The sequence below is a fragment of the Symphalangus syndactylus genome, chromosome X, assembly GCF_028878055.3.
Source record: "Symphalangus syndactylus isolate Jambi chromosome X, NHGRI_mSymSyn1-v2.1_pri, whole genome shotgun sequence".
NCBI lineage: Eukaryota > Metazoa > Chordata > Mammalia > Primates > Hylobatidae > Symphalangus > Symphalangus syndactylus.
In genome coordinates, this window is record NC_072447.2 from 26,851,319 (window position 1) to 26,982,459 (window position 131,141).

At 42.0% G+C, this 131,141-nt stretch overlaps 2 protein-coding genes, 1 long non-coding RNA gene and 2 pseudogenes across 6 annotated transcripts; 4 read left to right on the plus strand and 1 right to left on the minus strand.

Moving 5' to 3' along the window:
* Nucleotides 1–29,780: 29,780 nt before the first annotated feature.
* PRPS2 (phosphoribosyl pyrophosphate synthetase 2) lies at nucleotides 29,781–63,082 on the plus strand. Of its 4 annotated transcripts, XM_055267159.2 has the most exons (8): nucleotides 29,821–30,064; nucleotides 37,597–37,791; nucleotides 44,221–44,230; nucleotides 48,045–48,143; nucleotides 48,834–48,958; nucleotides 58,396–58,569; nucleotides 59,533–59,692; nucleotides 61,576–63,082. In XM_055267159.2, the coding sequence occupies exons 1-8, from the start codon at nucleotides 29,943–29,945 to the stop codon at nucleotides 61,666–61,668; spliced, it is 978 nt and encodes a 325-aa protein (XP_055123134.1). In that variant the 5' UTR covers nucleotides 29,821–29,942; the 3' UTR covers nucleotides 61,669–63,082. The 4 variants fall into 4 exon arrangements, with proteins under 4 accessions (XP_055123136.1, XP_055123135.1, XP_063491028.1 ...); XM_055267161.2 differs by lacking the exon at nucleotides 44,221–44,230 and having other exon boundaries at nucleotides 29,781–30,064; nucleotides 37,597–37,780; XM_055267160.2 differs by lacking the exon at nucleotides 44,221–44,230 and having other exon boundaries at nucleotides 29,811–30,064; nucleotides 37,597–37,789.
* A 1,612-nt stretch (nucleotides 63,083–64,694) lies between these two features.
* LOC129475257 (proteasome subunit alpha type-6-like) lies at nucleotides 64,695–65,807 on the plus strand (annotated as a pseudogene).
* Nucleotides 65,808–77,935: 12,128 nt separating this feature from the next.
* Nucleotides 77,936–79,896, plus strand: LOC134735956 (uncharacterized). The gene is made up of 2 exons (XR_010119561.1): nucleotides 77,936–78,771; nucleotides 79,674–79,896. It is a non-coding gene; the product is annotated as an uncharacterized lncRNA (long non-coding RNA).
* A 1,521-nt stretch (nucleotides 79,897–81,417) lies between these two features.
* Nucleotides 81,418–81,997, minus strand: LOC129475154 (large ribosomal subunit protein bL35m-like; annotated as a pseudogene).
* Nucleotides 81,998–93,939: 11,942 nt separating this feature from the next.
* TLR7 (toll like receptor 7) lies at nucleotides 93,940–117,316 on the plus strand. The gene is made up of 3 exons (XM_055267156.2): nucleotides 93,940–94,189; nucleotides 94,547–94,647; nucleotides 112,442–117,316. Exons 2-3 carry the CDS (start codon nucleotides 94,645–94,647, stop codon nucleotides 115,586–115,588), a joined length of 3,150 nt encoding a protein of 1,049 aa, XP_055123131.1. The 5' UTR covers nucleotides 93,940–94,189; nucleotides 94,547–94,644; the 3' UTR covers nucleotides 115,589–117,316.
* The last annotated feature ends 13,825 nt before the right edge of the window (nucleotides 117,317–131,141 follow it).

Here is a 131,141-nt window from a genome sequence, read left to right on the forward strand (position 1 = left end):
GTAGATTTTAACCAAAGTCAGTCAAATACAGAGATTTGGTGATAATTCAAAAACCTTCTAGTATATTTATTAAAACATTTTTAAAAAACGGAATACTATAGCTAATTTGACTCACATTCGATGGACTCCATGTAAATTATGAAAAATCAGATTTTCAAGTGTCCAATTTATTTTGATCTCTGTCAAACCATACAACTTACTTTACCTGGACTTCCAATTAAAATTGCCCATTAAAATTAAGCACTTATTTCTGCTCCATGTAAAACCACCCTCAAGCAAATATTGGGATGCATTTTTAAGGCATAAATTTAGCAAAAGGAAATGAGAGAAGAGGATATACAGTAATAACACAATTTTGGAAGCGAGAAAACAGAAAGACATGTGGTAACTGACTTGGTAGCTGGAGACAGCCAAAGCCTAACCCTGTAGGGGAGAAACCAAGCAATGGGAATTATCCCGTAGGTCCCCCAGAAGGCTCAGGAATGGGTGACCCCATTTACCACTGGAAGTGGAGATAAAATGTGTTGCAGCTGAATTGCAACCCCTCCCCACAAAAAAATTCATATGTGCAAGACCTCATTCCCAGTATCTCAAAATGTGACCATATTTAGAGACAGGGTCTTTCAAGAGATAATTGACTTAAGATGAGGACATTAGGGTGGGCCCCAATTCTGTATAACTGGTGTCCTTAAAGAGAAAATTTGGACACATGTGGACAGAGGGAAGATGATGTAAAGATACAGAGAGAAAATAGCCATCTACAAGCTGAGCAGAGAGAAGCCTGGAACAGAGACTTCCCTCACGGCCTTCAGAAGGATTCAACCCTGCCCACCCCTTGAACTCAAACTTCTAGCCTCCAGAACTGTGACACAACAAATTTCTGTTATGTATGCCACCAAGTCTGTAGTACTTTATTACAGCAGCCCTAGCAAACTAATATAAGATGGAATTGAAAAATAGGAGAATTGGTTGAAGCAGTTGAGCCCTCAGGGGGCGAATCTGATGAGGGCCTTCTCATTGCATCACGACATGGTAGAAGGAGTCATATGGTGAAACAGAGGTAAAGTGAGTGAGAGAGAGCACCAAACTCACTTTTATAACAAACCCATTTGTTCTGCAATGAACCCAGAGATGGAGTCTCACTCTGTCACCCAGGCTGGAGTGCAATGGTGCGATCTCAGTTCACTGCAACCTCCGCCTCCCGGGTTCAAGCGATTCTAGTGCTTCAGCCTCCCAAGTAGCAGGGACTACAGGCGCTCAGCTAATTTTTGTATTTTTAGTAGAGGCGGGGTTTCACCATGTTGCCCAGGCTGGTCTTGAACTCCTGACCTCAGGTGATCCACCCATCTCAGCCTCCCAAAGTGTTAGGATTACAGGCGTGAGCCAACCTGCCCAGCCGCACAATAAAGACATTAATCCATGCACGAGCGCAGAGCCCTCATGACCTAATCACCTCTTAAAGGTCCCACTTCTCAACAGTGTTGCATTGAGGATTGATTTTTCAACACATAAACTTTGGGGGACACATTCAAACCATAGCAGGTACTATAACGACAACAGGAGAACTAGGTTAAATCTACATGTACATGCCCACATACCCTCCAGGCAGGAGATAAGAAAATTCCTAGCAAATTCCACCTGCCTGAGTGAAATGACATTGGGTTTTTTGCAACAGAATGGGTGGTGTGCTCATTTCCGATTGTTTCTGTAACAAATTACCACAAGTGACTCAAAATGACAAAAATGTATTGTCTTAAAGTTTAGGAGGTCAAAGGTTCAAAATGGGTCTCACTGGAATAAAATCAAGATGTCGGCCAGGCGCAGTGGTTCATGCCTGTAATCCCAACACTTTGGAGGCCAAGACGGGAAGATTACTTGAGGTCAGGAGTTTGAGACCAGTCTGGGCAACATAGTGAGAGTCCATCTCTACAAAACAAAAAAGAAAAAAATTAGCCAGGCATGGCGATGCATGCCTGTAGACCAGCTACTCAAGAGACTTGAGGTGGGAGGATGACTTGAGCCCAGGAGTTCAAGGCTGTAGTGAGCTATGATAGCAGCACCGCACTCCAGCCTAGGTGACCAAGTGAGACCCTGTCTCTAAAAAAAACAAAACAAAAATTTCAGGCCAATATCCCTGATGAACATCAATGCGAAAATCCTCAATAAAATACTGGCAAACCGAATCCAGCAGCACATCAAAAAGTTTATCCACCACGATCAAATTTGTTTCATTTCTGGGATGCAAGGCTGGTTCAACATATGCAAATCAATAAACGTAATCCATCACATAAACAGAACCAGTGACAAAAACCACATGATTATCTCAATAGATGCAGAAAAGCCCTTTGACAAAATTCAACAGCCATTCGTGCTAAAAACTCTCAATAAACCAGGCACTGATGGAACGTATCTCAAAATAATAAGAGCCATTTATGACAAACCCACAGCCAATATCATACTGAATGGGCAAAAGCTGGAAGCATTCCCTTTGAAAACTGGCACAAGACAAGGATGCCATCTCTCACCACTCCTATTCAACATAATATTGGAAGTTCTGGCCAGGGCAATCAGGCAAGAAAAAGAAATAGAGCGTATTCAAATAGGAAAAGAAGAAGTCAAATTGTCTCTGTTTGCAGATGACATAATTTATATTTAGAAAACCCCATTGTTTCAGCCCACAATCTCCTTAAGCTGATAAGCAACTTCAGCAAAGTCTCAGATACAAAATCAATGTGCAAAAATCACAAGCATTCTTATACACCAATAACAGATAGAGAGCCAAATCATGAATGAACTCCCATTCACAATTGCTACAAAGAGAATAAAATACCTAGGAGTACAACTTACAAGGAATGTGAAGGACCTCTTCAAGGAGAACTACAAACCACTGCTCAAGGAAATAAGAGAAGACACAAACAAATGGAAAAACATTCCATGCTCACGGGTGGGAAGGATCAATATCTTGAAAATGGCCATACTGCCCAAAGTAATTTATATATTCAATGCTATCCCCATCAAGCTACCATTGACTTTCTTCTCAGAATTGGAGAAAACTACTTTAAATTTCATATGGAACCAAAAAAGAGCCTGCATAGCCAAGACAATCCTAAGCCAAAAGAACAAAGCTGGAGGCATCACACTACCTGACTTCAAACTATACTACAAGGCTACAGTAACCAAGACAGCATGGTACTGTTACCAAAACAGATACATAGACCAATGGAACAGAAGAGAGGCCTCAGAAATAACGCCACACATCTAAAAACATCTGATCTTTGACAAACCTGATGAAAACAAGCAATAGGGAAAGGATTCCCTATTTAATAAATGGCGTTGGGAAAACTGGCTAGCCATATGCAGAAAGCTCAAACTGGATCCCTTCCACCTTATACAAAAATGAACTCAAGATGGATTAAAGACTTAAACGTAAGACCTAAAACCATAAAAACCCTAGAACAAAACCTAGGCAATACCATTCAAGACACAGGCATGGGCAAAGACTTCATGACTCAAACACCAAAAGCAATGGCAACAAAAGCCAAATTTGACAAGTGGGATCTGATTAAATTAAAGAGCTTCTGCACAGCAAAAGAAACTATCATCAGAGTGAACAGGCAACCTACAGAATGGGAGAAAATTTTTGCAATCTATCCATCTGACAAAGGGCTAATATCCAGAATCTACAAAGAACTTAAACAAATTTACAAGACAAAAACAAACACCCCATCAAAAAGTGGGCACAGGATATGAACAGACACTTCTCAAAAGAAGACATTTATGTGGCCAACAAACATATGAAAAAAAGCTCATCATCACTGGTCATTAGAGAAATGCAAATCAAATCCACAATGAGATACCGTCTCACACCAGTTAGAATGGTGATCATTAAAAAGTCAGGAAACAACAGGTGCTGGAGAGGATGTGGAGAAATAGGAACACTTTTACACTGTTGGTGGGACTGTAAATTAGTTCAGCCATTATGGAAGTCAGTGTGGCGATTCCTCAAGGATCTAGAACTAGAAATACCATTTGATCCAGCCATCCCATTACCGGGTATATACCCAAAGGATTATAAATCATTCTACTATAAAGACACATGCACACATGTTTCTTGTGGCACATTTTCTCGCCTTTTCTGGTTTCCAGAAGTGGCCTGCATTCCTTGGCCCATTCTAACCTCTGCTTCCATCCTCACATCTCCTTCTCTGATTCGGACTCTTCTGCCCATCTCTTTCATTTATAAGGACCCTTGTGATTACTTAAGGCCCACCTGGATAATCCAGGCTATGCTCCCTATCTCAAAGTCCTTAACTTCATCACATGTGCAAAGTCCCCTTTTGCCATGTAAGGTAAGATATTCACCAGTTCCAGAGAGTAGGGTGTGGACACTTTTGGAGCCATTATTCTGTCCACCACAAGGGGCTCCATCACTCTCAGTGAAACCCACAGTTGACAAGCCCCATTCACTGGCACAGAGCTTTTGGTCCTCTTTGGTGCCACATCTTAAAATATTGGCAGACAGCTTCAACATCTGAGTCTCAGTTTTCTCATCTCTGAAAGCCCACTTGGGATTGTTGCTAAGATGAAATGAGTTCACATGCATGAAGCATTTAAAAGCGTTTCTGCCAGATAGTAAGTGCTATTGAAACGTTTGCTTTTACGATTTTATATTATCATCATCTGAGAAAAATTTATAACGTGAAAGGCACAGAACAAAACAATTAGACAGAAAAAAGCAACTGGGAAAAAAGGCTACATAGGAAGATGAAACCATTAAAAAAATCTACCATTAATATATTCTCAGAGAAATAAGAGAAGATATTACATCCATGAAATGAGAACTGGATGCTATCAAAATATTGTAAAAGAAAAACCAGGAAATAAGAGCATGCTTTTGGAAATTAACAGATTGCCATTTTGTAAGATTAAAAATCATCAAATATTGGCAATTTCATACGGTTTCGCATTAATGAACACAGAAATGAAAAACTCAGTAGAACAAAAAAGGAAGTCTCTCAGAGACTAGAGCAAAAACATAAAGAAATGAAAAATAGAAAAAAAAAGTATCACTCCCGGCGGGCGGGCCAATGACTAAGTGGGAAAAGTCCCAGAAAAAGAAGACAGGAAAAAATGCAGGGAAGGAAATTGTCGCAGAAGTAAATCAAGAAACTACCCCAGAACTGAAGGCATAATTGGAAGGGTCCCCTGAGTGACTAATACGATGGATGAAAATAGAACCACACTGAGACACGTGCTAGGGTCAAAGAGAAGCTTCCGGAGAGGAAAACTGAGGAAGAAACAATCTCATTACAGGATTTGAAATGCTTTGAATCTCTCAACAGAAACAATGGAAACTACAAGTATATAGAATAAAGCCTTTAACATTGTGAAGGAAAACTGTCCGCAATCAAGAACTCTACCATCAGCCAAGTTTTGAGTTGCGTGTGAAAGTATGCTTAAGACATTTTCAGACTTGCAGAACCTCAAAAATGTGTTTCCCAACTACCATTCCTCAGGAAGCTACTGGATGACAGGCTTCCCCCCAACCCCCGCCTCCAAATGAAGGAGTCTAAAAGAAAGAGGAAGATATGGTGCCAGAGAAACTTTGGAACGGTGATAAAGGTAGGGCTAGTAACAGAAGTACTGGGCTTAAGAAAAAGCAAACTTAAATACATATATATATATATATATATATATATATATATATATACACACAATAATGTGAAAAAATTATCTGGAGCATGTCTTTCAAACTTTAATGTGAGTCATTTGGAGGGCTTGTTAAACCTGAGCAAGCTTTCTGGGCAGAAATTGTTCTGTATACATGTTATTGAGGGATATGGAGGTTAATTAGAAAAAAAATGGTTATATCCAGGGAAGAAAAACTGGAGCCACAGGGGGTGGGGGTGGGGAGGTGCAGTGCAGGAAATTATTGCTAATGGCTGCAGTAGGTCCTAACAGGAAGACATCTGGCCCTGTATAACAGGGGTCAGCAAATTATGGCCAGGGAGCCAGCTGCCTATCTTTGCAAATAAGCTTTCATTGGAACACAGCCACATCCATTTATTTAGGTGTTGTCTGTGACTGCTTTCCCAAGAGAATGGCAGAGTTAAGTAGGTGCCACATAGTCTGTGTGACCCACAAAGCCTACAATATTTACTATCTGGTCTTTTACAGAAAAGGTTTGCAAATCCCTGTTTTAAACCATCAGTGTTTAACTGATAGAAATAAAAACTAAATCCTAAAAGAGCAAAAGAGAAAAAAATAATGACTATAGAATGGTAAAATGTTAGAGCTGGAAGAAATCACCTCCAACTGCATTGTTTAAGGAGAGAAGACTCAGGTTCAGGGAGGTGAAGTATGAATTGAAAGTAATGGCAAAAACCACAGTGACTTTTACACCAATCGAATAGCTTGTCCGTGGCCCGAAGGTAGTGGGAAATCTAGGAGTATGACCCAGGTCACTGATTTCCCCCATTGCCACACGGTTATCTCTTACTAATCTATCATTGTATTTAAATGGCTTTCCATCTAGGCAAGTTACAAAACATTACTTAGTTTAGTAAAGTAAGGTATTCATGACTTAAAACTGGCATGTGACTAGGGTTCACCGAGAGTTCTAACTCAGCATCCTACAATGAAATCTGTGAACCATAAAGCCTGCATGCAGCTGAAATTCCTAAACTTTTCAAGAACACTGGAGTACACAATCAACGTGGCCTTAAATGTGATTTTCAATAGCTTTCAATCGTAAAGCGTTACGCTAGCTTGTTGTCAGTTATTTCATCAAACCAAGTATGTATTTGCCGCTTGGGGGGCCTATCATCTTCCTAAAGCAGGGTTTAAGGTGCCTAAGATGGAGAGTTCCAGTGTGAACCATGCACGTCCTTTGTTACAACCTAAAGCGCGGTGACAAGTAGAACCAAAAATGTAATGGCTCGCACACAGAGAAGTTTCTCATTCACATAACGCTTTGAAGGGATAGGAGTTGGGGAAGGGAGTTGGTTTATAAAGTAGGGGGTAGGGAAGAGAAGGGCTCTGTTTCACATGGTCATTCAAAGGCCCAGGCTGATGGTAGCTCTGCCATCTTCAAAATTTGGCTTCCCAGAACACTCTAGTCATTATCATTCCAGCCAGCAGGAAGAGGGGAAAGTCATGGAGGAGTATGTGAGGTTTAATGCCACATCTGTTCACATTGTACTGGCTAGAACTCAGCCACATGCTGGCACCTAACTGTGAAGGCAACTGGGAAATTTACAGGGATTTGAAAAATCAGGAAATATATAATGAACTTTGTATTTGTTTATCTTTATTTTTTTAGAAATGGAAGTCTCACTATATTGGCCAGGCTAGATTTGAACTCCTGGGCTCAAGTGATCCTCCTGCCTCAGCCTCCCATGTAGCTGGGATTACAGGCACGTGCCACCAGGCCTGGCTTGATGAACTATTTTAAAACAACATTTTCTGTACGTCTTCAATTAACAAGCTCAATATGTTTTCTTCAGCTTCCAAACACATTTTCACGTGTGTGGCCATGGGCCTGGGGAAGGGGTAAATGAATGTTCGTGGTCTTCACCATCTTTATTGCTAAAGACTGAGGTTTATAGCCAAAAATGCTTGCAAAGCAACATTCCATTGTTATCGCTGAGATCTTTTCTCCATTGGAAAGCGGGAATGAGACAGACAGGTGTCCTACAGAGGTCTTTTGTCCACCTAACTATATCAAAAACACTTTCAGTCATTACTATGGAAGAGCAGTTTTGATCTATAACTTAGTGGGCTGAAAATTAGGGTGCGGGCATTTTAGTTGTGGCATAAACTGGGCGTAGTGTCCCCAAGGACTCAGGCTTAGGAAGAGGGCTTACCTGACCTGAAGCTAAACATTTTTTAACAAATAGTTGCAGAAAAATACATAGTCACCTGCAAGCACTGACAGGTAATAGCCTGGGATGAATCTAAATACCTTTATCTTACACACCTGTACTAGTTTAAATCTGAAGACAACCTGAATCCCAGCTGATGCAGCTTGTACACCCAAGCCAGTGCACCTGATCGTCTAGGGTCCCACAGGCCTGTGGCTTCCTCCTCTCATGGGGTCAGCATGAGTTATAAATCCTGCAGCAGCATACCCACCTTTCCTTCCTGATTCTTCTATTTGCACTGTTGCCTGCAAGAAACTATGGATGGGGAAAAGTAAAAATTCACTTTCCCCAGTCTTGCATCAGTTGGCCTGGAATTAGCATAATCCATGTGGTCTGCCATTTGGTTTGCTCTCCAGCCCTTCCTGATCACCAGGAGAGACCGAGAGCTCAGGAGTGAAGCAGAGAGCACATGCACCAATGTGGGGGCAGGTGGTCCTGATAGCCGTGGAGCTACCCAGACAGACGGGAGAAAGGGGACTCTCGAGGACATCAAAGATAAACTGCATTTCCCTTAGAATACTACCTAAGCCTGCTCCATCTTCACCTAGGAGCCATTTATTTGTTTTTATATTAAGAATTTTATTACGGGCTTTGGTTTATATTCAGTATGATTTACAAAGTCCTGCCATCTAGTGGCCAAATTAATAACACATCTTCTCTGAACACGCCAATATTTGCCCAGGACTCAAATATCGGATCCTTGAAATGTTTTTTAACAATGCCTAATGTAGAGCAGATATTCAGAAATATTTAATGCAAAAGTGAAATGTAGTTCAACCAACAGTTTCAAGATATGGTATATGACATACAAGGAAATGAAAGAAAGCAGACATCCTGCGATATTTATGGCTAAGCTCTATTGTCAGTGTGTTATAATCCAGTAGGGATCTCTCCAAAGAGAAATCTCAGAAGGGCCAAATATGGTGAATTATTCTATGTACACTCATGGTTTTCATCATCGTGATCATCATCATTATCATTACACAGACAGAAGGGGCTAACAACAGGCTTACCTTGAGAGAAGGGGAGAAACGGACTACAGCAGAGTTTCCCAAATTTGTCTGCATATTTATAATCACCTGGAGATCATTTAGATTCCAAAGCCCAGATCACATTGCATGCCAGTTAAATCACAATCTCTGGGAGTGGCCCAGGCATCAGTATTTTTGAAGCTCCCAGATTCAAATACACAGTCATGTATGGGGATCACGGGATTATGAGTATCTAGCATTTACATCCGTGCAATGGTATCTTACATGAGCAGTTTATAAGAGCATTTTGGACTAGATTAACTCATCTAATCCTTGTGCATTAGGATTATAAGTAAGAATAATCCCTGTGCGATAAATAAAATCATTTCCCTGTTGGTTCCTAAATTTCCAGAAAGCTTGGGAAGTCATCTGGGAGCTACATTGGCACAGCAAGCCTGCCCTCTTCCCTATATTATATGGTTGCTTGAGGTGGCTGGGGTGGGGAAGCTGACCAAGAGTATGGGGGACTAAAGCCCCATTCCCCACACAGGTGCCCCCACTGATTAATTACCTCTGCTTTCTAAAGGCAGAGACAGAGGCTTCTCATTTCCTTAAAGCGGCACAGCGGTGCACAGCAGAGGCGGCACTGCGCCCTCTGCTGGAGGGTCCGAGTGGGCTCTTGGGTATGCAGTGGCAACAGCAGCGCCCTCCGGCGTGTGCTTTCCATTCACGGAGCTGGGATCCATGCACTGCAATGCCCTTCACGCAAATTGAATGTAGACAAATCCGAATTTTTCTAATGTATTTCTATATAAAACGATTATTTACTTCGTGGAAGCCTTTTTTTTTTCTTTTTGAGGCAAGGTCTCACTCTGTCACCCAGGTGAAAGTGGCAGTGGCGCAATTACGGCTCATTGTGGCCCCTATCCCTGAGCTCAAGAGATCCTCCCGCTTCATTTATTGATTTTTTGTAGAGACCCCACCTCTACCATTTTTGTAGGTCCCATGTTACCCAGGCTGGTCTCGAGCTCCTCGGCTCAAGCGATCCACTTGCCTTGGCCTCCCAAAGTGTGGGGATTACAGGCGTGAGCCACTGCGTCCAGCAAGGCTTCCTTTCTCTAAGAAAAGAATCACCACAGAATTTCTGAAGATAACCAACCCATTTTCTATATTTTACATTATTCCACTTAAAAATTCAATTCTATATTCATCTTCTTTAGCAATCGTTTTTGGGTCGAAGCTAAGCACACTGAAATACTTATCCAAGCCATTGGTTTTACATTTTTATACTTCCCCATCCAGCAGACAAAAAAACAGAAAGAGAAACTTTTCAAAACCCAAAGAGATCCCCCTCTCTCAGGGCTGCTGTGTATTGGTACACAGGTTGTGCACTGTACAACTTCAGGAGGCACACACCATATGGACAGTAATATGAATCATAGCCCTTATTTATGCAACAAGGTGGGACTGCTCTGGTGCTAGGTGTTGCAGAAGAAATAGAGACGCCTGCCTTCACTTGTGTTTTTAACATGAGTGCTGGTGACCCACCAGCTCTGTCGTGAAACACCCCACAGCCAAACCTAATGGTTATCACTTCAAAGCCAGTGCTGTTTCTCCTGGGATGGCTTCGTGCCGGTTCTAGGTCATTTTTCCAGTCATATAAAATGCATATCTTTCTTTTGTTTTTAAAAATATTGTCTCTGAGTACATTTTTAAAAAAGATTCGTTTCAGCTCATCCATACTCAAGAGAACTTCATGTCTTGTACCCAAACTTGAAAAACTCAGCTAACAGAAAGAACGTAATGTTTGTGTTTACTCCATGACCCTTTATGAACCTTCAATATCATACTTCCTTTATTCTTCTGAGCAAATGCTGATTCTGCTTATATTCAAATTCATGTTTGACCTCTTCTGAAATATATGATCAGTATTGTGTTTCAAATCGTCTTCGAAGTGTACTTACCTGTGGGTGCAAGCCTCTCCTCAGCTGGGGATCACACGCAGCTCCTTGGGAGGGAAGGAGGTCTTGGTCCAATTGGATTGCTTGCCCTCATATAGAAGAGGGAACTCATAAAAATGGATATGTAAGGAAGAGAGATGCTAAACTCATCATGGCCGGTGGTCCTTACATTTCTTACTGCAACTAGCTCTTCAGCAAATGCTAAAAGCCATCTTTCAAAATCCCAAGTCTGGCCAGGTACAGTGGCTCATACCTGTAACCCCATCAATTTGGGAGGCTGAGACCGGCGGTTCAAAACCAACCTGACCAACATGGTGAAACCCTGTCTCTGCTAACAAATACCAAATAATAATAATAATAATAATTAAATTTAAAAAAATCCCTAGTCTTCCTGTGTCCTCCCACACCACCACCACCAGGGATCACATCGACTACTTTTTCCTTCTCTGCTTCTCTTGACTGCCTAGAATACCGGCACTCTTTGGGGTTTCACTTCTAACTTGCCTTTGTTTCTTTTTTGAGATGGAGTTTCGCTCTTGTTACCCAGGCTGGAGTGCAATGGCGTGATCTCTACTCACTGCAACCTCCGCCTCCTGGGTTCAAGCGATTCTCCTGCCTCAGCCTCCCTAGTAGCTGGGATTACAGGTGTGCGCTGCCACGCCCGGCTAATTTTGTATTTTTAGTAGAGATGGAGTTTCACCATGTTAGTCAGGCTGATGGCAAACTCCTGACCTCAAGTGATCCACCCGCCTCAGCCTCCTAAAGTGCTGAGATTACAGGCGTGAGCCACCATGCCTGGCCCTAACTTGGCTTTCTAATGTAATTCTTTTAAATCCACTTGGTCTTTTTAATCTTGTGTTAGTATGTCCACTTTGATTGTTTCTGTGTTTTTTATCTTCAAACTGGCCCAAATCCCTTTAGGAAGGGAAATAAAAAACACACAAATTGGAAAATATGTAGTTGCAACTCCAAGCCTTTGAGATCTGGTCAGGACATGGGTGCTACAGAAACTAGAGGCCGGGAAACCCCTGAACCCTGCTTCCTGCTCACGGCAACAGCAGGGGTGGCTGAAGCCAGAGAGATAGTTTTGCTCTCCTATTTCTTATCACATAGGAATCACAGGACATAATGCCATAGCAACTAGCAGGGGCAGTGTGTGGAGTAGCTCAGTTGACAGGCTTGAAAGATCACACACACCTAAGTTCAAATCCCAGCTCTGCCACTTAGCAGCTATCAATCAACTTGCTTATTCTCTCTGCCCTTCAGTTTATTCATCTGTAACATGGGGACAGTAATTCATACCTTTTCAGCTTTTGTAAGGATTAATTGAATTAATGAATGTGAATACTTAGCACAGTGCTTGGGAAATGAACAATATGGGTGCAAAACATATTAGAGCCAAATATGATAAGTATAGTTTTATAATTTTTTGTCCCAGAAGAAAGCTGGATAATAATATATGACTGGCCAGTGGGAGGGAGAGCATCAGGATCAACAGATAATGCATGCAGGGCTTAATACCTAGGTAACGGGTTGATAGGTGCAGCAAACCACCATGGCACACGTTTACCTATGTAACAAACCTGCACATTCTGCACATGTATCTCGGAACCTAAAATAAAATAAAATAATATATATATACATATATATGACTGGCTATTTTATCATTCATCTTTCTAAATAATAGGCACAATTCTAATTGTTCTCTCTTATTAAACGGTTTGGGGTTACGGAAAGAAAATCTTGTAGAAAACACCTTATTTCTCTCTTCAAACGTTTTCCCAATTTTTTTCTTTTGATTTTTATATCTTTGAAATGTAATTGCCTCAAACACTAATTTATTAACAGTTGAACATTTGATTTGCATACAGTCATCTCTCATTCAAAACTACAAAATTGTTTTGGAAGTTTTTTTTCCAAAAATAAAAATTACCAATACAGAGTCTTAGCACACACTCAATAAACTGATCAAGAAGAAATATACTCTTAAATTTCCTTCACTTTTAGAAAGACAAGTTCTCTGGAATTTGCTCTATTTCAAAAGGTTAAAATAGTAAGTTCTAGTTCTTTCCATTCTAGATGCTTTGCCATGAGACCGATATACTTCCCATACTTTAATTTTTCCAAAATATAGGAAAAATGCACAATAGTTTGGACGCAGTGGCTCACACCTGTAATCCCAGCACTTCGGAAGGCCAAGGTGGGTGAATGGCTTTGAGCTCATGAGTTTGAGAGCAGCCTGGACAACATGGTAAAATCCCATCTCTACAAAACAATACTAAAATTAGCCAGGTGTGGTGACGTGTGCATGTGGTTCCAGCTACTCGGGAGGCTAAGGCTGGAGAATCACTTGAACCTGGGAGACAGAGGCTGCAGTGAGCTGAGATCGTGCCACCACACTCCAGCCTGGGTGACAGAGTGAGACCCTGTCTCAAAAACTAAAAATAAAATAAGATGTTTTTTTTTAAATGCACGATAAAAATTAGAATAATACCAAAACAATGATGATACAATAAAAGCCTTTCTCCAGAAGAAAATGAAAATATAAACTTATCTCTAAAATAAGCATTATTTGGGAGGTTAAGCTAAACCAGCAAATCTCAAGCTACATATGGTTACAATTTATATGAAAAAGAAAATTTCCAACCAACGGCATCTGAAACATAAATCTAGATTTAGACAATTCCACTGTTACTTGTTTTCTTAGGGCTGCATTATTCATCTTAAAATTGGAATTTTCTTTAATTCTCTAAAATACAAGGCAGGAAGCAGATTCTTTGCCATGTGGAAGAGTGCAAGTCCTTTGACTACGTGGGTCTCTATCCCCGACCTCAACGCTGCCGGCCATGCTCTGTTGAGCCTAGTTCAGGATCAAGAGCTTCAGAACACCCTCCATCTTAAGGCAACATTTATACAGACCTACTCGATATGCTCTTTGGTTTTTTTCTCTTCAACAGTAAAAGCACACTCCCTCTCCAGGAGGATAATTAAATTTCTCCAGTCCCATGCACGTCCTGAGCTGCATTGCAGGCCCAGGTTAATTGGAGACAGGCAGCTATTTGCCCTCTAATTTAAATGAGTCCTAAGGCTGAGAGGCATACAAGCAAAATCAGACACCTACAAGAGCCAACAGAACAAATGGAAAGGTGTGCTTAGGGCATGGCCTAACAGCAAACACAAGCACAGTCGAGAGGATAGGACAATCGACATTTGGCTTCCATGGCAGAAAATAGAGACCACTGGAGCAGATGGCAGAGAGGAGAATGTTGCCCCAGAAAAAGGGGGCAGCCTCTACCCAGGGGCAGACAACTATGGCTAGATGTGCAGGCAGGACCTATGTTGCCAGATCTTCTGGTTTTTCAAGAGATGTCAAAGATTTGGTGTTTATATGGAGTTTTCTATATTTTAAAAGTTAAGAACCCGGCCAGGCACAGGGGCTCATGCCTGTAATCCCTGCACTTTGGGAGGCCAAGATGGGCGGATCACTTGAGGTCAAGAGTTTGAAACCAGCCTGGCCAACGTGGTGAAATCCTGTCTCTACCAAAAATACCAAAAAAAAAAAAAAAAAAAAAAAAAAATAGCCGGGCGTGGTGGTGCATGACTATAATCCTAGCTACTCGGGAGGCTGAGGCAGGAGAATTGCTTGAACCTGGGAAGTGGAGGTTGCAGTGAGCCGAGATTACGTCATTGCACTCCAGCCTGGGCAACACAATGAGACTCCATCTAAAATAAATAAATAAGTAAATGTAAGTTAAGGACTGGTTCAGACTAAAGACAACAGCACAACATTGCTAGTCAGACCAAAGAGAACAGAACTGCAAGACATTGGTTTCCTAATTGTGGCATAGAGTGATGTTTTCTTCGGGGTTGCATTTCTCCCCAAAATATAAATTGAGACCAACGTCATTCTTTCAAACACTCTTCTTTAAAGGAAATATCGAAGAAATAAACCTCTATACTACATGCAATGTAGGATCCTGGATTGGATCCTGGAACAGAAAAAAAGACCATAGTGGTAAACTAGTGAAATCTAAATAAAGTCAAGAGTTCCGCTAATAGTACTGAACCAATGTTCGTTTCATACTTTCAACAAATGTGCTGTGGTTGTGTAAGAGGTTAACATTGGGAGAGACTGAGTGAAAGATATATAGAAACTACACCATCTATGCAACCTTTCTGTAGATCTAAAAGGATTCCAAAATAAAAGGTTTAGCTAAAATAAACTATATGGAATAATATGTGTGAAATATGGCCCATCAATTAAATTATAAAACACACATTAAGCAAGTTCTCTGTGAACATCACCATAGTAAGTATAGTAAGTTTATAGTAACTAAGGAAGAATGCACAAATAGGTTCTGGCATGGAACTGGGGACAGGACAGCAGGGAGTTAAAATGCCAGAAAGAGTAAGATACATTAAGGCAATTGGTAAACCAATGTGAGCAGGTCAGAGAGTCTGGGAGGGGAGGATTTAGGTGAAAACCTGAAAGAAAATGAGAGCAAACTATTACAGACCTGAATTTCAGGTAGAGAGAGTAGACAATGGCATTGCTCATTTATTTTCTCTTTACTTAAATATTGTTGTAAAATCAGTCACAATAAGGCTTCTTTACTCATCTATGGTTTACTATTTTCCCAGCTGCTAATTTTTTTTTTTTTTTTTGAGACGGAGTCTTGCTCTGTCGCCCAGGCTGGAGTGCAGTGGCGCAATCTCGGCTCACTGCAAGCTCCACCTCTCGGGTTCACGCCATTCTCCTGCCTCAGCCTCTCCGAGTAGCTGGGACTACAGGCACCCGCCACCACGCCCGGCTAATTTTTTTGTATTTTTAGTAGAGACGGGGTTTCACCGTGGTCTCGATCTCCTGACCTCGTGATCCGCCCGCCTCGGCCTCCCAAAGTGCTGGGATTACAAGCGTGAGCCACCGCGCCCGGCCCAGCTGCTAATTTTAATTAGCCACCCCTCTGCTAAGGATCACAGTTAACAAAATACAAGGTATTTACAAGCAAAAGTTAAGCACAAATAAAGGCCTAGATGAAAATGAAAAGTAGAGAACTCTAAACCACAATGACACATATACACATGTGGCCATTTAGTCTGTACAATTTGCCTATAGCAGGGCTTCTGGGGCTGAATCATCCTATGTTGTGAGAGCTTTTCTATCCATTGTAGGATGTCTTAGCAGCACCCTGGCCTCTTCCCACTAGATGCCAGTAGCATTCCCAAGCTGTGACAAACAGAAATGTCTCCAGACATTGTCACATGTCCCTTGGCAGGCAAAATTGCCCTTTGGCTGGGAATCACTGGCCGAGAGAAAAGTATAATTATCTAAATCAGAGAGTATATTCCACAGGTATAACCCAGTATTGCCACCCAAGTTGTTAGAACTATCTGGTGGAACCATATGAAACTACTGTTTTTGTAGGTTAAAAATGGTTGAACATCAGTGATTTCATAAGTTTCAACCTGAAATGTATATACTTCTATATGAATCAGTAAATAGTAAAATAGCAATTGTTATTAGTGGTAAAAATAACTTACAATTTGCATTATAATATGAACTTGTTAGTTTAAGGTAATTGCCATGTCATTGAATGTCATGATGACCAATGATGATGTATGGTCTTCTGGTAGCTGTGTGACTCAGAAAATTATAAGAATATTAAATACATTAACATACCAGCCAGGAAAAGTGGCAGGAAAATGTTTTTTATTAATTTGCTATTGGTTCATCAGAAGCTGAAAGTAAATTCAGCACTGAAAATACTATTGTTACTCTTAACATATATTCTCTGCTGATTAGATAAGAAGTCACCTCTGACTGCTTCAAAGGTGGGCCATGGGACATGGCCCTCTGACAGCTTCAAAGGTGGGTCATGGGACATAGGGGTGGTGCCAATGTAGGGAGCCTAGCACTGGTGTTGGGAAGCGGGGAACAGAGCAGACTGGATCAGGGGACATTGGGGGCCCTGTGGTTTGCAGAGCCATAGTTCTGGAGTCCATGCCATGTAGAAAGCTCTCATATCCAAAGGCTCAGCCAGCTGAGACCTGGGTACTCATCCTGGTGGCCCCTGAGCAGCAACAAATCCAAGAGCTGGCATTGGGGCCCTAATGATACTCCATTTAAGAGGGACATCATTGGATGAGTTGGATTTGGCAACTTGCATCAAATCATGGCTCAGACAGAGGCATCATTCATCTGGTCATAGCTGTGTCAAACAAAACAGAGCAGCAACAATTTCTAAAAATCAAGAAATGATTTAGAAATTGTTAGAATATTCGATGAGCAATATGTTGCAACTTAGACTACTTGGTAAGCAGTTTTGAATTGGCATAGCTCAGTTTAGAGAATAAGAGGGAGGACGTTTATAATTTTATATGTGTACTGATTTTTCTGTTAAGTTTACTCCCATTCCAGTTGTAAATATATTTATTGTCACCTGTGATCTATCATCAGATGTCTAGAAACCCACTGGTTCCATAGGGACAGTTCGCCCTATCCAATAGAGAATAGTGAGCAATTATCTTCTGCGTTTCAATATGAAAAATCAAACTTATAAACACAAAACAGAGTTTGGATCCTTGCCCACCACTTACTTGCTAGGTAACCTTGGATGCATTACTGTCCAGGAGCCTCAGTTGCCTTATCTGTACTAGTGGAACACAATCCGACAGGGTTATTGTGAGAATGAAAGGTGAATCTATGAGAAGGAGCTTGGCACACAGTAGGGACTCATGTTCCCTTCTTGGGATCCCATCAATTATTGATTAAACAAGCAACCTTTTTCTATCTCAAACTGATACAATTTATATTTATTTGTATTTCACACAATATGGATATTTATTAAATGTATCTTATTGGCTTCCTTTAAGGTATCTGGAATTGAGGGTCTAAATAGTAGAGAGAAGTGTGCTTGAACTTAAATTCCTGATGGTGGCTGGCGCAGTCCTCTTATCTATGACGGAGTGACCTTGAAGGAACGCCAAGGAAGTTAATCATTTACTAAGTGTGGCTTTTTCCCCAAAGACACTTGAGCTGAGGCCTTTTCAAGCCTGAATAAGGTCACATAATTCTTCTTTTAAAAGATCGAGAAAATTACGTCATCCTTTTGAGAATTGATATGTAGATAGTTGTTATGATAAGTTGGCATTCATGGAAAAGAACATTTTTTTGGTTAAAAATCTATGGTCATCAATCAGATTCTTATATATGATAAGCTGTCAGAAAGTACGTGCCAAACTCTTTCACCTCCTTTAGAGGTCTGTTTTCAAAGAAAAATATGTTTTCAAAAATTATTCATGTTCTCTTTTTTTTTTTTTTTTTTTGAGACAGAGTCTCACTCTGTCACCCAGGCTGGAGTGCAGTGGCGTGATCTCGGCTCACTGCAAGCTCCGCCTCCCGGGTTCACGCCATTCTTCTGCCTCAGCCTCTCCGAGTAGCTGGGACTACAGGCGCCCGCCACCACGCCCGGCTAATTTTTTTTTGTATTTTTAGTAGAGACGGAGTTTCACCGTGGTCTCGATCTCCTGACCTCGTGATCCGCCCTCCTCGGCCTCCCAAAGTGCTGGGATTACAAGCGTGAGCCACCGCGCCCGGCGTCATTTTCTCTTTCAAAAAAAAAAATAAATAAACACTAGCTTTTGAAATAAACAGTTTTTTAAAATAAACACTAAGAAAATATTGATTTCAGCATCTCTACTACTTTGGCTAAATTAATTAGGTAGAATCAGCAATTTGTATTTTTTTAGCTGACACCTCTGATCCCTGGGGAGCAAAAGATACTGAACGTGGGAGAATAAAGAGAAATAGTGTTACCATCACGGCCCTAAAGACCTGATGTTGGTGGGAACAGAAAATGGTGGTAAAGATCTAAGTCAAGAATAAGAAAACTAAGAACACATACATGCAAACGCTGTTCTCTGGTTTACTACCAGTTTCTCCAAGGAAAAGTGCCTCAGTATTCTCAGGGAAGAGAAGGAAAAGATTAAGATAATTCAGAATCCAGAGAACAAAAAAAACCAATGGTAGAATTGCAAAAGTTAGCTGTGTGTGTGTGTGTACCTTATTATACAATGAACAGAAAGGCATGCTTTGTTAGAGTTATTCCTTATCACTCTAAAAAGTTTCTGAGGGTCACCGAATACTAATTCCTTTTCATATCTGGGTTACTTATGAGAGTGGCTTTGTCTGCACAACATAAAGTGGGTGTTTAGGAAGATGCCAGATATTAATGAACTCCTGGTTGCTGTCTGCATGGATCATGTTGATTGCAAATATAAGGAGAATCAGTTGGAGAATATTTCTAATTTTGAAGTTCTTGCTTGCATGCCTTCTTTATTTAAAAAAATTATGAGACTCTGCCAAGCAATATGCTAGATGAGGGATTAACAAACTACTTAAGGCCTACTGGCCAAATCCCAGCTGCTTTGTTTCTATACAGCTTTCAAGCTAATAATGGTTTTTACATTTTTTAATGGCTGGGAAAAAAACCAAAAGAATATTTCATGGCACATTAAGATTAAATGAAATTTAAATTTCATGTCTATAAACAAAGTTTTATTGGAACACACCACACCCAGTCATTTACTTGTGCTACCACTGAAGACTTGTGTAGTTGTAACAAAGACCCTATAGCTGACCCACAAAGCTGCATGTATTTGTTCTCTGGCTAGCCCTGTGCTAGACTCTGAGGATAAAGCGGTGTCCAGGACTGATCCGATCCCTGACCTAATGTTATTTATGTTCTAATCACCAATGGCAAAGATATTCAACATGCAATTAAAGGCAGCAAATTGATCATTATAGATGAGGATAAATACTATGAGGGCAATCAACAGACAGAGGAATGAGATCAAGAAAACTGAGCTGGGGGTTGGGGGAGGACAGAGAATTGTTGTCTAGAGGGAGGTTAAAGAAGTGACCTTTATAAACTGAGACTAAAAGATTAAATGAACCGGCCGGGCGCAGTGGCTCACGCCTGTAATCCCAGCACTTTGGGAGGCAGAGGCGGGTGGATCACGAGGTCAGGAGATCGAGACCATCCTGGCTAACATGGTGAAACCCTGTCTCTACTAAAAAATACAAAAAATTAGCCGGGCGTGGTGGCGGGCGCCTGTAGTCCCAGCTACTCCGGAGGCTGAGGCAGGAGAATGGCGTGAACCCGGGAGGCAGAGCTTGCAGTGAGCCGAGATGGCGCCACTGCACTCCAGCCTGGTTGACAGAGTGAGACTCCGTCTCAAAAAAAAAAAAAACAAAAGAGTAAATGAACCAAGCCTGTGATAGAGGAGCCATTTTGAGCTTTCTGAGAGAGCAAGGTGCATGTGCAAAGTTCCCATGGCCAGAAAGGTTCTGTGCATCTTAGAAAGGAGAGGAGAGAAGCTGAAGGTCAGTGGGGGAAGGTGATATGAACTCGTAGGGTTAAGCAGGGCCAGTTTCCGAGTATTATGGGAAGCCATTGACAGGTTTTAAGGAGAAGAGTAATTCATTAGCTTTGATTTAAAAAACAAAAAAAGTCAGACTGGGCACAGTGGCTCATGCCTGTAATCCCAGACTTTTGGGAGGCTGAAGCGGGTGGATCACCTGAGGTCAGGAGTTTGAGACCAGCCTGGACAACATGGTGAAACCCCGTCTCTACTAAAAATACAAAAATTAGCTGGGCATGGTGGCAGGCGCCTGTAATCCCAGCTACTTGGGAGGCTGAGGCAGGAGAATGGCTTAATTCCAGGAGGCAGAGGTTGCAGTGAGCCGAGATCGCACCACTGCACTCCAGCCTGGGTGACAGAGTGAGACTCCATCTCCAAGAAAATAAATAAATAAAATAAAATAATAAAAAATTTTAAAAATCATTCTGATTGTGGTGTAGAAAGGGATTGGAGGGAGGCAAAGATCTTAAGAAGAGAGCCCTCCTTGGGGGTTCAAGGAAGCTGACGCAGGGGCTGCCTGGTGGCCATGGTGATGGAGAGAAGGGCAGATTTGGCAAACAGAATCAACAGTCTTGGGATGGAAGTGTGACGGGAAAGACAGAATCGAGGGTGATTCACACATTTTGCCTCTGATTAACTGGGTGGTTGGAGGTGCCACGTACTCAGGGAAGAGCAGGCTGGACCAAGAGCATGAAGACTTCCCATTGGAGAAGACCAGTGTTTTCTCTAAAGGTCCAAATAGTCAATATTTAGGCTTTGAAGGCCATGGAGTCTCTATCACAACCCGTCAAGTCTGTCCTAGTCGCACAAGAGCAGCCACAGATAATATGTAAATGAATGGATGTGTAAATATGTAAAACTTGATTTACAAGAATGGGTTATAGACAGGATTTGGCCCGTGGACCACAACTTGCCAACCCCTGTTGTAGAGTTGTATGTTCAAGTTGGACCTCAAGTGTGAAGTCTGAGCTGAAGATACAAACATGAAATTCATCAAGATTAAGTCATGGGCCTGGATGACGTCAAGGAGAGTTTGTAGAAAGAATAAAAACAAGAAAGCCCAGGGTCATGCTTGGAGGCATCCCAACAATTCTTGGCGAGGTGGGATAATCCTTATCAATATTGTGTTACCGGGATTATTTAGAAGCAGAAAACATTACCATAAGGAAGGAGAAGGACTCTTTATACATTACGTTGATCTCTAATTGAAAGCCTTCTTCAACTGCTCACACTTACATGAGAGAGTGAAGTGGGGAGCAGGAGAGAGTAGTGGTAAACAGCTGCTTGGCTCCACTATGTAGCGGTGTGACCTTATCTAACTTCTCTGTTTCTCAGTTTCTCCACCTGTGAAATGGAGATGAGAGTAATAAGACCAAACTCATAGGGTTGCTGCAAAGGCCTGCCATAGTAAATACTATATACATGTACAATATTGTTATTCCTTCTCTTAATTGCTACCTTATTCCAGAAAGGATTTGAGACAACTCACTTTTATTGGCCCTTGCTTAATTTAGACACTCACACTAAAGTTAAGCTCAGCCTAATTTCAATTACTTCATGTTATTTCTTTCATCAGAATATTATCCGCCTCCTCCCCCACAATGCAAATCCTTTACCCCCTTTAAGAATCTTCCATCTCCACTATTACAAAACTTCCTTCCTCTTCACCTGCATCCTGGGTGTGGATTCCTGTGCTCCTTATCTGGCCTTAACTCCTCCTCTGCTTGAATTATGTATGCAGTATCCAGCTATCTTAAGCTGACTGAGAGCACCAGATCTTTGTTCTTATTTCCAGAAGTGACCGATACAACCTGCATGAAAAGGACGTTCTCCTTGGCAGCATCAGATTACATGGAATTACCAAGAGAAATCAGTGTAATTCCATCTTCACCTTGCCTCCGAAGAAAGCTTTAATGACCAATTTTCACAGAAAGAAGCTAGTTTAATATTCACCTTCACTGAATTCAAGTGAGTTTTGTTTTTGTTCAGGTTTTCATTTTGTTGAGTATCAATATGGACTCACTGATTTTTACATATTTGGTACATTTCAGGCAACTAAAGTTGCATTAATTTTTGATGTTCACACTGTCCTACCTTTAATCAATAGTAGCCACTTTTTAATTAATTAATTAATTTTGCTTTTGAGAGACAGGGGTCTCACTATGTTGTCCAGGCTGACCTCAAACTCCTGGGCTCAAATGATCCTCCTGTGTTAGCCTCCGAGTCGCCAGGTTTATAGATATGCTATGGCATCTGGCAATAGTAATCATTTTAAACTGGGACCTTTATCCTTCTGACGTATTCCCCATCATCTTTGCTATATCTGAGACAAGATGTTCTAGTTCACTTCGTCCATTCCTGACCCAGACCTTGAATTGGTCAAATCGCAAGAATACTTGGTTCCTTTCCATGGAAAACAATATTCAAAAACCAAACTTCTGATTCTGGAAACTGGTAATGAAAGGGAAGAAAATTTAACTTTTCTCTTGCTTCTCTAGTACAAACCTTATTTTAGGGTAATCAAGTAGCCCAGAAGACGAAGGGAATTCTGGCTAATATTGTACACAGCAAAGATTAATAGAATTAGAAAGTTTGCATTTTGCAAGGCTAAAATGCAGGCTTATAAGGCTGTCAGCACCTTAAACCAGTGATCTATCTCAATATTGCATCAAGATAACCTGACATGTTAATATATTAGATGTCATCATGGTCTTGGAATCATAAAGAAAAATGTCTTTCTCTCTCTTTTTAAGAGCTTTATTGAGATACAATTTATATACCATTACAATTCACCCACTTAAAGTGTAAAATTCAATGGCTTTTATTATGTTCACAGAGTTGTGCATTCATCATAACAATTTTAAAACATTTTTATTACCACCCCCAAAAAATCCCACACCCTTTTGCTTTTAGCCCTGCCATCCCTCCATCTTCCCATCTCCCTAACTAACCCTAGGCAACCCCTGATTTACTTTCTGTATATAGATTTTCCTATTCTGAACATTTAATGTAAATGGAATCATGCACTACATGGTCTTTTGTGTCTGTATTCTTCACTTAGCATAATGTTTTCAAAGTTTCTGTAGCACATATCAGAATTTCATTCTTTTTAAAAGCTAAATAATATTCCATTGTACAGGAGACCACATTTTGTTTATCCACTCATCAGTTGATGGACATCTGGGTTGATTTCATCTTTCGGCTATTGCAAATAGTGCTGCTGATAACATTCACGTAAACTATTCATTTGAATGCCTGTTTTCAACTCTCTTGACTATATACCTAAGAGTGGAATTCCCGGCTCACATGGTCACTCTGACCATTTGAGGAACTGCCAGACTTTTCCAAAGCAGCTGCACCATTTTGCATTCCCACCAACAGCGTCTGAGGATTCCAATTTCTCCACATTTTCACCAACATTTGTCATCTTTATCTGCCTTTTTTATTATAGCCAACATAGTGGGTATGAAGTGGCATCTCCTCGTGGTTTTCACTGGCATTTCTCTGATGGCTAATTACAATGACTATCTTCTTTTTTCTTTTTTTGGAGGCAGACTCTCGCTCTATCTTCCAGGCTGGAGTGCAGTGGCACGATCTTGGCTCACTGCCACCTCCGCCTCCCGGGTTCAAGCAATTCTCCTGCCTCAGCCTCTGAAGTAGCTGAGATTACAGATGCCTGCCACCACGCCCGGCTAATTTTTGTATTTTTAGTAGAGACGGGGTTTCTCCATGTTGGCCGGGCTTGTCTCAAACTCCTGACCTCCAGTGATCCACCTGCCTCGGCCTCCCAAAGTGTTGGGATTTACAGGCGTGAGCCATAGCGCCTGGATATCTTTTTTGGAGAAATGTCTACCAGATCTTTTGCCGACATATTTTTCATTTTTAAAGAGATTAAATTCTTTAGAGCAGTTTTAGGTTCACAGTAAATTAAGTGAAAAGTACAGAGAATTCCCATATACTCTCGGCCCCCACCCATGCACAGCCTCTCCTACTAACTAAAATCAATGTACGTACATTGACACGTCATTATCACCCAAAGTCCATAGTTTACATCAAGGTCCACTCTTGGTGTTTTACATTCTATGGGTTTTGACAGATATATAATGACATGTATCCACCATAGTAGTATCGTAGAGTAGTTTCACTGCCCTAAAAATTCTCTGTGCGCCACCAATTCATCCGTCCTTCCCCTCTTGCCTCTGACAACCACTGATCTTTTCACCATCTCTGCAGTTTTGCTTTTACCAGAATGTCATACAGGTGGAATACTAGTCTGTAGCCTTTTCAGATTGGTTTATTTCACTTAGTAATATGCATTTAGGTTTCCTCCATGTCTTTTTATGGCAAAATAGCTCATTTATTTATAGTGCTGAATAGCTTTCCATTCTCTGGATATATCACAGTTTATCCGTTCACCTACTGAAGGACATCTTGGTTGCTTTGAAGTTTTAACAATTATGAACAAAGCTGCTATAAACATTCATGTGCAGTCTCCTTTGCCCATTTTAAAATTCGGTTGTCTTTTTGAGTTGTGGTCATTTTTTACATATCCTAGATACAAGACCCTCATCAGATACATGATTTGCAAACATTTCCTCCCATTCTTTGGGTTGTCTTTCACTTTCTTTCTTTTTTTTTTTTTTTTTTTTTTTTTGAGAAGGAGTCTCGCTCTGTCGCCCAGGCTGGAATGTAGTGGTGCAATCTCGGCTCATTGCAACCTCTGCCTCCTGGGTTCAAGCGATTCCCCTGCTTCAGCCACCTGAGTAGCTGGGATTACAGGTGCGCGCTACCACGCCCGGCTGATTTCTTCTGTATTTTTAGTAGAGACGGGGTTTCACCATGTTGGTCAGGCTGGTCTCGAACTCCTGATCTCGTGATCCGCCCACCTCAGCCTCCCAAAGTGCTGGGATTGCAGGCATGAACCACCATGCCCGGCCTTCTTTCACTTTCTTGATGGTATCCTTTGAAGCGTAAGTTTTTCATTTTGATGTCCAGTTTATATATTTTTGTTGGTGGCGCTTGTGCTTTTGATGTCATATTAAAGAAATATTTGCCTAATCCAAAGTCATGAAAATTTATACCTATGTTTTCTTTTAAGAATTCCATAGTTTTAGGCTGGGTGCGGTGGCTCACACCTATAATCCCAGCACTTTGGGAGGCCAAGGAGGGTGGATTGCTTGAGCATAGGAGTTCGAGACCAGCCTGGGCAACATTTTTGTATTTTTTGTAAAGATGCCATCTCTACAAAAAATACAAAAATTAGCTTGGTATGGTGGCGTGTACCTGTAGTCCGAGCTACTCAGGAGGCTGAGGCAGGAGGATCACTTGAGCCCAGGAGGTCGAGACTGCAGTGAGCCGTGATTGCACCACTGCACTCCAGCCTGGGCAAGAGAGTGAGACTCTGCAAAAAAAAAAAAAAAAAAAGGAAAGGAAAGAAAAGAAAAGAAAAAAAAAAGAAAAGAAAAGAAAAAAGAAAAAAGAAAAGAAAAAGAGTTTTATAGTTTTAGTTCTTGCATTTAGGTCTTTGATCAATTTTAAAGTAATGTTTGCATACGGTGTGATGTCTTTATCTTTTTACAGATATATGCAGGCTAAATAATGTAGAGGTGAATATATAACATCTGTGATTTACTTTAAAATACTTTAGATAAAAATAGATAAAGCAAACATGGGAAAATTTTGACAGCTACAAAATCTAGGTGGTGGGTATATCGTTGTTCACTCTATTTTCATCTCGGTTTTTGGATTTTTCTTTAAATAACACAAGTAAAAGGTAAAGTTTTAGAAATAAAAATCAGAAAAATTACTTGATTATGAGTGAAAATGTTATTAATAGAGAATTAAAGTTGAATCTATTTTAACTTATTTTTAAAGTACATTGTTTATAAATGTTAGCATTTCATAATAAGTTATAAATTATTTGCCATACCCCTAATAAAAGCATACAAGAAAAAGGTTATGTCAGAGTGTCTTGGCATTGCTCTTAGGAACTAGTGTTCTGGAACTTCTTGTTCTAATACAGCAACTATCAGCCACATGTGGCTGATGAGCACTTCAGATATGGCAAGTCCAAATTAAGATGTGCTGTAAGTGTAAAATGTATATTGGATTTTGAAGACTTGACACAAAAAAATGCAAAATAGCTCATTAATATGTTTTATGTTGATTACATGTTGGAATGATAATATTTTGGATATTGGATTAAAGTGTATTATTAAAATTACCTTCACTTGTTTTTTATATTCTTTTAAAATACAGCTACTAAAGTGTAAATTACATATGTGGCTTGCATTATATTTCTTTTTAAAAAGTTTAAAATTTTTTCATAGAAACATATAGGAAACAATCATTACATTTCTTTTGGACAGTACCATTCTAGAGAGAAAAGGACTGGGCTAGAAGATCCACATTCTAATTCCTTTGCTGCTTTCAACTAGCCATGTGGCTTTGGGCCATTTCTTCCGTTTCTCAGCCCTAAAATAGTCCGGGATAAATTCACTCAGCAAATACTTAGACTTCTTAATATATACAAAGAACTTGGCTAGATGATGTGGGAAGTAGAAGACGTGAAAGAAACTGTTCATAAATTCAAATCATTGTTTTACCATTAATCTCTATCCATGAGTCAATGAAGATAGAAATCAACAATAGAAAATATCTCATCATTTTTATTTTTTCCACTAACATTTTATCTTAAGATAATGTATATTTTATAAACGGTCTGAGATCCGGATCACATATGCACAGAGTATATGTTCTTTTTCTCTTCTAAGTCTTGAGTCTTTGAACAAGTGTTCCATTTTTCCAGAGGCTCCCCAACTTCAAATTTTGTTCAAGAAGTTCACTGTGGTAGACAGTTGGTGGACAGTACTCATGCCCTTCTGTTGTCCCATATCATGTTGATGGCTGGTCTTGGCCATGTAACTTGCTTTGGTCAATGAGACATTAGCAAGCAAGTTAAAAGCAGAGGCTTGATAAGCACTTGCTCGTTGAGACTTATCTTCTTGGAACACTCCTTGGAACCTTGCAGCCATGCCATAAGGAAGCCCAAACAACCATGAGGAAAAGCCCACATGGAGGAGAGAAGGGCCAGGGGTTCATTCAGACTAGTGATTCTCAACCTGTGGTGATTTTGCTCCTTGTAGGACATTTGACAATGTCTGGGGACACTTTTGGTTGTTGCAGTGGTGGATAGGTGCTACTGGCATCTAGTGGGTAGAGGCGAGGGAGGCTGCTAAACATCCTGCAATGCATGGGACAGTCCCACAACAAAGAATTACCCAGCCTAAATATCAGCTGTGCTGAGGTTCAGAAACCTGTTCTAGACCAATGTTTCCCACAACCTGGCTCCTATGGATCAAGGATAAAGGCACTTGGGAGAGAAAGTGTTCACACTTAAATAAAATTATCTATAGCTGCTCATTTACAAGTGATAGCTTTCTGAGCAGTCTGTGACTCACGATGATTTTTCAATGATTCCCATTAGTATTCTCATCAACCCCAATGGCACATTTCACCTTGTTTACATCCAGCATTTAAGCAGAGTAACTCATCAAACTATTGAACCAACAATCATTGTATTAGTTGCCCCAACTGAGATATTGTTTCTCCTTGGTGCTACCAAGGCCATGGTTTGTCACAATTCAATCCGAGCTTCCAAATCTGCAGCCATTTACCCACCCAAAGACCAGGGGCTTTAACTTTTACTGTTTTATAGTCCATCAGCTTTGGTTCTGTGTTACCAAAGAACCACAGCCCCATCATGCTAAGAGGATGCCACTTTCCCTTTGAGAAGAGCATCTATATATTTAGAAGAATCCATTATTAGTCAATTTTATCTATGAGAGAAATATTAAGAATATAAAAATTATAGTAATTTGCTGATAGTAAATTTTATTAGAAGAGTGTAAATATAACTACATTAGCAGACTCACTCAATAAAAATTTTAAACATAGTGGGTCAAGTATAAATCTCATTGCTATGGTCATTAACTGTGAAATACATAGATAATAAACCATTGCAGATAGGGGTTTTTGTTTGTTTTCTCATATAATAGGGCACATATGCATCTCTAGGCGGAATGAAAAAGGGCCAGAAATGTTGCTAAAATTGTCAGTTTGAATAACTTTTTGATAGGCTGGCAGATACAAAAGTTTACAAGAAACACTCGATGTGCAAAGTAATCTCCTTGCAAAGTACAAGGACCCAGATGAAAAATCCCAACGATACGAATCATCCCGGTAATCTCCCAAATCCCATTATGAAGTCTGATTAGAGTAGGCTACAACCCAATTGCAAGTGGGCTTTGCTGTTGATGGAGAGCCAATTCTTGGCAAACATTAGTAAAACCAAGCCATTTATCTACCCGGTTGAATCAGACGTTGTTGAGGAGTGTGAAACTGTGACCAGCATCACCAACCAGCCCTCTATAGACAGGGACTGCTTTTCTTTCTCCTACGCTTGGTTTGTGCCCTGAAGTTGGCTCTGGTACTGCATTGGCATCTTGAGAAAACCTTTTAGCTGGTTTCTAGCAGGAAAGAGGGGAAGGAGGCCCTGACCCCAGGGATGTGGAGGGACTGAGCTGGACTGTCTAGGGAGATCTGTGTTCCTGGGATCAGGCTCTTCAGCATCCAACAGGCGGAATGTTGTGAAGTGCCCCAAGGACCATCACATCCACCGAAAAATGGTGAAGCTGGGGGACTTGGTTTGATCCAGTGAGCCACCAAGAGCAATACTTCCCCTCAGCCTGTGATGAGGACTCACATAGTGGCTGGATTTTTTAAGGACACATGGTGCGGGGGCAACTCTGTAGTTCAGGGGTCATCAGGTTTGAACTATGAAGGACCACATGGCCAATATTTACATTTTGCAGACCAAGCAACAAAAGGGAAGATATTACATAGGAACTTACATAACAAGAGAGAAAAAATTGTCACAATGTTTTTATTGATATAATCCAAAATACAGTAATATTTGAGTACAATTATTTGCAACCCACATCTATTAATGAGAGAAAAGGAATTCTTTGGCGGGGGGTATATTTCTCTTAACTGGAGTTCAAAGGCGGTGTCTGCCATCATGACATAAAGTGCAAATGTTCATGTATGAAAACCATGCTTAGCTCTCTGGTACAAACACAGGGAGCTCTCGCGATCTGGCCCATAGGCTGTAGTTTGCAGACCCTTGCTATAGTTGAACACCAGTCGCCCACACTGGGTTTGCGGTGTTCCGGGTGGGAAGTCGCTCCGGGCTGCGAAGCGCCTCGAGGGATCCCCCCGGCCCGAACTCTCCCTCTGTGCCCAGCTAACCGCCGTTCATTGGCTCTCCCCGCGAGGCAGGTCTGAAAGATCAAGAATGCAGCTCAGAGCTCTCTCGCGGAGCAAGGACACCTTCGGGCTTCAGGACCACCCAGGGCGTCCAAAACTGCTGCCAGGGCTGTGCCCCCGCCCCCCGGCACTTTCCAGCTCCCCCTCCACGCCCGCTCTTCCTCCCTCTCGGCCCCCTCCAGCTCCTCCTCCGGCTCCTCCCCCTCCGCTCCTCCCCTTCCCTACATCTAGCCGCCGCGCTTTCCCGCTCCCGCAGCAGCAGCCTCCCGCGTCGCTGTCGCTGTTGCCTCCGCCACCTCCTCCGCCGCCGCGCGCCCCTCGGAGTTCCGCGCCCCACCATGCCCAACATCGTGCTGTTCAGCGGCAGCTCGCATCAGGACCTGTCCCAGCGCGTGGCCGACCGCCTGGGCCTGGAGCTGGGCAAGGTGGTCACGAAGAAGTTCAGCAACCAGGAGACCAGGTGGGGGCCGCGCCGGCGGCCGGGCTAGGGAGAGCGCTGGGCACGCGGCTGCGAGGCCGGGTTGGGGGCCGGCGCCTGCCCGGGCCACCTCCGCGGCCGCCGCGCTCCCCCTTCCGGGGCGGGACGGTGGCAACGCGGCCTCCGCGCCCCCGCGCCCGCGCCTGCGAAGAAACCGAGGCGGGGCGCCGCGCGTCCCGGTGCGCGCCCTGGCTGTGCCCCCGGCGGCAGGGCCTCCGGTCCTGGGACCGCGGCGACCCGGCGGTCCTGAGCCGCTCCCGGCCTCCCGGCGGTGCCGCCCGGCCTGGCGTCCCCAGCCCGGAAGGGAGACGTCTGGGCGGTCACAGACCGTCGGGGAGAGAGTGGGCGCAGCGGGCGGGAACCGCATCGGGTCAGCGCGCGGTGGAGAGACGTCCTGGGTTGGCTGGTCCCAGTTTCCGCGTCCCTATAAAGCTGAACCTCAGACCAGTGCGTGCGACTAAAGGTTTCCCCCCGTCCCCAACTCTGGTTGCACACCGGGTTTACCTGGGGACGGTCCGAACGCTGCTTCCCCCGACCTGCCCCCAAGGGTTTGATCCGGCGGGCGGAGGATCAGCGATTTTACAAGCTTCCCAGTTGACTCTCCTGAGCAGCCAGGGCGCAGACCACTGCGTTATCCAGAGGGTGCAGTTGTGCCAAGGTTTGAAAGACTGTGAGAACCCCAGGACGCACGTGCTGGGCTCCCCTCTGCTCCCACTACTCTTGCTGCTTTAAAGATGATGGCCTTTCAGCTTCCCTCTTGTTCTAGGACTCTGCTGTGTCCAGCAACAACGCCGTGATTCGACTGTAACTTCCACCGATTTCTCAAGTCCAGGAGAGCCTCTGCCTGTGAGTTAGGTGGTGGCCATCCTCGGAAGCTGACCTGGGGGGCTCCTTTGTCTATCTGCCTGAGTCCACACAGCTCCTTGACTCATTTCAAATTGGTCTCATTTTTTGCCCCTTCTTCCTCCAATGTCTAGTACCGTTAACTGTCCACAGTTACTGATAATTTTTGTATCTTTGGCAAAGATTCAATTTAACCAACATTTTCTAGAAATGGTGTTGGAACAGTTGGACACCCATATGCCAAAAAATATGAACTTCCATCCATACTTTTCACCATTTGTAAAAATTAACTTTGAAGTGGATCATAGACCTAATTGTAAAATCTAGAACTATAAAATTTCTAGCAGAAACTCTTGACGACTTGGGGTTAGGCAAAAATTTCTTAATGAGGAGTTATGTTAATACTGATGGGGAAGATGCTATTTTTTGGCAAGTCAGCTTTTTGGGATATGTGAATCTTATGTGACTTCTTCCAGGTGGCAAATTCCGGTTATGGCTCCGATGATAATATAAGTGAAGAAACATTGTGAATGTTGTGGCAGGTGGACTTTGGCTAAAGAATTCCACTCTGCAGTGTTTAATGCAGAAGTCTGGGAGGATGGTCCAGGGCTCTGGAGAAGGATAGAGCTAGGTTTGAGTGTTGCAGTATTTTGCCAGTCTTGTTCAAGTTGCAGTTGCTGTAAGAACACGAGAAGAAGAATAGTTTTTGTTCAGAAGGTGTCGTCATATAAGTAAAGGAGAAATTTCTTGATGAAGTAAATTTTGAAAGCAAATATGTTGCCCTTCCAGGTACTCAGTGCAGCATGATCTTTTGCTAAGGAGCATGGTTAATCTAGATCAGTTCACTGCTAAGTCAGTGTTGAGTTTCTCCTAAAAATACCACATGTGCCGTTGGGCAAAACTCACTCAGACATTGAAGTATGATTGTTTATACATTTGGTTCAAATATAAAGCAGACTCACTTTTATTTCGTTTTTGGTATTTTATAACCATCACTTGATAATTAGAAATCGTGGGACCTCAAAAACCACTCAGCATGAAGTTTGGGAGTTGCCTATATAGCTACATTTTATGTTTTTAATGTATAGAATATAAAAGGTTCACTGCCTGACTTTTCTCTTTTCCATGAACTGTACAAGTACAGAGCTTAATTTTTATAAATAGCCCTCTCTGGACCAGTTACTATGCTAGGAATCCAGCTTTTAATTGTGTGATTGTAGAGAGGAGAAACTGAAGGGCAAAATGAAGACAAAATTGATTCAGTTCATGTAAGGGCCCCTTCTTGAATCTGTCACTGAACTAGGATCAGAAATCTGGTTTGCTGTCTCCTGGCCATCAATCCTCCCATTTTGCATTTTTTATACGCTGCTTAACTGAACATAGAGCCTTCCAATTTTACCTTCTTATCCCTAAATCATTTCAGATATGCAGGGAGAGGTCCGCTCCAGCTTCACTATAGACCATGGAAATTCCATGACGACATCTTAGAACAGCAGGTGTCTAGACGTCTCTGTTGTAACATTTTACTCTGGTCAGTTAACCTGCTGGCAGAATCTTTAGCTATACTGTGAGACAAGGTTATGCAAAGTTATACAAGGTTATCGGTTACCATGTAATAAATAAAGAGCTTAATGGCTTAAAACAGTAATTGTTGATTTGGCTTACAAATCTGCAATTTGGGAAGGGCTCAGTGAAGAAAGCTTATTTTTGCCGCATATGGTCACAGCTGAGGTGGCTAACTGGGGCTGGAGGGTTCTTGAAGATGGCTCACATGACTGAAATTGTTACTAGCTTTTGCCTGGGAGCTTGGTTGGGAACCTCAGCTCCTCTTCTTGTAGGCCTCTCCATGGGGCTGCTTGAGCTTCCTTACGGCATGGAAGCTGGGTTCTAAGAGCACACGTTCCAAAAGACAGGACATTGAAGCCACCAGTCCATTAAGGACTGGGCTTGCAAGTTGGTGTATCATAATTTCTGTCATATGCTGTTGGGCAAGTACAGAGCCCTCTCAGATTCAAGGGCAGGAGACTAGACCCTGCTCCTTGATGGGAAATGTGTTAAGAGTCTGTGGCTATCTTTTAGTTACCATGCCCGTTTATTGTTGAGTCAGTGATGCTCTTCAGCCTTTTTATTTGGGGGTCAATAAAGATCCTCTGGCAGAATAGCAAATGGATGCTGCCTTCTAACCACAATTTTCTAAAGACCTAGAATAAAGGTAGTCATGAACATCTTTTTGAGTAGAAGCAGGACTAGCTTTAGTGGAAAAGTTGCCATGGTGATGATATTCTCTGTCCTCCCCTGGACTGCTAGTCATATGAGAACTGAGGTTCCTGAGGAAAAACAGGCCAAAGAATCTAATCTTGTGGGATAAACGTCATAAGACCAGGAGTTGGCAAAGTTTTTCTGTAAAGGGCCAAATCGTAAATATTTTAGGCAGTGCTAGCACGTGTAGTCTCTGTTGCTGCTGTATCTTACAGTTCTGTAAGTTACAGTCATGTCTGTCACAGGTTAGCAGGGCTGCATTCTCTTCAGGCTCTAGGGGAGAATCTGTTCCCGTGCCTTTTCCGGTTTCCAGAGGCAGCCCACATTCCTTCACTATTGGCCTCTTCCACCTTCAATGTCAGCAACAAAATGTTGCTCTGACCCTGCTTCTGCTGTCTTCTTCTTGCATTTTTAAGGGCCCCGTGATTACAATTGGCCAATTTAAATAATCCAGGATAATTTCCCCATGTTAAGGTCAGCTGATGAGCAACCTGAATGTCATCTGCAAATTTACTTCCCCTTTGCCATATAAACTCACATATTCAAAGGATTAGGATGTAGACATCTTTAGGGGGCCATTTTTCTGCCTACCACGCCATTCTTAACTCACAGGCCATAGAAAAACAGCCTGTGTGCTGTGTTTTGTCGACGTCTCAGCTGTATAATACTGTACTTGATTTCTGCTGTAGTTCATTTTGTGCTGCTATAACAGAATACCGGAGACTGGCTAATCTATAAACAACAGAAATTTATTTCTCACAGGTCTGGAGGCTGGGAAGTCCAATATTGAGGGGCTGGCATCTGGCAAGGGCTTTCTTGCTGCATCATCCCATGGCAGAAGGGTGGAAGGGCAAGAGAGCATATTTGAGAGAGAGCAATAGAGGGCCAAATTTGCTAATATAATAAACCCATTCTCAAGATAATGAGCACACTCTAGCAATGATGACGTTAATCCATTTGTGAGGACAGAGCCCTTATGACCTAATCACCTCTTAAAGGTCTCACCTGTCAATACTCCTATACTGGGGATTGAGCTTTCAACACATGAACTTTAGGGAACACATTTAAACCATAGCAATTTCCAAATTAAGTTTATCTCATAGTTGATGTAATGTTCACAAAGCAGTTAGATTTAGCTCCTTAGATCTTGAAATAGGAGGGAGCACATAGAACTCTATCTCCCTCATCCTGTGAGGTTGGCAGAAGGCGTGCAAGAAGATGTGTGAATGTTATCAAAACTAATTTTCACAACATGTCAACTTGAAAAACTTTATTTTTATTTTCCTTTTCTTTAAAATTTTTTTTACAGACGGGGTCTTGCTATGTTGCCCAGGCTGGACTAGAACTCCTGGGCTCAAACAATCCCCTTGCCTCAGTCTCCCAAGTAGCTGGGACTATGGGCATGAGCCACCATGCCCAGCCTGTTTTTAAATTTTCATTAGGTATAATTGACTCTTTTTTTTTTTTAGACAGAGTTTCGCTTTTGTTGCCCAGGCTGGTGTGCAATGGTGTGATCCCAGCTCACTGCAACCTCCACCTCCCGGGTTCAAGTGATTCTCCTGCCTCAGCCTCCCGAGTAGCTGGGATCACAGGCATGCACCACCACACCTGGCTACTTTTGTATTTTTTAGTAGAGATGGGGTTTCTCCATGTTAGGCTGGTCTAGAACTCCAGACCTCAGGTGATCCACCCACCTTGGCCTCTCAAAGTGTTGGGATTACAGGCGTGAGCCACCGCACCCGGCCTTAATTGGCTCTTTTAAGAAAACAATTTTATTGAGTATCTGATAGCAGGAGAAGGGAGAAGGATAATTATTCATGTTCCTTATTTGTAATTTTAAAATATTTCATTTTGGGATGAATAAATTTACAGACAATTCTGCTATAATGTGACATATGTATTCCTAAAAATTACCACGCTATGCAAAATCAGGCAATCCAAAACCACAGGACTTATGAGAAAAATGGGGTTAGGGACATAACATTCAAAAACTTCCTCAGTGACCCATTAAAAAATCATAGGAATGTTATATAGGTTGAGTATCCCTTATCAGAAATGCCTGGGACAATAAGTATTTCAGATTTTTTTTTTTCATTTTGGAATATTTCTATTGTACTTACTGGTTGGACATTCCAAATCTCCAAAAATTCAAAATACAAAATGCTCCAATGACCATTTCCTTTGAGCATGATGTCGACACTCAGAAAGTTTCAGATTTCAGAATTTCAGATTAGGGATCCTATCAAAATGGTAAAACACTGACATGTATTACATGCTCAAAAAATATTGGCTGGGTGCAATGGCTCACGTCTGTAATCCCAGCACTTTGGGAGGCTGAGGTGGGCGGATCACTTGAAGTCAGGAGTTCAAAACCAGCCTGGCCAACATGGCAAAACCTCCCTCCACTAAAAATACAACAGATTAGCCAGGTGTGGTGGTGCATGCCTGTAATCCCAGCTACTCGGAAGGCTGAGGCAGGAGAATCACTTGAACCCAGGTGGCAGAGGTCGGAGTGAGCTGAGATGTCACCACTGCCCTCCAGCCTGGGCAACAGAATGAGACTCCGTCTTTAAAAAAAAAAATTACATAAATATTACGACAGAGATGGAACTTTCCATTGAAAAATGCCTGAGGTTTAGGGTTCTCTGAAATGACGTGAAAAGTTGTGACACCAAATGTGAATGAGTGTGGCTTGTTGTCCTCGAGGTGTGTACATGTGTATGTTTGTGTATTTCTAAGTGGCTCCATTCAGCTGGGTGCACTGCAGTTTTCTGCAGTCTCGGGATAAGAGGTTGTGCATAAGAAAACACGAAATTCATGCTATGCTCAAATTGTTCCAAATAATATCAATCATTGGAACAAATTTGCCTTTTCAAAACATAGCAGAGCTGACCATCTTCTCGGTTTGGACGCAGAGCTCTGTGAAGGACCTGCCTGAGCACACAGCACTACTTTCTGTTTCTTCCCACCAAAGGAATATGCCAGGGATGAGCTGCCTCTCCCTCTCATGTTGGACATCCAGAATTCTGTACCTGGAAATACAGAAACTTCCAGACATGCAATTTTCAAAAACTTAGCTGCTGTTTACTCTTTCTCCAGAAGCTACACGAGGATGCCAACCAGCAAAACAAGGAAGTATACCAAGAAAGAGGATACAGAAAATGGCAAATGGAGTGCAGGAGAGGGGGCAGGGAATCCCCGGATGGCAGCTGTGCACAGGCAGAGAGATAACCCAGGCCTGCCACCCCTGGGAGGGATGCCTGCAAGACGATGAAATGCAGATGGGACTTGAGGCCTCTGACCTTGGGAGATTTTGATTGTTAGTGAAGGGTTTAGGGTGGAATCTGGATTCAGGATTCAGAAAACTTAGCAGATAAAAGGGTAAGAGAATGACCTCCAGGGAAAATAAAAAGAAAAGATGTGCATGAAAAGAAAATACAAGCATTCATGTAAGTTTATGGCATGGCAGAGCTCTGAGCAGCATTTGCGCAGTTAAAAACGTACAGTCAATCTTTAATGTGAATATTGATCTATATTGGGACGATGGCGAGATGGGAAGTTTGCATTGCAAGTGATGGAACTGAATGGAAATAGAGTTCAATCCTCATCTTCCATAGTGAGAAGTCAATACACTTTGCCTAAAATGAAAAATCAAGACACAGCAATACACACATATTAGCTAGACTTGAAGGAAAGTATCTAAAAACCCTATCAAGAGTTGAAATTGGTGGCCTCTGGGCACTTTCTCTGTTATACGTCTTACAGAGTGGTTTGAATTTTTTAAGCAATATGACTGTATAACTTTAATAAAAAACTAAAACTAAATATAGTATTTTGCAGAAAAGAGTTACCATAGCAGGCCTGAGACTTAGGCCTCTTTGCAAGGTTGGCCCTTGGCTGGCCTCTGGGAGCTTAGATTTTGCAAGGGTACCCACCGTTTCCCAGTAAGAATGGCTCACTGCATAAACTCTTAAACAATTGATAAACAATGTGGTTCATGCTGAATGCCTGTGAGTCTGACATTTTGGTATGTGCTAGGCAGAGGGTGCTTATATGACCAGCTCACAATACAAACCCTGAGACTTGAGTCTCTAAGCAGCTTCCCTGGTAGAGAGCCCTTCACACATGTTGTCACAGCTCACTACTGGGGCATTAAGCTCTACCTCTGACTCCCCTCAGGGAGGAGTCTTGGAAGCTCGCATCCTGTTTCCCCCAACTTCACCCCATGTACCTTTTCCCTTTGCTGAGTTTGCTCTGTGTCCTTTCCCTGCAATAAATCACAGCCATGAGTGCAACTATTAGGCTGAGTCCTATGAGTCATCCTGGTGATCATCAAACCTGGAGGTGGTCTCAGGGATGCCCAAGATGCAAATATGCTTCAATATTAACCGACGGCAGTTTCCTTTTCCTAGCGTGGAGATTGGTGAAAGTGTGAGAGGGGAAGATGTCTACATCATCCAGAGCGGCTGCGGGGAAATTAACGACAACCTGATGGAGCTCCTCATCATGATCAATGCCTGCAAGATTGCGTCATCATCCAGAGTGACTGCTGTGATCCCGTGTTTCCCATACGCCCGACAAGATAAAAAGGACAAGGTAGGAGAGGTGTGTCCTGCCCTAGAAACCTGCTCTGGGCCACTGTCAATGTTCTTTTTCCTCATTTATCCCCTTGATTAGAATTATCTAGAAAATGTTGGCTTTTTCCTTTGATGATCAAGTAAATCTGCTTTCTTATTTTGTCTGTTGAAGATTTGGCTTTGAACCTACACTGACGTTAATATTCAAAGAAACAGGTAATGCATATTTTTGCAGGTGTTAAAATACCATTATTGTCCTTGTTATAATGAAATTGTATGTCTTTGTGGTGGTGGATAGAACTAAATACACACACACACACACACACATGCACAAGAGTACAAGTCAAATTGGAGCACATCTGAATCAGATCACTGGATTGTATCAATTTCAGGGTCCTGGCCGTGATACTGTGTTATAGTTTTACAAGACCTTACCACAGGGAACTAGGTAAAAGGTTCACAGGGTCTCTGCGTTGTTTCATACAACTGCATGTCAATCTACAATTCCCCCGAAATAAAAAGTTTAATTAAAAAAAAAACCCATGATCTCTTTTTAACCTTTTAAAAAGAACAGAAATCGTATCATTGAATTATGTTTTTCACAACATTAGCATCAGAGGAGGCTCTGTGAGTCTTTAGAAAAAAGTTGAAGAAAATGTGATTGGTCTTTGCCTTTGAGAGCAACAGAGAAATCGGAGATTGAGAAGAACTTTGAAGGAGATTGTATTAGTTTTCTAAGCTGTCATAAGAAATTACATAAACCGCGTGGCTTAAAAGAGCAGAAATTTTTCCCTCACAGTTTCGGAGGCCCAGAAGTGTGAAATCAAGGAATGGGCAGGGGCACGCTCCCTCTGAAGGCTGTAAGGGAGGATGCTTCCTCGCTTCTTCTAACTTCTGGTGTCTCCTTGCATTCCTTGGCTGTGGCTACATCACTGTGGTCCCTGCCTCTCTTCACCTGGCCTCTTCCCTGTGTCTCTTCTCTGTTTCTTATAAGGACACTGTCATTGGATTTCAGGCCTAACCTAATCCAGAATGAACTCAACTTAATCTTTACCTTGGTTATATTTGCAAAGACCCTATTTCCAAAATGAGGTTACATGCTGAAGTTGTGGGTGGACATGAGTTTTGGGGGGATATTGTTTGACCTACTACAGTGGTCAACTCCCAGCTGTTGTGTGTTCTGTATCTTATAGATAGATAGATGTTCAGCCAGGCTCAGCGAGAATCCTGCCAGTTTTCAAGACACACTGCTGTTCTGTGATTTGGTAACTCAGTGCAAGAAAGGTTTTCCCCAATATGCTGCTTTTTATCTCCATAATTCATTTCTGAAACTACAGATTTCTGAAGCAGCACGCAAGATCCCCTCATATTTGAAAAAACCCCTTTAAAAATTTGAATTCATATACCAAAGTCCCCCTGAATTTTAATCCCAGCCTCCTCAAGACATGGTTTCCATTCCCTGTCTTGAAGATGGCCAGTCAGTTAATTTCTCACCTAAAATCTAATTAGAAGGGTCCACATACTTTATCTGTAAATGGCTATATGGTCTATGTTGCAACTATTCAACTCTGGTTGTACTTCAAAAAGAGCAATAGACAATATGTAAATGAATGGGTATGGCTGTGTTCCAATAAAACTTTATTTATGGGCACTGAAATGTGAATTTCATATTATTTTCACATGCCTTGAAACATTATTTTGAATTTTTCAACCATTTAAACATGTGAAAGCCATTATTAGCTCACAAGCAGTACCAAAACAAGTGGCTGGTGGCTGGTGGCTAGCTGGATGTAGCCTGTAGGCCACAGTTTGCCAACCCCTGTATTAGACCATTGATAGATCGTGTGTGTGTGTGTGTGTGTGTGTGTGTGTGTGTGTGTGTGTGTATGATCTAAACTTGACCTTGGGCAGCCAAAACCTTAGGTCACATACACTGCTGTGAAGCTGTATCCTCCCACTAGCTATTTATATAGCTCCTTTTATTTTAAACTTGATTCTAGAGTTTTATGTGTATTTTTAGCTGTTAAATTTCAATTTTCTAATTTTGTCCCATTGGTATAATCTGTTTTCTTAACTATTCTTCCCATCTGTGTGTTTCCACAGGATTGTTTAGCATCTTTCTCCTTGTCATATCATATCCATGTCATAGAAGAGCTAATTTTCTGCCATTATTTCTTCCTTCCTTGTGGTTTAGTAAATTCTCACATTGTAGCTGGTTTTTTGTTGTTTGTTTGTTTTTGAGACGGAGTCTCACTCTGTCACCCAGGCTGAAGTGCAGTGGCACGATCTCAGCTCACTGCAACCTCCGCCTCCCAGGCTCAAGCAATCCTCCTACCTCAGCCTCCCGAGTAGCTGGGACTACAGGTGTGCACCACCACACCTAGCTAATTTTTGTATTTTTGGTAGAGATGGGGTTTCGCCATGCTGGCCAGGCTGGTCTCAAACTCCTGACCTCAAGTGATCTGCCCGCCTTGGCCTTCCAAAGTGCTGGGATTACAGGCATGAGCTACCGCACCCGGCCTGTAGCTGTATTTTTAATCAAGCTCTTTCACTCACAATATATTTTATATTTTGTATTTGGCCCTAAGATATTGAATATATTGTAACTTCTTTAGAAAATTACTCCTTTTATCATTACACATGCCCTCCTCCACTATTTAATGTGATTTGTAACCCCATTTTGTTCTTTAAGTGATAAAATGTTGAAAGCTCTACATTTTTGTTAGCACATATCTGATTTGCAGTGACCTCTTTTTACAAAGTTGTATTTTCAAAATGTTTTCTTATTTGAGTTGGAGAAACTAGCACTGTTTATTGCCAATCCTTCTATTGTGGGAGTTGTGATGGAGTCCAGCCTCCATCCCCTAGTTGCCAGTAGTGCTCCCAGCCACCACTAACAAGAGCCCTATGGATTTCTAGAACTCCAGTGGCTATGACTGTTGTTTTTTGTTTTGTTTTGTTTGAGACGGAGTTTCGCTCTTGTTGCCCAAGCTGGAGTGCAGTGGTGCCGTCTCGGCTCACTGCAACCTCTGCCTCCCAGGTTTAAGGATTCTCCTGCCTCAGCCTCTCAAGTAGCTGGGAAGCATGCGCCATGACGCCTGGCTAATTTTTTGTATTTTTAGTAGAGACAGGGTTTCACCGTGTGGGCCAGGCTGGTCTCGAACTCCTGGCCTCAAGTGATCTGCCCGCCTCAGCCTCCCAAAGTGCTGGGATTACAGGCATGAGCCATCGCGCCCAGCCGGGCTTTAACTGTTTTGTGGAACTGTGTTGTCTAACTAGCTAGTAGCAGCTTTCCTGATGTTAGACAGTTAGATGCGTTTTCCATTTTGGCCCATTGTGAAAACATATTTCTTTTCTTTCTTCTACCCTTTCTTTAATCACTTTGCTGTAAGTGTGTTTCTTGGTAATAACATTGTAGCTGCTTTTAATTTTTTATCCCAGTCAGACAATTCCATGACTTTCTGAGCTTAACTGCTGATAGAAGAGAGGTCTTTCATCACCAACCACACAGAGGCAGGGCGGTTGGTAACATTTGAGAGACAGTGTGTGTAGTGGCTTAGGAAGTCATGTGGTTTCTCGTTAGAGAACACAGCTAGGAAAGAAGGAATCACAGTGGGGTGTATTAGTTTCCTAGCACTGGGGTGTATTAGTTTCCTAGCACTGTTATAACAAATTACCACAAACTGGGTGACTTAAAACAACAGAAATATGTTCTCTTAAGTGCTAGAGGCCAGAAGTCCAACATCAAGGTGTTGGCAGAGGAATATTCCTTTTGGAGCCTCCAGGGGAGGTTCCTCCTTCCTTGCCTCTTCTAGCTCCTGGTGACTGCCAGCCTTGAGGCCACATCACTCTAATCTCTGCTGGAATCTTCGCATGGCCTCCTCTTTTGTCTCCATCAGATCTCTCGCTCACTCTCTCATTTTCGATTTTCTTTTTGGAGAAAGGGTCTCACTTCGTCACCCAGGCTGAAGTGCAGCGGCACAATCTTAGCTCACTGCAGCCTCAAACTTCTGGGCTCAAGTGATCCTCCCACCTCAGCCTCCCAAGTAGCTGAGACTACAGGTGCACACCACCACGCCTGGCTAATATTTTTTGCTTTTTGGAGAGGCAGTGTCTCACTACGTTGCCCAGGCTGGTCTGGAATTCCTGGGCTGAAGAGATCCTCCTGCCTTGGCCTTCCAAAGTGTTAGGATTAAAAGCATGACCACCACACCTGGCATCTCTCTTTAAAGGATACATGAGGTAGCATCTAGTGCTCACCTGAATAATCCAGGATAATCTCCCCATCTCAGGATCCTCAATGTCATCACATCTGCAAAAACCTTCTTTCCAAATAAGGTAACATTTACAGGTTCCAGGGATTGGGCTCTGATATTTTTGGGGCCACCATTCAGCTCACTTCAGGAGGCCTTAAAGGAAGTCACTGATGTGTTAAGAGATGAATATTTTAAGGACACTTTGAGCTTTGAGATAGTACATATCATTTATCATCTAGGCCAGGATGCTTTCAAGATTGAGAGGGAACTCTATGGATAACTGTGTTGGGAAACAGGTGTCTGCCTAGACTGTCCTGGGCAAGTGACATAGGGCCACCCTCTCTATAGCCTCTGGAGGTGGCCAAGACACATAAGCTGTTCTGACGCCATTATTTCTGATGTGTCTGTGTAGTCAGTGTGACTCATTATAGTGAGGAGACAATTTTGTTCTTTCCTCAAACTTCTGAAAGGGGAATTCTTAATTCTTATCTAGTATTTGAGGTGTGCCTTTGCTTTATTTTTTTGAGACGGAGTCTCGCTCTGTCACCCAGGCTGGAGTACAATGGCACAATCTCAGCTCATTGCAACCTCTACCTCCGGGGTTCAAGCAATTCTCCTGCCTCAGCCTCCCAAGTAGCTAGGATTATAGGTGTGCGCCACCACACCTGGCTAATTTTAGTATTTTTAGTAGAGACGGGGTTTTGCTATGTTGGCCAGGCTGGTCTCGAACTCCTGACTTCACATGATCTGCTCACCTCGGCCTCCCAAAGTCCTGGGATTACAGGTGTGAACCACCGTGCCTGGCCCACCTTTGCATTTTTTAAATGGATGATAATACTTTTCCTAACTATTCCTTCCTTACCTTGGATCACGTGGCTTGGCTTTGTACTGAGAAACTGTACTTTGGTGAGGGGAACAGGGATTTAGTAAGCACCTAAGAGAGATGGCCGGAGCCTGTCAGCATACTTCATCTCTTAGAATCTCTTAGACAAGTGCTACTGTTTACCATTATGGGTGAATGATGAGGAGACCAAGCATGATTGGCGTGGGGGTGAGGGTTAGGGGCAATGCACTTCTACCTTTTTGCTTCATTTAGGAAGGTATAAAGGCATGTGGCGTTAGATTGTGATGAGAAGCTGTGACCTACACTTGATCTCTCATCCCAGAAAGAAAATTCTCCTGCACAGCCACAGGAGGAGCTCTGGGCAGCCCTCCGAGACTTTCTGTTGTGCTGTTTCCTTCCCTTAGGACTGTATTACCTGTGACATCTACTGACAATGAAATTCTGTGTAATTGCTCTTCTTGGAATTCCTTGCACAGAAGCCCAGAAAAAAAAAAAATCTAGAAGCTTTTAACCAGATTCAAAGCTGGTTTTGTTTTTTTCTGTAAACCTTGCTGCTGCTTTTTAAGCAAGCCCTGCACGTATGTAACATTTTATTTGGGGTTTTCTTTGTATGTACAAGACACCAGGGACAGATTCTGACGGTGAAGGAATGGTTTCATAAATTAGGACACATCTATACAATGTAATATTAGCATAGAAAAATGGTGATGATGTTAATATTAATTGTAAAAGACATGGTGCCAAGTGGTCTGAGCTCTGGCACTGAGAATCAAGTAGGCTCGGATTTGAATTCCAGCACCATTATTTACTCAGTTTGTCCTTTGTAAAAGTTACTTAAACTGTCTGCATCTTTAGTTTCCTTATCTGTAAACTAAGTACAACACTAGCTACTATTTATGAAGTACCTATCATATTATGATACATGAGTGGGCAAACTTTTTCTGAAAAGAGCTGGATGTCAAACATTTTGGGCTTTGTGGGCCATTAGGTATCTATTGCAGCAGCTCCACTCTGCCATTTTAGTGTGAAAGCAGCCATTAGTCGGTATGTACATGAATGGGTGTGGCTGTCTTCCAATAAAACTTTATGTGCACTGAAATATGAACCTCATATAATCTTCAGATGTCACAAAATATTGTTCTTCTTTTGATTGTTTTTCAACCATTTAAAGACATAAAAACCATTCTTAACTCACAGGTTATGCAAAAACAGGCCGTGGGCTAAGTTTGGCCCATGGATTCTACTTTAGTGGTCCATGCTATAGAAGACACTCAATAACTGCTGGTTCCCTTCCCTGGTAAAAACAGGAGGTTGGGCCGGGCATGGTGGCTCACACATGTAATCCCAGCACTTTGGGAGGCCAAGGTGGGCGGATCACCTGAGGTCAGGAGTTCGAGAAGAGCCTGGCCAACATGGTGAAACCCCATATCTAGTAAAAATACAAAAATTAGCCAGGCCTGGTGGCGTGTGCCTGTAATCCCAGCTACTCAGGAGGCTGGGGCAGGAGAATTGCTTGAACCCGGGAGGCAGAGGTTGTAGTGCAGTGAGCTGAGATCTCACCACTGCACTCCAGCCTGCGTGACAGAGCGAGACTCCGTCTCAAAAGGAAAAAAAAAAAAAAAGTAGATTGTGGGCAAGACTGGGAATAATTACTTCTGAGGTGGGTAAAGGACTTGTAGTTTGGGGATTTCTTTTTTCTTTTTTCAAAATCATTTTCAAGATCACGTTCTGTTTTCAATAAGATTTTCTTTTTTTCCTTTTTTGTAACAGAGAAATTGAGAACAGTTTTTCCTGATGTGAATTTCTACAGTCTTGTAATTTTTTTTAAAGCCTGTCAATTTTACACTTTTCAAAAGGTGATATTTGATGCCTTGAATAACATCTGGAATAGCCTGGGACTCTGTCATGATTGGGCTGACTTGCAAAACATTTGACTTTCATGCATTTTTCACGAAGGGAGCTGAATGTTTTATTTTTGGCTACTGTACCTTGACTCTACCTTTGTTTCAATGCTGTACTTACTTTTCTTTGTATAGGCTAGCAAGTCAGTTAACTAGTAAATCATTTTTCCTGCAAGATTCAATTGGGTATGAGCCAAACTCTGAGACACAGAACAGAAACCAAACTTGTAAACAAGGTGTGAAGAAGAAAATCAGAAAGTGTGAATTTAGAAATTACCCTGTGGTTTGGATCCTAGAAGTTAAGAAACACTGGATGCCACTGAGGAGAGGTGAGAAGGGAGGATTCTTTTTGCTGGCGTCTTAGTCTGTGCTACTGTAACAAAATACCACACACTGGATAATTTATAAAGAACAGAAATATTCTTTGGTGCTGGGCACGGTGGCTCACGCCTGTAATTCCAACACTTTGGGAGGCCAAGGCGGGCGGATCACCTGAGGTCGGGAGTTCGAGACCAGTCTGACCAACATGGAGAAACCCCATCTCTACTAAAAATACAAAATTAGCCGGGTGTGGTGGCGCATGCCTGTAATCCCAGCCACTCGGGAGGTGGAGGTTGTGGTGAGCCGAGATCACACCATTGCACTCCAGCCAGGGCAACAAGAGCAAAACTCCATCTCAAAAAAAAAAAATATTCTTTGAACGTGTGTCCTGGGAAGGGGGGGAAAAAAGGACAAAAATATATTTTCTCATAGTCCTGGAGACTGGAAGACCACGACCAAGCAGCAGCATTTGGTGTCTGGTACGGGCTGCGTCCTCCAGAGGGAAGAATGCTGTGTCCTTACATGCTAGAAGACGGAAGGGCAAGTTTGCAAAATGCTGCCTGAAGCCTCCTTTAGAAGGACCTTAATCCAGGTCTCAAGGGAGCAGCCCTCAGGGCCTAATCACCTTTTAAAGGCCCCACTTCTTAATCCTATCACATTGGCAACACCTGAATTTTGGAGGGGACCTTTCAACCCGTAGTAACTGATTCGACAATTGTAGGAAAAGCACAAAATTGATTAGTGTTGCAAATCAGGTTCTATTACAAAGGAGTTGTAGCAACTGATTTGCTCTTTTTATTATCCTGGAACCTTGTTACACTAAATAATTCTCACAATTAGTGAGGCTAATGAGTAAGCCTTGGACATTTAGTGTTAATAGAGATTCTGTTAGTAAATATTTATTAAAGAACTATTGAATGCAGAGTGTGGAGCTGTGTTCTGCGGATGATGTGAAAATCTCCAAAACCAGTTGTTTGCCCTTGAGGGATGTATTCTAACTGTGAACTATGACATTTCTACATATAATATCTCCGAACATCTATCTTTCAGCAGGTATCACAAGGCAGTCCCAAATGGTAGGGCCAAATGCTTACCAATTCTGTGCCCCCTTAGAAAGGAGAGATGATGCCTGGAGTTCTGCCTTAAAATTGGGAGATTTGAACCAGACTTGGAGGATCAGACACATTGGCTCGGCAGAGGCGGTGGAATAGGGACAAGGCAGGCATGTGGGTATAATGGCCAGGCTTCAAGTGTTTATTCTAGAGGAGGAAGAGCAGCCCCAAGGCTGACTTTAAGGAAGCTTCCTGAAGCAGAGGTGTGGGAAAGGAGCTGTTCCTAGTAGGCTGCAGCCAGACTGGCCGGAGAACTTTGGAGAATAAAGCTGCGAAAATTCGATTTTATCCCAAAGGCAACATGGAATATAGTACAGGGGAGTTAAATGATGAAAACATGAGTTATGATCTATAATTAGTGGAGAAGATTGAAAAAATAAAAAAACAAGAAAAATATATTTTCCTATAATCTCACATTCTAGAAACATCTGTTAACTTTTTAGAGTGTTTTCCTCTCATTCTTTTCTGTTTTGAACATACATGCATACCTTTTTTTTTTTTTTTTTGAGACGGAGTCTCGCTCTGTCACCCAGGCTGGAGTGCAGTAGTGCCATCTCGGCTCACTGCAACCTCTGCCTCCTGGGTTCAAGCGATTCTCCTGCCTCAGCCTCCCGAGTAGCTGGGACTACAGGCATGCGTCACCACGCCTGGCTAATTTTTTGTGTTTTTAGTAGAGACGGGGTTTCACCGTGTTAGCCAGGATGGTCTGGATCTTCTGACCTCATGATCCGCCTGCCTCGGCCTCCCAAAGTGCTGGGATTACAGGCGTAAGCCACCGTGCCCCATATATACCTATTTTTAATGATAAAATACATATTTCTTTTTAAAAAGTGGTATATTAGGGAAAACACAAATAATCTGTTAACATTTTCGATGTAATTCCTTCCTGCATGTGTTTTTACATGAATATACTGTGTGTGTGTGTGTGTGTAACAAGGATCATTTGTTACTATTTTGAATGAAATCTTTTTTTAAGCTTTTATTTTCTTTTTTGTGGCTGATATATAGAAATAGTGTTGTTTACAACAAAATGCTGAACGCCACCTAGGTCTAATCATGTGTCTATATAATTTCTTGGATTTCTTTGATGTGGGCAGTTGTATTGTCCATCATTTATGATGTGGAAACCAAAGCTATAGAGAAGTTAGGTAATTTTACAAAGAACATAATGTCAGTAAATGACACTAAGTATGAAATTAAATAGTAACTATTATCAATCCCCTTACAGTATTCATTCTTTGACCTTGCTTTTTTCCATTTGTAATAGTGTTAGCGTCCAACTGTCGGCTCCCGTCCAAATGTCAGCTCATGAATTCCTCTTTAATAGCTGGACTTCTTTTAGCCTCTGGCTGTGTGAGGGTCTCTTGGCCTCAGTGATTTCACATGTGCCACTCTGTCCTTCTAGAACACTATTCTCCTCGCCTTTGCTAAACTTGCCTTAAAAGTGATTTCCTCAGAGGGACCGCTAATAATGATCTTGTTTAAACTTTATGTCCTTCCTACTACTATCATCTCTCTCTCTCCGTACCTTTTATTTCTACACACTTACCATGATTTCAATTATACAAATTGTGACATTACATGTACATATGTTTAACTGTTTGCTTCTTTCATGTTTGTTCTCTATACCCAGCGTCAAGCACTTAGTTTTGCAGTAGTATATGTAAATAGTAAATATTTGCTGAATAAGATGGAATGAATATATCTTTTGCTGTTACAACATGTATAATTTTCTTTTCGATGCTTCGTTGATTGCATCTATGATTTATCCTTCTCATGTACGTCCTAGTGGGAGGAATGTAACAGTATCCATCTTTTCCTGTTATAAAATTAACGTTCTTCCTTTTAGAGTCGTGCCCCAATTTCTGCAAAACTTGTGGCCAATATGCTGTCGGTGGCTGGGGCGGATCACATCATCACCATGGACCTGCATGCTTCTCAGATACAGGTATCCATGTTTTCCTTCTCAAATGGTTAAATCAAGTCTGTTAAATAATCTTAGAAGAGGTAACATTACTTGTGTTTGAGTTTATATATGGCTACTTTCTTGGATTTTTGTCTTTACTAAACTTGAAAATATAATTTGATATTAGTACTTCCAGTCTCTATCACCACCTTGCCCCACAGTCAATTATGGAGGAGTGGGGATGGCTTTTTCGTAGTAAGCTCTGTATAGTTCCATCTCAGCTTATGGAAAATAATTAGAATGGCAGAGTCATAATGTATACTTTTTAACTTCTTCATAACTTATTTTCTTTGTCTCTAAAACAGGCCAAATTGTACTGTGCCACTTTGTGTTATATAATGAACGTGAAGTATTTGATTTATAATAACTACTAAAGAGACAACAAACCCTTTCCCTCACCGTCCTGCATAGCCATTCTCTTCCTCAGAATATAGGCCATCATAAGACAATAGAATATGTCCCAAAAGACAGATTGGACTGAAATATGCCCCTATAACATATCTGTCTTTTGATTTAATTCTGTTTAAAATTAACAAAAGGGAGTCTGTTATAAAAGCTTCTTTTGAACAAAAAATGCAAATGTTATTTAATGAAAGCAATTATCATTTAAAAAAAAAAGAAAAAACAAAACAAAACAAAACCCTGCAACATGACACTCACTTCTCCCTTTAGGGATTCTTTGATATTCCTGTGGATAATTTGTATGCGGAGCCCGCAGTCCTGCAGTGGATTCGGGAAAACATTGCCGAGTGGAAGAACTGTATCATTGTTTCACCTGACGCAGGGGGAGCCAAAAGGTATCATGCAGGCTACACCTTGCAGGTTTCTCCATCTGCTGACTGGTTTTTCGTTTTCCGATGTATTAGATAAGGAAGCATGCTGTAAATTACTTAAAGCTTTATTTTGCTAATGAGCAAGTAAGTAGAAAGACCCGCAGGCTTCACTTCCAGAGCAGAAACCCATCATCTTTGTTAATATTTCATCATTCAGGAAAGAAGAAAATACAAACAGAGACACATGTACACAATAGGTATATATTGGTTTGTTTTCAGCAAAGGGTAGATGTGTTTGAGGTTTTTTTAAGTTATTGTTTTCTGATTATAAAAGTAATGAGCCTAATTGGAAAATAAGTCTTTTAATTAACGGCACTTGGAAATGGTAGCCAAAACAGAACAAATTTTTTTAAAAGAAATCTCTGTACATAGAATACCAAGAAGGAAATATCTGAGACCAAGAAATAAAGCAGAGGCGGAAAGCCATGTCCAGGTGGCTTGGGGGATGGGCATCAGATCCAGGAAGAGCCTGGTGGCTTGGGTTTTAATACTCACGTGGAAACCCCCATAAAGAAGGGAGCTGAAGCCAGGCACGGTGATGTATGCCTGTAATCCTAGCACCTTGGGAGGCCGAGGCGGGAGAATCACTTGAGCCCAGGCGCTCCAGGCTGCAGTGAGCTATGATCACACCACTGCACTCCAGCCTGGGTAACAGAGTGAGACCCTGACTCTAAAAAAAAAAAAAAAGAAGAAGAAGAGAAGAGAGCTGAAAGCCAGACTTCTAGCCAAAAGCCAGGGGGAAAGCCCATCTTTACCTCGGCCTTTGGATTAGGGGAGGAAATAGTCACCTATGAGAAGTCAAACCACGAGCCTGTGCCACATTCAGATGTGGAGTGGAATACACACGAAAATGTGCTCCAGGCTGCAGAGCCCCTGCAGAGGGAGAATTTCACAATCCTAGCTGCTCGGTGAGTGCTCCCTGCTCAACCTGACCCGGTGCCTCATCCAAAGTTAGAAAACCAAGAGAACACAGTCCACGCAGACCCGGCACGTGCAGACAACAGGGCAGCAGGCAGCCAATACTTGGGGATAAGATAACAATTACTGGACTATCAAATAAGTAAGTTTAAAAGGAAACCGAGGTGAAGGAGAGTTAACAACAACCTGGTAGTAACAGTACGGCAGTGATGACACACCCAGTGGTGTGAGAACGTGGTACTAAGTAGCACATCTCAAGGGCTTGGCAGAGATACTCGAGGCGTTAACAAGCAATCAGGGTACAGGGTGTTCAGAATCAAGGATGAGCACAATAAGAGAATGCTGCAAGCTGAGGCTTGGTGACCTAATGACCTTGTAGAGCTTTGCAGATGCTATCTGGGAAGAAAAAAGGCTGGGAAGGGAGTTTTATTGTGTAGGTAGAGACCTCCATAAGGGAGAAGAAGCAGGAGAGACTTCTACCCCCCAGTCCAGTGAGGAAGCAAGGAAGTTCTAAATGTGCACTAATAGAGATGTGATGAGAGTGACAAGTGATCAGCCTTTGGAATGTCTGACATCAAAAGCCTGTCCCTCATTTGGCACCCTCATCTGCCTGCAGCCCAGCTGAGGACCTAGGATCAAACACAAAAGCTTAGAAGTAGCCCAGAAAGTTGTCTTAACACTCTTGCAGGGAAACACAGGCCCTGATTCTTAGAAGAGCCTTGTTGTTTCTGCTCAAAGCTGCCTTCCAACGGCTGCTTGGGTTCCCAGCACAGAAGAGAAGGAACGGACCCTGCAGCTGGAGATCGGCCTCTGCCAGCAGCAGGAAGTGGCTGTGGCCAGGGAGGAGACACAAATATATAAAAGACGGGAGCAGAAAGTTAACTTGCAAAGACCCTAGATGGGCAGTCATGGGGTGGAGAGCAGTGCTGTGTCACATAGCCTATTACTGTACGGTGTGTAATGTTCACAAAAATGCCCTTGGCCAAGAATCAAGGTTGAATTACGTTGAGAGTCCTCTGCAAAAGATTGTGAGCAACATTTTGGAGTCATATCTACTAGAAATGCTTGCAGTTGACTTGGAAACTTCTGCAAGTCACATGGAATCTGCATTCAAATGAGGCAAATGCACTGGCCCAATGGAAGGTCAGAGGCAAAGAATCCAGCCAAAGGGGTACAAGAGCAAGTTTCAGATGTAACTGGGTTATAATAACAGCTTTGTTACAGTGTAATTCAAATACGTACAATTGGCCGGGTGCAGTGACTCACACCTGTAACCCCAGCACTTTGGGAGGCCAAGGCAGGTGGATCACTTGAGGTCAGGAGTTCGAGAACAGCCTGGCCAACAGGGTGAAACCCCGTTTCTGCTGAAAATACAAAAATTAGCTGGGCTTGGTGGTGCACACCTGTAATTCCAGCTATTCAGGAGGCTGAGGCAGGAGAATCACTTGAACCTGGGAGGTGGAGGTTGCAGTGAGCTGAGATCACACCACTGCACTCCAGCATGGGTGACAGGGCGAGAGTCCATCTCAAAAAAGAAAAAGAAAAAACGAAAAACTCCAAATACGTACAATTTACCCATTTAAAGTGTACAGGTCAGCAGTGTTTTGCATATTCAGAGATTTGTGCAACCATCACTATCTAATTCCAGAGCATTTTTATCACCCCAAAAAGAAACCCTGTACCCATTAGCAGTCACTCCCCGTTTACTTCGCCCTACCTTATCCCTGGCAGCCAGGAATCTACTTTCTATCTTTATGGGGTTATCTTTTGGAGACTTTGTATATCAATTGGTAGTATAGAACAGTGGCCTTCGTGTCTGGCAGATACCTTTGTAAACGAGAAAATGTTATTTTGGCAGCTACTCAGCCCAAAGAATAGTAGATTCCACAAATTTGTATGACCATCTTTCTTTCCTCCCCCAACCCTGTTTTTATATACATAGTCTAAGAATATCATACATGCTCTTAGCAGAAATTCAGACAGTACAAAAGTGTCCCGTCCCCATTCTTTAAATGCCACTGTTATTTCCAGTGTCAGAATTGTGTCATTTAAACGTATATCTGCCTATTTATTTCATGCAAATGGCAATGTGATGTACACAGTTCTTCATTGTGCTTTTCTGAAAAACTCACTTGCTGTATCTTAACAATGATTCCATAGCTGTGTTGTGCAGCTGTGCAATATTCCCTCGTGTGCATGTACCACAGCTCCTATGACCAGTCAGGCCCCCTCTTCATTTGTAGGTGCCATTGTTTGCACTCTTAAATGCAGTTCTGAAGCAATATCGTTGCTTTGACATTTTGTACATGTGTGCTAGTAGGATACATTCCTAGAAGTGGAATTGCCAAGTCAAAAGGCATGAGCCATTTTAGGTTTGATGGGCAGTGCCAAAATATGGTCTTTTCCAAAAAATATACCAGTTGACATTCTATCGGGTATGGATGCTAGTGACTTTCTACACAGCCTTGTTCACACAGTGGGTTATCAGGCAGTTTACTTCCAGATCAGGTAGGCGATCTATGGCATCCTCTTCCTGTGAGCTCAGGTTGCTGTGGGTGAGGGTAGTGCCCTTACCAGGGTATGTTGATTTGCCATGAGAGGGGTCTCTATTCAGATCTTTTGCCTATTGTTCTCTTGGCTGGGACCTTTCTTGTGGATTGTCTACAGTTTTGCATAGACAAGAGATCACAGCTGTTTCTCATGTGTGTTGCAAATATTTCTCCAAGTTTTTTCATTTCTTCTCCTTTTTTGTATTTTTATTCTCTGCAGGACTTTAAAAACCTTCTTACGTAGTCATGTTTATTTTTTCTTCACATTATGGCTTCTGAGTTTATGTAGGAGTCATCCTTCTCTTAAAATTAGTCTTCTCCCATGATTTTGTATATTTTTTTTCTTTTTTAATGTCCCGTTTACTTCCATCTGAAATTTATTTTGGAATAAAGAAATAAGAATCCAGCCCCCACCCCCCCCCCGACTCTACTGTCTAGTTTTTCCAAAACTATTTATTAAATAATCCACCTCTATTGATTTGAAATGGCATCTTTCATCATATACAGAGTTCCGCATTTCAAACAGATAGCTATTTGCCAACTCCTACTTTTAAAAAAAATGCAGAATAAAGTAAACAGAGTAAATGGCTGGGGTTGAGATGCTGTTTTGTTTTGTTCAGACCTCCTTTCAAGCAGTCTGCACTCAACCACCCCTGCTCCCTCTGCCAGGAAAATCAAGCTTTTTAGGGAAGTACATTTCAGAATTTTTGTCACCTCCTTTCTGTTTTCCAAGTGTTTCTGCTACACATCATTGTCATCCTCATATTCTAGCCCCCAACTGACAGTCTCCTCAGAACAGCCTTGCAGGTAATACATGACATATGCAGTTGACATTATCTGTGACTTCTTTGCTTGATGCAAAAGGTCATAGTTAGCAAAATAAAATACTGTAAATTTCTGTCTGACCAATTGGAGCTTGTTGCTTTAGAAAAAGCTTTGAAGTTGACTCGTTCCAGGTAAAACTGAATGTTGCCACAGGAGGTCACTCTTGGGTAGGCTTTGTAGCTTGGTTGGGTTGACCACGGAAAAAAAATTAAACCCAAGAAACCTACCTACCACTGCTGAGATGGCAAGTGTCAACCTAGAAGTGGTATGGGAAGAGGGTAAAACTAGGTAACTCAGGTTTAACTTTTTTTTCTGATTATATAATCTTTGGGGATGCTCTATAGGAAATTTGGAAAGTGGAAAGAAGAAAATCTTAACTACTTTATATCTCGACCAGTGATACCACTATGAATAATTTGGTGTACTATGTATCTGTCTCTCCTGGGGGAGCTGATATGGCACATGCACCCACAGAGAAAAGATTGTAAATATGTGCCCAGAAGAAATCCAAAACTGTATGTATATAATTTTCGTTCTGCCTTTTTCTGCCTAAGATTTCAGTGTGGTACATTGTGTCAGCGTCATTTGGTAGGAGTAGGTATTAGGTCTCCATGATATACAAGGAAAAGAAGAGTTACCTATAGCTTTTTCAGGAAATCCTAGTGTTCTAACAACCCAGGAAGCTGTTTGCGGGAGTATTTTATCTTCTTCTTCTGACATTACCATTGGATACCTTTAAGTGGCTAGGGCTCCCCGCTCAAGTGAGATGTCTGTTTCCCCCACTGCCAAGAACCACAGAGCTCGCCTTCTTTCCCAGTCCGACTTCCATGCCTACCATGCTGTCTGCTTGTGAGCAGGCTCGTGAGAACAGGCGCCACCCGGCAGAGAGATGAAAACAGGTTCTGCTTCAACTTCTCCGGTATAGAACTTCCACCACAAAGGGCAGTGCTTCCCAGTGCTGGGCTGTGGACTGCTATCCTGTCATTCCCAAATCTGCCTAGTCTTTACCAAATAAGCAGACGGTAATGTATGTGGACATGTTGTGCAAGGTGTTCATGTGTCTTGGGAAAACCTGTCTCATGTTCCCAGAAAGTAGCTTTCCTTACCTGGAGTTCAAGTGGCTTTTATGACATTGGCACGTAGATAGTAGAACTGTACGTATTTTGTTTGTTTGTTTTTTGAGACAGAGTCTTGCTCAGTCGCCCAGGCTGGAGTGCAATGGCGCAATCTTGGCTCACTGCAACCTCCACCTCCCGGGATCAAGCAATTCTCCCGCCTCAGCCTCCCGAGTAGCTGGGGTTACAGGTACCCACCATCATGCCCGGCTACTTTTTGTATTTTTGTAGAGATGGAGTTTCACCACGTTGGCCAGGCTCATCTTGAACTCCTAACCTCAGGTGATCCACCCACCTCAGCCTCCCAAAGTGCTGGGATTACAGCTGTGAGCCACCGTGCCTGGCTGAACTGTATGTGTTTTAAGGTGATTATGGAGCAAGATTTTTGTTGGCCTTTAATTTTTTTTTATTAAATCTTTAAGTAAGGAAACTGTTGACAGCTAGACAAGTTTACAAAGGGTATCTGCTAGGCTACTGTGGTTTTGGTTGCATCCTGAAGAATGAGTGTTTTAAAGGTAGGATGAGTGTTCTAAGGGTAGGATGAGTGTTTTAAGGGTAGGATGAGTATTTTAAGGGTAGGATGAGTGTTTTAAGGGTAGGATGAGTATTTTAAGGGTAGGATGAGTGTTTTAAGGGTAGGAGAAGCATGGACCTCAACATAGTAATGATTCTCTTTGCTTCAAGGACGTTGATGTCTTATTCTGTTATCTCACAGTCTCTGTGTTTAACTGGAAAGTTTGGTCCCTTTTCTTTTATGAAAATTGACATATTTGGATTTATGACCACCGCCTATGTGTTGTTTTTGTTTTTGAGACAGAGTCTTGCTCTGTCACCCAGGCTGGAGTGCAGTGGCGCGATCACAGCTCACTGCAGCCCCCGATCTCCCAGGCTCAAGTAATCCTGCCACCTTAGCCTCCCAAGTAGCTGGAACTAAAGGCGCATGCCACCATGCCTGGCTAATTTTTGTATTTTTTGTAGAGACAGGGTTTTACTATGTTGCCCAGGCTGGTCTCCAACTCCTGGGCTCAAGCGATCTGCTTGCCTCGGCCTCCCAAAGTGCTGGGAGTATAGGTGTGAGCCACCATGCTTAGCTACTGTATGCTTTAGTTTTTCCTTCTCCACAAAGTAGACATTATTATTATTTTGGTTTTGTACAATCAACATTTGTTTAGATTTGTCCACATATTGATCAATATCTTTGCTTCCCTTTCTCTGCCCCTGCCCCCCACCACATCTCGATGTATCTGTGGTGATTTTCCTTTTTCTTAAGTTGCATTCTTTAAGTGGTTATATGTTAGAAATAAATTCTTAGGTTGTATAGTTTGGCTGAAACTATCTTTATTTTGCTCTCCTTCTGGAAAGGCAGTTTTGCTGAGTACAGAGTCCTAGCCTGATAGTTATTTTCTCATATCACATTGAAGATATGACTCCATAACTTCTGGCTTCCACTGGGGACGTTGAGGACTTGGCCATCCTTACTAGGTGACTTGTCTTTATTCTTTGTCTCTTTTAAGCTTTCTTGGTCTTCTGTAGTTTTGTTAAGATTGTTTGGGAATTCATTTGTTGGGTTTATTGGATCCGAGGATCCGAGGATCCAATAAACCCAACAAATCATTAGGAAACAGTTGTCAGAAGACATCATTGGTCCTGTGTTTCCTACAGAAATAAAAAACGATAAATATTGCACTGAATGTTTGTGGTTTGGAGTCCCTGAATAATAAAGAAAGAAGGAACATATTTGCAAAAAGTTGCATAGGGTTTTTTTATGCAGAATTTTGTCGGAAGACAATGGTGCTGCATGTTTTTCTTTGAGTGCAAATGGACATTGCTAAGATTTTTTTAAGATGGCATGTGCTTTAAAAAGAGGATATTCCATTTTTAAGAGTTTAAAAATCTTACGAGTGAGAAATATTAAAAAATCTTATTTTCACCTCTTTACAAGAAATAAAAGATGTTTCTCATAAAAAAAAAAAAAAAGGAAATATTAGCCGAATAGGTTATACAGAGTTACCATATGACCCAGCAATTCCACTCTGAGGTATATTCCCCAAAGACTTGAAGACAGGGACTCAAATAGATACTTATACAGCAGTATTCATAGCGGCAGTATTCAGTATAGCCAAAAGGTGGAACCAACCTGAGTGGCCATGAACAGATGAATGGATGAACGCAATGCGCTGTTCCATTCCACCCAATGGAATGTTATTCAGACTTAAAGAGAGATGAAGTACTGATCTATGCAGCAGTGTGGATGAACTATGAACAGTTTATGCTAATTGAAAGAGGCCAGACACAAAAGTGCATGTATTCTATGATTCCATTTATACAAAAAGTTCAGAATAGGTAAATCCATAGAGACAGAAAATAGATTCATGCTTGGCAGGGCCTGGGGGGAGGGGGGAATAGGGAGTGCCTGCTTAAGGGGTGTGGGGTTTCCTTTTGATATCATGAAATGTTCTGGAACTAGATAGAGGTAATAGTTGTGCAATATTGTGAATGTACTTGATGCCATTGAATTAATACACTTTAAAATGGTTCCAAGGATAAATTCTGTGTTATGTACATTTTACCACAATTGAAAAGAAACACTGGCTGGGCACAGTGGCTCATGCCTGTAATCCCAGCACTTTGGGAAGCTGAGGCGGGCGGATCACCTGAGGTCAGGAGTTCGAGACCAGCCTGGCCAACATGGAGAAACCCTGTCTCTACTAAAAATACAAAATTAGCCGGACGTGGTGGTGCATGCCTGTCATCCCAGCTACTCAGGAGGCCGAGGCAAGAGAATTGCTTGAACCCAGGAGGCAGAGGTTGCAGTGAGCCGAGATTGTGCCATTGCACTCCAGCCTGGTCAACAAGAGTGAAACTCTGTCTCAAAAAAGAAAAAAGAAAAGAAACACTGGTTGTGTTGTGAAAATCCTCAGAAATAGGGAGGGGAGCCTGGAGCACCTAACTGCCCTTCCCACTGCCCTCTCAGCCCCAGAGAGTGCCCCCTCTGTCCTTCATCAGAGCACGCGAGGAACTCCATTCCTGGTCGTCATCTGAGGATGACACAGTGAGTAGGACTAGGACTTTAAAACTAGTGTGTGGAGGTTATATCCTCCATGTACTGCATCTTAAGTTGGCCTATGTGTGTATTGGTCCCCAAAGTATTTTTTCAGCTAAATTGCATAATGACTGTTATTTTAAAAACTGGAATAGGCAAATCTTAATGTTACTTTATGCCTGTGGCATTGTCTTAAGTTTCACCATTTAAATCCACTCTTCACAGGAAAATCTGAAATGCCTCAGGCTCACCAGCAAGCGAGGCCTGCCCACTTTCTCTTCCTGTTGGCAGCTCAGCTCCTCCTGAGCCAGTGATTTTTTTCTTAAAGAGATGGGGTCTTGCTATGTTGTCCAGGCTGGATTCGAACTCAGGCTCAAGCCATCCTTCTACCTGAGACTCCTGAGTAGCTGGCCGTACAGGCACGATGCCATGCCTGGCACCATTGATGTCTGAGCATTTGCCTTAGATGAGCAGAGGAGCTGGGCTCACAGTTTAGAGTCTCCTTAGACCTTGAATGCAATGAAGCCCATCCTGACTAGCCTACATATTAGATGGCTGTATTAACCAGGACTTTTGTCCCCACTGTCTGTGCCACAAACTGGGCAAATAGTAGTTCCTAAATAACTTGCTTTAAGCTGTACCTGTCATGGTTTTAAAATGCTACCCACAAATACTAACAAATTGAATATCAAATTCTTATCCAGTAGTTTTATCCAGTGGCCGGGGTGCCCTGACAGTCATTCCTAGCTGCCCCAATTGCAAGGTCTGCCATTAGCACATTTCTCCCTGTGGACTGCTAAGTGCCTGCCCCAGACCATGCGTGGGCTGATCAAGAGAGGCCTGATTCTTGCATCATCTCGAGTGTGGTTGCCTGCTACATTCCTAAAATACAGCTTTAAAGAAGAGATCTCTAGTTGACTGTATGAACATGTTCATTTGTGCCTTTGCCAGGGTCACATCAATTGCAGACAGGTTGAATGTGGAATTTGCTTTGATCCACAAAGAGAGGAAGAAGGCGAATGAAGTGGACCGGATGGTCCTGGTGGGCGACGTGAAGGACCGCGTGGCCATCCTCGTGGATGACATGGCTGACACATGCGGCACCATCTGCCATGCTGCGGACAAGTACGCAGGGCGGTGGGGAAAGCGTTAGGACTTCTCACCAGGAAAGGGAAACACATCAGCTTTTAGAAATTGGGCTCCTTTTTCCTGATTATTGCTGGTCTTGGCAGTGGAGTTTTAGACCAAAGGAGTTTCTAGGCCCTTTTATCTTTATACGTCTTTCTCTGGTAGAAAAGAAAGCATGGGCCTTTTCATTTTCCAGGGTGAGCTTGTAGTGTACTTGAAAAAGGGTCAGAGAAGGTGCTTCCCTTTGCACTGAGCACGAAAGGAAAGACGGTTTTTCGGGCTTCTTCAGGCCCTAGCTTCCTTCCATTTGGCTTTCGTGCCAGCCTTCTCGGCCACATGGGTGTCTGGAGGATTTGTAGAGCTGCTGTCCAGTATGGAAGCCCCCACCCAGCCACACGTGGCCGGGGAGCTCTTAGAATATGGCCAGTCTGACTTAAGATGTGCTGAGAGTGTAAAAAGGCCACTAGGTTTTGGAGACTTAATATGAAACAATGAATATATATCTTATTTGCATATATGTTTTTAGGTTGATTACACATCAAAACAATGATGTTTGGCTATATCGGTTTAAACTGGTGGTTCTCAACCAGGAGTGATTTTGCTCCCTGGGAGACATGTGGCAATGTCTAGAGACTTTTTTTGTTGTCACGGCTGAGGGGTGGGTTGTTGTTAGTGGGTAGAGGCCAGGGATGCTGTTGAATTTTCCCATAATGCATAGGACAGCCCCCATGACAAAGAATTATCCTGGCTCAAGTGCCAAGGTTGATAGTCCCCGATTTAATGGAATACAAAGTGTTTTGCTCATGCTTGAGTGATCCTATCTTAGGTTAATAAATGTGAGTGAAATTTGTTGCGTTTTTCTTTTACGGAGCACACTTTTTGCTTTTACCATTCATACTAGGGGAGAGTATTCCAAGAATATTTGCATACCCTTAATTTTTATCTTCTGCTGTTCTACAGGCTGCTGTCAGCTGGAGCCACCAAAGTGTATGCTATCCTTACCCATGGGATCTTCTCTGGACCAGCTATTTCCAGAATAAATAATGCCGCCTTTGAGGCTGTTGTCGTCACAAACACAATTCCGCAAGAGGACAAAATGAAACACTGCACCAAGATTCAGGTACTGTCTACACCACAGGCAGCCAAGCAGCCAGGCACCTACTTTAGATCCTTAAAAATAGCATCATGTCTTCTGTGTGTGTGGCTCCTTGCTAAGGCACATGCTTGACAGAGGTGGCAGGATATAAATCATATTAGATCCCTGAAAAAGGCCAGGACCAGCAGAGGTCAACGTTCGCTATTTAGAAATAGAGAGTGAATAAAATCACAGTAGAAAAACAGTCAGAAACGGGCTGTGCTAAAGCTAAACTTAGAATTATCATATGACCCAATAATTCCACCCCTAGGTATATGCCCCCCAAATTTGGAAACATATTCAAACAGAAACTTGTACAGACATGTTCATAGCAGCACTATTCACAATAACCAAAAGGTAGAACCACCCAGTGGCCATCAACAGACAAATAGATGGCCAAAGTATGGTCTATCGCTACAATGGAATATTATTCAGCCTTTAAAGGGGAAGAAATCCTGACACATGCTACAGCATGGATGAACCTTGAAAACATCGTGCTAAGTGAAAAAAGCCAGATGCAAAAGGAGGAATATTGTGTTTCCGCTTCTAGGAGGTACCTGAGATTGGAAAATTCATAGAGACAAAGTAGAATGGTGGCTATCAGGGCCTGAGGGTGCGGGGGCAGTGGGGAATTATCTGTCATTTAATGACTATATAGTTTTTGTTTGGGATGATGAAAACAGTTTGGAAATAAATAATGGTGATAATTTCACACATTAGGAATGTAATTAATGCTAATAAATTGTATACTTAAAAATGGTTAAAATGACAAGTTTGATGTTATATATATAAATTTTCAACTGATAAGAACAGACACTATACTTGATCTTAGGGAGATAGATAAATAGATAGATACACAGATAGATACATACACATTCACACAGTAAAAACAAATGGGGGTGGGAGCAGCAGGCTGAGCTGAGGATCTTCAGAGCTTTGCTCCTTCCCGTCCCTGCTGATTGGATGCCCACGGGCCAGCAGAGAGCTGGTAATCATATAGATGGCAATTGGCCTGAAATAAGTCAAAAGGGTTTGAGGCCCATTTTGCCTCTATGTCGCTGTGAACCTTGGCAAGTCATTTCATTGCCCCAAAGCCTCAGCTCCCATCAGCATAGCGTGAAGGTGCATCACAGTGATCTGCTTCATGATTTCTGATTCCTCAGAGAGAAAAGCAGTTTGCTTGACACAAAGCAGTAAGTCTGAAAATGGTCAGAATAACGATGTCTTATATTTTCATGCCTGATTAGCAGTAGTTTAGGATGAGAGTTGGCACACTATGGCTCACAAGTGAAATCCAGCCTGTCATCTGTTTCTGCACATTTTTATCAGAGCACAGCCATGCCCATTCGTATATGTATTGCCCGTGGCTGCTTTCACACTACAATGGGCAAGTTGAGTATTTGTGACAGAGACCCTCTGGCTTCCAAAGCCAAAAATGTTAACTATTTGGTCCTCTATAGTTTGCTGATCCCTGAGTTAGATGATCACAGTTGTGCTCTTAAATGACGCAGTCACCGCCTTTTCAGAAACAGAAAAACCTTCCGTTTAATGATTAAAGTTAATTTAAAACAACAAATGCCCCTCGAAAAGGATGTCTCTGGTTAACAGTATCCCTGAAAAGCCTTCTGTCTCTGCATTGAAAATCTCCCTTCCAGGATCCCATATGGGTCTGGTTCAAGGGGTTGTAATTTGAAGACATACCCCAAAGCTGTCTGTCTGTCCTCTCAAAAGTGTGGGAGGTTTTGATAGCAACACGTCATGTATGCTGCAGAAATTGTTTCTCAGCTTTCCAGCTTTTCAATTTTTAAAGAACTCTAACTAAGATGTCCTGCTTCCCTTCTCCCTTTGTTTTTCTCATTGGCATTTAGGTCATTGACATTTCCATGATCTTGGCCGAAGCAATCCGAAGGACACACAATGGGGAATCCGTGTCCTACCTGTTCAGCCATGTCCCGCTATAAATCCAGAATGGGAAGTGTCCAGCAAGCCTACTCTGACTTCTGACCTGTTTTTGTTTTCTGGATTTTTAGCTGTAGGTACTCAGCAATGATAGGTTAATCACTGGCAAAAGCATCAGATCTTTGTATATGCTAAGATTTATTGTTTCCCCTTCTAAAGCTCAAGATCATTTCTTTCCAGTTTTTGGGGAAATGGTGGTGGTTATTTGGTCTTTAAGTGAACTGTCTTAAATGAGAAACGTTTTTGTCATTTTGACTTTTAACAGGTACAGGTGATCTCTTCCTTTGTTCTTTCAGTACTTTGAGGCGACAACTTTCAAGTATATAATTTCATTGTGGAAGTCATAGTTTATATATTTCGAGGTTGCCAAAGGTGACTTAAGATTAAAGCCTTCTGTGTAAATATATACTGATAATGCCTATGGACATTTGGGTAAAACCCTGTATAGAATTAATTATCCTTTTACTTTGGAGTGAACCTTGGAAAATTTATAATTATAATACCATGGATTTTGAATTTTTCTTTTTTTTTGATAACTCAGTTTCAGATAAACCATCTTGGTTATTGTGCTTAATTTGGACCAAATTTTATTTAGCTTAATATGGACACTGACACATTTTGGGGGGTATACATTAGACATATCAGAGCAGTGTAGTTCTGGATCATTTTTTAAATTACCTCTTCCAAAACATAACTGTCACTTACCTAAAATGCTGCATCCTAAAATTCCAAAATTACATTGAGCAATCACCAAGGCCTAAAGCCAACTGACTTAAAGGTAATCATTTCAGCTAAGATTAAATTTAAAGTCTAAGACTATATAGAGCTAGTTTTAAAATAATGATCTCCGATTTTTAAAAAGGATATAGGAACCTGCACTGTCATTCTCTGAATTAAGAACTGATGGTTTCTATCATTATTTAGCCCCACCTTTGTATTTTAAAATCCTTCAGGATACATTTATGAACCAACGCGACTGGACTTAGCCACACACAGTGGAAATTCAGACCTTAACTATTTGGTGTTTCCAGTTCACAAAGGTGATGAAGACTGTCTTGGGAGCAGCTTAATCCCAGAATTTGTACATTTCTTGCTGCTCCTGGCATGGAAACTTAAGTGAGACCACCAAATACATTGGTCCTGTCCAATTCTACTGAATGGGAGTGGACTTGCCATTTATCTGGCCAAAAACAGGAGCCAGAGAAATATGAATATACCAAAGTTGTTTAGCCTCCAACTTAAATTACATTAGTCAACTTATAGATATTCATATGATCACTTCTCTTTTTAGATACTACATCAACTAGATTCAGGAGTATATCATTTGCAGTGCTTGTATTGGTTTAAAATATAAGATTTTAAGATCCTCTAACATTGTACTAAAACATTTCAATAAAATCATTCTGACTGCTTTCATAGTTTGCATAATCATTGTGGAGTAATATGTTTTGACGGAGTGATGTGTTGCAGTACCTGAAAATGTTTGCTACTTTACGATTATAGGCCAGCATACAAAATTACAGAAAAGCCAGAAGTTAATTGATGTCAGCTGTTTTCCATTTTGAAGGTGTTTCTTCCTGAAGAACTTACCAGCAATCTCCTTTCCTCAGAGCATAACAGCTGTGCCACATAAGGCGTCCAAGTTGTTAATTCCACGTTTCCTATAAAATTAAAGATGGTACAGTGTGTTCACGCATCAGAGTAGTGATGTTCAATATCCATCTAGTGGAGCAAACCAAACTTAAATGTAGGCTGCATAAAACTTGTTCATATTCATTGATTTCAGAAGCACCGAGAAGGATTCCTGTCCCCATAGAACAGCCTGTTCAGTGATACTTCAAACTACTCTCGTGAGCGCAAAGTCAAGTCATAATTACGTTCCCCTGGTGAAGCTCAGCTGTAAAGTATGTGTAACACTAAGAATGGCAACGTGTTGTCTTGAAGTCACAGTGAAATATGAAGAATTACAGCCAGGTCCATCTGAGAAAAAAGGTGATCACAGTGTGAGAGAACATGATAGAATGTACTAGAAAGGAGGGAAGTGAAGGAGAAGTGAAAGCCAAAGACACTTCATCAGCTTTACAATTGCACTTAATAATGCTGCCACACCTCTTCAGAGACGTTTCATTTCCTGTGGCAAGTCCTAATTCCCTGGCTGAACTATAGGGGACAGGGAAGTGGGGAAGGGAAAGATGGAGTACTAAGGCGTGCAGAGGTTGGAATCACGCTGGGGAGACCAGGAAGGGCTGGGTGATCACCATTAGATGGTTCATGTCAGAATTTTCCAGAACCCTATGGTTGTTCCAGTGTGGACTGACACAGGACAGCAGAGGGTGTTCGGTACATGATGTGTTTGAGCAAGGATGTCCCAGGGAAGATGGGAGTTAGGGCCTGAAACATACTCAGCTATCCTGTATCTAAATTGCGTGAAATCAACAGGGCTCCTCCTTCTCATTACCAATATTTATCTTCCTGATTTATCTCCCTGTGCCCCAGGAACACATCCCTCCACCTTTTTTCTGCCCCCGCTTTCCAAGATCGCTTAAACCTGGGTGGTTTCCTTTATTGCAGTCTTTGAGCTCTGTTTCCTATTCTGAAAGCAGAATGCCCAGGAACACAGACTTCACCACTTACCGGAGTTTAAAAACCAACAGCAACAACAACAACCTTGGGCTGGTTGCTTAACCCCTATGCCTCAGTTTCCTTACATGTGAGATGGGGATAGTAACTGAGACGTTATCTGTAAAGTGTTTAGAATTGCTCGGTTTGTACATTAACTTCAGTTTTTAGAGTGAGTCTCCTGAAACTCCCCTAGAAAGAATGTAAGGTATGAAGAGGTAAGATTTTCATGCATTTTCTAGGTGTTAATCGTAGAGGGGAACACACTGCCCTCCTGCCATTTTAGAAGGGCTACATTGTCTTGGCATGTGACTGCCTCAGTGAAGGGTAGCATTTAGGTAACAAATAGTTGCATGTTAAAAAAAAAAAAAAAAAACTTGATTATGCTTAAAGTAGTGGTTCTACCAGCATGTCCCGTGGTTCCAGCGCTGGTTTTGCCCACCACATTAACATTTTTTTTGCCCGAGGGCCAGCACTACCAAATAGAATATGCATATGCTTTTAAGGCTATTAACCTGGGTGGCCTTACATCAGTATTTGTCAGAGGAAAAGACTGCTGTAATTATCATACAGAAGAAATGCCTGACAAATTATCGGATTCCAGCACAGTGACTCACTTACTCAAAATAACTGAAAACATTGGCTGTCACTGTGATGACCGGAATGAGAGCTAACAGCAGATCCCAGGTACAGAGGGCACACTAGGGGGCAGCTAACTGGAAATACAAGTACGGCTATGAGATTCCTGTGGACATTCTGTGTAGAAGAATTGCTGATACTACTCAGAATGCTACAATGAGGTCTATTGGTTGTTGGATGATTTTCATTGGTATAGATGAAGAACAAGGCCCTCAGGTGTGAAAGTGTGATCCTGCAGGTTACTGCTGTGATTTAAAGCCACTGCAGCAGGAGTTAAACAGAGTTAACCAGCTTCCTTGAAAAACAAAGTGGGCCGGGCACGGTGGCTCACGCCTGTAATCCCAGCACTTTGGGAGGCCGAGGCGGGTGGATCACGAGGTCAGAAGATCGAGACCATCCTGGCTAACATGGTGAAACCCAGTCTCTACTAAAAGTACAAAAAATTAGCTGGACGAGGTGGCGGGCGCCTGTAGTCCCAGCTACTCTGGAGGCTGAGGCAGGAGAATGGCGTGAACCCGGGGGGCGGAGCCTGCAGTGAGCCGAGATCGCGCCACTGCACTCCAGCCTGGGCGACAGAGCGAGACTCCGTCTCAAAAAAAAAAAAAAAAGCGAAAAAGAAATTTGATTGGACATTTAAACAGACAGTGGAAACTGCAATTACATGCCTGTCTACTGTTCTATCAATTGATTTCAAACCTTCAGAAATAGAAATTGGAATAGTGACAGTTGAAAATCCTAAAGTCGGGATTCTTACAGAAGCAGAGATTGATGCACTCACATTGTTGTTAGTTTACCAAATCCATGATGCCACTTACCTGTGTGTTTGGTAACAAAAAACCAACATTATGGAGGTCCCTGGATTGCAAAAGGAGCCTCTCCCACTCCTACTGAAGTGGTTAGGACTCTATAAATAAAAACAATGCTTTTGGCATCTCAGCATTTTAGGAGGCCAAGGCAGGTGCATCACCTGAGATCAGGAGTTCGAGACCAGCCTGGCCAACATAGTGAAACCCCATCTCTACTAAAAAATACAAAAATTAGCCAGGCATGGTGGCGCATGCCTGTAATCCCGGCCACTTGGAGGCTGAGGCACAGGAATCACTTGAACCCGGGAGACAGAGGTTGCAGTGAGCCATGATCACGCCACTGCACTCCAGCCTGGGCAACAGCAAGACTGTCTCAAACAACAACAACAACAACAACTTTCAGCTGAGTGCCGTGGTGCATTCTTGTAATCCCAGCTACACAGAAGGCTGAGGCAGTAGGATTGCTTGAGCCCAGGAATTTGAGACTGGCCTGGGCAACACAGAGAAACCCCGTCTCTTAAAAACAACAATACTTCCAGTGGGCTGTAGAAACAACAGGTAGGAATGAATGTCATGTGATTATAGAGATGGTAATCAATTGAGGTCATTTACAACAACCTGATTTCATTGTAGCGCTCATTCACCATCCATCCCATCATAAATACAACCAAACTGGTGCCCAATATAAATGGGAAGAACAGTCTTCACTATCCTGACAGCTGAGTTCTGTGGCCAAAAGAAAACTCGGCTGAATGAATTTTACATTTTAAGAGAGTGATAAAAAAAGAGAATAGGAAAGTGAAAACAATGCAGTGGAAAATGCCCTAAATTGGGAGTGTGGCAATCTAGAATCTGGCTCCTGATATGCTGCTAGCAAGCTGGGTGACCTTGGGAAAAATGTGTACACCACTCTTGAGTATGAGCATCTTTCTGCAAAAATTAGAGGAAGATGATTGCAGAAGTCCCCAGCAGTTTTAATAGGCAATGTCATTTATTCTAGATGTAGTTGGAATAGTTCTAACTGAAGGCACAGATGGTTGCTCTTGATAGGGTGACCAACTTGTTTTGGTTTGCCTGGGACTTTTCTCGATTTAGCCCTGAAAGACGTATATCTTAGGAAACGCCTCGGTCCTAGGCAAACCAGGACGTTTGGTCTCCCGTTCCCCCTTCTAAGGTGGATAGTTCTGCATCCCCGGCACTGCCTTGGTAAGGAATCCCACGAGCATGGCTTTGATCTTGTGCTGGTTGCAAAAACAAAAAAGCAGGCTATATGATGAGCCCAACAATGTGCAGGGGACCTGTGGTATCACAGGTCTTTTAAAATCTGTTCAATTAACTATAGAAGCTCAAGAGCTGTAGTCACAAAATCAGAGAGAAAAAGCAGGGGCACCTTTAGAAAATACCTTCAAGCCTGGCTTGATTACCAGTCCTTTGGCACAGCTACCTTTAACACCATAAGTGGTCTTCAGAGACCCCAGGGAACAGTCCACGCAGAAGGCAGAGTACTCTGAAGGTTACCTGATGTGCGTTGTCCTTCCGCACATTGAGAGATTCTTAACATTTGTGAGGGCGTGGCCATCTGTGTCTGAGGACGTATGATGCTCTGATTTTCCCTACACAAGAAGCGCTAAATCTAGTATTTTCTTGCATGGAAGCTAAGACTGACCATGAATTATGGACACATTTTAAGAACTAAAACTGAACACGTCACTCTTTAAAATCATCCTAATGATTATTTCTGGGCACATTTTGATGTACATTTACCACAGGATGAGCTCAGTATGTGCCATTGACGTTTACTCACCCAAGGAACCAAGGAGCGACCCTAACTTTTTCTTTTTCTTCCTTTCCTTTCCTCCTTCCTTCCTTCCTCTCTCTCTCTCTTTCTTTGTCTCTCTCTTTCCTGTTTTTTTGAGACAGAGGGTCTCACTATATTGCTCAGGCTGGTCTCGAACTCATAGTATCAAGCAATCCTCCTGCCTCAGCCTCCAAGTAGCTGGAACTACAGGTGTGCACCACCATGCCTGGTGCAACCCTAAATTCCTTTAAGTCTCAGAAAACTCTGTATTTAGGACCAAGGCTATGGAACAGTCTTCTCAAGAATCAAAAGAAAGATAGGGAGAGATCCGTCTCCACAGCAATGGTGATCTGACCTTGCATTAATTTCTGCACCTGAATGCATTCATAGCATTCAAAGAGCAATTCTTTCTTGAACACTTACCAAGACTCATTCCTTGTCCTAACAATAGTCAGGCTCCTCTGAATCCTCTCCTTGACCAGAGCTGTCTTGGGCTTCCCTGTCTGTCATTGTGGAATTTAGTTTGAGCAAGAATCCTGTGAAATCAGTTTATCAAAAAAAACTCCTGCCCTTGGTATCTGACCACCCTCGATATCTTATCACCCAGGCTTGCCTTTAGCAAGAATTCTATCTGAGTTGATCTAGCAAGAATCCTTCCTACCCCTCATGTTTCCTTAGTGGTTTTCCATCCACTGCCCCCAACCCTGCTCGTTGCTTACAAATCCCCACTTGTCCTTGTTGGAGTCAGAGCTGAGATTAATCTCTGTCCCCCACTGTAAGACCCCATTGCAGTCTGTGGTCCCTAAACCTATCACAAAGACCCCCTTGAATGCAGGCTTCCTTAGTGTCTTCAATGAATGTGATGAATAACTTTTTTTTTTTAACAATACAAAATTCACAGAAAAAGTCCTATGAATTAAAAAGCACTCTGGGGAAAACCCGTTGGCACAAGAGTGGTTTTGGAAGAGTCAATAATCCTCCACTGATGTGCATTGGTGCAGCCATAAACACACTTTCAACCCTTGCATTTTGGAGAGGTTTTATTACATGTACATAAATTAGGAACTTTAATACATCGGAGAAATACCACTTGCTTCTCTGTATCTTGACTCATGTGAATATCTTGGCTTAGACATATGTCAAATGGAAAATTCATATTTTTAGTCCTTCCACAGGCAAAATGAAGGAGTTGGTCTTGTTTCTTTCATTCATTCATTCATTCATTCATTCATACACTCAACAATCCCTTATGAAGCACCTGTTAGTATACCATAGTGTTAGGATGCGGCTGTCATATAAGTACGAGATAAATAAAATACACGAATAAGGCTTACGTAAATCTAGCCTTCAGAGTTGACACAGGTCATTTTTTGTTTGGTTGGTTTTTTTTTTTTGAGATGGAGTTTCACTCTTGTTACCCAGGCTGGAGTGCAGTGGCATGATCTCAGCTCACTGCAACCTCTGCCTCCCGGGTTCAAGCAAGTCTCTTGCCTCAGCCTCCCGAGTAGCTGGGATTACAGGCATGTGCCACCACGCTAATTTTGTATTTTTAGTAGAGACGGGGTTTCTCCATGTTGGCCAGGCTGGTCTGGAACTCCCAGCCTCAGGTGATCCGCCCGCCTCAGCCTCCTAAAGTGCTGGGATTATAGGCATGAGCCACCACACCCAGTGACACAGGTAGTTTTATGCACAATCATTTGATGTCAGCAACACAGAAGTATGATGGCACTATGCTGTAGGCAGGATAATTTATTTGGGGTGTGTGAAACAGTGAGGTGACCAGGAAAAGGCTAGGAATGTGGCCTGCTGGGTTCAGTTCTCAGCAGTGATTCCAACACTTTTTCCCCCTCCCCAGATTTTCTGGTATATCAGGTTTTGTTCTTTTAGTATTTGTGTCGGTGTGTTCCTATTCTTTTGGTATTTAAAAAAATTGGAAATCGGAATCATTTATATTTCGAGCCTACAAAGACAGCTATATTCAGCATTAAAATGCAAAAAGAACAAAGGTGCACTTGTTTAAAAAGTATGTAACCCCATCTCTTCCAGATCCTCCTATGAGATACTCCATTGTTTGCAAAGCCAATTCTGGTATACTTCTACAGTTGAGCATTTTTTTTCTACATTTATTAGTTTCTTATGTTTCTCTTGTGTTTTCCTGAGAGCCAACTTTATCCGCGATAAACTTCCCGAAGTCCTTGATGGAGGCATTTCAGAATGGGGGCAGGGGAGGGGGAAGGTGAGACAGATGTGAAGAACTGGAGGAGGGTCTTGGGGGTGGAGAAACGGGAGGGAGGTTGGACAAACTAGCTCAAGCACCAGCCTTTCCTCGGGGCCAGACACTCCCCAGGGACAGATTCCCTGCTTTCACCTCCCAGCATGTTTCAAGGTTGTTCAGCCTTAGCACTCTTGCCATTTGGGGCTGGCTCATTCTTTCCTGGGGGAGCTGTCCTGTGCATTGTGAGATAGTGAGCAGCATCCCTAGCCTCCACCCACTAAATGCCGATAGCAACCCCCATCCCACATTTGTGACAACCGAAAGATGTCTCCAGACCTTGCCAATGTTCCTTGGGGGCAAAATCACCCCTGCTTGACAACCTGATTTATTTTAACCAAGACTTTCTTCCTCAATCTTCTTTCCTGAAGACTCAGGTCAGAGTTACAGAGGAGATTCATCCTGGCCTCTGGCCCAATCACAACTGAAAAAGCATTTTAGCACAAAGTAGATAAGACAATGGCAATCATACCTCACTTTAAAAAATTCAATGCTAGCATTTTGGTACAAAATGAGGTTTACACCAAAATAATCACATTATCCTTGTTTTTTTGTTTTGTTTTTGTTTGTTTTTTGTTGTTGTTGCTGTTTTTTCAGAGACAAATGTCTTGCTCTGTTGCCCAGGCTTGGGTGCAATGGTGTGTGCGGCACCATGCTTGGCTAATTTCTAAATATTTTTGTAGAGACAGAGTCTCGCTATGTTGCCTAGGTTAGTCTTGAACTCCTGGCCTCAAGTATTTCTCCTGCCTTAGTCTCCCAAAGCACTTGGGATGACAGGCGTGAGGCATGGCACACAGCCACATTATCCTTTTGATGCAGGGCTACAAGCACTGATTCCAACATCTGCCATGACCTGGGCACAAAATTTTGAATCCTTCACTAAATTATTCCCTCAATTTTCTCTAAGAACAATTCAGCCTTAGAATAAATCACAAGGATTTTGGTTTTTTTAAATCAAGAAATTAATATACTAGGCCTGGTGTGATGGCTCATACCTGTAATCCCAGCACTTTGGGAGGCCGAAGCAGGAGGATTGCTTGAGCTCAGGAGTTTGAGACCAGCCTGGCTAACATGGCGAAACCCTGTCTCTACAAAAAATACAAAAATTAGCAAGGAGGCCGGGTGCGGTGGCTGATGCCTGTAATCCCAGCACTTTGGGAGGCCGAAGCAGGCAGATCACAAGGTCAGGAGATCGAGACCATCCTGGCTAACACAGTGAAACCCCATCTCTACTAAAAATACAAAAAATAAGCCGAGCGCGGTGGCGGTCACCTGTAGTCCCAGCCACTAGGGAGGCTGAGGCAGGAGAATGGCATGAACCAGGGAGGTGGAGCTTGCAGTGAGCCAAGATTGCGCCACCGCACTCCAGCCTGGGTGACAGAGTGAGACTCCGTCTCAAAAAAAAAAAAAAATTAGCCAGGCATGGTGGTGCAGGCCTGTGGTCCCAGCTACTTGGGGGGTTTGGGGGTAGCATCGCTTGAGCCCAGGAGGTGGAGGTTGCAGTGAGCCAAGATCGCACCACTGCACTCCAGCCTGGATGACAGAGATTCTGTCTCCAATAAAAAAAAAAAAAAAAGAAAAAAAGGAAGAAATTAATATACTAACAGCAACCTTGAAAGAGATGATTGAAGTTTAGTCTGATTTTAACAGCGACCTCAAGAGAGCACTTTTTTTTTTTTTTTTTTTAGGTGGTCTCGCTCTTGTCACCCAGGCTGGAGTGCAGTGGCACAATCTGGCTCACTGCAACCTCTGCTTCCCGGGTTCAAGTGATTCTCCTGTCTTAGCCTCCAGAGTAGCTGGGATTACAGGTGTCCACCACCACACCCAGCTAATTTTTTTTGTATTTTTGTAGAGATGGGGTTTCACCATATTGGCCAGGTCAGTGTCAAACTCCTGACCACAGATGATCTGCTGTCTGGGCGTCCCTAAGTGCTGGGATTACGGATGTGAGCCACCTCTCCCAGCCAAGAGAGCAGATCTTTTGATGAGCCATGCAGGTCTTGGGTTACCTGGCCCTTCAGTTATTTTTCATCCCGCTGTGAGAAGCCAGAATGAAGAGGAATCAATATATCCAAGGTAATTTAACTCATATATACATATATATGTGTGTGTATATACTTTAAGTTCTGGGACACATGTGCAGAACGTGCAGGTTTGTTACATAGGTATACACCTGCCATGATGGTTTGCTGCACCCATCAATCTGTCATCTGCATTAGGTATTTCTCCTAATGCTATCCCTCCCCTAGCCCCTCGCACCCCGACAGGCCCTGGTGTGTGATGTTCCCCTCCCTGTGTCCATGTGTTCTCATTGTTCAGGTCCCACTTATGAGTGAGAACATGCGGTGTTTGGTTTTCTGTTCCTGTGTTAGTTTGCTGTGAATGCGTCTGGTCCTGTGCTTTTTTAGGTTGGTGGGCTATTAATTACTGCCTCAATTTCAGAACTTGTTATTGATCTATTCAAGGATTTGACTTTTTCCTGATTTAGTCTTGGGAGGGTGTATGTGTCCAGGAATTTATCCATTTCTTGTAGATTTTCTAGTTTATTTGCGTAGAGGTGTTTTTAGTATTCTCTGATAGTAGTTTGTATTTCTGTGGGATCAGTGGTAATATCCCCTTTATCATTTTGTATTGTGTCTATTTGATTCTTCTCTCTTTTCTCCTTTATTAGTCTGGCTAGTGGTCTATCTATTTTGTTAACGTTTTCAAAAAATCAGCTCCTGGATTCACTGATTTTTTGAAGGGTTTTTTGTACCTCTATCTTCTTTAGTTCTGCTCTGATTTTAGTTATTTCTCGCCTTCTGCTAGCTTTTGAATTTGTTTGCTCTTGCTTCTCTAGTTCTTTTAATTGTGATGTTAGGGTGTCGATTTTAGATCTTTCCCTGCTTTCTTTTGTGGGCATTTAGTGCTATAGCTTTCCCTCTAAACACTGCTTTAGCTGTGTCCCAGAGATTCTGGTATGTTGTGTCTTTGTTCTCACTGGTTTCAAAGAACTTACTAATGTCTGCCTTAATTTCGTTATTTATCCAGTAGTCATTCAGGAGCAGGTTGTTCAGTTTCCATGTAGTCATGCAGTTTTGAGTGAGTTTTTTAATCCTGAGTTTTACTTTGATGGCACTGTGGTCTGATAGACTGTTTGTTATGGTTTCCATTGTTTTGCATTTGTTGAGGAGTGTTTTACTTCCAATTATGTGGTCGATTTTAGAATAACTGTGATGTGGTGCTGAGAAGAATGTATATTCTGTTATTTGAGGTGGAGAGTTCTGTAGATGTCTATTAGGTCGGCTTGGTCCAGAGCTGAGTTCAAGTCCTGAATATCCTTGTTAATTTTCTGTCTCATTGATCTGTCTAATATTGACAGTGGGGTGTTAAAATCTCCCACTACTATTGTGTGGGAGTCTAAGTCTCTTTGTAGGTCTCTAAGAACTTGCTTTATGAATCTGGGTGCTTCTGTATTGGGAGCACATATATTTAGGATAATTAGCTCTTCTTGTTACATTGATCCCTTTACCATTATATAGTGCCCTTCTTTGTCTTTTTTTAATCTTTGCTGGTTTAAAATCCGTTTTATCACAGACTAGGATTGCAACCCCTGCTGGGTTTTTTTTGTTTTTTTGTTTTTTTGTTTTGTTTTTTTTTTTTAGATGGCATTTTGCTCTTGGTGCCCAGGCTAGAGTGCAGCGGCATGATCTTGGCTCACCACAACCCACACCTCCCAGGTGCAAGTGGTTCTCCTGCCTCAGCCTCCCGAGTAGCTGAGATTACAGGCATGTGCCACCATGCCTTGCTAATTTTGTATTTTTAGTAGAGATGTGGTTTCTCCATATTGGTCAGGCTGGTCTTGAACTCCCGACCTTAGGTGATCCCGCTGCCTCAGCCTCCCAAAGTGCTGGGATTACAGGTGTGAGCCACCTCACCCGACCAACACCTGTTTGTTTTTTTTTGCTTTCCATTTGCTTGGTAAATATTCTTCCATCCCTTCATTTTGAGCCTATGTGTGTCTTTGTACGTGAGATGCATCTCCTGAATACAGCACATTGATGGGTCTTGACTCTTTATCCAATTTGCCACTCTGTGTCTTTTAATTGGGGCATTTAGCCCATTTACATTTAAGTTTAACATTGTTATGTCTGAATTTGATCCTGTCATTATGATGCTTGCTGGTTATTTTGCCCATTAGTTGACACAGTTTCTTCATAGTGTCAATGGTCTTTACAATTTGGTATGTTTTTGCAGTGGCTGGTACCAGTTTTCCTTTCGATATTTAGTTCTTCCTTTAGGAGCTCTTGTAAGGCAGGCCTGGTGGTGACAAAATGTCTCTCAGCATTTGCTTCTCTGTAAAGGATTTTATTTCTCCTTCGCTTATGAAGCTTAGTTTAGCTGGATATGAAATTCTGGGTTGAAAAATCTTTTTTTAAGAATGTTGAATATTGGCCCCCACTCTCTTCTGGCTTGTAGGGTTTCTGCGGAGAGATCTGTTGTTAGTCTGATGAGCTTCCCTTTGTGGGTAACCCGACTTTTTCTTTTGCTGCCCTTAACATTTTTTCCTTCATTTCAACCTTGGTGAATCTGATGATTATGTGTCTTGGGGTTGCTCTCCTCGAGAAGTATCTTTGTGGTGTTCTCTGTATTTCCTGAATTTGAATGTTGGCCTATCTTGCTAGGTTGGGGAAGTTCTCCTGGATAATATCCTGCAGAGTGTTTTCCACCTTGGTTCCATTCTCCCCATCACTTTCAGATACACCAGTTTTGAAACATAGGTTTGGTCTTTTCACGTAGTCCCATATTTCTTGGAGGCTCTGTTTGTTCCTTTCATTCTTTTTTCTCTAATCTTGTCTTCATGTTTTATTTCATTAAGTTGATCTTCAATCTCTGATATCCTTTCTTCCACTTGATCAATTTGGCTATTAATATTTGTGTATGCTTCACAAAGTTCTTGTGCTGTGTTTCTCAGCTCCATCAGATCATTTATGTTCTTCTCTAAACTGGTTATTCTAGTTAGCAATCCCTCTAACCTTTTTTCAAGGTTCTCAGCTTCCTTGCATTGAGTTAGAACATGCTCCTTTAGCTCTGAGGAGTTTATTACCCACTTTTTGAAGCCTGCTTCTGTCAATTGGTCAAACTCATTCTCCATTCAGTTTTGTTCCCTTGCTGGCGAGAAGTTGTGATCCTTTGGAGGAGAAGAGGCATTCTGGTTTTTGGAATTTTCAGCCTTTTTGTGCTGGTTTTTCCTCATCTTTGTGGATTTATCTACCTTTGGTCTTTGATGTTGGTGACCTTCACATGGGGTTTTTGTGTGGGCATCCTTTTTGTTGATGTTGACGTTATTGCTTTCTGTTTCTTAATTTTTCTTCTAACAGTCAGGCCCCTCTGCTTCAGGTCTGCTGGAGTTTGCTGAAGGTCCACTCCAGACCCTGTTTGCCTGGGTATCCCCAGCGAAGGCTACAGAATAGCAAAGATTACTGCCTGTTCCTGCCTCTGGAAGCTTCATGCCAGAGGGGCACCCACTGGATGCCAGCTGGAGCTCTCCTGTATGAGGTGTCTGTCAACCCCTGCTGGGAGGTGTCTCCTAGTCAGGAGGCACGAGGGTCAGGGACCCACTTGAGTTGGCAGTCTGTCCCTTAGCAGAGCTCGAGCACTGTGCTGGGAGATCCACTGCTCTCTTCAGAATTGGCAGGCAGGAACATTAAAATCTGCTGAAGCTGTGCCCACAGCCGCCCCTTCCCCCAGGTGCTCTGTCCCAGGGAGATAGGAGTTTTATCTGTAAGTCCCTGACTGGGGCTACTGGCTTTCTTTCAGATGTGCCCTGCCCAGAGAGGAGGAATCTAGAGAGGCATTCTGGCTACAGTGGCTTTGCCAAGCTGCAGTGGGCTCTGCCCAGTTCAAACCTCCTGGCAGCTTTGTTTACAGTGCAATGGGAAAACCACCTACTCAAGCCTCAGTAATGGCAGACACCTCTCCCCCCACCAAGCTTGAGCATCCCAGGTCGACTTCAGACTGCTGTGCTGGCAGCAAGAATTTCAAGCCAGTGGATCTTAGCTTGCTGGGCTCTGTGGTGGGGGGGGGGGGGGGAATCCGCTGAGCTAGACCACTTGGCTCCCTGGCTTCAGCCCCCTTTTCAGGGGAGTGAACGGTTCTGTCTTGCTGGTGTTCCAGGCGCCACTGGGGTATGAAAAAAAAAAAAAAACTCCTGCAGTTAGCTTGGTGTCTGCCCAAATGGCTGACCAGTTTTGTGCTTGAAACCCAGGGCCCTGGTCATGTAGGCACCCAAGGGAATCTCCTGGTCTGTGGGTTGCAAAGACTGTGGGAAAAGTGTAGTATCTGGGCTGGAATGCACTGTTCCTCATGGCACAGTCCCTCATGGCTTCCCTTGGCTAGGGGAGGGAGTTCCCCAACCCCTGGCACTTCCCAGGTGAGATGACACCCCACCCTGCTTCTGCTCACCCTCCGTGGGCTGCACCTACTATCTAACCAGTCCCAATGAGATGAGCCGGGTACCTCTGTTGGAAATGCAGAAATCCCCTACCTTCTGCATTGATCTTGCTGGGAGCTGCTGACCGGAGCTGTTCCTATTTGGCCATCTTCCCAGCCACCTGGTAATTTAACTCTTATGGGCCAAAACGGCAAAAGTCATCTGTGGTCAAATCACAGAGCCCATTACATCTGTCAAAGGTCATGGAATTCATAAGATTTTGGAGTTAGATGGAACATTCATGACTGAATGATTCCCATCTTATTTTACAGATGAGGAAACTAAGGCTCAAAGAGACTAACTGGCTTAGTAAGGTTACACAGTTCCCTAGAGGAAAAGCTGGGGGTAGAAAATGGGGCTTTTCGGCCAGGTGCGGTGGCTCCCGGACTATAATCCCAGCACTTTGGGAGGTTGAGGTGGGTGGATCACTTGAGGTCAGGAGTTCGAGACCAGCCTGGCCAACATGGTAAAACCCCGTCTCTACTAAAAATACAAAAATTAGCCGGGCATGGTGGCACACACCTGTAATTCCAGCTACTCCAGAGGCTAAGGCAGGAGAATCACTTGAACCGGGGAGGCAGAGATTGCAGTGTGCTGAGATTGAGCCACTGCACTCTAGCCTGGGTGACGGAGAGAGACTCTGTCTCAAAACAAACAAACAAATGAACAACAACAACAAAAAGAAAATGGGGGCTTTTCTGTTCTTTAAGCAGAGATGTTTGCATTAACCCAGGCAATTTCAATGATTCTAACCACTAGCACATAACAGTGAAGGAGCTTATCATTAAACCTCAGGGTAGTGAGGAAAAGCAAAAATTACGGTATGGTAACTTCCATCAGAACCTGGAATACTTGCATCCACTGATTTGGTTGTCCTTTGCCTTCCTCCAAAAACAAGGTCTTCATTTCACTCACTGTGTTTGCCTCGTCCTTTTTCAGGTCGTTATGCTAACATGAGAACCAAAATAACAACACTGGGTAATGGAGATTTTTAAAATAATGGTGATCTGTAAGGCAGTGGTTCTCAAAGTGAGGCCCTGGACTAGCAGCATCTGCATCACCAAAAACCTGAGGAGAAAGTTGAAAACCACCCTGATAGTTAAGTCCATGCTAGTTGCTAATGTAATGGTCCCTGTCTGTTGCGTAAGGAAAGATCACTTCCTTCTCTGATGAAAATGGCTCTGGCTCTGGTAAGTTATATTCGAATTTAATTATATTTCATGGTAAATCTTGTCAGCTGAAAAGTTATGCCAACTTGGTGGATATTGGCAGACAATACAAGCTTCTGACTTACCTCAAGGTTTGAATGTACCTAGAGCAAAAGTTTCTCATATTTGTACTCACTTAACCAACAACTATAATTGCCAGGCACTGTTGTGCTTGCTTGGGGTATTTCAGTTGTTACTAATGCTTTGGTTTTACGGAAAGACAAAGACAACGCTGGTCTTCTAGCAGCACAAAGTATAAGGTAATGTTCCTATATTATTCATATTCCATTGGCAAAAATGCAGTTATTATCAAAAAACATTAAAATTGAAAGTATTTAAGTCATTTGTAAGAAGGGATTCAACAAACACTCAATATCTAAGTAATTTCCAATGATTTCAGTAATATGAGTATTGCCTTTAAAAAGTAATGTTTTAGGGCCAGGTGCAGTGACTCACGCCTGTAATTCCAGCACTTTGGGAGTCAGAGGCAGGAGGATCGTTTGAGTCTAAGAGTTCAAGACGTGCCTAGGCAACATGGCGAGACCCTGTCTCTACAAAAAACTTAAAAATTAGCTGGGCATGGTGGTGCATGCCTGTGGTCCCAGCTACTCAGGAGGCTGAGATGAGAGGATTGCTTGAGCCTGGAAGATCAAGGCTGCAGTGAGCCATGATCACGCCACTGCACTCCAGCCTGGGTGACAGAGTGAGACCTTGTCTCAAAAAAACAAAACAAAACAAAACAAAAAACAAATAGAGAACAAAAGGTTTAGAAACATACAACTGGCTCTAGGAAAACAACTCAACTGTTGAGAGCAATAAGACATATGTACTGGCAACCTATCAACTTGAGATGTTAATAAGAAATCGGCCAACTTTTTTTTTTTTTTTTTAACAGAAGGTAAGGAGAATGCAGGTTAACCAGTGGAATTTCAGGTCAGTTCAGTCAAGAGAGTTGCAACTACGCCTGTTGGTCTCAAAGTTGGTTATCAATTGGAATCACATGAGCAGCCTTGAAAATTCCAAATACCCAGGCAACACCCAAGAGTAGTTAAATCAGAACCTTTGGTGTCAACATAGTAATCAGGAACTTTGTAATGATCCCATTCCAATGTGCAGCCGAAATTGAGAAGCTCCAGTTTAAGGTCATGGACCATGAAGCTTTCAAGTTCTGCCGCCTCCTCTCAACATTAATGTGTATCAGCTTTGGGAAACTACATGTAGAAGGTATGAAGAATGGCGGAAAGTATATAAAGGAACAAAGCACCACCATTAATTCCACAAATCAGTACAGGTCAGTAGCTACAGTTTGGAGAATTTAAAACATTTTCCTCTTTAGTAAGAATTCCTACAAAGCAACGCCCATTTAAAATCCTGATCTATTTCAATTGCTTGCCAGAAAGGTTGTACCAATTTGCACTCTCACCCAAAGTCCCTAAATCCTGACAAACACTGTGAATTGATCATCTTTTTCCTTTTTTCCAATCTGATAATTTAACAGTACTGGGGTATTGTTTTATTCGCATTTCTGTAAGAACTTTATTTTATTGACTACAAATATTTTACTTTCCAGGATCTATAAAGCAATATAGCAATATAAATAATATTATATAAACATACTCAAACCTTGTTAACCTATCACCTATTATTGCAATACTATTTTTAGATTTTTTCTTCAATTGCAAAAATACTTCATTACTGATTAAAAATAGTATATACGCACTGGTAAAATTTTGATAAATGCAAAGACGAGTAATGAAAATAATCAGCAATAACAATGGCTAAAAGTGGAGTATACATACAAATACTTGTTTTAAAACTTTTTTTGGTTTACTCTTAGCATAGTATATTTTTCCATGTCATGTAATATTCTAATGTGTGACTTTTGGAGGCTGCATAGTATTCTAAAGTAATATGTTTTGAATCCAATAGTCTTCAAAAAAAATCTGGAACAACAGATCTTGGCTTAAATATGAATTTTTTTACATTTCTGTTGTATATACTACAAGTGGTGGATTGTTACTTTGGTGGTTCCCGATGAACCAGAACTCCCGGTATTCACACTTCTGTGGCGTATCCTTCCATATTAACTTCGGGCTCGGCCAATAAATAGGACATTAGCAAGAATGATGTAAGCAAACGTTTGATAAGTGCTGGCACATTGGAGCTTATCTCTCTTGAAATGCTTACTCTCAGGATCAAACCACCATGAAAAGAAACCCAAGCTAGCCACATGGGAAGAAAAGAGGAAAAGATCACGCCCTCTCAACCTTCCGCACTGGGGAACTAGACATGTGAACAAAGCCATCTGATTACAACCTCACAGGAGACCCCAACTGAAACCAACCAAAGAACAGCCCAGCAGAGATCCAGCCAACCAAAGAATCATGAACAAATAAAGTGGTTACTGTTTTAAGCAGATACGTTTTGGGATGGTTTGTTACACAGCAAGAGATAAGCAAAATGTGACAGCATCTAATATGAATACCTGCTTTAGATATGAAAAAGAAACCCTCAGATATGAAAAAGAAACCCTTAGGATCATAAAGTCAAGAAGAATTTTTTGTTTTTATCCAGTCAGATTGCTGAGGTCCTGGCTGTTTAGATGACTTACAGAAAGAACTTGGGCAGTAGAGTCAAGATATGAATAGTAACCCAGTTTTATTACTAGAGATTTGACTTCGTTGAGCATCAGCTTTCTTGTGTGTGAGTTAGGTTTTAACAATAGCTGCCTTGCAGGTGTTTTATTTTTAAGCATTATGAATGATAGTGCCTCGAGTTCCATAACGAGATGAAGGCATACGCAGATGTGAGTTAACATTTTCATTGGCTGGCCATGTATGTTGAATCCCAAACAAGTGGTCTTCACTATACCTCACCACTCACGAATCTACTTATGAGTCTCAGATGGTAAGCTAGATGGTCAGTAACACCCACCTCAGGAAAACTGCTTCTGAGTTTACAAGACAGCAGGCAGAACCACTCAAAGACCAATGCATGCATAAATAGTCTTTCCTTTTTCTCACCAGGTCGACTACATGATTATTTGCATTGGGGGCCTTTTTTCAAGGCATCTGACCTTTTGGACTCATCTGGTGAAATCTAGTATGTACTTAGGACCAGCCTTCAACACAAAGGAAGGTTTTTGTTACATTCGTTTGCATATCCTGTCAAGGATATCTTCAGAACACTTTCATTTCACAGTAAAGTGAAACTTACAGAAGAACTAAGCAGCGAAGTGCTTCATACTTTCATTTAAAAGGGCAATGAGAAATAAAAGACAAGGTTAATTATGACACCGGGGCTTTACAATGCTAAAAATGTCCTATATACAAAGGGATATGTAGGCTGTGTTCTTTTTCCATGTCATTACAAAGAACAGGCTCAAGGTATCTGCAAATTTCTAATAAAAATATTATTACTTGAAAAATGTCCATGGTTGTATCTAACTGAAGGGATTAAAACTTTTAGCCTTGTTATACAAATACCATGACACTTGTCATCAAAGTCCTCCCTCCTTTTCATCAAGCAGACCCTGACTTACAGCATCTGAGAGTGGAAAAAACTAGCATGAACTGTAAGGCAGTGGGATTCATACCTACCTCTCACTCACACGCTCATCCAAACCAAGCAACTTGCATAAAGCAACCTGAGACTTTATACTTCCACATGCTGGCAACACAGCATTAACTAGACTCGGGCAACTTGTTTAAGGGGTTTATTTAGGTTCCTATCAGTAAAGAGGTGTTTTTCCAGCTTTGGGAGAATATGTATGATGCCAAGTTTTTTTTTTTTTTTTAAGTTTAAATACTTTCACAAGTTTAATGTTGGCATTGGATGTTTACATATTAACTGATACAATTTACATCGGTTTTATACTTACCTATTTTTGCAAAGATGTCATGTACACAAAGATACATATTCAATAACTGAGAAACAAGTGAAACTTCTGATCTATACTTTCAGATTTGTTTCATAAAGCTATTTCTGATAAGGATCATCAGCATACCAGTTTCACCTCTTCCAGAAGGACATTGTCATTTTATCTAAGAGTTTACTCTGGGTTTTATTGCAGAACACAAATTCCCTCAATCGCTTTTTTCTTGCAGGTGTCTTTTTCCAGAATTTTTTCTTATGACCAGCCTTTTTCCTCACCCAAAGGCCAGAATGAAGTCGAAGAAACCTATAGATGACAGCTTTCACAGTCTCTCTCTTGCCTTTTTGTGTACTGATGTATATTACAGTTCTGATTGGCAGCGTCAGGACACTTGGAAGCAAGGGGGCCACTCTGTTGGGGATTACTGCAGTATGCCCACATGTCAGGTTTCTGACAGATGTGATAAGCCTGGGAGTGGAGGAAACGAATGGTGTCCGAATATGACTAAAACGTCCAGTAGACAATGCAGAAATACAAGAGGTATTCCTGGCACAGTTTCGGTGGGGTGGAGATGCAAAAATATTCAGGAGCCATAGATTCCTGAAGCCGCTCTCATCGCACCAGCAAAGGCAGAGGCAACCATCTTGCCGGCCTGCTATGATGCCAAGTTTCTTTCTTTCTTTTTTTTTTTTTTTTTTTTTGAGACGAAGTCTCACTCTTGTCCCCCAGGCTGGAGTGCAATGGCGCGATCTCGGCTCACTGCAACCTCTGCCTCCTGGGTTCAAGCGATTCTCCTGCCTCAGCCTCCCGAGTAGCTGGGATTACAGGTGCCTGCCACTGCGCCCAGCTAATTTTTGTATTTTTAGTAGAGACGGGATTTCATCATGTTGTACAGGCTGGTCTCGAACTCCTGACCTTAGGTGATCCGCCCGCCTTGGCCTCCCAAAGTGCTGGGATTACAGGCATGAGCCACTGCACCCAGCCAATGCCAAGTTTCTACTGAACCACTTTGATGTCTATGTCTGAGTCAAATAGCAGAGCTGGGACTCAAATCTAGGGCTTCTGTCCACGAACGATCTTTGTTCAATCACCACTCTGGATGCCGATCAAGTCTGACCTTCCTTTTCATTTCAGAGCATTCACCCCAGGAGTCCTTCAATGTTTAAATCTCTAGATTAAAATATGGTACTGCTGGGCATGGTGGCTCACTCCTATAATCTAAAAAAATTGGGAGGTTGAGGTGGGAGGATTGCTTGAGACCAGGAGATCAAGGCCAGTGTGGAAAACATAGTGAGACCCTGTTTCTAAAAATAAATAAATAAAATAGAATAAAATATGGCATTAAACTAGGGTGGCCAGATAAAATACAGGACGCCCAATCAAATTTGAATTTCAGATAATAAATAAATTTTTAGTAGAAGCATGTCCCGATTTGCTAAATTTGGATTTGCAACCCTACACTAAACCTTACCCACCCGCCAAGGGCTGTTCCCAGTCCTCCTCGTTTCCACCTAAAAAGAAAGAAGAAATACAATGAGACCTAGAAAACAAAGTCTGAGGTGCCCCAGCCAGTGAGAGGCCAATTCTCACAAGATAAAAAGAAGAACTGTATCCTCTCCATCCAGTGATCTCTCTTGAGCTAACTTACAGATGGGGGACTAGACCAATAATGTAGGATCTTCTGCGCCATCACTCAGACTGGGGTAGTTCACTAGAGCCACAGCTAACTCTTCAGAAGAAGATCTTTTGGAGGCCCAAGGCTATTTATTGCACTAGTGCTTGCAATACCAAAGATCAGAAACGACCCAAATGTCCGTCAGAGAAATGGTTAAGTAAATTGTGAAACATCCAGAAAAATGGGATGCTTTCCAGCTATGAGAAAAAAAAAAAAATGCAGATGCTCCTGAGATAAAGGTATAGAAGGAACTGCAAATGAAAAAAACAAGAGAGGAAGAGAGTATATACTAAAGAAGTATGACAAAGGCAGGGCCAGAAGAATATGTTTTTATTGGGTGGTATGCCTAAAGAAACTCTGGAAAGATAAGCAAGGAACTAATAAGAATGGTTTCTTGTGGGGATGGATGTGGGATTGGGTGGATGGTCTATAAGAAGAGCAGGAAAGTTTTTACTCTGTATCTACCTATGTTTTTATGTATGTATGTATATATGTATGTATATGCATGGATGTATGTATAGATACATTTATCTGTACAGAAAAGAGTTAACATGGTGGCCAGTTGCCATGGCTCAAGCCTGTAATCCCAGCACTTTGAGAGGCCAAGGCGGGTGTATCACCTTAGGTCAGGAGTTCGAGACCAGCCTGGACAACATGGTGAAACCCCGTCTCTACTAAAAATAGAAAAAATTAACCAGGCATGGTGGTGGGCGCCTGTAATCCCAGCTACTCGGGAGGCTGAGGTAGGAGAATCGCTTGAACCCAGGAGGTGGAGGTTGCAATGAGCCGAGATTGCACCATTGCACTCCAGCCTGGGCAACAGGAGCGAAACTCGATCTCAAAAACAAAAAACCAACAAACATGGCAGGCCTGAGACTGCTCTCCTTAGAAAGGCCTGCTTGTAAGGTTGGCCCTTGGCTCATGGCTGGGAACTTGGATTTCAGGGTGGTTCCCACCATTCCCAGAACTGAGAAGAGTGGCTCACTGCTCTTACACTGTTTGTACAAACAATATGGTTTTTGCCGCACATCTGCTTTCCTATTGGGAGGCTGGAATTTTGGTATGTGCTGGGCAGAGTGTGCCTACATGACCAGCCCCAGTAAACACCCTGGGCACTGAATCTCTCATGAGCCTCCCTGGTAGACAGCAGTTGGCATGTGTTTTCTCAATTTGTTGTGGAAGGAATCAAGTACATCTATGTGACTACAGTGGGAGGGGATGCTTGGAAGGTTGGGCCTGGTTTCTTCTGGGCATCACCTCATGCACCATTGCCCTTTGCTGCTTTTGGTCCATACCTTTTCACTGCAATAAATCATAACTGTGACCATACTTTATTAGAGTCCTGCGACCCCTAGTGGATCACCAAGCCTGGGGTGGGGGAGTCTTGGGGACCTCCAACACAGTACACAGTCTTTGTCTCTCTCTCTCTCTCTCTCCCACACACCCCATATCTTTCCATTCAGCTCTATGTAAGAATTCTGTACCACACAAATATGTATTAAAATGAAATAAAAAATAAAAAAGGCCTTTGCTTTATATTTGCCTAACCAAAAGCTCCATTTAATCTGCTTTTCTTTCCTTCTTTCTTTCCTTCCTTCTTGTCTTCTTTTTCTCCTGTCCTTCATTCTTTCCTTTCCTTCCTTCTTGCCTGCCTGCCTGCCTTGTCTCCCTCCCTCCCCCCACCTCTTTCTTTCTTTCCTTCACTCTCTCCCTTTCTTCCTTTGTTTCTCTGTCTCTATTTTTCCATTTACTACATAGAAGTTCTTACCATATGACTATGTATTTTCCAGCAAAATTGAAGAAAAAGTTAAAAAGCTATTGCCCTATATTTGCCAACTAAAAGCCCCATTCAAAATGTCTCAAGGGGAGAGAGAGAAGAAAAGCAAAAGAAACAAAGAATACAACAAACTTCACTGCCTCACTCTCTATTAAGGAGACAGAAAATTCTCATAGCTTTTAAACAACAGTGTCAGGTTTGGTGTGTTTTTCTGTTGTTCAGCTTTAACACAGTAGTGTTTCAAAATCTTAAGGCTTTGTCCTAGAAGAACTAGAAATACAGGTCTGCCAATCATGGTAACACATTTGTGACAAAACTTAAAGTTATCTTTGGCGGTGATATACATTTTTAAGAAGTTATTACATATGCAAAGATTGTAGAGAAATTACAGAGACACAATCAAACTCACTATGTAAACACTGAGTAGTTCTTGAATCAGAAAGAAAATAAAGCTATAAAAGATATTTTGGGGACAAATTGAAAAAACGTGAATACAGAATCTATATGAGATATTACAAATTATTAGTTTTTAAATTTTACTTTACGATCTGGGATACATGCGCAGAATGTGCAGGTTTGTTACATGGGTATACATGTGCCATGGTGGTTTTCTGCACCTACCAACCTGACATCTAGGTTTTAAGCCCCACATGCATTAGGTATTTCTCCTAATGTTCTCCCTCCCCTTGCCCCCCACCCCGATAGGCCCCAGTGTGTAATGTTCCCCTCCCTGTGTCCATGTGTTCTTATTGTTCAGCTCCCACTTATGAGTGAGAACATGCAGTGTTTGGTTTTCTGTTCCTGTGTTAGTTTCCGAGAATGATGGTTTCCAGTGTCATCCATGTCCCTGCAAAGGACATTATGGCTGCATAGTATTCCATGGTGTATATGTGTCACATTTTCTTTATCCACTCTATTATTGATGGGCATTGGGGTTGGTTCCAAGTCTTTGCTTTTGTGAAAAGTGCTGCAGTAAACATGTGTGTGCATGTGTCTTTATCATAGAATGATTTATAATCCTTTGGGCATATACCCAGTAATGGGATTGCTGGGTCAAATGGTATTTCTGGTTCTAGATCCTAGAGGAATTGCCACAGTCTTCCTCAATGGTTGAACTAGTTTACACGCCCACCAATAGTGTAAAAGCGTTCCTATTTCTCCGCATCCTTTCCAGCATCTGTTGTTTCCTGACTTTTTAATGATTGCCATTCTAAATGGCATGAGATGGTATCTCATTGTGGTTTTGATTTGCATTTCTCTAATGACCAGTGATGATGGGCTTTTTTTTCATGTGTTTCTTCGTTGCATAAATGTCTTCTTTTGAGAAGTGTCTGTTCATATCCTTCACTCACTTTTCGATGGGGTTGTTTTTTTCTTGTAAATTTGTTTAACTTTCTTGTAGATTCTGGATATTAGACCTTTGTCAGATGGGTAGATTGCAAAAATTTTCTCCCATTATGTAGGTTGCCTGTTCACTCTGATGATAGTTTCTTTTGTTGTGCAGAAGCTCTTTAGTTTAATTACATCCCATTTGTCAATTTTGGCTTTTGCTGCCATTGCTTTTGGTATTTTAGTCATGAAGTCTTTGCCCATGCCTATGTCCTGAACGGTATTGCCTAGGTTTTCTTCTAGGGTTTTTATGGTTTTAGGTCTTACATTTAAGTCTTTAATCCATCTTTAGTTAATTTTTGTATAAGGTGTAAGGAAGGGGTCCAGTTTCAGCTTTCTCCATATGGCTAGCCAGTTTTCTCAGCACCATTTATGAAATAGGGAATCCTTTCCCCATTGCTTGTTTTTGTCAGGTTTGTCAAAGATCAGATGGTTGTAGATATGTCATGTTATTTCTGAGGCCTCTGTCCTGTTCCATTGGTCTATATCTCTGTTTTGGTACCAGTACCATGCTGTTTTGTTACTGCAGCCTTGTAGTATTGTTTGAAGTCAAGTAGTGTGATGCCTCCAGCTTTGCTCTTTTTGCTTAGGATTGCCTTGGCTATACAGGCTCATTTTTGGTTCCATATGAAATTTAAAGTAGTTTTTTCTAATTCTGAGAAGAAAGTCAGTGGTAGCTTGATGGGGATAGAATCTATAAATTACTTTTGACAGTATGGCCATTTTCATGATATTGATTCTTCCTATCCATGAGCATGGAATGTTTTTCCATTTGTTTGTGTCCTCTCTCATTTCCTTTAGCAGTTGTTTGTAGTTCTCCTTGAAGAGGTCCTTCACGTCCCTTGTAAGTTGAATTCCTAGGTATTTTGTTCTCTTTGAAGCAATTGTGAATGGGAGTTCACTCGTGATTCGGCTCTCTGTTTGTCTGTTATTGGTGTACAAGAATGCTTGTGATTTTTGTACATTGATTTTGTATCCTGAGACTTTGCTGAAGTTGCTTATCAGCTTAAGGAGATTTTGGGCTGAGACAATGGGGTTTTCTAGATATACAATCATGTCATCTGCAAACAGGGACAATTTGACTTCCCCTTTTCCTAATTGAATACCCTTTATTTCTTTCCCCTGCCTGATTGCCCTGGCCAGAATTTCCAACACTATGTTGAATAGGAGTGGTGAGAGAGGGCATCCCTGTCTTGTGCCAGTTTTCAAAGGGAATGCTTCCAGTTTTTGCCCATTCAGTATGACATTGGCTGTGGGTTTGTCATAGATAGCTCTTATTATTTTGAGACACGTCCCATCAATACCTAATTTATTGAGAGTTTTTAGCATGAAACATTGTTGAATTTTGTTAAAGGCCTTTTCTGCATCTATTGAGATAATCATGTGGTTTTTGTCTTTGGTTCTGTTTATATGCTGGATTATGTTTATTGATTTGCACATGTTGAAATGTGCAACCCAGGGATGCCTTGCATCCCAGGGATGAAGCCCACTTGGTCATGGTGGATAAGCTTTTTGATGTGCTGCTGGATTCGGTTTGCCAGTATTTTATTGAGGATTTTTGCATCGATGTTCATCATGGATATTGGTCTAAAATTCTCTTTTTTTGTTGTGTCTTTGCCCAGCTTTGGTATCAGGATGACGCTGGCCTCATAAAATGAGTTAGGGAGGATTCCCTCTTTTTCTATTGATTGGAATAGTTTCAGAAGGAATGGTACCAGCTCCTCCTTGTACCTCTGGTAGAATTCGGCTGTGAACCCAAAAAAAGTCCTGGACTTTTTTGGTTGGTAAGCTATTAATTATTGCCTCAATTTCAGAGCCTGTTATTGGTCTATTCAGAGATTCAACTTCTTCCTGGTTTAGTCTTGGGAGGGTGTATGTGTTGAGGAATTTATCCATTTCTACTAGATTTTCTAGTTTATTTGCATAGAGGTGTTTATAGTATTCTCTGATAGTAGTTTGTATTTCTGTGGGATCGGTGGTGATATTCCCTTTATCATTTTTTATTGTGTCTATTTGATGCTTCTCTCTTTTCTTCTTTATTAGTCTTGCTAGCAGTCTATCAATTTTGTTGATCTTTTCCAAAAACCAGCTCCTGGATTCATTAATTTTTTGAAGGGATTTTTGTGTCTCTATCTCCTTCAGTTCTGCTCTGATCTTAGTTATTTCTTGCCTTCTGCTAGCTTTTGAATGTGTTTGCTCTTGCTTCTCTAGTTCTTTTCATTATGACGTTAGGGTGTCAATTTTAGATCTTTCCTGCTTTCTCTTGTGGGCATTTAGTGCTATAAATTTCCCTCTACACACTGCTTTAAATGTGTCCCAGAGATTCTGGTATGTTGTGTCTTTGTTCTCGTTGGTTTCAAAGAACATCTTTATTTCTGCCTTCATTTTGTTATGCTCCCAGTAGTCATTCGGGAGCAGGTTGTTCAGTTTCCATGTAGTTGAGCGGTTTTGAGTGAGTTTCTTAATCCTGAGTTCTAGTTTGATTGCACTGTGGTCTGAGAGGCAGTTTGTTATAATTTCTGTTGTTTTACATTTGCTGAGGATTGCTTTACTTCCAACTATGTGGTGAATTTTGGAATAGGTGTGGTGTTGTGCTGAGAAGAACGTATATTCTGTTGATTTGGGGTGGAGAGTTCTGTAGATGTCTATTAGGTCCACTTGCTGCAGAGCTGAATTCAATTCCTGGATATCCTTGTTAACTTTCTGTCTCGTTGATCTGTCTAATGTTGACAGTGGGGTGTTAAAGTCTCCCATTATTATTGTGTGGGATTCTAAGTCTCTTTGTAGGTCTCTAAGGACTTGCTTTATGAATCTGGGTGCTCCTGTATTGGGTGCATATATATTTAGGATAGTTAGCTCTTCTTGTTGAATTGATCCCTTTACCATTATGTAATGGCCTTCTTTGTCTCTTTTGATCCTTATTGGTTTAAAGTCTGTTTTATCAGAGACTAGGATTGCAACCCCTGCCTTTTTCTGTTTTCCATTTGCTTGGTAGATCTTCCTCCATCCCTTTATTTTAAGCCTATGTGTGTCTCTGCACATGAGATGGGTTTCCTGAATACAGCACACTGATGGGTCTTGACTCTTTATCCAATTTGCCAGTCTGTGTGTTTTAATTGGAGCATTTAGCCCATTTACATTTAAGGTTAATATTGTTATGTGTGAATTTGATCCTGTCATTATGATGTTAGCTGGTTATTTTGCTCGTTAGTTGATGCAGTTTCTTCTTAGCATCACTGGTCTTTACAATTTGGCATGTTTTTGCAGGGGCTGGTTGTTCCTTTCCATGTTTAGTGCTTCCTTCAAGGAGCTCTTGTAGGGCAGGCCTGGTGGTGACAAAATCTCTCAGCATTTGCTTGTCTGTAAAGGATTTTATTTCTTCTTCACTTATGAAGCTTAGTTTGGCTGGATATGAAATTCTGGGTTGAAAATTATTTTCTTTAAGAATGCTGAATATTGGCCCCCACTCTCTTCTGGCTTGTAGAGTTTCTGCCGAGAGATCTGCTATTAGTCTGATGGGCTTCCCTTTGTGGGTAACCTGACCTTTCTCTCTGGCTGCCCTTAACATTTTTTCCTTCATTTCAACTTTGGTGAATCTGACAATTATGTGTCTTGGAGTTGCTCTTCTCGAGGAGTATCTTTGTGGCGTTCTCTGTATTTCCTGAATTTGAATGTTGGTCTGCCTTGCTAGGTTGGGGAAGTTCTCCTGGATAGTATCCTGCAGAGTGTTTTCCAACTTGGTTCCATTCTCCCCGTCACTTTCAGGTACACCAGTCAGATGCAGATTTGGTCTTTTCACGTAGTCCCATATTTCTTGGAGGCTTTGTTCATTTCTTTTTATTCTTTTTTTCTAAACTTCTCTTCTCGCTTCATTTAATTCATTTGATCTTCAATCACTGATACCCTTTCTTCCAGTTGATCAAATCGGCTACTGAAGCTTGTGCATTCATCACGTAGTTCTCGTGCCATGGTTTTCAGCTCCATCAGGTCCTTTAAGGACTTCTCTGCATTGGTTATTCTAGTTAGCTATTTGTCTAATCTTTTCTCATGGTTTTTAACTTCTTTGCGATGGGTTCGAGCTTCCTCCTTTAGCTAGGAGAGGTTTGATCATCTGAAGCCTTCTTCTCTCAACTCGTCAAAGTCATTCTCCATCCAGCTTTGTTCCATTGCTGGTCAGGAGCTGTGTTCCTTTGGAGGAGGAGAGGCACTCTGATTTTTAGAATTTTCAGTTTTTCTGCTCTGTTTTTTCGCCATCTTTGTGGTTTTATCTACCTTTGGTCTTTGATGATGGTGACATACAGATGGGGTTTTGGTTTGGATGTCCTTTCTGTTTGTTAGTTTTCCTTCTAACAGTCAGGACCCTCAGCTGCAGGTCTGTTGGAGTTTGCTGGAGGTCCACTCCAGACCCTGTTTGCCTGGGTATCAGCAGCGGAGGCTGCACAGCAGCGAATATAGCTGAATAGCAAATGTTGCTGCCTGATTGTTCCTCTGGAAGTTTTGTCTCAGAGGGGTACCTGGCCGTGTGAGGTGTCAGTCTGCCCCTACTGGGGGGTGCCTCCCAGATAGACTATTCGGGGGTCAGGGACCCACTTGAGGCAGTCTGTCTGTTCTCAGATCTCAAACTCTGTGCTGGGAGAACCACTACTCTCTTCAAAGCTGTCAGACAGGGACATTTAAGTCTGCAGAGGTTTCTGTTGCCTTTTGTTCGGCTATGCCCTGCCCCCAGAGGTGGAATCTACAGAGGCAGGCAGGCCTCCTTGAGCTGCAGTGGGCTCCACCCAGTTCGAGCTTCCCGGCCGCTTTGTTTACCTACTCAAGCCTCAGCAATGGTGGGCGCCCTCCCCCAGCCTCACTGCTGCCTTGCAGTTCGATCTCAGACTGCTATGCTAGCAATGAGCGAGGCTCCGTGGGCATGGGACCCTCCGAGCCAGGCGCGGGATATAATCTCCTGGTGTGCCGTTTGCTAAGACCATTGGAAAAGCGCAGTATTAGGGTGGGAGTGACCCGATTTTTCAGGTGCCGTGTGTCACAGCTTTGCTTGGCTATGAAAGGGAATTCCCGACCCCTTGCACTTCCCAGGTGAGGCGATGCCTCGCCCTGCTTCGGCTCATGCTTGGTGCGCTGCACCCACTGTCCTGCACCCACTGTCCAACAAGCCCCAGTGAGTTGAGCCCAGTACCTCACTTGGAAATGCAGAAATCACCTGTCTTCTGTGTCACTCACGCTGGGAGCTGTAGACTGGAGCTGTTCCTATTCAGCCATCTTGGAACCACCCTATAGTTTCTTTCAATACTTTTAATGTTCAATGTCTTACATTTAAATTTTTGAACTACATGAAATTTATTTTGACGTAAGAAATGAGGTTGGGCCAGGTGCAGTGGCTCACGCCTGTTATCCCAAAACTTTGGGAGGCTGAGGTGGGTGAATCACGAGGTCAGGAGTTCAAAACCAGCCTGGCCAATATAGTGAAACCCCGTATCTACAGAAAATACAAAAAATTAGCTGAGCATGGTGGCGGGTGCCTGTAATCCCAGCTACTTGGGAGGCTGAGGCGGGAGAATCACTTGAACCTGGCAGGCGGAGGTTGCAGTGAGCAGATATTGCACCACTGCACTCCAGCCTGGGTGACAGAGTGAGACAGCATCTCAAAAAATAAATAAATAAATAAATAAATAAATAAAAAGACAAATGAGGTTGGACAATAGCTTGATTTTTTAGAAACGCCAAGCCAGTTGCCCAATAATCCATTTTGCCGTTGATGTGACTTTAAACTAAACACCCATATGTGCTTTTACTTAATTCTGCTCTCTTCTCTGTTTCACTGACGCACTGGTACTATGCCACTGGAGGTAATATAGCATTATAATGCATTTACAGATATGGAAGAGAAATCCTCCCCCTTTATTTTCATTCAGAAATTACCTGGCTATTCTCACATGTGGTCTTACCCCAGTCAGACCCAGCGCCTCACTTTTATAACAAATATTTGGTAATGCACCCTTTGTTATATGAAAGGAGATGATATTTGTGGATAATGTAACCACAGTCTTTGTGATAAACAAAAAGGCCCAGCTGATTTTCAAAATGCACCCCAGTTTAGAATCAGTCTGGCAAGTATCACATGAAATCCTATTGGTATTTGATTGGGATCACACAGCATTTGCAAATCAATTTAAACAACATTTCTATTTTTACAATGTTGTGGCCTCTAGCCCCAATAACAATTATTTCTCTTCATTTATTTATATCTTTGTGTCTGGGCAGGGTCCTGCCAGGAAACAGACAGCATGTTAAAGTGAGAAACTGATGAGTTCAGCAAAGTGACTATTTATATATTTGGACAGGATTTAAGGAAGGAAGAGACGATGATGCAACACTTCAGAGGGGAGTCTTTCCGACCTCAGGCTGAAGAAGAAGGAATGATTACTGGAATTCAGGGAGGAGAGCATCACCGAACAAGAGCTTCATTAGAGGATTGCAGCCAACGCAGGGCCAGGCGGAGGGAGCCGGAGGGAGCCAGAGGGAGGCAGGCTCTGCTCTCCCTCTTCCTGCCTTTCAGTTTCCAACCACGGCCTCCCATTGGCCAAACCCAACCAGAAGCCAGCGAGCAAGGGGCTACTGATGAAGCACATATAGCACAGCCTCCAGGGACACAGAACAGGATAAAAGGCTGAGACAGTGGGTCTGGTGGGGCAAAGAGAAAGCTTGCACCTGCCAGGTGAAGCATTATAGTCCGCATCCTTCCCCCACCACCTTAGTTCTTGTGCATTTCCCATCAGTTTTCTTCCAAAGCATTTCAGATCTCACTGATTTGAATGGGACCTCTTCTTCTATTACCAATTTGTATCAGTAATTATTTATGTATGAGAAAACTATTGATTTTTACATATCATTTGCATAGCAGAATGGTTTAATAAGGAGACATTTGGTTTTTACTGCCTGTGTGGGTATCACTTGCTATGTGACTTGAGGCAAATCCAATATTTCTTCTGTTATAAATTCCAGTATTTGTAAAAAAAATGGGTAATAAGATCTCTATTTTATACAGTTTTAGTATTTAATGAGATAATACATATAAAGTCATTAAAACAGTGTCTGGCTCATAACAAACCCTCAATAAATGTCACTTATTACTGTTTCTGGTTTTTGAGCTGCTCTATCGCACCATTGAGTTTTCAGCCCAGTATATGTTAACCCTGATCATTATCTGCAGATGTCTCCATGCCATACTCTACATCATCCGAATTCTCTCCAGGTGGACAAAGTAGATTAAAGAACTTTAAACATAACTACCATATTTTGGCTCTACCTACAAAATGTCCAATAATCAGTTAAGAAGGGAACAATTCTCTTGGGGCCCGCACTTTGAGAAGCAAATGCAGCTGAGCTTTTTTAGAGGAAAGTGAATGAACCAACTGGTAGCTTTGCCACTGCTTAAAAACCAGCATCCTTTCCAGCTGGGTCTAAGACAGAATAAGGTAAATTTAGATATGTCTCTAATATATCTATAGAACAGTGGTTCTCAACCCAGGATGTTTTTGCCCCTTAGGGGATAATTTGCAATGTCTGGAGACATCTGTGATTGTCACAACCGGAAGGGGGCAGTGCTATTGGCATCTAGTGGGTATAGAGCAAGGATGCTACCAAATATCCTACGGTGCAACAGAGAATTATCTGGTCAAAAATGTAAATAGTGCTGAGGGTGAGAAACCCTGCTATAAAAAGGAAAGAAGGTTGGTCTGTAGAGTTGTTTGGATTTAGACAAGACATTGCCCCAATAGTGGTGATAGAAATAAGAGGAACCTGGTGCTTTTGCAAAGCCCATATCTGGGGTGGCTTAAATAATCATGCTCCTCCCCCGTCCCCCAACCTGATCTTTGTAGTTGGAAACTCCAGGGCTGGCTGCCTGGAGTCTTTGTGACTACACTTCCTGCCACCCATCACTTCATCTCAGAAGACTCCAGATATAGGATCACTCCATGCCATCACGAAAGGTATTTTAAACATCGGAACACATATAGATAATTTAAGTAGGTAGATGTATGTGCTGTTATAAGGAAGTGGGTAAGAGAGGAGAGGGAACCGAAATCATATGCACAAAATTTTTTTTTAGAATATAAGTAAAAAATGTGGTAGTCTAAAATGTCAATTCTTCAAAGATAAAGTTAGGCTTTCAGTAATGTTAGAAATGGTTTTCTGGAATATGTCTCCAGTCTACCTAACTTTGAGGAAGTAAATACTGTAAATAGATGTTTGAACAGCATTTTAAAGCAATGATCCCAGCGTGTCTTTAAGCTACAGTATTGTGCTGTCTTTGAAATGTAAACTTTGATGTCTTCTCTTTCTCTTAGTTGATGCTATTGGGCCCATCTCAAGCTGATCTTGGCACCTCTCATGCTCTGCTCTCTTCAACCAGACTTCTACATTCCATTTTGGAAGAAGACTAAAAATGGTAAGAACAGCTCAGAGAACCGTAAAAAGTGTTATCTGTAATCTTTGTGGAAACAACTGAAACCACCTGGCAAGAGCAATATTGAAGAATCTGTACTTAGGTTATTTGCTGGGGGAAAGTGCTTCCTGATATTTCATAATTGGCATTAATGAAGGGGGCATTTCAGAATTTCAGATTAATCAATGCTTGCTCTGTCCAACTTCCTACAAGAATTAAATATGTGCTGTGGGGAGGAGGAGCAGATGTTTGAATTGGGAACATAGCTTCTATGGATCTCATTTCTTCAGCCTACATTTTTGGCTTTAAAGCCATAACAAATCGCTGAATTACTGAAGTTACTTTGTGCTTTTTCCAGCATATGGTGTTGTCTGAATGACTGTGTGGATGGAAGTATGTGGGCAGGCTCATAGCAATAAAATACGGGAAATCCCCGGGCTTGAGTGCTGTCAAAGAAAACTAAATTTGGACAGTAGATAAAGATACTATCAGGACTATTGCAATTGGCGGAAAGAGACCTCAGTATAGAAAGGGGCTCAATTCCGAATACAGCCAAAGACCAGTAAAGATTTCTGGCCAAGGAGCAGAGTGGGGGTCAGTGGATGGAAAATTACTAAGAGGAAACATCAAGGGTAAAAGGGATTCTGGCTAAACCGACCTGACAGGATTCTTGCTGAAGACAGGCCAGGATGATCAGACCTCACCTGGGGATGGTGGGAGATGAGGAATTTGATCAGATATTGAGGGTGATCACATACCAAGAGGAATGGATCATCAATAAAATGACTTAGCAGGATTCCTGCTTAAACTGGGCAATGCAAAGATGGACATGAAGCCAAAGGCTGAAGCCTAGGGGTGTAGTGGAGCCTGATTAAGTTGAATTAAGGAGAGTCTTTGTCAGCGCTGGCTCTCCCAGTCACTAGTTGGGGGGTCTTGTGCCTGTCATCAAAGTCCTCTGAAACTCAATTTCTCTGACTACAAAATAGCCATTAGAATCCCTCCCCAATTGCCTTCCAGGGCCACTGTAAGGCTCAAACAATAGACTATTTTAAGTCCTTTGCAAGTGGTATGATGCAAGTGTGAGTCATTAGGTATGCCAAAACTTAGTCGGAAAAAAGACGTCAAGGGCCTTTTTCTGAAATTATTTTGTCACTTAAATCAGACACGTTCTAGATCTGAATGTTGGCTCCTGGGCTCATTTTGTGTCAAAGTTCTAATGAAGCATTAGCCATGGGGCTATTGTTACAAAGGAAACAACTGCTTACAGTTTCATTTCCTAGAAACCCAGATGTCTATTTTAATGCAAACCTATGCCCACATCTGCCTTTGCCCCTTGAGGGGTGGCATAATGGGAATGATAGTAATAAAGAGAGCTCACATTTTTTGACCACTCAAGTATCATGCTGAGGGCTAGATACACATGATTCTATTTTGGCCTCAAAGTTACCCTATAAGGTAGAGATAAAGAAACTGGGGCTTTGAGAGGTTAAGGAGCTTGGGTGGCTCTGAAATCTGTGCTGAAGACTCTTCTGTTCTTCCTAGACCAAGCCCAGCACACACACAATAAAGGTGAGGTTGAATATGATGGCTTCCTGCTCAAGTACAAAGGGGAAATAGTATATATTTTCTAAGAAAAGACATGAAAATAATTTTCAATATAAGAAATTCAAAAGGCAAAAAAGCACAGGGAAAATATTCAACTGCACTGAGTCATATGTCAGATCCTTTGATCTAGAGATTACACTTTTAGAAACTCTTCTTAAAGAGGTGACCATGAGACTGGATAAAAAAAATGTGGTAAATATACACCATGGAATGCTATGCAGCCATAAAAAGGAATGAGATCATGTCCTTTGCAGGGACATTGATGAAGCTGGAAGCCATTATCCTCAGCAAACTAACACAGGAACAGAAAACCAAACACCGCATGTTCTCACTTATAAGTGGGAGCTGAACAATGAGAACACATGGGCACAAGGAGGGGAACAACACTCACCGAGGCCTGTCAGGGGAGGGTGGGGCAGGAGAGAGCATTAGGGAGAAAAGCTAATGCATGCTGGACGTAATACCTAGGTGATGGGTTGATCTGTGCAGCAAACCACCATGGCACATGTTTACCTATGTAACAAACCTGCACATCCTGCACATGTACCCCAGAACTTAAAAATAAAAATAAAATAATTTAAAAAAAAAAAAGGAGTGATCATGGACATGGAAAACTATTTACCAAGATAGTCAGTGCAGCCAGGCAAAAAAAAAATATCATGTCCCGTGTTGGGAAGAGGTGAATTAATTGTAGTAGACTCATTAAATGGAATATTATGTAACCATCAAATCATGTTTTTTAAAATAATACTGAATGACCTAAGAAAGCACTCATGGTATAATGTTAAACGAAAAAAGCAAGCTAGAAATGGATAAGTACCATGTATTCCTGAAGTTTTTACTGCACCTGCTAGACAAATACTAGATGCTTACTAAATGCTGGATAATCTGTGATGATGGTTTACATAAACACATGTGTTGCATATTCTAATTTCATTCAACATCCCTACTTTATAACCATTTTACAGTTGGCAAATCAGAGGCTCATGAGGTCAAGTGATTTATGAAAGTCAGAGAGCTCTTACATGACAGAACAAGGATTTAAAACCAAATTTTTGTACTGACAAAGCCTTGGCTATTACTAGAATGCTTCTCACCATGTGAAATAGATGCAGGGATGGGAAATTACTATTAGAAGGGAACATCTCCCAAAATGTCAATAGCAGTTCAGCAAATTTAAAAGTGAAAACATTATCCTGCTCTTAACCTATAGGAAATCTTTATGGCTAAAAAAAGGTTATTAAGTAATCCATTTATTAAATTAATACAATCTGATTATTTAAAAATTTGGAACGCTGTACTAAAATTAAAAATCATCATTACAGATTAACCAGCCAGTACTTTTGCACCCCAAGAATAAATAATGAATATCCCCGAAACTCACCAAAGTTTAGGGCTGGGGTTGGCAAAATATGGCCCATGGCTATATCCCACCTGCTGTACAGCTCATGAGCTAAGATTTTTTTTTTAATTGTTTTTAAAAGATTGAAAAATATCAAAGCAAAATTACTATTTTGTGACATGTAAAATTTACATTCAATTCAAGTTTCAGTGTTTACAAATGGTTTATTTGTTTACGTATTGTTGCTAAGTGCTTTTGCACTACGATGGCAAACGATTCAAGGAGTCGAGTAGTGTGACAGAGACCCTGATGGCCTGGAAAGCTTAAACCATTTACTAACTGGCCTTTTACAGAGAAAGTAGGTCAGTCCGGGGCTTATAGAAAACAAGGGGATAAGGTATATGGTCAAATAAATTTGAGGCCCTATGGTCTTTGGTGACTGTTGTGATGCATGATAGCTGTTGAGTTCCTAATTTATGTAAGACAACTTTATATCCTTTTATTCTTTTAGTTTGAAAACTGAGTCTGTTGGGCTAAAATGATAGGAAGTAAATGATAACTCTCTCCGTTTTTTAAAAAAAAGCAAGTGGTTTACATCCTTAAACGTTTTGGTGACATAATGAAACTGATATTCATGGTATTTGTACTTTACAGAGATTAAACTAAAATTAAAAATATTTCAAAATTCACAAATAGGGGATATTTGTTAATAAATCTATTTGGAAAATTCCTAGCAGAGGCTCAGTCTATAAAATGAATAGCGTTTCAGCAACTTCCCGTATTCACAGTGCTTTGGTTATTCTCTAGGGAGACATACACAACACATCTCTAGTTACCAAACAATTCAGTGTGATATAAACAGGGCAAAAAGTCAATGAATTTGAGGGCAAAGGTTTCCAGCAATCGCCCCCCATTGCTTACTTCTTCCATGCCCTTTCTCAGTTTTCTTCAGCCAGGCAGCCATCCCCTCTGGCTTCTCCCAGACCCCCGCTGCAGGCTCCCTGCCATCGCAGAAAGCCCCTCACTCACACATCTTGGCTCAAGCAACTCTTTGTCTTAGAAATGCAGATCCCAACATTTCCTTCTAAACTCAGGCAACTTGGCTTTTTTCTGCTCTGTGATCTTGAAAGTTGCTTGGAGGAACAGCTGAGTGCATGGGGCTGTTGTCCTCTCGGGGCTGACATGTTGTAGCCCAGGGGGTGCCCAGGGGCCTTTCTGACTGGTTGGTTAGTTGGGTAAAAGAGTAGAGTCAGGAGAGCAGGAAATCCTTTCTTAACTCACTATAAAAATACAAGCGTTCCCCAGGCCTCAAATAGTCTCAAGATAAATTTCCTTTTGCCAAGAATTCTGCTGAAAATAATCCATTGTAGCCAGATAATAGCTATGCAAAGAATATATAATAGACTGGCAGGGGCATGCATGCCGATTCAATACAGAAAGGTGAGGGTTTCTTTTGCTGGGGTGTGGTGGGTGGGGGAATTCCTTATTGCAATCACACTCTACTTCTCCATCCAGAAAACTCTCCAACCCTCTTGGAGGACTCTCCATTTTCTCCTCTTTCTGCCCGTTGTGTACCTACCTAGATCATCTGCTCCCATATGTCCTGGCTGACTTCCTGTTCCAGTTACCTATCACTGCGTAAGAGATCACCTAAAAATGCAATGGCTTCAAACAACAACAATCATATACTGCTTTCTATCATGGGTCCAGGGGTTGACTGGACTCATTAGGCAGCTCTCCCACAGGGTTTCTCTTGGGGTGGCAGTCACCTGAAGACTCACTCTCCAGGTCTGACGCCTGGGCTAGGAGACTCAACAGCTAGGTGCCGGAGCAGCTGCAGCTCCTCAAGTGTCTCTGTCTCCATGTGGTCTCTCTAATATGGTGGTTGTATAGCCAGGCTTCTTACAAGGGTGATGACTCAGGACTCCAAAGCAAGTGGGTGAGAGAAAGGGAGACAGGGAGAAACAGGGAGAGAAAGAGAGAGAGAGAAAGAGAGAGAGTGTGTGTGTGCCAGTACGCGTGAGGTGAAAGCTGTATTGCCTGTCAACTACCCACCATGTCTTTCGTCCTCTTGACAGGAAACCTAGAAATGTTTGCTGTCTCCAAATCCCTCTCCTTAACGTTCTTCCAAGAACTTTGAAGTCATATTTTATGTAGCTACTCCTTCAAAACATATCTGGTGTTCGGCCAGTTCTTACCCCCTCCAGCACTGCTACCTGGGACTTCTGCTTGAATGACTGTTAATAGCCTCTCGACTAGTCTCCCTGCTTTCACCCTTGCCCCTCACTGTCTATCCTCAACACGGCAGCCAGCAGCATCCTTCTCAAATATAAGTCAGACCAACTGATTGTCAGCTCAAAAATTTGCAATGCATCTGCATTCCACTCAGAGCAGAGACCGCCATCCATGGAATGGTAGAGAAAGCCCAACATGCTTGGGGATACTCCCTTTCTGACTTCATCTCCTATTGTTCTCCTACACCCCCTGCTTCAGCAATATTGGCCCCGTTGCCATTGTTCTGAATACTCCAGCATGTTTTCACCTTGGGGCCTTTGCTCTAGGCTGATCCATCTGTCTGGAATGCATTTCCCCTGGATGTCTGTATGGATGACTTTCTCCTTTCCTTGAGGTCTTTGTTTAGATATCGATTTCTTAATGATGCCTATCCAAGCCACCCTATTTATCATCACAATCCTACCCCACATTCCTGATCCTTTTCACTATGCCCTGTTTTCTTTTTCAGTAACACTTATCACTTGACATACAATATCATTTCTGACAGTTATATATTTTTGTGCTTATTATTTAGAGAACATAAGCTATAGTCGAGTGGAAATCTTTTCTATTTTGTCCACTGATGTCCCAAACACCTAGAAGAGTACCTGGCATGTTGCAGGCATCAATAAATACTAGTTGAATTTTTCCTTTTTCACAATTTCCTTCTACATTGTTATGATGAGATCTTATTTCCTCTGTAATTTGATTTTAAAAGTTTTAATTAAAAAATACATATTATTTATGTTAAAAAGTCAAAGAGTAGAGAAGGGTATAACATAAAAATAGAAGTCCCCCTCTCCCCAGGGAAGGCCCCTTTATACCACTACCCAGAAGAAATTGCTATTAAAGGTTTCTTGTGTATTCTTTCCTACTTTTCTCTGCAAATACAAATATATGCATATATATTTATCATAAAGGCATTATATGCTATATGTTATTTCTATGCTGCTTTAAAAATCCCCTTTATTTTTTGTAACTTAGTAGTAGATTATGCATAGCTTTTTATGTCAATACTCACAGCTCTACCACATTCTTTTTAAGGGACATTTGATATTTTACTATTGGTAGTTTCCCATTTTTAACCATTCTCTCAAATCGATGGATTGTCATGTAATTCTTCCTATTCTTACTATTTCAGAGAGCTGAATCAAACTAGCAAAATAGTTTTATCTAAAGACATATAAGGCCGGGCGTAGTGGCTCTTGCCTGTAATCCCAGCACTTTGGGAGGCCAAGGCAGGCAGACCACCTGAAGTCAGGAGTTCGAGACCAGCCTGACCAACATGGTGAAACCCCCGTCTCTGCTAAAAATACAAAAATTAGCTGGGAGTGGTGGCGGGTGTCTGTAATCCCAGACACTCAGGAGGCTGAGGCAGGAGAATCACTTGAACCGGGTAGGCAGAGGTTGCAGCGATCCAAGATCCGGCCAGTGTACTCCAGCCTGGGCGACAGAGTGAGACTCTGTCTCAAAATAAATAAATAAATAAATAATAAAGACATATAATGCTTACTTTAATGAAAAACAAAACAAAACATGTACTAGTTGTTTTTTTCCTCCCTCTGTGGAATTCTTAGAAGGTTTATGGTGCTTTGAAGCTTTGCATGGACCATTTTGAAACAGCAGCAGCCTGAGGTTCCAGGGGGTTATGAAGACTCCCAGCTGAGGACAGACCCTGGCAGATAAGTTTCAGGGGGCTCTACACCAACCATTAGAGTCATAGAATAAGCACAATAGAAAATGACCACTAAGGTCAGTTAGTGAAACTCCGGAGTTTGTAGATGAGAAAGTCAAGGTTCAGGATAATTCAGTTGGTAGCCCTGTAGCAGACAGAGAGACTGAAAACAAATCTGACTTTCAGTTCACATGGTGCTAACCCCTAGAATAAATAAACACCAGGAGAAATCAGACTAATCCCAGTCTTCTTCTAACTTGTCACAAGACACAAACCACTTACCTTCACTTCCTCATTTTTTCCATCTAATAGTTCCCAGTTATATACATGTCCTTCTCACTCCTCTGATTGCAACCAGACATCTCTTACAAGTTTACAAAGTTTTGAAGATAAAAACGCTATTTGGAAAGCGTGAAGTTAAAAACAGCTTGGTAAATGTTTTTTTTTTTTTTTTTTCCTATTAGTAATCCAATCTCTACAACTGTAAATGTTGTGGTAGGAATCTAATACAGATCTAAAATCAGCAAATTCAATCTTGAATATGGGCTTCAGTCCTGCCATCAAAATAATGCATCCAGGTGGATAGGTTTTGCCACCTTGAAGAGTTGTTTATTCAAACATTTGTTTGAAGAGTGGGAAAGCAGTGTTACCTTTAGGCCTGACTTAGCCCCTGCCCCACAATCTATTATTTTTTCTCACCACAGATTTCCTTGACAGCCGAGAGAGAGTTCTGTGCTCAAGAGATATACACAGCTTCTGATAATAGAGCAGCAGAGGTATTTGGTTCCTAATTGAGCAGGAATGGTGTTTGACTCATCATCATGTCCTTACTTTGTCTAGCACCGTATCTTGCACAGAGTAGATTCTCAATAATGTTTGTTGAATGACTGTGTGCACATATAATTCATTATGGAGGTAAAGCTCAATGAGCCTTTAAATTTCTAAATTCACAAACTACCCTAATGTAACATTGCTGGATGATATGGTTTAGCTGTGTCCCCACCCAAATCTCACCTTGAATTGTAGCTCCCATAATCCCCACGTGTTGTGGGAGGGACCCAGTGGGAGGTAATTGAATCATAGGGGCAGGTTTTTCCCATGCTGTTCTCACGATAGTGGATAAGTCTCATGAGATCTGATGGTTTCATAAACGGCAGTTCCCCTGCACACGCTCTCTTGCCTGACGCCATGTAAGACGTACCTTTGCTCCTCCTTCACCTTCCACCATGATTGTGAGGCCTCCTCAGTCATGTGGAACTGTGGGTCCATTAAATCTCTTTTTCTTTATAAATTACCCAAACTCAGATATGTCTTTATTAGCAGCATGAGAACAGACTAATACAATGGACATTGGATGAAATTCATTTAAAAAATCATCTTAAAAATATCTTTCTTTTTTCTCCCTCAAGTTGGTCCCACTCAAAACATAAATACACCATTTTTTTTTTTCTTTTGAGACATAGTCTTGCTCTGTCACCCAGGCTGGAGTGCAATCGCATGATCTCGGCTTACTGCAACCTCTGCCTCCCGAGTTCAAGCAATTCTCCTGTGTCAGCCTCCCGAGTAGCTGGGATTACAGGTGCATGCCACTATGCCCGGCTAATTTTGTATTTTTAGTAGAAACGGGGTTTCACCATGTTGACCATGCTGGTCTCAAACTCCTGACCTCAGGTGATCCTCCCACCTTGGCCTCCCAAAGTGCTGGGATTTTGCGTGTGAGCCAGTGTGCCCAGCCACCATTTTTTAATACTTGTAAATTTTTCTTATAAAAACAAACCAATTTCTCTATGCCCCAAAACCCCTAAGTAGCACAAAATAGAAACATTAGAGTACCAAGAATACTTGAACTGAAAAGGAAATTAATAAAAATGCAGACACACATTATACCAATTGCATTTGCTGTAGCTGTGTAAGGCAACTTGAATAGAATTGGTCAACAGTGAGTCTGAATCTTGGTTTGAAATTGCCTGTCTGATCTCTGCTTCCTCATCAGTAAAATGAGAATATTTATATGGCCTTTCAACTTCAGTGTGAGGGATCAATGATGTAATATAAACAACAAGTCTGCCTTAGAACCTGGCACACCATAAGTAATAAAAGGCAGCCATTATTTTTAAAAATATACAAATCATGGTCTGATGGCTGTCCAATATAAATTCTATATTTTCCATTTTAACCAAAGAGATGATTTATTGAGAAAATAGAAACACCTGTGTGTATGAAATCACCCATTCCCATTTTTACAATAATTAGTTTGCTAATTGAGCATCCAAATTTACCCAGTGTATTTGCATGTGTAATTAGCTATGATTCATTACCAAAGCCAGGCCTATCATGGTATACTATGCTATTTTACAAATCAAATTACTAAAAGATGCATGTCTTTAGGTAATCATTACAAAGAAAAAAAAACCCGAAGCAAAACAAAATAACATAGATTATTTGTATCAGATGGAAAAACAGACCTGGCTTGATGCTGAACCCTTAAATCTCAAAATAACGATAGTTGAAGCTAAGGTTCCAGCTTAAGTCTGAAGCAGGTAGTTTCCAATGGCTTGAAAGGAGAAATTTCTACACTGAAGGAAATTTCCATTGGAATAAAGGAATATTTCACACTTTTAAGTCATCTTCTCTAGATGATCTTTTAGGTATATTTTCTCTTTAAATAACAAATTTAGAAATGCTTTGTTCATTTGTTTAGAATTAATTCCATTCACAAGTTTAACACAGCCTAAGGTTTGGTCTAGACCAAGGGTCTGCCAGCTATGACCTGTGGGCTAAATCTGTCCCATCACCTGCTTTTTTTTTTCAACCTGTGAGCTAAGAATGGGTTTTACTATTCTAATAAATACTGAGTTCATTTTTCTCCTTCACCTGCTTGATCAGAGCCCAACTTTCTCATTGCAGTTAATCTTCCTTCTGGCATGGATCTTGGAATGCAAACTTGCTGGGATCTCTGAGTTCCAGGCTTCCCGTGCAGCCGGTGTAGAGAGCCAAGAGATGTTTTGTTTGGCATAAAGCATTCCAAGGGTCAGTGGGCTTGGGCTCAACTATTGAGCATAGGACAAGGGCAGCCCCATCCTGACTGTGACTCTTCCCACAAGAGACAAACAAGCTCTGTGCTTTCACTGGGGTTTCAGGTTCAAAGGGACAGAGCGTCTAAGAAAAAGGATTATGAAAGAGTCCATCTGCAGCTCCACTTCCCATGCCCTACCAATGATACCATCCTCGTTTCTTCTGTGGCATGCTCCCCACTTCAATCCTTCCTTCAGAGGCCCCAAACCCTCCTGGTCTCTCACTGTCACCTTGTGAAAATCTGATCTTCAGGGAAATACCTTACTATTTATACTAGTATAATGTGAATCTTCTATGGGATTTTAAGAAAGTTCAAAGCCTTGGTTTACTCAGCAAATATTTAGCTTGCACTCACCATGTGGCAGGCATCCTAATGATGGAGTACATGTAAAGACAAACAAGGTTTCCGGACCTCAACGTGCTCTCCATCTATAGGGGCAGATGACTGAGTAGACATCTCGAGAAGTTGAATAGCAGAGTGGCTAAGAGTGCCAGCTCTGTCTCAATCACCTAGGTCTCACCTCAGCATTCATTTCACTTTCCTCATTGTAAATGAGCGTATCTCTTAGAATTGGGATAAGCATTAAATAATATAGACTTGGAGTGAATTTGCTTAGAATTAATTCCATGCACAAGTTTATCACAGCCTAAGGTTGGTCTAGACCAGGGGTCTGCCAAGTATGACCTGTGAGCTAAATCCGTCCCACTACCTGTTGTTGTTGTTTTTTAATGACCTGTGAGCTAAGAATGGGTTTTACTATTCTAATTAGTTACATTCTAAATGGTTATTTAAGTACCTCCATAATATCCTCAATTTTACCTAAAATATTTACCATCTGGCCCTTTACAGAATAAATGTGCTGACTTATTGGTCTGGACCAATGCTATCTAATAAAACTTTCTGCAATGATGAAAATGTTCTGTATCTGTACCCTTGAATACAGCAGCCACTAGCCTAATGTTGCTTTTTGAGCCCTTGAAATATAGTTAGTGTGACTAAGAGATTGAATTTTAATTAATTTAAATTTACTCCCCTCTCTCAATTGAATCAACTACCCTGAGGCTGCATGAGTCAAGGGGAAGGCCACACTCTTCAATCAGATTTTTTGCCCTGGACTGGCTTTCATTGTCTACTAGAAAATGCTTAATGGGAAGTGCTTAGAAAATGTACATGGGCATACACTTAATTAATCTAAGTTGCTACTTTGTCTGTATCCATTAAATCTGCTTTGTTTTGCTTCTACAGTAGAAGTTGGCTTTTTCAACCCTGCAAAGCCTTAAAATTCAGGATGTCTTACTCAACTTAAAGTGTAGAGTTGCAGCCAGAGCAAAACTGTATTTCCGTCTAGCCCTGCTTGCAGAATGGCTAACTTCAGTCCTATTTCATTTCTCTTGTAAGACTGCTAAAAACAGTAAGAAGCCACCAACATCATTATGAATATTGCCAAATCATTTCGCCTAAGAGTAAAGTCACAGTTGGCATGGGTTCTGCCCTCCAAAATAACATAGGTGACAGTTTTATCAGATATCTTGTGATGGCATAATATGGGCCACCCAGCTTTCTAGCCTCTGATATCTGAGTCTTGCCAATAGCCTGATGACATCCGCATCACATATTTTAGGTTCGCTCATGGACAATAACTTATTTCCAAATTCTATACTGGTTAAAATTAGGTTTGCATTTGTGCAATAGAAAATCCAATTGACATTGGCTTAGCATAACAATTTTTTGATTTCTCATAAACTCTTGGCAGTCAGCAGTTCCGAGCCATTATTTCTGCTCTGCTCTCTGAGGTCATATAAGGAAGGATCTGGATACTCTGGGTCATCTACCTGGTTGCTGTACCATCCCTAGCTCATTTTTCTCATGTGCATTGCCCAAGATGTCTGGCTACAACATCCACATTACAAGAAGCCAGGTGGAAGTAGACAGGAGAAAGGGGAACTGCCCCACCGTTTAAGAACATGTCCCAGAAACTGTACACCTCACTTCCTCCCAAATTTCTTTGGGTATCACTTAGTCATATAGCCACACTTAGCTGCAAGTGTGTCTGGGAGATAAAATTATTTTTCAGAGTGGTATATGCCAAACTACAAATGGAGGTTCTGTCATTATGAGATGAGAGAAAGGCAGAAAACATGTTGAGAGATGTGTAGCAATCACTGGACTCTATGGGGATAAAAAAGAATTGAGAGTATCAAAATTCAGGATCAAAATCAAAATTAAGGATAAAAAAATCAATAACTACCACCTGGAATAAGAACAACGTACAGTTCAGCTACACATATACAAGTGGCAGCATCTTGTCTGGAAGGACCTAATGGTCTTTCTACACTGTATTTTAGGTATGTATATTTTTTCTCCCTTCCACAGGATTTTGAGCTCCTTAAGGGCAGAGACTTTGTGTCTCCTGCTCCTAGTAGGCATCCAACACGTATCTGTCAAATGAAAGAATGAATATGAGTCAGTAGATACATATTAGAATTCTAATATCCACTGGCTGGGTCCTTGGTATGTCCCATATTGTTGTTTCTATGTCCATCATTCTTTTGCAGGGTATCTTCTACTGGGCACAGAACCTGCCTCAGAGGGGCATATGGGTAATGAACTACCAAGAGAGGACTAGAACCCAGCTCTTCCAACCCTCCATCCAGAGTGCTTTTCACAACCTCACGTGTAATAAGTGCAGTAGGAGATGAGAGGAGGGAGTGATTACTTCTGTCTGGTTTGATCCCAGAAGGTTTTTTGAAGAAAGGGTTTTTGAATGAGACATAATGAAAACAGAGCTTCTTAAATCTTTTCCGCCAAGAAATCCCTGGGCAGATAGAAGAGACAGAAATCTGACCTCTGCTTAGTCTGGGGGTATAGACTGAAGGAACCTACTCCAAGGAGAAATTTTTTTCATTTTTCTTTACTTTACGATTCATTTATGCAGGCATTCATTCTTTCATTCATGTATCTCACAAACATAACGAGGTCCTAATTAAGTGCCAGGCATTGTTTTACATGAGACCACAAAAGGCCCTACCCTCTTGCAGCTTACATTCTTGTACAGAATAGACATCATACGAATAAGCAACATAAATCATCAAGATAATTTCTGACTGTGGTAAAGGGCTATGACCGAAATCAAACAGGGTAGTCAATTACAGAGTGCATATACCTCTCTGTGCCTCAGTTGACTCATCTGTAAAATGGAGATAATAATAGAGGTCTAGGCTAGGCATGGTGGCTCATGCCTGTAATCCCAGCACTTTGGGAGGCCGAGGTGGGTGGTTCACTTGAGGTCAGGCATTCCAGACCAGCCGAACCAACATGGTGAAACCCCGTCTCTAGTAAAAATACAAAAATTAGCCAGGCCTGGTGGCGCGTACCTGTAATCCCAGCTACTTGGGAGGCCAAGGCAGGAGAATCGCTTGAACCTGGGAGGTGGAGGTTGCAGTGAACAGAGATTATGCCATTGCAGTCCAGCCTGGGCAATAAGAGCGAAACTCAGTCTCAAATAATAATAATAGTCTATAATTCCAAAACCCAAAACTGAAAGCTTTGTCCCAACTCAGTTGATTGCAAACATAATATGATCTGAACGCATTTGGAGGTAGATCTTGACCTGAAGTTATTTATTCTTTTTAATAAATAATAACTGAATTATTTATTCTTTTTAATAAAGAATAAATGAATTATTTATTCTTTTTAATAAAGAATAAATGAGTTATTTATTCTTTTTAATAAAAATAAATGAGTTATTTATTCTTTTTAATAAAAATAAATGAGTTATTTATTCTTTTTTAATAAGAATAAATAACTCAGTTATTTATTCTTTTTAATAATAAACTGAGTTATTCTTTTTAATAAATAATAAACTGTTATTTATTCTTTTTAATAAATAATAAATAACTGAGTTATTTATTCTTTTTTTAAATAATTCCACTTAGAGTGGACAATCCTATATGTCACTGCGGAAATTTTGTGTGTTTGATCATGGAATGCTGCCCCAGGCCTCAATAGGTACTACATAATTTAGGGTACATAGTGTATTACCTTCTAAAATTTGAAAAATTCTGAATTCCAAAACACATGTAGCACCAAAGGTTTCGGATAAGGGATTGAAGACCTGTAGTATCCATTATTGTGAGGATTAAATGAATTAATATATGGAAAACACTTAAAATGATGCCTGGCATATGGTAAGTGCTACCTAACTCCTATTACTATTATTATCACTATTCTTACATGAGAAGATATTTAGATAAGTTGGTCAGGGAAAGCCTCCCTGAGGATGTGTCACTTGAATAGGCAACTAAGGGGTGGTAATGACCGCGCTGTGAGAAGAGGAGGAGAAGGATGATTTCAGGAAGAGAAAACAGCAAGTCCCAAGACTGTGGTGGTTACAAGGCTGGCTTGAATGCAGAACAGAAAACAGACCAGATGGCTGATATGTGGTAAAGGAGGGGAAAGATGGCTCAAGGTCAGAGAGGTAGGCTGAAGTCAGAACACCCTTGATATAAGCAATGGTAAAGACTTTGGATTTCATTTAAAGTGTAATAGGAAGACATTATAGTAGATCTGATTCAGGTTTATAAAGAACACTCTGATGCTGTTTGATGAATGAATTATAGAGGAGGAGGAGGACCAGGGAGAACAATTTGGAGTCTAGCATAGTGGTCCAGATGAGACCTAATGACTAATTGGAGTTGGGAGGTGGTAATAGTCAAAGAGAAAAGTGGACAGGTGCGAGAAAAAAGTTTAGAAATAAGTGTGTGTGTGGGGGGGAAGGCTTTCTGATTAATTTGCATTCTAATTTATAATATGTCAGTGTGTAGAGACTAAAAATTTCACAGTCATTATCTCAGGTGTGTTAAGGCCAGTGGTGTGCTGGACCCCACTTGAAATTGGCCATGGAGGGAATATTTACACTATAGAAATTGACAAACGCTACAAATCAAGACAACAAATCAGGGAAAGCTTATTGTTAAACATTTATCATCACACCACTGGTGAAGGTGACTTTATTTTTCTACAACTAAACTTCCTTCATTTTACAGCCTCCATTTTCCCTGATCACAAAAACACTTAAACTAGGCACATCCCGGGAAACGCGGTATGAGGACTGCCGTCTCAATCACTTCATGTTTTTAACTCAATTCAGCAATCCTCCCACTTCTTCCCAGGGTCTCATTTAGGTACATGGGAATGGGATGGGAAGAGGGACCCGGTTCATGATTGTCATTTATCCATCTTGGCCCCCTCTGAAGTACAACTCCCCTCTCTGCTTTACAATATCACTCTGGGCAGCATTACCAATTGCCTCCTGATAGTGGGATCTATGAACCCATTATGTCTTTGGACAAAAGCATAGCCAGGGGTTGGGTCCAGGGCCTGGGATCCTATAACCATACAAATCCTATTATCAGGGACTATAAAATCCTATTATCAGGGACCATAGCCATCCCCCTATCATGACTCAACTCCTCCTCCCTGAGTAGTGAACATTTTTCCTAAATCTCTGAGAAAGACTGGTGCTCTAGAAAGATGTACCATATTTATTTAAGGGCTTCCTGTACCCACTGGTATATTGCCATATATTCTGAGGTATCTGAGTGCTCCTTTTGAGAAACATAGCCCTAAAGGATAAATAGAAATCTGGTGGGTGAAAATGGTAGGGAAGAGGACTTCTAACGGAGGGACTTGCAAGTCAGGGAACTTGGGTTTATCGACTAGTGAGGCTAGTAGAGGAATTCAATCAGGTAAGCCAGACAAGTAGACAGGGGACAAATTATGGAAGACTTTGGATGCCATGATAAAAAGCTTCAGCTCATACTGTAAAATAAAATAAAATAAGAAGGTTGGGTGCAGTGGCTCATGCCTGTAATTTCAGCACTTTGGGAGGCTGAGGTGGGACGATCGCTTGAGCCTGGGAAACAGTTTCAAGGAGTTCAGAGCAAGAAACTGACGATTAAGGTTTGGGAAGCTTGATAGATAGGGTGGACTGGGAAAGTGAGAGAGGAGGCTTTGGAGTGGACCAAGGGTAGAGGGATCTCAACTGATATTATGTCAGCTAAAACCGCAAAGCAAGGAGGATGTTAAGAACAATGAAGGAGGTCAGCTGGACTCTCAGTGGTTTTAATGATGGGGAGGAAAAGATAGGGTGGTGAAAAGCAGAAGAGACAATTTTGTACCTCTAACTCCAACAAACTTTAGACCTGAAAAAGCCCTTCTGAGCCATCTTGCATTGGAGAAAAAAAATTGCTTATTTACCTCCAATTAGAGGAATTAAGGGAAGTAGGCTTTTTTTGTTTTTCTTTTGAGACAGGGTCTTGCTCTGTCACCCTGGCTAGGGTGCAGTGGTGTGATCAAGGCTCACTGCAACCTCAAACTCTTGGGCTCAAGAGGTCCTCCCAACTCAACTTCCCGGGTAGCTGAACTACAGGTGTGTGCCACCATGCCCAGCTAATTTTTTATTTTCTGTAGAGAGAGGGTCTCACGCTATGTTGCCCAGGCTAGTCTTGAACTCTGGCCTCAAGCGATCTGTCTGCCTTGTCCTCCCAAAGCGTTGGTATGAGAGGCATGAGCCACCACATCTGGTGAAAGTAGGCATTTGGTTTCTTAGATATCAACATGATTGGTTGATTCAGTCACCTGGGAAGATAAAATCATTAACTGAGCTAGATCCCTATGGTAGAGACATAGGCTGGACCACTCCATGCATAAGTACTAAACTAAAACCAGTGTTCTGGAGTAGACGTTGCTAGAAATCCTGAAACTTGAGAGCAAGTCCACGGTTAAAGCATTCTGTAAGGCAGAGCCAGTTGAAGGTAATAAGGTGATTTTTAAAGCTCTTCTGCACTTCCCATATTCCCTTTTAGGGCCTTTCTCCCTAGGGTCCCAGTGTCTGTCATGCTAAACCTGGATGCACAAGAATCATCTTTATGGGTAGGTTCCCATAAGTCCCAGTTTGCCTGACAGACTCTTGGTTTATGCCTATAGTCTTGGTGTAATTATTAACAGCCCCACTTCATTCTTGTAAGTTTACTAATGGATCAATTATATGGTTCCTCTGATTATGCATCCATCACCCAGGCAGTGCCCTGACTCTACTACTGTCTCCTCTCCAAATGTATGTAATGTAAACCCAATGTGTAGGGAAAATGCTCATCCTAAAATCCCCTTGGAGGGGATAATTTGCAAGATTATTTCCAAAAACAATCCAAGACGAGAGCCAGATTATAGAATGTCAGTGCCAGAACGGCAGGAATGTATGTTTTATAATCAAATGCCACTTACTAGTGGGTAACCTGGGGCTAATCAGTTAATATTGCTGAGCGATGTCTTCATTTGTAAAACGGGAATCTTAGAATATTCTGAGACTCAAATATCATGAAAGACTCATATAATGTGTACCAGGGCAGGTTTAGCAGGTCAACATAAATTGCACTAAAGTCTTCATGTGTTATTTTTCATGGGTGTATCCATATTCTAACATTTCTTCACCCTCCAAATTTCAGACTTTGGCAGTGAATCTATGGCTCTGCAATTTTAGTGTTCCATGTAACAACGAATAGGAAAATGCTGCTTCTACCCTCTTGAAAGCTATTTTGCTAAAGAGCTAAGAGATGCTAAAAGCTAAATATGTAACTAAATAATTGCAACTCTCAGTAACTGACAAATACAGTCATGGGGTTGGGGATGCTGTTCAGACAGTTGAAAATAAGACCTGAATTGTTTATTTTTAAAATGTTGCAAAAGAGAGGCAGCAAATGGGAATTTTTAATTCTGATTCTTGGTATGTTTTAGAACAATGATTTGTTCTTTCTTATGCTTTCAGGTGTTTCCAACGTGGACACTGAAGAGACAAATTCTTATCCTTTTTGACATAATCCTAATTTCCAAACTCCTTGGGGCTAGATGGTTTCCTAAAACTCTGCCCTGTGATGTCACTCTGGATGTTCCAGAGAACCATGTGATCGTGGACTGCACAGACAAGCATTTGACAGAAATTCCTGGAGGTATTCCCACGAACACCACGAACCTCACCCTCACCATTAACCACATACCAGACATCTCCCCAGCGTCCTTTCACAGACTGGACCATCTGGTAGAGATCGATTTCAGATGCAACTGTGTACCTATTCCATTGGGGTCAAAAAACAACATGTGCACCAAGAGGCTGCAGATTAAACCCAGAAGCTTTAGTGGACTCACTTATTTAAAATCCCTTTACCTGGATGGAAACCAGCTTCTAGAGATACCGCAGGGCCTTCCGCCTAGCTTACAGCTTCTCAGCCTTGAGGCCAACAACATCTTTTCCATCAGAAAAGAGAATCTAACAGAACTGGCCAACATAGAAATACTCTACCTGGGCCAAAACTGTTATTATCGAAATCCTTGTTATGTTTCATATTCAATAGAAAAAGATGCCTTCCTAAACTTGACGAAGTTAAAACTGCTCTCCCTGAAAGATAACAACATCACAACCGTCCCTACTGTTTTGCCATCTACTTTAACAGAACTATATCTCTACAACAACATGATTGCAAAAATCCAAGAAGATGATTTTAATAACCTCAACCAATTACAAATTCTTGACCTAAGTGGAAATTGCCCTCGTTGTTATAATGCCCCATTTCCTTGTACGCCATGTAAAAATAATTCTCCCCTACAGATCCCTGTAAATGCTTTTGATGCGCTGACAGAATTAAAAGTTTTACGTCTACACAGTAACTCTCTTCAGCATGTGCCCCCAAGATGGTTTAAGAACATCAACAAACTCCAGGAACTAGATCTGTCCCAAAACTTCTTGGCCAAAGAAATTGGGGATGCTAAATTTCTGCATTTTCTCCCCAACCTCATCCAATTGGATCTGTCTTTCAATTTTGAACTTCAGGTCTATCGTGCATCTATGAACCTATCGCAAGCATTTTCTTCACTGAAAAGCCTGAAAATTCTGCGGATCAGAGGATATGTCTTTAAAGAGTTGAAAAGCTTTAACCTCTCACCATTACATAATCTTCAAAATCTTGAAGTTCTTGATCTTGGCACTAACTTTATAAAAATTGCTAACCTCAGCATGTTTAAACAATTTAAAACATTGAAAGTCATAGATCTTTCAGTGAATAAAATATCACCTTCAGGAGATTCAAGTGAAGTTGGCTTCTGCTCAAATGCCAGAACTTCTGTAGAAAGTTATGAACCCCAGGTCCTGGAACAATTACATTATTTCAGATATGATAAGTATGCAAGGAGTTGCAGGTTCAAAAACAAAGAGGCTTCTTTCATGTCTGTTAATGAAAGCTGCTACAAGTATGGGCAGACCTTGGATCTAAGTAAAAATAGTATATTTTTTGTCAAGTCCTCTGATTTTCAGCATCTTTCTTTCCTCAAATGCCTGAATTTGTCAGGAAATCTCATTAGCCAAACTCTTAATGGCAGTGAATTCCAACCTTTAGCAGAGCTGAGATACTTGGACTTCTCCAACAACCGGCTTGATTTACTCCATTCAACAGCATTTGAAGAGCTTCACAAACTGGAAGTTCTGGATATAAGCAGTAATAGCCATTATTTTCAATCAGAAGGAATTACTCATATGCTAAACTTTACCAAGAACCTAAAGGTTCTGCAGAAACTGATGATGAATGACAATGACATCTCTTCCTCCACCAGCAGGACCATGGAGAGTGAGTCTCTCAGAACTCTGGAATTCAGAGGAAATCACTTAGATGTTTTATGGAGAGAGGGTGATAACAGATACTTACAATTATTCAAGAATCTGCTAAAATTAGAGGAATTAGACATCTCTAAAAATTCCCTAAGTTCCTTGCCTTCTGGAGTTTTTGATGGTATGCCTCCAAATCTAAAGAACCTCTCTTTGGCCAAAAATGGGCTCAAATCTTTCATTTGGGAGAAACTCCAGTGTCTAAAGAACCTGGAAACTTTGGACCTCAGCCACAACCAACTGACCACTGTCCCTGAGAGATTATCCAACTGTTCCAGAAGCCTCAAGAATCTGATTCTTAAGAATAATCAAATCAGGAGTCTGACGAAGTATTTTCTACAAGACGCCTTCCAGTTGCGATATCTGGACCTCAGCTCAAATAAAATCCAGATGATCCAAAAGACCAGCTTCCCAGAAAATGTCCTCAACAATCTGAAGATGTTGCTTTTGCATCATAATCGGTTTCTGTGCACCTGTGATGCTGTGTGGTTTGTCTGGTGGGTTAACCATACGGAGGTGACTATTCCTTACCTGGCCACAGATGTGACTTGTGTGGGGCCAGGAGCACACAAGGGCCAGAGTGTGGTCTCCCTGGATCTGTATACCTGTGAGTTAGATCTGACTAACCTGATTCTGTTCTCACTTTCCATATCTGTGTCTCTCTTTCTCATGGTGATGATGACAGCAAGTCACCTCTACTTCTGGGATGTGTGGTATATTTACCATTTCTGTAAGGCCAAGATAAAGGGGTATCAGCGTCTAATATCACCAGACTGTTGCTATGATGCTTTTATTGTGTATGACACTAAAGACCCAGCTGTGACAGAGTGGGTTTTGGCTGAGCTGGTGGCCAAACTGGAAGACCCAAGAGAGAAACATTTTAATTTATGTCTCGAGGAAAGGGACTGGTTACCAGGGCAGCCAGTTCTGGAAAACCTTTCCCAGAGCATACAGCTTAGCAAAAAGACAGTGTTTGTGATGACAGACAAGTATGCAAAGACTGAAAATTTTAAGATAGCATTTTACTTGTCCCATCAGAGGCTCATGGATGAAAAAGTTGATGTGATTATCTTGATATTTCTTGAGAAGCCCTTTCAGAAGTCCAAGTTCCTCCAGCTCCGGAAAAGGCTCTGTGGGAGTTCTGTCCTTGAGTGGCCAACAAACCCGCAAGCTCACCCATACTTCTGGCAGTGTCTAAAGAACGCCCTGGCCACGGACAATCATGTGGCCTATAGTCAGGTCTTCAAGGAAACGGTCTAGCCCTTCTTTGCAAAACACAACTGCCTAGCCAGGAGAGGCCTGGCTGTTTAAATTGTTTTCATATATATCACACCAAAAGCGTGTTTTGAAATTCTTCAAGAAATGAGATTGCCCATATTTCAGGGGAGTCACCAACGTCTGTAACAGGAGTTGGAAGATGGGGTTTATATCATCCATCAAGTCTTCTTTCTTATCTCTCTGTGTCTCTATTTGCACTTGAGTCTCTCACCTCAGCTCTTGTAAAAGAGTGGCAAGTAAAAAACATGGGGCTCTGATTCTGCTGTAATTAAGATGATTAAATATACACACAATCATGACATTGAGAAAAACTGCATTTCTACCCTTTAAAAGTGCTGGTATATACAGAAATAGGGTTAAAAAAAAAGCTCAAGCTCTCTCTATATGAGACCAAAATGTACTAGAATTAGTTTAGTGAAATAAAAAACCAGTCAACTGGCCGGGCATGGTGGCTCATACTTGTAATCCCAGCACTTTGGGAGGCCGAGGTGGGTGGATCACCAGGTCAGGAGTTTGAGACCACTCTGGCCAACATGGTGAAACCCCGTCTCTACTAAAAATACAAAAATTAGCTAGGCATGGTGGCGGGTGCCTGTAATCCCAGCTACTTGGGAGGCTGAGGTAGGAGAATCACTTGAACCTGGGAGGTGGAGGTGGAGGTGGAGGTGGAGGTGGCAGTGAGCCGAGATCACGCCACTGCAATGCAGCCTGGGCAACAGAGCTAGACTGTCTCAAAAAAACAAAAAAAACAAAAAAAAACAAGAAAAAAACAAAAAAAAACACAAAAATCACAAAAAAACCCAGTCAGCTTCTTAACCAATTGCTTCCGTGTCATCCAGGGCCCCATTCTGTGCAGATCGAGTGTGGGCACCGCACAGGTGATTGCTACTTCAGTGCTTCCTGTTCTTTTCCCTTGGGCCTGCTCCTGGGTTCCATAGGGAAACAGTGAGAAAGACACATCCTTACCATAAATGGATATGGTCCACCTACAAATGGAAAAATATTTAAATGATCTGCCTTTATACAAAGTGATACTCTCTACCTTTGATAATTTACCTGCTTAAATGTTTTTATCTGCACTGCAAAGTACTGTATCCAAAGTAAAATTTCCTCATCCAATATCTTTCAAACTGTTTTGTTAACTAACGCCATATATTTGTAAGTATCTGCACACTTGATACAGCAACGTTAGATGGTTTTGATGGTAAACCCTAAAGGAGGACTCCAAGAGTGTGTATTTATTTATAGTTTTATCAGAGATGACAATTATTTGAATGCCAATTATATGGATTCCTTTCATTCTTTGCTGGAGGATGGGAGAAGAGACCAAAGTTTATAGACTTTCACATTGAGAAAGCTTCAGTTTTGAACTTCAGCTATCAGATTCAAAAACAACGGAAAGAACCAAGACATTGTTAAGATGCCCGTACTTTCAACTGGGTATAAATTCATGAGTTCAAAGACTGAAACCTGACCAGTTTGCTTTATTTCATGGAAGAAGTGATCTACAAAGTTGTTTGTGCCATTTGGAAAACAGCGTGCATGTGTTCAAGCCATAGATTGGAGACGTCGTATTTTCCTCATATGTGGCAATGCCAAAGGCTTTACTTTACCTGTGAGTACACACTATATGAATTATTTCCAAAGGACATTTAATCAACAAGGGTCACAAATTCCCAAATCAATCTCTGGAATAAATAGGTAATTAAATGGCTGGAGTCAACTATTTCACAACTTCTGTAAGCTTTATTGTGTTTCATAGTTTCCGTTCTTCTTCCGTGAGAACAAGGATAATGGCATTAAAAAATCAGCTTTTGGTCATTATAAATTGTCTTCTATTAAAACACATAAACACATAAAATCACTAGAAGACAATTTAAACATCTTCTGAAATGGATCAAGAGGAAGGGAAACTGAAAATAATGCAACTCAGAAACCACAGAGTATTTTGTCATGAGGTTAAGTACAGTGGTTTGTTGTAGGAAAATAACAGCACACCAACAGATGGTTTTTATCTGAATTCTTTGGTAATCTTGACATGTCATTCTTCTAACTTTCTGAGTGCTCTCAGTGTAGTTTTGTAGGACTGGAGCTGTTCACAGACGGTCCCCACAAAGCTCTGAACGTGGGGCTTCTCTGCTGACTGGCCTCTGGTTGGCTCCGCCCCGGAAGGAGCTCCCAGATTCTCCATGAATTCCGCTTCCACCATCAAGCCTTGGTCCAAGCCCCTTTCAACCTTGACTTAGCCAGGGAGTGTCCTTTCTCTTCAGATAGATACTACACCTTAGCAAGACTTGGCATTTTTAGAATCCAAGCCAAAGGAGGCACTCGGCAGGGCAAATGTTATGGATGAGAAAAAGGCAAAACAAGTGTCTGCAGTTTGTAGAGGAGAGAGAGGATGAGTCTGATTGTAGCCCCGACCCTGAGTCAGGATCTCTCGGCCCCATTTGCAGGTCTACTTCCAGCTCCATCTGTCTGGACACTCTTTTAGATCCAGATCATCTCTTACATGTGGCCAAGGAATATAGAGTATGCAAGGGGATGTAGCGACCTGAGAGTGTGAGTAACGTGTGTCCATCTCCAAGGAAGCTGTGATGGCGATAGCAAGGACACACACTCTTCTTAATTATTAAGCCTTTCCCCCTCCCGTGAGATATGCTTTTTATTTACTTCCTCCTTCTCATCCTAACTCGGGTGAACAAGAGGACCAGGTTGCACATCCTGCTAGTTATTTACGGCCCAATTTTAACATGGGGGTGGAGCTGAGGTTGGAATTGTTCCTCCGCCTCTGCTGCACATGCTCAGTAAGCAGGAACACTGTTCATGGGAAAGGCTTAGTCACAGACAGTGGGAGCACATCCCTCCTTGGAGCTTTGGGTCGCTGCGCTCCAGAAGCAGTTAGTTATAGCACACGCTGCTCCTGGCATCTACTGGAAGGTGAAGCCCTTGACCCTAAGAAACATTGGGAATAATTTGTACCCTCCAAAGTCCAATAGCTATGTCGGAGGGAAACGATCAAAGAACATGATTGAGGAGACTCAAACAGAGATGTGCTTCAGACGACACCAAGACAGAAAATTAATCCATTTCACCAAGTTAACAATGTACTGAAGGCGAACAAGAGACCAACCCACCTGCCAACCAACGCTATAAAGAAGGAGGGTTGATCAGTCTGGCTAACATGGTGAAACCCCATCTCTACTAAATATGCAAAATTAGCTGGGCGTGGTGGCACACTCCTGTAATCCCAGCTACTCGGGAGGCTGAGGCAGGAGAATCGCTTGAACTCGGGAGGTAGAGGTTGCAGTGAGCTAGGATCAAGCCACTGCACTCCAGCCTGGGCGAGAGGGGGAAGACTCGGTCTCCAAAAAAAAAAAAAAAAAAAAGAAGGAGGGTTAAAAAGAGAGTAAGTCCCAAACTCATAAGATGGTGTGGAAAGAGCCCTGGTGACATAGGGGCCACCCATGCCGGTGAGAATGAAATCACAACAGGGCAGTTCCACACTGTTTCAGGTTTTGTTTTTTTTTCTTCTTCTTCTTTCCCTTTCTTCTTTTGCCTCCCCCTCCCTCTCAGTTTCCTTTGTGGCTCTAGACACCCACAGCAAGTGTCAATCAATGTACAAGAATGAAAAGAAGACAGCCGTTGTTGCAGATGGATGCTTCTGTTTGGAAGGTGTGGTTTTGTGTGCACTTTTGGTTGGAAACCTATGTCTCTCTCACATGTCCCCCACCTGCTTCAGTGAGCATGATCTTCTAAAATTGGCTCCGTGGCATCTTCCCTAGGTGACACTGGCTGGACTCTCTGCCACATTCAAATTCATTCTTTCTACTTATCTCAACTTTCAAGCACTAATTCAGTCTTTAAGATTCCCCTAATCTCAGGTTGTAATTCATTTCTAACATGTTTGTCATGATGTCAGTGGTTGCATGTCTTCATATGTTTATCACTGCCCCCTCTTGGGGATTTATATTAATTAAACATTTTGGAAAAGCTCAGACTTAAAATGACTGAGAAGGTTCGTGTCACAGTGTCTTGCACTGAACACTCACTAAAAATAGTCTGGTAAAATCCAGAAGGAAATGGGAAGTCCTGGGGGCCTCATGGCAGTTTTCAGACATCCCTAGAGCAAAGATGAGCCAGACAGCGGCTCCCACAGACAGAAAATGGCTCTCAATATTCCTCTGGCCAGTGGCAACTACTGAGGGTAAAACTAGACAGAGACGGCTAACTAGGAAGCCATATTGCTCTTGTATGACACATGGCAGCTTTACTGCTCACTGGCCAAGGCAAAACCATAAGGCATTGATTCCAGGGGATTTCATAACAGCGAATTGCATGAGTTGACTTGAGCAAAAGAAGTTTGTAGTAACATCTCCATGAACCATATCTGAGGCCCATTATCCAGGGGGACCACATTGCTGAGAAGATTGCTTGGGCTGTTTTGGGAGCCAGAACTCGGTTGTTGTCCTGCTATCACCCCGGGATGGTGGTTACATCCCTGCACCAGGTCCAGATAGAGGCCCACCAAACAGAACTTAGTAACAGGTGACATGCATTAAATAAAAGTTTATAGCTCCCATCTCTCTTCTGGGCCTACTTTTCTCATGATTGATTTCTTTGCCTTTGGATTGAGGCATTGTAACTAAAATTCCCAGTTAATTTACAACCTTCCAAGGTTGTTTTAACACATTATTCCTGTCCATTAACACATCGTGATGGATTAATTTGTGAGATGATCAACTCTCCAGAACAGGCCACCTAAGAAAACAGAACACAAGAAGCATGTTCTGAATGGAGAAGATGCATTTTAAAGTAATCCCAACTTTGGCTCCTGCTCATGAGGGCAGGCCCACAAAGGGAATGACAGGCAAGGAGGGAGTGAGGAGGATCTTAGGAAGAAGGGCTCAAGATGAAGTCACTGTCATTGAGTAAGGGGTGGAGAGGAAGGAGGAAGGGAAGTCACATCTATTAAGCAGCAAATGCAAATTAAATGCTTCCTTTATTCCCTTGAATCTTCACATCACCTCTATGAGGCTAATATTAGCAGCTCCATCTTAAAGATGATGGGTTAACTCAGAGAAAAAGGTGAGATCAGAGAGGTAAAGTCAACTGCTCAATCTCTGGGACCCAGGAGTCCGCATCCCTGGAATACTTTTGAAGCAACTGGCTTGCAGAGCACTTTGGGAAGCACCACATCTTCCTTTGGAATACCAGCGACTGTTATTGCAGGGATCACTTTAGCAAGGAAAGCCCAGACCCCCAAGCTGTGCTCAATTTCCTTCCTTTTGTGTATAAACTTTGGTGCTCTCAACCTACTTCCCGGGAGTGGAGCTGCACTTAAACTCAAATTGCTTCCCGCTGGGCACTGTTTTTGGACAGATATAATTTAACTATAGGACTGGCAGTTCTGTTTAGGGCCCAAAGGTGAAGACAATTTGAACAAGAACACTAGGGCAGAATTAGATAGACAGGGGCATGTGGTTAATGGAATTGAAGTCCCATAAGTCCTGATAGAGTTGCTGACTACATTTGTGGGTAAAAGGATGTCTTTACCGTAACTTCCCTAACATCTTACTGATAGACGCTGTGGTTCTACTTATGTGGCGCCAAGCGCCACCTAGTGGGGTGGGAAATCCCTCCTGGATGCTGATGTTCTGCTTCTGAGACCCTTAGATAGGCTTCCAAAGGGGGATGTGGGAAGAAAATGTAAGAACAGATATAGTCATGTTTTTAAAAGTATGTCTGTGGCTATTTTTATCATATACCCAGTGTATTAATACAGAAATATGTAGGGCTCTGTGTTAAATGTTTACTGATGGGAGGGCAGTTTTAAAATAAGTTGAAGGCCACAGACTATTGAATATTTGTTTCTATCATTTATTTCCATTGTTTTTGCTTTAAGTCTCAAAATGGGGTCAGTCATGAGTTTCCTTTTGCCCATGCAGATGTAGATGTATAGCCTTGAGTTAACTAGGTGACCGATCCTCTTTTTCCTACATTTCCGTTTTTTATAGACTGTAGCCCCCATTTTAAAACTGTATTTGCGTATCAGTATCTTTCTTGCACATTCTAGCTGAACATTCTCTATTTCCGAGCAATCCAACCACTAACCATTCCCTTCTGTCACCACCCCCCGCCCTATAAATGGCATTTTGAAGCCTGCAGTAACTTGCCAGTTTGAGGGTTTAGGTCTTTTTCATCCTGCTTGCCTACTTGACTGTCAGTTCATGAAGACAGTTGCTGAACGGGCATGATGCTTGGGTGTTTCACGCCCATTAATTAAGTCAAAGATGATGGAGCGCTTACTTGCTAAGATATATATACATGTACACACCTACCTATATATTCTGTATACACATATATAGCTGTCCATATATGTTTGTGTGTATATGCACACATATACATGCAAGCATGTATATATTTTTGTGTATTAGAATTACTGAATTACTGATGGCCATGTTTTGCATAGATTAATCGTAAACCTAAGTAAGATAAACCATAAAAAGTACTCAGCACAGGGTCTGACATCTATCAAACACTCCATAAATAACTTTTTAAATTCTTTTTATTACTTTTTAAACTTTTTAATTTTCATTTTTTAAATTCTTTGTATTACTTTGGATATCTAATCAAGTATATAATCTCTTTTTTTTTTTTTTTTTTTTAAGATGGAGTCTCACTCTGTCACCCAGGCTGGAGTACAATGGTGCGATCTCAGCTCACTGCAACCTCCACCTCCGAGTTCAAGCGATTCTCCTGCCTCAGCCTCCCCAGTAGCTGGGACTACAGGCATGCACCACCACCCCTGGCTAGTTTTTGTATTTTTAGTAGAGACGGGTTTTTGCAGTGTTGGCCAGGCTGTTCTCGAACTCCTGACCTCAGGTGATCCACCTGCCTCAGCCTCCCAAAGTGCTGGGATTACAGGCGTGAGCCACCGCGCCTGGCTAATCAGTTACATAATCTCAAGAGGCTAATTCTATATTCTTCATACAGTGAAAATTTTTAACATTTTTCTTTTAATATACAGTATCTGGGAAATTTTTTCTACTCATCACTTACTCTGTACATAAAGTTTATGTTCAACATTTCATGTACTATATTCATACATTATTTAACAATAAGTTTTTAATTTAAAGGGTGACACTCAACTTACTGCTCTTCCATTTGTTACATATTCTCAATCAAAACTCCTGTTTTCTCTAGATTTAAATCCATCAAAATTTCCAGAAATGTCCCAGATACCCAGAGATACAGATATCTCTGTAGGCTTTTTTAAATATAATTTTTTATTTTCAATAATCTTCTCTTTACCATAAGAACGCTGACCACTTCCTGCTTGTAGCTTATCTGAGGAAAGTCCCTTTTAGTTGATCCAAGTTCCCAGATTTCCCCAATTCTGCTTTTTCCTGTGATCCCACAAGAAGTTCCAAAAGTATGAAGTAGCGCCAAATGTTAACTTGCATAAAACCCTGTGATGATACTTGTAAGCATCAGCATTGAGTTCTTCCTGTTCCTACCCACCCCCTACTCCTGATTTCCCCCTGACTCTGGGTATAATTGGTGTTTTCCATGGTCACATGTGAGTTTAAATTCTTCCAGATGTTTTCATAAAACTTCATTTTAAAAGCCACGTTGAAGGAGGCCATAGCAGAGTTTGTATGCAAAGGTAGGAGTGGTTTCTTCTGAGAATGGGCTCGGCAGGGCTTACCTGCCTGTAAGAGGCACTGGTCTCCAAAGTTGTGCCAAGTCTAGCCTTTGTGAAATTCACCTGGGAATTTAGAATCCCACTTGGAATGCTTGATGTTTGGGTGTTTCATGCCTGTTAATTAAGTCAAAGACGTTGGGGTGCTTACTTGCAGAGATATATATACACGTACACATCCACATATATATTCTGTATACCCACATACATACCTGTCCATATATGTTTGTGTGTATATGCATACATATATGTGCAAGCGTGTATATATTTGTGTGTGTGTGTGAGAATTACTGATAAGCTCATAGCCATGTTTTGTATAGATTAGTTATAAAACTAAGTGTTCAGAATTGTTGGGGCTTGAGGGAGTTGGTTACTCACACCCTCTCCAGCTGAGCAATTCACACTGCAGACAGTGCAGCTGACAGTGAGCAGGTCCATGAATTCCATAGGCCATAGCTTGGACTTGCAGTCTTGCAACTCTCCATTGCCTCCAGGTAGCAAAGAAGAAACGCAAGCCATCGAAGAAATGCAAGCCATCAATCCAGAACAAAGGATCCCTGTCACAGAGAGCTCACCTTAGGGCAGCAGAAACAAAGAGGGTGTACTCCACCTATAGGTAGGCTGTCCCGAGAGAACAAGAGCCGGGAGACTTGAGGCAGCAGTAGCAGGGACAGTTTCCCCATTGTCACCAATCCCACAAGTCACTCTGTCTCTCGTGAGAAGCATAGGAAGGAGGAAAGGGGAAGAGGGACAAGTCCCCACCCTTCCGTATTTCAGGGGTTGATTTCGAAATGTAGGGAGAAGAGAAAAGTTCCTCTAAAGTACCATCCTGAAGCAACAATAAATGAATAAATTCTCAACCAGATTGTCTACACTGAGGAGCCAGGTCTGTAAAACATGGTGCCGTGCTTGGACTCATGACATGAAAAAGACTCTTCCCTGCAGAGCAGAGACCAAAGCTTGCAGGTTTCCCCTCATCATGAATCTACTGTACAGAAGATACAGAGTCCCTACCTTCATGGGGCTAAAGATATAATTTCCAAGACTTGGCCGGGTGCGGTGGCTCACGCCTGCAGTCCCAGCACTTTGGTAGGCCAAGGCAGGTGGATCACCTAAGGTCAGGAGTTCTAGACCAGCCTGACCAACACGGTGAAACCCCTAAAAATACAAAAAATTAGCCGGACACGGTGGCTCATGCCTGTAGTCCCAGCTACTCGGGAGGCTGAGGCACAAGAATTGCTTGAACCCAGGAGATGGAGGTTGCAGTGAGCCAAGATTGTGCCACTGCACTCCAGCCTGGGCGACAGAGCGAGACTTCATCTCAAAAAAAAAAAAGAAAGAAAGAATTTCCAAGACTCATTATTATTGATTGGGTTCTACAATTTCCCCTAGGCATTTCTGAAATGGTATAGAATATAGCTATGAAATTTGTATTCTGCATTACATAGATGTAATATTCAGAAACTGCTGATTGCATCCATCCATCCATCCATCCATCCATCCATTCAGTCAGTCAGTCAATAAATATTTATGGCGTGCCCACCATGGGCCTGGCATGATGCTTAGGGTGAGGAGACAGTGGCGAGCCAAAATAGATATAGTCCCTGTTCTCCTGGAGCTTATTCAGAAATCCATTAATCAGATTATCACACTGAAGGAGATTCAAGTGTGATGAAGGAAAGGAAGAGGTTTCTATAAGAGTGATGACCTGGAAAAGGGAGTGAAACCAGGGAGCAGGAGGGGCAGGCTGCCCTGAGGAAGGCCACCCAAGGTAAGATGTGAAAAATGAGTTAATTGAACCAGGCAACACTGAAAGATGATCATATTTGGGGGTGGGAGACAAAGAGTGTGTCTTAGTCATATGGCATTTGGGAGCCTTCGAATCACCAAGTGGATGGAGATGCTGAGTCAGTAGGTGCCCATAGTCTACGGAGCTCAAAGAATAGAGCTGAGCTGGAAAGATGCAGTTGAACACTCCTGTGGCAATGGGAGTAATGGACACCTTGGGCGGGGTCTTGCTACTCAAACCATGGTCCCTGGACCAGCAACATGGGCATCCCCTGGGAGTTCATTAGACATGCTGACTCTCAGGCTCCACCTCAGACCTGCTAAATCAGACACACAGGCAGAAGATGACCCTGTCCCATCAATGACAAGGTTTACAACCACAGTGATTTTCAGGGTGAGGATAATACCATGCTATCCCAGCAGTGAGTATATATTTATTGTGAGACAGTCTCAGTGATCTTTTTTTTTCAGACAGACAGCGTCTCACTGTCACCTAGGTTGAACTGCAGTTGTGAGGTCTCGGCTCACTGCAGCCTTTGCCTCCTGAGCACAAGCAATCCTCCACCTCAGCCTCTCGAGTAGCTGGAACTACAGGCGTGTGCCCCCACACTTGGCTAGTTTTTTTGTAGAGACAAGGTCCAGGCTGGCCTCGAACTCCTGGGCTCAAGCAATCCTTTTTCACCTTGGCTTCTCAAAGTGCTAGGATTACAGGTGTGAGCCACTACACCTGGCCAGTCCTAGTGATTTAGGTATCAACTCCCCAACCTGTTACAGTGGCTCTTAACTTTGCCTGCACCTTGCAATTACCTGGGCAGCTTTAAAAAAAGACTATGTCTGGGTTCTACCATAAAGATTGTGATTTAATTGGTTTGGGCTACAGACTGAGCTTTGGGATTTTAAAGCTGGAGGGCGATTCCAACATGCAGGCAAAGTTGAGAACCACTGCTTCAGAATCATTGCTTGATTGCAACAGATTCTCAGGCATTAGCAGGCATCAAAATCACCTAAGGGGCTTGTTAAAACAGATTGCTGGGCCCTACTTCTCAGCTTCTGATTCAGTAGGTCTGGAGTTGGAACCCGAGAATTTGCATCTCTTACAAGATGGGCCCAACTGATGCTGGTCTTGCTCTATTGAGCGGTTGTCAAACTTGACTGGCTAATAGAGTCACCTATGAGTGCCTAGGCCTTGTGCTAGAGCCCTTCGATTAATAGATATGAAGGCAAAGTCCTGACATCTATGTTTCAAATAAAAACCCACCCAGATGATCCTGATGTAGATGACCTAAAGATGAACTTTTGCAAAACCCTGCTCTAGACACAATTTATATTTATAACCTTAAGCACTGAGATGACACTGGGAGGTGGAGTAATCTTCGAGAATGCCATCTCTTCTCTTTCTTTTTTCCTTCATCGCCATTCAAGCTGATCCTAAACTGTATGCATTGCCTCAGGGTGCATGTGCAGGGGAAGCAAGCTAGTTGGCTTTTGTCTTCTACAGGAAGGCCTAAAGGCCTTAGGGGATCATAGAAGAGTCCGTGGAACGAAGCGGCTCTAGGGCATCAACCAGGTGTCCAGGAAGAGAAGGGACAGGGCTGCTTTTCTGCCCCTTCTGGAGAAAGACGTGAAGAGGGAAGGGGAGGAAGGTAATATTAATAGATGAGGGGAGGTCTGTCAGACCTGAGAAAAGTGGGACCCTGCCAACTCTATGTGAGAAATTATCAATCTTCCACAGAGTTAGGATGAAGGAGTTGAATTAAAAAATCAATTGTGTACCCCGCTTCCACACACCCCACTCTGGTTTGCCACTACATCAGACTCAGAAGCTATACCCAATCCCTGGCAGGCAAGGACTCCTGTGAAAGGAAAATACCTTGGGCCGCCAACATCACTAAGCTAAAAGGAAAAGTCAAGCTGGAAACTGCTCAGGGCAAACCTGCCTCCCATTCTATTCAAAGTCATCCCTCTGCTCACTGAGATAGATGCATATTCTGATTGCCTCCTTTGGAAAGGCTAATCAGAAACTCAAAGAATGCAACCATTTGTTTCTCACCTACCTGTGACCTGGAAGCTCCCTCCCTGCTTCGAGTTGTCCCCCCTTTCTGGAAGAATCAATGTACTTCTCACATAGATTGACTGATGTCTCATGTCTCCCAAAAATGTGTAAAACCAAGCTGTGCCCCAACCACCTTGGGCACATGTTGTCAGGACACCCTGAGGCTGTGTCACAAGCACGCATCCTTAACTTTGTCAAATTAAACTTTCTGAATTAACTGAGACCTCTCTCAAATTTTCGGGGTTCACATTCCCCACTCCTCCGAGGGTCTGAGTTGATCTTCTGGAGAGTGAGGTAGGATGAAAGCTCAGAGACAGACACAGAATGGAGTCATAAAAAACAAACATCTCTGCACATTTCAGTTGGTGGACTAAGTCACAGCAGACACATTAGACATATGTTTAACTATTTGAACATTTTTCACCTGGGTATATTTCTTGCATAATTGTATTTGTTTTGTTTTTAAAATTTAACTCAGTAAGTAGATTTAGAATATACATTGGGAATTCTGAGCTCGATTTTATATCATTCATCAATTATAAAATTGACCCCTCCCTAGCACAGAACGTAGTTAAAATCCTCTGTCTTTTCCAAAATGGGATGAGCAAAAGATCGTTTCATGATGTTTCCTTTCTTACATCGTAAGCACTTTGGTGCCTATAGGGCAAACTATGAATCAAAGTTGTTTTTTATTTAGAAACTTGGATTTCCTTAACTGAAGATGCTCAAAAGCCTGCCAGGCGCGGTGACTCACGCCTGTAATCCTAGCACTTCGGGAGGCCGAGGCGGGCGGATCACGAGGTCAGGAGATCGAGACCATCCTGGCTAACACGGTGAAACCCCGTTTCTACTAAAAATACAAAAAATTAGCCTGGCGCGGTGGCGGGCGCCTGTAGTCCCAGCTACTCGGGAGGCTGAGGCAGGAGAATGGCGTAAACCCAGGAGGCGGAGCTTGCGGTGAGCCGAGATCGCACCACAGCACTCCCGCCTGGGCGACAGAACGAGATTCTGTCTTAAAAAAAAAAAAAAAGCCTGAAGCAAAACTTGTAGATATTTGCATATTTCATAAACTTCATCCCAGCACTTTGGGAGGCTGAGGCAGGAGAATCGCTTGAGCCCAGGAGTTTGAGACCAGCCTGGGCAACATAGCAAGACCCCATCTCTACAAACAATAAAAAATTAGCTGGGCATGGTGTGTGCCTGTAGTCTCAGCTATTCGGGAAGCTGAGGCAGGAAGGTCACTTGAGCTGAGAAGTTTGAGGCTGCAGTGAGCCGCCATTGCACCACTGCACTCCAGCCTGGGTGAAAGAGCGACACCCTGTTTAAAATATAAAATAAAATGAAAAAATAAAATTTTATACTGTACGTTGCCACACAAAAATTACCTATCAGTCTGATCAGGAAGTCCGAGATATTGGGTGGTGGGCGCCATCTTGTGGCAGCATGGTTATTAACATCTTGGCCGTTGGCCGGATCTTCAAGCCAATGCTGACACGTGAAGGCGTTTCTGCAGTCCCTGAAAAAAGGTGCAGGTGCAGGAAGGAAGAAACGAAAATGGCTTTCTCGAATGCTAAAAGCACTGATTCTGGAGATAGGAAGACTTGCAAAAGAGAACTAGAAAAAAAGAGAAAATAAAACATATTGTGGGGAAGGGCAGAGGGGTCCTGAGACTGTGAGGAATCAAATGAAGATGCCATGGAGAAGTAGCCTATATAACAGGAATGGCCCTTCTCAAATCTTCTCCACGCCAAGCCCTGGGCCTCAAATCAGCATTTGGTACTGATCTCTCTACCAGATGCCCTGTCCCCAGCAAGCAGCCTTGCCTCCTATATCCGCCCACCAATGGATGCGTCCTCAAATTCTGTCCTCTCTACATCAAACATGTTTTATGTCACCGACCTCATCATCATCTCACAAAATCCAGATTCTTTCCTCACAGAGCCTATCTGCCTTCGTTCTCATTCCAAGGAGAGGTGGCCCTTCCCTTCCTAAATTGCAAGCCCACCCACCACTGCCCCTGGTTCATTCACTTTCCCTACTTGGGAAAGGGGCTCCATGAGGTTGACTCTGTCCGTTGCACACGTGACCACTCTTCTCCATCCTGCCGGCTTTTCCTCCTCGCTTGAACACACTCCTTTTAAAATTATCTTCCCTCCAAAGATGTTTGTCACAGCATTGTTTGTAATTTCAAAAAAATAGGACAAGCACAAATGCTAATCAATAGGGGATTCGTTAAGCAAAATACTACATGCATAACCATCTACAGAACATAGCCATCAAAAAAAAAAAAACAAGACAGATCTGCATATCCAAATTTTTCCAGAATGCTAGCTGGAAAAAAAAATGATGCAGAATAGCACATATCATGTGAACTCAGTTTTCAAAAAGAATTCTGTAAGTAATTATATGTCAGTATATACATAGGAAAAACCTTGAAGAACATATACCAAACCATTAACAATGGTTAACTCTAGGAGTGGAATTTGGAGAGCTTTCATCTGATGTGTTCTACATTCCTTTACTGGGATGTTTAGGACAATGTAATAACATTATAATCAGAAAAATTTTATATGCAAACTTCCCTTAATTCTATCAATATCATCCTCTGTGTTTCCCTTTAATTTTCACCAACATCCATCCATCCATCCATCCATCCATCTCCATCCATTTTCACCAACATCCATGTGTAAGACCAGGCTGGATGGATAGAACAGCCCTTGGGCTCAAAAGGTGTACAGTCTGGTGGAGAATGTAACACGGAGCCACCAAAATGTCATCCAGCAGAGAAAGTGGCAAGTACGACAGAGCTTTCGGTTCAGATCCAAGCTTTGCTGCTGAATTTGTGTAAATGACTGAGCCTTTATGAGCCTGTTTCCTCCTCTAAAAATGGGGATTATAGTAGCAAGCAGAGAGAATGGGAGTGGTGGGTGGGTAGAGCCTTAAGTAGGTGCTCGTGCAGAGGACTCCATCCCATCCGGGCCACAGACCATCAGGAGGCACGTGGGTACTTGGGGACAAAGAAGACAAGCAGCCCATATCTGCCGGCAGGACCTGGCAAAGTGGGCGTGACACCAACAAGTTGCATCCCAGAGGTGACCACAAAGCGCCCAGGATTTGCAAAGCTAAGGTCAAGTGGAGGCAGGAGGAGACAGTTTCAGGAAACACCTGTGGCCTGTCTCACCCGTGCCTTCCCTGGCCAGGGAAGGGCAGCCGCTTAAAGGGGCCAAGGGAAGCCGTAGTGTGGCTCCTAAACACGGACACACAGTAGCTGTCCTCTCAGGAGCTCTGCACCCCCATTTAAAACCAGGATCACAAGAGATTTGTGTAAAGGAAGCCTCTTGTGCATTTCTTCGTCCGAATCATTGACTTAAAAGTTTCTTCCACATAAGTCCTTTCACTTTAGCTTTGTATATATTTAGCATTGATTTCACAACAAACAACCGATTCCAGGCACTTGGTGTTTTCCCAGACCTTGAGCTTTTTCCAGGGTTGCACATTATTTCCATATGTGGTACTTCACAGCAGCCCCAGTATGGGGAAGCCATTTGCTGCCTTATGAACTGTCTGGTCATCATTGACTCGAGAGGAAAGGGCTGTGTCCAGGGCTAGGGAAGGCCCCAAAAGTGGTTCTTCAGGCCTACTGTTGGCAACAGCCCAGGAATGTGTGAAGTCTGCAACAACAAGCATAGTAATAATAATTCTAGCTCTACTAGTTGAACACTCACTTTGTGCCAGCTACTTTTCTAAGAGTTCCACAATATGAGCAATTTAATCCTCAAAGCCAGCATCTGAAAAAGACACTAGTATTCTTATCCCAATTTGACAGATGAGAAAACTAAGGCTGAGAGAGGCTTGTCTGCTGGTGATTTGTGTGTCTGGGAAGTGCACGTTGTCTGGCAGGCTTGCCTAGCAGAAGCGGTTCATGACAGGTCTTCTCCATTTTGGGATCCACATCTGTGTCAGCATGGATGGCAAGGGGAAGAGTAAGGAAA

Coding starts and splice junctions, on each gene's coding strand:
- PRPS2 (XM_055267159.2), top strand. CDS start 29,943: ATGCCCAACATCGTGCTGTTCAGCGGCAGCTCGCATCAGGACCTGTCC. Junction 48,959..58,395: donor GACGCAGGGGGAGCCAAAAG/GTATCATGCAGG, acceptor TGCCTTTGCCAG/GGTCACATCAATTGCAGACA. Junction 58,570..59,532: donor ATCTGCCATGCTGCGGACAA/GTACGCAGGGCG, acceptor GCTGTTCTACAG/GCTGCTGTCAGCTGGAGCCA.